General features: G+C 39.2%; 1 protein-coding gene and 2 long non-coding RNA genes across 7 annotated transcripts; 1 reads left to right on the forward strand and 2 right to left on the reverse strand.

The window, feature by feature from the left end:
* The first annotated feature begins 2008 nt into the window (after positions 1–2008).
* OPA1 (OPA1 mitochondrial dynamin like GTPase) lies at positions 2009–81839 on the forward strand. 5 transcript variants are annotated; one of them, XM_006200947.4, is made up of 31 exons: positions 2009–2211; positions 10508–10826; positions 11446–11542; positions 13257–13364; positions 13868–13921; positions 14603–14670; positions 22865–22975; positions 27715–27768; positions 30474–30578; positions 32208–32294; positions 32929–33042; positions 35444–35524; positions 35654–35728; positions 36053–36124; positions 36209–36308; positions 36650–36780; positions 39393–39465; positions 39558–39630; positions 40540–40655; positions 41519–41583; positions 42359–42435; positions 48232–48397; positions 50469–50621; positions 51970–52078; positions 52554–52633; positions 55667–55807; positions 57629–57745; positions 59288–59381; positions 59882–59992; positions 80156–80230; positions 81388–81839. In XM_006200947.4, exons 1-30 carry the CDS (start codon positions 2180–2182, stop codon positions 80218–80220), a joined length of 3048 nt encoding a protein of 1015 aa, XP_006201009.1. In that variant the 5' UTR covers positions 2009–2179; the 3' UTR covers positions 80221–80230; positions 81388–81839. The 5 variants fall into 5 exon arrangements, with proteins under 5 accessions (XP_006201009.1, XP_072818975.1, XP_015092072.1 ...); XM_072962874.1 differs by having other exon boundaries at positions 80156–80226; XM_015236586.3 differs by lacking the exon at positions 22865–22975.
* Positions 71307–73538, reverse strand: LOC140697581 (uncharacterized). Its single transcript, XR_012074752.1, has 3 exons — positions 73226–73538; positions 72902–73063; positions 71307–71758 (listed from the first exon to the last, which is right to left on the reverse strand). It is a non-coding gene; the product is annotated as an uncharacterized lncRNA (long non-coding RNA).
* A 52920-nt stretch (positions 81840–134759) lies between the features above and the next one.
* LOC140697605 (uncharacterized) lies at positions 134760–135615 on the reverse strand. The gene is made up of 2 exons (XR_012074771.1): positions 135524–135615; positions 134760–135313 (listed from the first exon to the last, which is right to left on the reverse strand). It is a non-coding gene; the product is annotated as an uncharacterized lncRNA (long non-coding RNA).
* Between the last annotated feature and the right edge of the window lie 8564 nt (positions 135616–144179).

Genomic DNA, 144179 nt, shown 5'->3' on the forward strand with positions numbered 1-144179 from the left:
GTAAAGCTTACAATACAGATTTGAGAGTTTTCTTTATAAAGGTGAAACTGTATCACATTAACCTTTGTGAAATTGTGCAAGAATTGAAATTGAAATCATTTGTAAATTATTAGATCCACATTATTTTATAATGTTTATATTTTAAGACTAAAAGTATAACCTGCAGTGTGATAATGCAGGAAAAAAATATAAGGTAGAACACTTTCAAATAACATGACTGTTTACATTGAAAACCTTAAGAAATCAATAAAAAAAATAAGCCACTGGACATAATGAGTTAAGAAGAATCTCAGAATACAAGGTCAATATAAAAAATGTATTTCTGTATACTATGAATTGCTCTTGAATTCTTTCCTATGTGAAGCCAGAGACACTCACTTAGCAGGGTATATCCCAGGGACTCACTGGAGACCTGGGACATGACCATCCTCTAGCACCCCATTCTCCTGCAACACCTCCAAGAGGCGAATCCAATTTTTCATGGAACAGATTCAGTAGGCTAAATTCTTAGAAGCAGAATTGCAAGACAAGGACTTTGTAAAATGTAAAGATAAGTCATATGAAAGGAGTTACCGTTATTAGGTTTCTCTTTTTTTCCCTAGAACAAGAGGGAATTAATAGTAACAAAGGAATTTTTGCGTAACTCAATAAACCTGGAAAGAGCTACAGTTTGTACAGATCAGTATAGCAAATTCCTATTTGTTCCTGTCATTAAAACAGTCACCGTGATAAATATAATAAAGAAAATTCCCAGAGTCCTTCATTTGGGAAGTTTACTACCAATAACTAGATCTAGACTTGGTGTTACTATGAATGGATGATACTGACTTATGATTCTGATGACTACAGGAAAAGAAATTTTCTTTGTGTGTAGCATGTGTAGGGATGGTGCCCTTAAAATGAAGGGAGCACAAGGCAAGTATAATTTTGGTCCTGGCTATGCCACTAATTGACTTCACTACCTTCCATAGGTTACGTTCCTTGTCTAGCGCCCCAGTTTCCACATAAAACATAAAATGTTAAGAGTTGGAAGGGGAAAAGGGTATTTAAAGTTATAGAACTGACTTTAGACTACTTAGGGAGATAATGAAGACAGAAGAGAAAGGGTCTAGGATCTCAAATCCGCCAACTGTTGAGAGGTTAGGCGGAGGAACCAACAAAGGAGACTGGGGGGTAACAGACTTGAAGAAAAAGGAGACTGCGATGTCCTGAAAGCCAGGAGAGGGAAGCCAATTAAGGAGAGTGCTGAACACCTAAAATTCTGAGCTGAATGCAGAGAAGTACAGTGATCACCGGCAATATGCAATTTTTGCAGAAGTTGACAGCAGCAATTTCAACAAATTAGTGAGAGTAAAAGCCAGAGGAGAGCCGGTTAAAGAGTGAATGAACGAAATCATTTCTGATGACTTTATAAATTCCACAAGCTTATTCCAAACCCTTAGCCCATCTAATTTATCTGAGCCCCACTCAGATCTAACCTTCAGAGATTCTAAAGCACTTAACCCGTCCCTGACTCCTCCCCCAACTTCCCGTTCTGAGGATAAGAAAGTGTTTTGTAAACAAAGACGCCGACAAAAGCGCTCAGGGGCGAAGGGGGGGGGGGGTCGTGGGTTTTCATTACTCTGTTCTACTACTCTATTCCTACACTGTACTCATTTTGTATTCCCTACGCTCCTCCATACTCTCTCAATATCAAATTTTCTTAAATTGTTAGCCACCTAGTGAGAATTTATCAATCCAGATTTCATGCCCTTCAACCCGCCAATCCCAGCCCAACATCTCGACCCGTCCCCTCTCCAAGCCTTTAGCCTGAGAGGCTCGAATTCACCTTTCCGACCCGGAAACAAAGAGGGCGAGGCAGGGCGAGGCCCGGTGAGGAAAGCGAAAATACATGGGTCCTTCCAGAGGCTTTGAGCGCATGCGCGAGTCCTCCCCGGCCTATTTGTGCTGCCCGCCTAGGAAGGGTGGAGGGGCTGGTTTTCCTGACGGACCGAGTACGGGTGCCGGGCAGGCTCTTGCGGAAGTCCATTCGCCATTGGGAGGGCCGCAGAGGCTGCTGTGTGCCCTTGTTCCTGAGGGCCTCTTCCTGGGTCATTCGTGGAGCAGGAGCCGGACTGGGGCTGACACCGGGGCTCCCGCGTGGCCGCCTCGGCGCCTGTGTCACCTCGTCGCCGGCGAGATGTGGCGGCTACGCCGGGCCGCTGTGGCCTGGTAAGTGCGGGCTCCGACCTGGCCCCGTTATCTCTGGGGACTGCAGAGAATGGGGTTGTTCCCTCACTATCTTCAGAATGTGTAGGTAACTCTCAGGCTTGGCAGGGGGCGGTTGGAGGATTCGGAAATATTTTTGAGGATCCAGAGTGATAGGAGGCCTGACTCGGCTTACCTGAGGTGCTGGCCCCAGTACTTACCCCTGTCCCTGTTTCTGTGCCACTGGAAGATTCTGGGCGCTTTTCAGTCTTGGCCTGTCTCTGTTGTCCTTTTGTGCCTGCCCCCTTTACCCTTCTGTCCTCGCTGTTATCTCTATCTCTGCTGGCTTCTTGTTTCTGACCCCTCCTTCCCCGGTCTCTGGCTCTATCCATGTGTCACCTTTTCCGCGTCTCTTAATTCTCACTGTCTTTTTCTTTTACCTACATGCCAGGTTTACATTGCTTTTGCAGGTACCCGAGTTCTTCTCTCGGGGTAAGTGGGATTCTGCTTCATTCCTTAGTCCGCTGAATGAACATGATTTGGAGTTTGATCTGGAGCAGTGACGCATACAGTGTCAGAGATAGTGATTAGAGATACCCTCTTAATAGCAGCTTTTTTCAGTGTTTAGGGAGGGAGACTTGATTTTTGGATGCGAGGTGGTGAATTTGGTACCACCTTTCTAATCACTGTGTTATTGTTGCCCAGGCCTGGCTTAATCCTAAACAGAAAAATCGTATAAGTATTTACATTTCTATGGATTACTGTGCGCATTTTAACGAGTTTAAATTTGACTTTAATTAGTACACGTGTTCTTGTATTCTTAGATATCTTCAGGTTAAACTCATTGTTGCAGGCGTTTGGTTAGAAGTAACATGCATCAAGCAAGGTTGGAAAAACTTGGTTTTCCTGAATGAACTCAATCTCAAAATACCTGTCTTGGTTTTTGTTTTTTTTTTCCAGAATGTTTTAAGTAGTGCAATAAATAGTGTTCATAAGCAAGGAATCCATTTGTTGTATGAGTCTAAATTTAGAACTAAATGGCATACAATAGTTATCCTTTTAGTCAATTAGAAAAATTGAGTAAGTTATTTCTAACCTCATGGAATTTTAGTTTCTGAGTAAATCCACAGCCCTCAGTACTGAAGTAAGTTATTTATAACATATTTCTAATCCTCAGTATTTACTGAAGAAATATATCTAAATGTCTTTAAATAAGAAAAGACTGCAGAAAATAGAGTACTTCGTTGGAGCAATTAAGATATGCAAGACAAACTTTAAAAATTGAGTTTAAAAAAAGGCTGCTCACTAACTGATAATTGTTTATTTAATTGGATGCTGTCAGCTAAATTGTTTCTAAAGGTACTTTCGACTCCATAGAGTCATGGCTTAAAATGTCTTATGTTGATATCACAGTTTAGCTACCTGCAAAGTAAAGATGTGGAAGGTCAGAAGCCCCAAGATCTGGAGTTTGTCTTTTGATGTAGTTCCTATGCATGTTATGAAGGAGTATATTTAAATTCCTATTCTTTAACAGATAAACATTTTTTGACATACATATCTAAATAGGTGCTCATAGATATGTAAGAAGACCGATGGCCACCATTTATTTAGGTGCAATAAATATTTTGTGTGAAATTGTTGAATGCTTAATTACATACTAAGAAATGGTATATAGGGTAAAAGAAGATGGTATATGGGTGAGAATAGATGCTTTCTGGGGTGGAGGTGGAGGAGCCTAATTTTCATCACATTTGATTTTTAGTTTGGTCTAATACAGAAGTGTATTTTCAAAACCGTTTTCCTTCAGAACTGTGATGATATTGCTATATATTTTTCTAGCATCCTTTGTTACTAATAAAAATTCTTGGGACAATTTCATGTGTGTGTGTGTGTCTGTGTGTGTGTGTGTGTGTGTGTGTGTGTGTGTGTGGGTATCCAGGTTTTCCCTTCATGGACGCTTTTAGGATCTTGGCCTTATCTTAAATTTCTCAAGGCTTTATCTTAAGGCTTTATCTTAAATTTCTCAAGGCTTCATCCGACTACCCCCAGCCTAGATCTGGCTTGGTACTCGGTGGGCCTTTCTGTTAAAAAGTCAATTCTGGAAAAATTTTTCTTACTTCTTTGTTTTCTCCCACTCGTTTTTTTTTCTGTTCTTTTTCTTTTCAAATGCATATTAGATGAATATTGGTCTTCTTAGATTGATCCTGTTACCCATGATTTCCAAAATATACATGCATATCATCTCTTTAAAAAAAAGAGTGCATGTTCCACAATGTGTTATGCATATTTATTTTTAAATTATGTACATGTACCTTTGTACTAATTAATTATTTACCTTATAAATCTACCCTGACATATTTTTGAAGGATGAGGTACAAGAAGTATTGTATTTAGAAGCTTTGGTACTTTCTTCCTTAATCCCAGTGGGTCATTTTGTGTAGCCCATGAAATGCATTTCACACACCGCCCCCACTTTGGATACCACTTCTCTGAGTCACTTAACTTCTCTTTCATGGTTTCCACCTTTTTTCTTTGTCTTCTAAGTTCTGGAGAATTTCCTTAGTTCGTTTTCTGGTATTGCTCTTTTTTTTTCCAAAACAGCTTTAATTTCAATGAATTCTTTTTTAATATTTATTAAACTCTAAAAGATATGTTTAATTGTGTAAACTTTGTATTGTTCTTTGATTGCTATTTTTAGTGACAACCTGCTTTTATTACATATCTGCTTTATCTTTTGGAAGCCTCCTGAGAATATTAATGAAAATTTTATATCTCTGCTTTTTTCAGGATTAATAGTATTGTTTATCTTCGACCTCATCTTAAGAGCTGCTAGTTTTCTGCAAGAGTCTGGTTATCTAATTATATTTAAACATGAAGGACTAGTGATTGACTTAGATGCCTTGTGTGGGTTACCCTAAATGAGAAGGCTGACATAGCAAACTGTGTTTTAGGTGTATGATGTACCATCTAGCAGGCTTCATTTTAGAACTTTTAAAGAGTAGGCAGGCGATCTGATTGTGTTACAAATGCCAGCATTATTGGGGCCCACTCTGGGAATCGCTCCCTGGCCCCCCTGCACACATACACACACACTCTGGAGCCTTAGCTCTTCCCTGCCAGGCTGCTCAGCCTGTGGGCAGGTGTTGCTGTTAGCACTCAGCTGCATTGCAGTGGGGTGGAGGGTGACCCAGACAGCCTTTCATTTGATGGTGCTTCAAGAAATCTCAATTTCTTCTCTTCACTCTCTTACCTGTATCTCAGGAGGATGCTGTTAGGAAAAATAGTCCCTCCAGAAGGAGCATTGATCTTTTAGAGCATCATCATGAATTGGAAGCTCTAGAAGTAATTCTTGATGATGCCTTTCCAAGCACTAGGATTTTGCTTTGAGTCAATTATCTCTTCCAGGGGACTAATGGAAGAGCATTTTTCATGTAGTTCCTGACTTGGGCTGCCATACACACCCCCGTCCCTGCTCCCAGCGACCGCTATTGCTGCCATTGTGGAAATAGGAATTTTAGGGGCTTTGAAGTAAAAGAGGGAGAAAATAATGAAAAGCCAAAACATCTTAGAGATATGACCACTGAGGCCTGGAGTTCATCTATTTGGATATTTATTTAGATTAACTCCTTTCTAAAATAAAAAAAATCATGTAACTTTTGATACTTAAAGGGCTACATTAGTGGAGGTTAGTGTGTTTATGTTGAAATGACATTTATTGAGCATTTACTCTATAGTCATTCCTAGGTTCTTTTTTCTTTCTTTCTTTCTTTTTTTTTTTTTTTTTTGGTTCTTCTCTCAATAACATGTTCATTCAGCAAATTTATTGAATGTCTGCTGTTTGTGAGGCACTGGGTTAGGCTTTAGAAATACGGTGGTAGGTAGAACAGACAGACAGGATCCTGGCCTTATGAAGATGGCAGCTTACTGGTAGAGACAAATTTTAATCCAATAATTATAACTAATACAAATTTTATAAGCACTGAAGGAAAAGTAAAGGGAGCAAAGAACTGTAGCAGGTGGACCTGAATTAGAATGAAAGTTGAGGAAGAGGAGGGAATGCATGAGGTGAAACTGATTGTGACAGGAGTTAACAGGGGTAGCAGGAATTAAGTAGGTAAAAGAGTTTATCCAAGTACGGTAGATATCAACGCCCTGAGGTGGGAAGGAATGTGGTATAGTTGAGGAACTAGATGACAGCTGGCCTGGAAGGAGCTTGGATGTGGTTTGGAGAGAGGCAGGGACCAGCTTTATAGACCAGGAGTTTGGATTTGATTCTAAATGCATGGGAGACAGTTCTGCAGGAGAGAGCCAGTGATGAGACTTTCATTTCAGAGGAATGCTCTGGTTGTGCTGTGGAGAACATATTGCTACAGACTGTTGTAGCAGCCCAGGTAAGGAATAGTGGTAGTGGAGATGGGAGACGTGGAAGATTTGAGATCTATAATGAAAGCAGAAATAACAGAACTTGACCATGAGGGAGTTATCAGGAATGATCCCTAACTTTGTGGCTTATGTAACTGGATGGATGTTCATGTCATTTCCTGAGCTAAGGAGTGCCAAGGGTCAGGGCTCCAGGGGGAAGGAGAAGGAGGGAGATTATGATTTTGGACATCTTGAACTTGAGGTACTCTTTTGGTATCTTAAGTGCTGATGTTGAATAAGCAATTGGACACATGAACCTGGAATGTAACTATTTGTATTAGACATAAATTTGAGAGACATGGGTATGTAGATGGTCAGTGAGGAAACAGGCGAGGGTAAGATTGCCTGGGAAGAGTGTGTGTGCAGTGAGACAAGAAGTGCGTTTAGATCTAAGCCAGTTGAACTCCCAACGTTTACAAGGTAGTTGGGGAGGCAGTGACTGAAAAGGAGTGGCCAGTGAAGTACAGTAAAACTAGAGTCTGCCAGAGAAGAGGGGAGTTCCAGCAGTGAGGAGCTGTCAGCATTGTCATATAGTGCTGTGGGAGAGAAAATGAAAATTGAAAAAACAAATTCCCAGTAGAAGGCTTCGGGGCACTCAGTAAGAGCTGTTTCACTGAAGTGAGACAAGTGGAAATCAGGTTGGTGTGACTTTGAATAGAGCAGAGAAGTGGACCTTTGTTTTTCTTTCTTTCTCTCTCCTTTAAGATGGCAAAGGCTTGATTGTGATCCCTGAGAAGGAAGGAGGAAAGAAAATTCTGAACAGAGTGATTTCCCCTTTAATGGGAGAAGGAGTAATTCCTGTAATCTAACAGGGATTGTGGGGCTAGTGGGGAGCTGGTAGAGGATGGATGTAGATGTGATCGGTGGACAGCATGTTTCCTTCTTCTGATGGCTTCCATTTTCTTTGTGAAGTAGGGGCAGGGTTGTCTCTTGAGAGCTGAAGGAAGTTTGGGGGGATGTGGGAGGTTAGACGAGAGTGGAGAACACCTGAAATAGTCCTAGAAGAGAGTGAAAGAATGAACTGATGAAAGATGAGAAGCAAGATTGTCAGGCTGTCTTGAGGGCCTAGGTGAGATGCCTGTTCAGTTGGGTGTGGTTTTCTTCAGTAGTACTTCATTCCCTTGGTACAGGCAGGGAGAAAAGCAATCAAATTCATTTAGGGTTTGTATTTTGACAAACAAGTGAAACAAGTCAGAGGGCAAAGGAGTCTAGAGTATTTGTAAAAGAGTTATTTCAGATGTGAACAGGGGAATTCTAAGGTGGGTAAGTGGGTAAATACCTAAGATGGACACTAACAGATAAGGAGAAGAGAGAAGTCTCTCAGTGACTTGGTTGTCCCTATAGGATCAAAGATGCTTATAGTGAAAGGAGATATGGTTTAAGAAAAGACACTTGAATTAGCAAGTATTGTCAATGACTCTCTGATATAGCCATTAGCCCATTTTAACATTCTGAGGTTTTGATGAGTTCATAATTTGCCCTTGATCACATAGCTAGTAAGCAGTGAAACTGTGACTGGAACCAAAGGTTATCTAACTCAAAAGACTAGGTGGGTATAGGGAAAGAATTAAAAGAAGTTTGAGCTAAATGTTACGGACCCATGAGCTATTCCCCCAGTTGGTTCAGCCCTTGAGTTTTTGTATCTGTAAGTGGTGATGTTCATCTTCCCTGGTAAAACCTCATGGCTACTACTGCTCTTTCTGTGCCTCTTGTATTTGCTCTGTCACTCTGGTATCCACCTTTCTCTTTCCTTGCTCCTTGCTGCCACCCCACTGTAGTCTCTTATATCTGGGCAGCTGAAATAAGGTCACTTTCTGTCTTCCTTTCTGATCTACTTTTACCTAACATTGTGTCTTTGTCATTTCGGGCTGCTATAACAAATCACCACGTACTGACTGGGTGGCTTAAACAACAAACATGTATTTCTCACAGTTTTGGAGGCTAAGAAGTTTAAGATGAGAGTGCTGGCAGATTTGGTGTCTGATGAGGACTCACCTTCTGGTTTGCAGATGGCCACCTTCTCTCTGTGTCCTCACGTGGCAGAGAGAGCGGGAGAGTTCTAAGCTCTTTATCTCCTTATAAGGGCACCAGTCCCATCATGGGGGCTCCACCCCATGACCACATGCAAACCACTAAATTACCTCTGGGTGGCCTCACCTCCAAATACTGTCATGTTGGGGAGTAGACTTCCACACATTAATTATTTGGGGGGAGTAGAGGGTCACAAGTATTCAGTCTATAGCACCTTGCCTTTAATATTTTCTTTCATTACTGTTTAATTAATTTTATTCTACTCAGAAACTCTCAGTGGCTCCCTGTTGCCTACAAAGTAAAGCTGAAGCTCAACCTGATGTTCCATGTCTCCATAGTGAGCTTTTAGACTCCTCTCCCATTTCCCCTCCCATAGCAAGCCTTCTCAGGCAGCTCACTGGGCCTCTTCCCATTTCATTGTTTCAGTTCCAAATCCCTCTCCCTATCTGAAATGCTTTTTCCTATTTTTGAGCCTTCAGTTCCCACCTAACTTAAGATTACTTTTTCTTGGAAATTTGCTCTGACTACCTCATCCCCAGGGATCACTTTTATTCCTGTAAATCCTTGTACCGTTTAACTGTCTCTACTGCTCCCTTGACATGGAGGCATTTGTTGTTTTACTAATTTTTATATGTGTATAGTTGCTGGGATGGAGCCCATTTAAAGCTAAAATGAGGACTTTTGCTCTTTATGTAGGCTGAGTTTGAGGCCATGAGAATTTAATTTCTTGATGAATAAAATTCTACTTATTTTTATAAGATGTGGGAAATTATGATTTATCTTGGAAGCAGAGCTTAAAAAAAAAAGTTTGGGATGTTTACCACCTTGTTAAAAGAAGATAAATGTGTTTGTGACCAGAAGTAACCTTTACCTGTAGAGTTACAAATCAGCTGTGTGCCTAAACTGGCAATGTGTATTTTCTCCTACAATTAAATCCTATTTCCCTCAGGTTTCCTGAGTTAGAAGGTTCCTACAGAGTCTTGAGTCAGAGCCAGGTCCAGTGTCATCCCCCAGGGTTCCAGAGGAGGTAGCAGGTGCTCACAGTGCCACCTCATCCTTTTACCTGGGGCCACACCTGGTTTTTGTGTCTACTACTTCCCAGATCTTATCCACTGGCATCTGTCATGGAAAGAATCTGGGCTCTCCTGTCAGACTAATGTGAGGTTCCATCCCTCTTTCACTGTTCACTTGTCATTTTGCCTTAGGCAAGACACAGTTTAGAAAGGCAAATTGGTAAAATAAGGATACTTATCTTACTGGGGCTTTTTGAGAGTTAACAGTAGCATTTGTGTAAACATCTAGCATATTGCCTGGCACTTAGATTCCCTCTCCCCTACTGTCTTTCTTTACAGCATTGTTTCTGGGTTCCTTGATTCCTTTTTCTGAAGATATTTCTATTCCCCTGTGAGAAGGAATTAATCGTTTAATTAATTAATTATTATTTAATTCCTTAATTAATAATTAAGGAACTAATAGTTTAAAACTCTTTAGAATGGGCCTGGCCCACAGTAAGCACTGTGACTGTGTGTTGAGTAAGATAATCAGGTTATGGTTGTTGGTACGAGGCTTTCATTCTCTGCCAGGAAGGACAAGAGGGAAGAGCTTAGACAGTAACGTGTATATTTAGATCTTTTCTCTTTGGAATGTTTTCTTTTTTCTTTTTCTGGGGAACCAGGTACCTGAGGTATCAGTGATTTTTCTGTAATTTCCATCCCTCGGCTGTCTCAGGATTGTGAGACTTAGATGAGAGGGCAAAGAATAGCTGTTCTAAGCTGTTGGAATTTTTGTACTTGAAAGCAAAAGTTTGCTTATTTCCTTTGAATTATTTCCCTGTCTGATCTTTCTTCCACACCCATTTTTCTTTCAGTGAGGTCTGCCAATCCTTAGTGAAACACAGCTCTGGAATACAAGGAAACTTACCACTACAAAAACTGCATCTGGTTTCACGAAGTATTTATCATTCGCATCATCCTACCTTAAAGCTTCAAAGACCCCAATTCAGGACATCATTTCAGCAGTTCTCCTCTCTAACTAACCTTACTTTACGTAAATTGAAACTTTCTCCAATTAAATATGGCTACCAGCCCCACAGGAATTTTTGGCCAGCGAGAGTAGCTGCAAGACTCTTAAAACTTCGATATCTCATACTAGGATCTGCCGTTGGGGGTGGTTATACGGCCAAAAAGGTGAGTTTAAGTTTCCTATTGCTTTTCCAATTATTCCAGCATGATTATTTTATAGTGCAGTAGAATACAATTAGATGTTTTCTGAGTGTCTATTGTGTGCTGAATTGTTTTACTGGTGCTAATAGGAAAATGCTCTCTGACTGTTACTTACTATAGGAGATGCAAATGGCCTAGCGGAAGGAGCTCTGAGCTGGGAGTAAGCACACCTAGGTTTGAGTTTCGGCTTTGCCATTTAGTAGCACAGGCAGGGAAGTAAGTGGCATGTTCATGCAACCACTTCTTGGCAGCTCTGAGACCAGAGGCAAGATGTCCTGACCCCTGGTTTGTCTTGCTTCTATTCCTCAGTGTTTAAAGCCAAATCATGAAACCTGTTTGAAACAGAAATATATTTTGAATTTTTACACTGTCTATATTTAGTAAAGCAACATTTACATGTTTTATGTGGTTGTCTGTTAATTTATTTTTAGAAGAGCTGAGGCCACTTTGTTCTAAAAATTTTGAACATAATACATCACTCTTAATAGATTAATGTGTTTTAACTAAATAAATTTAAGTACTTTTTCTTTGTATTTTATGTGGTATTCAGAGCATTTGATTAACATACTTTTTTATCTTTTAGACTTTTGATCAGTGGAAAGATATGTTACCTGACCTTAATGACTATAAATGGATCGTGCCTGACATTGTGTGGGAGATTGATGAATATATAGATTTAGGTTTGTATCAACATTAAAATACTTTTCTTCATCTTATCTTTAGAAAAGAGATAGTTTCTTAACTCATAAGTTCAAGGTGTAGCAGTTTTATTTTAATGGTAAAATTAATAGAGAAAAAATTGGTAAGAAAAAAATTATCCCTTAGTTCATCACTTTAACACAGCTGCCATTATCCTTAAGAAACAGTTTCTTTTCATTGTACCTATTTTGTGTATGTGGTTATTATTTTAGTTTCCTTTTTAAAAATTATATAGTCATAGTGAACACACACTTTGCTCTCTTTTCTTTTGCTACCTTCCACATTTGTCAGAGTTTTCATACTGCCAAGCCACCTTCTTGAACATCATTTTCAGTGTTGTATGTTACTCAGAACAGATGTACTGTGCCCTACCTAATTAACCCTCTTTGACTGGATATCTTAGTTATCTATACTTTTTGTAACCAGATTCCTTACAAGCCTGCTGGTGTCCAGAGTAACTTCTCCTGTTAGTCAGCCATTGTTCCCCTTTTCTAATAATAGAAGAGAAAAAAGTATATTTGATAGTTGTGATTGCCAGTAAGTCATGGTGATCTTTTAAAAAAAAATTTTTTTTTCCTGATGAAATGATTTTCGTCAAGTCTCTTATTTAGGCTTTGTGTTGACTTTTTTAGATTTTAGCTTAGGTGTATATGGGGGTGGATTTAATCTCAGCATGCACTATTCACAGCACTTTCTTAAAGATAAAACTGCTGCCTTGACAAAGATATTTGCAGGAAAAGCACTCTTTGAAATTATTTTTCTAACATTTATGAGGAGAGCTTTTTAACTTGATACATTCGCCAGTACCACAGAATAGTGGCTGAGAGCCTGGATTCTGAAGCTGGCCTGCCTAGGCTTAAACCTGACCCTGCACTTTGTTCTGTGCTCCGATCCTATTACTCACCCCCTGTGCCCCATTCCTCATCTGTTAAGTGGGCTCGATGATAACTGTTTTGTAGGATTGCCTTGAAGATTAAACAAGTTAATGCTTTTACAGCACTTAGAATAAAATCTGATACATATTCTTATTTTGAGAAACTTTGTGTGTTTTGTATTTTCCAGAGAAAATTAGAAAAGCCCTTCCTAGTTTAGAAGACACATAAAGTTGTACCAAACTTTGACAAAATTGTTGAGTATTTATAAATGAAAGTACTTAGTCACTTTATAGATAAAGCTAGCAAAAGTAAGGGCTTGTCTTGGGCTTGTAGACAGCTTTTTATTTTTTGAAATGGTAACAAGTGTGAATCTTCTTAGGGAATATGAAAGGAGAGAAGAAAGTAACGGAATTCTGTTCTTGGACTTGAACTGGGATTTTATCACTTTTTTTTTGTATTCAGGCAAGGTGCTACAAGTGATTTTTTTTTCTTTGCTTCTTTGCTATGACTTCCAAAAGGTACTTCTATACACCAATCCAGTGTTAACATTAATACAGTGCTTCTGTCCCAAGGCATTTAACTTATAAATCAAAGATACTCCTCTAAGCCATATGTTTGGTGAATATTTTTTAAAAATTTTCATGGCCTGCAGAATATCACTAGAATAACACATTGTTTCAGATATATGTAGCAGTTGTAATTGTAATGGAGAAAAATGGAAAAAATATTTTTATTTAAATTTATATGTGGTTATTTAAATTGTGTGTTTTAATAATCAAATTCTTAATTTTGAGAGTATGTATTTTTTTCTTTTCTCCAGAGAAGATTAGAAAAGCCCTTCCTAATTCAGAAGACCTTGCAAAATTGGCACCTGACTTTGACAAGATTGCAGAAAGCCTCAGCTTACTGAAGGACTTTTTCACCACAGGTAAGGAAGGACTTGTGTTTGATCTCGTTTAAAATGTCGGAAAACACAGAGGAAAAATACTTAAGATGTATTCATTTGTTTATTCCCATGTTTTAAATGAAAACATTTAGTACAAATAAAGACTAGGTTTTTGGAAAAAGAAGATACACACAAAATTTTGTTGCTCACTTATTTTAATTTTTGTTTGGCCCAACAAAATGAAAATTTGCAAGAACTTATACATGCTTGGCTTTAGTCAGTGAAAAAAAAATAGCATTTGTTCTTGACAAGTAGGTGAGACTTCCTGTGTGTTTACTTTTTCTAATTGGTCAGAGCCAATTTGGTGATTTTAAAACAAATTTAATTATAGTAGACCATAATGAGCAGAATTTACTAAGGTTAATCCTGGTGTATTTGCCCAATTCTGTCCTATCATGATATAAATCTGAGGTCTCAGACATCTTTGTTTGCTCATTCCTGTTAAATTTTACATTTCTATTTCCCCCTTTGCTGATTTTTCACAGGTCACAAATTGGTTAGTGAAGTCATAGAAGCTTCTGACCTACTTCTCTTGTTAGGTGTGTAAACAGATATTTTTGCTGACCTTAACATGCCTTTTAAATGCTTCTAATAAACTAGTTGCAAATAAAATTGCAGACCAGATTTATAATGCTGCTTATGCTGAATTTTAAAATGCCAGAATTATATTGGGCAAATTCATTATCCTTTAGGTGGAAATAATAAAGTAATTATTTTTTGGTAAAACTAAAATTCCTAGATATGTATCTATATTATAAGAGTAAAGCTATTACAAAGAAAGTTTGCTTAACCAAAATATTTTCTTGAAACTGATCTGATTGTTTCTGACAATTGAAACGAAAAGTCATTTTAGTTTGTCTCATCTGTCCTGTCACAGTTGACATTTTAAATTTAACTTTTTTACTGTATGTGGTCTGTAAATGGCAGTTGTGTATGGCCAAACTGTAAGTACTCTCATGTAAAATAATCCTTATCAAAGATTGTCTTATTTTTATTGTAATTTTCAGTGATATTTTAAACAATCAGTTAAACACATCCTATAATATTTTTGAACTTTTTTCCTTAGGTTTCCTTTATTCCTTAAAATAAGAATAGTTTCCCAAAAAGTGATGTTTCCTCTAGAAATACATTTACTTTTCAACTGACTAAACATAACTTGGAATTTAGTTTAGCCTATCAACATCACTGGAGAATTAAAGGATCGCATATTTATCTTTAAGGTTCACCTGGAGAAACGGCATTTAGAGCAACAGATCCTGGATCTGAAAGTGACAAGCGTTATAAAAAGGCAAGTGTAAGGGAGCATTCTTCACGTAGATAGTCTGGAAAGATTTTAAAAAGTTTTTACCTATCTGGAAGATTTGAAAATGGTAACATCTGAAGAACAAATATAAAAGCATCCTACAGAGGTATTGTTATTAATCTTGGTATAAAATGCAGGGTATTATGTAACAGTTCTGGAAATATAATGGGAGGAGCCCATTTCCCTCAAACGTGTCTGTGAAGCATTAGTTTCAGGGATTGTCCCCAACAAAGGGTTTTGTTGTTAAATATGTGTGGGGGAAAGCTGGTATAAATAAAACAAGTCAGGCTTCTTTTTTTTTCCCTGGAATTTCTCAGACCTTTATATACCCATGTGCATTGTGAATCTCTAAGAAGAGTCAGAGTATGCAGGGTTTTCCAGATTTATTTAACAACAGAACCCCTTTTCCGTGAGATATCATCTAGGAACTAATATTTCATGACATACATTCAGGGGAAATATTAAGGAAATAGCAAGTTCATTACAGTGATGGGGATAATAGTAAATAGATTTCTGTTACATTGATAGTCAGCAGAATTATGTATGGGGTTATTTAGGATATGTTAATTTCAATACATGTATTAAAATCCTTATGAAAGTTTTAGGAGAATTACTGACATTTTCTTTTGGTAAGATAACTGCTTCCTTGGAATTTTTTAAAAAAATTAATAGATAGATAGATATCTGGAAAAAATATTCTATGAACATTTTAAAATTAAATACTGAGAGTTGTTACGATTTTAATACATTGAAGTAAATAGTTTATTTGGGAAGCAGGAGGAAAATAATTCCTATGTGTAGGTTTCCATCTTATTTCCTGTCCTTCAACTTTGAACTTTTTACAAGATGTTCCAGGTTTGAATTATATTTTCAAAAGTTTTTTTTTTTTTGTCTTTTAACTTAATCTTTTGGAGAAAACATTTCAAGATGTGTGTATATGTGTGCATGTGTATTTTAACTTTTAATTTGATCATTTTTGATACCTTTTCCATTGGCATTATTTTAAGCAAGTGACACCCTTGACTATACCTGCTGGGGAGAAAAATTTGAATAGAAATTAACCTACAATGCACAGCTTATTCTGAGCCTACGCCTTGGCCCTTAATGCAGATAGAGTTATTGTGCAGAGGGGAGCTAATCTATCTGGGGTGAAGGAAGCTCTGTTAAGGAATGGTAGTGTGGTTTTCAAGTGACAAGATTTCTTGTTGCCTAGATCAGTTAGGGGAGGCCTGCATCTCTGTTCTTTTCTGTTATGGCCTAGGGTTGCTCTGGTAAAGGAGAAACCTGTTTAGGGCTGACTTGGATAATTCCCTTAAAATCCTGCCAGGGTGATAAATGAATAGTAATTGATAAATGATTAGGAGCTCTGCAATATAGAAGAAACGAGACTGGATCTCTGGGAATTTATATGGATTTCATTTTATGCAATAGGCTTCAAAGCAAATGTATTGCTTTATTTTATGATTTACTTTGCTTGAAGATAAATGCTCTTGTAGACTATTTATTTTTAACTTTTTCCATAACTTATGGTGGTTATCTTACCTGTTAAAAACTTACCAGTTATTTCCAACTATTTGTTCAAATGCTAAATCTAGAGTTCTAATTAAGCTGTTCTCGTTATAGGCGAAATCAAATAGTATTAAATGTTAGTATAAATATTTACTATACAGAAAAAGTATTTTCAGCCTCAACTAATGGTTTTGAATTCTGTTAATATGCAGCATTATGTTTTCAAAGCTTGACTATTACCTGTGATATTTGAAAATACTGAACTGCTCAGATAAGATGGAAATAAACTGATTTTAAGAGATTTGTTTATCAGTTGGTGGTTGAATGTAAGCATGGAAAGGGAGATCTTAGCAGAAGCCTTTTTCAAATTACTCTAAAACTCAATAGGCAATAATCAGAGGTGGTATGGTGTTCAGAGTTTGAAGCTGTCATGTCTTAGCTTAATGATGTTCTGGTTTGTACCAAAGTTTCTGGCTAGACTTCGGGTAGAAACGTAAAAGTAAATGTGAATCAGATTCTTTTTTAAAGTTGTAATAAATTAAACACTTTTTACAACTGGAACTAAAAAAAGATTTGTTCTTTCTAATAAGAGAACACATCTGGAGAAGTGTTAGTACGTCAAGGGATAGTTAGGAGCCTTTCAAAGTCAACTGAAGTGAAAGTGGCAGGAAACCGAGGGAACATAGATGTCAGATTGACCTGAGTCAGACAGAATGAACAGCATGATGGACAGATTACCTGTGGTCCCCAATCTGGGGTCACTAGACTTTGGGTCTTCTGGAACGTTGTAATTGAGGTCTTCAAAAAGTCAAAAAAGCATGTATTCCCACATAATGCTGCCCAGGCTAATGAAACATCCAGTTTCTTTGATTTTGCCTGTATTTATATTCATTCAGTTTGTGGACACTAGTTATGTTATGTTGATCAAAAGTTCTGATTTATATTTTTGAGAAATAAAGGAAAAATAAATAATGGAAAAATACTGAAACAATTTTTTAATAACTACTTTTAATCAAAAATTTGAAAACTTGTGTCCACTGTGGAAAAATATTAGAGCCCTTACTGTGAAATGAATAATGTTCTTGAGTCTTGATAATAATATTCAGGAGACCTTAAGAACTACCTGAAGATGAATTAGGAAATGGAGTGGTGAGCCTTTTTTAGTGAATTAATGGACTAATCTGGTTTGTAAATCAGCAAATTTCTGTATATTGGTCATAATACATGTAGATGACAGGGCCAGTTAGTGTATCTTCTCTTTTTAGATTTAGAAAGATTGTTGTGTTTTAGTGAAAATTAACTTGCTAAATGAGACATTTTATTATTTGTACTTTTGCTCTATGGTGTTTCTGATTGGTCGTAAACATATCATAGAAGTAAGGAATATTGTCTTTTGGAAGGTTACAAGCACATTTATAATTAATAGAAAATATTTGAAGGATCTTTTAAAAGTCCAGATCATAAAAATGGTATTACTGTTTTAAATATTATTAACAGCAATTCTCTTCCATTCTGTGTTTTACTCTAATTCTTATTTGTGTGGCTTTACTTATTTTGTACCTCCCAGCTGAAATAATCTCTTTTCCCTTCTCTTTGCCTAATTTTCACTCATCTTCAAAGCCCAGTTCATTTGTCACTTTCATGAAGCCTTCCATAACTATTTTAGTCTCACTAATTTTACTCTTAATGTTTAAAACATTTGACAGATGAAGCACTATTTACTTTGGCTTTCATTCTTAATATTTAATGGGCTGTTTCTGTCACAAAATTTCTGTACTCAGAGCACCTAGAATAATGCTGAATTCTTAACAAAATTCCTTGATTGATTTAACTCAGTAGAAGAGAGGCTAATTTAAAGTAAGTGAATTTGATTAATGCTAACAAGAATAGGCCTAAAGATTTTATATAATGTGGGTTTTTTTTTCTTTTTTCTTTTTCTTTTTTTTTTTTTTTTGCTCTCATTACCTGTGAATTTCTCTTGGCCTTCAACATTTGGCAACTATTCAGGAAAATAAGAAGATGAAGGTAGCACGTATACTTGGAATTCTGAATTGTGACAAAGCAGTGTCACTTAAGTAGGATTTACATTTCTGGGATTCCTCATGCAACAAATAATGTAAACTGGCAAAATGAAGTTTTCACAACCAGCACCATCAAGTAGCCACAGATTCAGGAATCTTAAGTTTCCTGAGCAGCTGGCAACTAGCAAGTATAGTTAGTTAGATACTTATTTTATTCCTTAATAATAAACATACTTCATTTTTATGTCGTTTAAAAAACATTGAACATATACCGTAAACGTAACACTGTTTTTAGGTAGTAATTTAGAGCAAAGGAGATTTGATAGAAATTGTAATATTGACAAAAACTATTGGTAATTAACCAATTTGTTCATCTCTTAAAACTATTATTTGTAGAAATTGTCCAAATAGTAAAATAGAATATGGTATTTCTGAATTGGAACAGGTTAAACAATTCAAGTGGAAAGACGTGTTTCCTGCTGATATCTAATAATAAACATATTTTAGTTGGCTATGCATATCTTGAGCAGGATTATATATTACTGGGGGGGAGAAAAATAGGAAAATAGTTCTTTTTAGCTAGTCAAATAACAGAATTATACACACTTTGAAAAGTAGATTAGTGCCTAGGAATATTTTTTACGTGGAAGGGGAAAGAAGTCTTCATTGTCAAACAGTTCTTTTCATGGCCCCACGTTACTTGTAAGACTGATAAAGCTGGGTTGACAAGCCTTCCCTCAGAGGCCCAGATAGTAACTGTTCTAGCTTGGCAGGCTGAGGGTCTCTGTGGACTGCTCCCCCAGCCCACTGTAGTTTGCCAACTCCTTCTCTAAAAAGTACGTTACATATGCCCTCCAAAGTTTTGTAATCTTCCCATTTTTCTCTTTTAAATATAGATTGACCCTGATGGGTCAAAGGCAGTTTGAAGGTAGTGAGACCACGGAGCTAACAGGATGGTATCAGGTGCAGACTTTGGAGTCACACTGCCTGTATTCAGATCCCGCCCTTCCTGCTTTCTGAGCTGCCCGACCTAGGATAAGTCCCAGCTTCTCTGAATTTCTGATTTCCTTTTCAGTAACAGAGGGAGCTCGACCTGATAGGGTTGCTGTGAGAATTACATAAAGCTCTTTAGCGCAAGACCTGGCACATAATAAAACTAAATATTAATAAATATGATGATGACAGTGATGATCGTTACTATCTTACACTTTGAATTATTCCTTGAGTTAACAGCATATTAACATTATTTGATTAATTTCCTCCCCTTTTCTTAATTTCTATGGGAGGCTGTCTGGGAATTGTGATGAGTGGGAAAACGGATTGTAGGGTTGATGTGTAGCTTATTTACAAAATAAGCATTTTTTTTAGGAAGCTCAATTTGGATTTTATGCCATAAACTTTGTATTATTAGGTAAAAGTAGGTTATCATTTAATTCATTCAATTCATTCAGGCAACAAATGTGTGTCAAGCCTTACTCTGGGTGCTGGCTGTAACACATGTTATGTGTCAGGCCTTATTCTACGTGTTAGGTATAAAAACAGACTATGGGCTCTGCTCTGCTATTAATTTTTAGAATGCTATTAACAATATAATATTTTAAATGGATTCACATATATATACGTAATTATATATGAATATAATTTAATTTTATAATTTACAATATAATGAGTCATAACTTTAAGATTTTAAAAAATCTTTTCTGTGAACCTCATTGACTTTTAGAGGTATTTGCAGCACTTTCAGTTGATACTTTGGTTTCTGGAGTAACCACTGATTTTCTGGTCTGACATTATACTTTTTTAAAAAACCGAGAACACTGTGCATGAAATACAGGACTATGAGAGCTACAGGGTCAAACTGACAGTGACCAGGAGATGTTTAGAGAGTATTTTATCTGTGGTTGTTTACAATAACTATTGTTATAGACAAGAATCATTACATTTTTAATGTAATACATGTCATTTTAAAAATTATGTGCTATTTCTTGAGAGGAAAACTTCTGTACTTGGGAAGATATTGAGTAAAAGTATTTTGTTCATTTAAGGAGTATGCCCTGCACTCTTAAGGCACACACAATTTCTCCCCTTCCTTGTTCCACATGAGTTAGCTTTAGAAACTAGCCCATCATTATTTAGAGTGAGAGTTGATGCCTAAAACTGGATAAAGGTAAACCTTTTTTAGTCATGTAGTAAAGTGTAAATAGCTTTTTCTGTGTCTAATTCTTGTTTTCTTCCTACTTTTTTCAGGAGGTAACAGTTAATTTCAACTATCTTCACATAACAATGCTTCAGTAACAGACTTGAAAGGAAAGTGAGGTGTCACTAGAAAGAGGGTGTTTTTCTTGTAATGGTGTAGATATTAGAGTATTTATCATATAGTTTGTATATAGAGATAAGCGATGGACTAGGGAGGGGTGGTTAAGCTGTAAGTAAAAAGAATCATGTGCCTGATAGACCAGCACAGTTAAGAAATGTGGAATATTTTCTCACTGCTTTGACATTTTATAAATTATAATACTGGTATTAAGTTAGTTTAAACACAGGCACACTAATGTAGAAGCCAACATGAGAAGCCTTCTTTAAAAAGGAGTCATTTTGAGAAATCTAAAGATTTAGATGATTAGGAGAGGTGTTTATGATAAATGACTAAATGAGTAAAAATAAGTTGGATTACTTTTCTTTCTGCTTGATGAAAGTCAGTAATATAAAAAATAAAAAAGGACATTAAAAATTATGGGAATGATGAGAGTAGTGAGTTGGCATTGCATTTCTTTGATAGAGTTATCAATGACCATAAAAGTATTTATTTAAAAGAGACATCTTAAAAGATAACTGCAGGTTTTTTATACATTTTGTACTATTGAATTTGGACACAGATGTTGAAATTTCAGTTATGTTACTTGCCACTTTGATGTCCTTGTACTTGTCATGCAGAAATAACAACTAGTTTCATCCTTTGATTTATAGTAAGTAAGTCAGTTTTATTATTGTTGGTATAGTTTAATGTAATAAAACTAAGGAGCAAACAAAATTAAAATCCTCCAAATTGTATACTAATATTTTCCCTTAGTTTAAAATGCTTTACTATATTAAAGCTTTTCTATTTGTATTTACTTCTTTTCTGGAAGACTTTGTTAAGTCTTTAGATTATATAAACTAGGTTATTAAGCCTTCAGATGAGTCTACTAGTTAAAATTTGGATGTAATGTTAACCAGTATTTCAGTTTAAGAAAATTTATAATTGTATTATGCAAAATAAAATATTTTTGGCAGTTATTTTATAAAGCTGTGAAGCTATTTGAAACTCCTGATTTAGACTATTTTGGTAACTGTTAGTTTTCCTTTTTTAATTTTTATAACTTGGTAAAAATTGAGCCTGTTCTCCCAGAAAATATTCTTGTGCAAATTAAAGAGTAACCTCATTCATTGGAACTTGACCTTTTTAAGGTTTCTAAGAAAAATTAGGCTCCCAACCTTGTCAATTCCTAGTTGTTTTTTCTTCTGTGTTTCTTAAGATCGATTGTCTGAAAGACCAGCATTTAAAAGCATTGTGTAGAAAATGACTTCTATTTTAGTTTCATGCCACATGTGAAAACATTGCACCAGATGAACATTTCATAATTATTAAATGGAATTAATTTTAAACATAGAAATGGTGATTATTTTGTGCATAGGTCCAAACTGGATTTTGTTTCATTTTTATTTTCATAATAACTTATATTATCTCCATATCTTAATTATGTTCTTTTATAGTACCTATGCTTTAGTTATTGATATCTCACTGGTTATAGTCTCATAGGCTATTTTTATTTAATGTCAGAATAGCTCACAAAATGAAAATTCATTGAAATCACTTATTTGATGATGTATAAAGTTAAAAGAGTATCCCAAACATTTTTTAAATTGCCAAAAAAATCCCTTAAAGTTTAGTCAAATAAGATAGTGTGCATAGCATGTAAAATATATGAATTAATGTAAAACCTTGATTAACTTGATGCTCAAAAACTTAGTTTTAAGGGGCTGTAATCTTTAATTAATTGAAGACATTAAATGTCAAGGAAAATATAATTAAGAATAAATAATGTAATAAGTAAATAAGCTATTATATGTTCTCCGTTTAGTCTTATGAAACTTACGGTTGAGAACTAAAAGATTCAGGCCTGTAAGATCAACACTGTTCAAAAAAGTTTTGGTTTTTCCCCATATGTGTCATCAGGAGTATACACTAGTTCATGTTGGCAATTCAAAAATAAAGGTTGAAATTTTTGTTTTCTTGATTTTCGTGTTCCTAGGAAATTTAGTGAACTACAGTGCCGCCTTCCTTGAGCATTCCAGTTAGTCTGGGTTTTACTGTATTTTGATATTATATATCTGGCTCATTTTATTAAGCAAACAGACGCTGCATTTTCCTTTTTACTTTTTAAACTATTCTGTTTATATTTCGAGACATAATTTTACTGAGGGAAAAATGGAAATGTGGTACAGAGCCCAGTTATATAGTGGCTCTAAAGGTATATAACTGAGTTTCCATTTTTGTTATAAGCTGTCCATTCCTTCCTAACTTACATCTGTACCTTTCTTGTGCCCTTTGGTTTAACATTGTTCTCCTCCCCAATTTTCCTCTTCTCCTCATTATAAACTCATGGCAGGGTCTGCTTGGTGAGCTCATTCTATTACAACAGCAAATTCAAGAGCATGAAGAGGAAGCGCGCAGAGCCGCTGGCCAATATAGCACGAGCTATGCCCAACCGAAGCGCAAGGTGATGGATGGTTTAAGGGGGCTACTGATGTGTTCTCACTAATCAGCCATTTCTACCAAGATCATGTCGCCTTAATCCATTCATGGACTCCAAATATGAGAAATGATCTTTGACAAAGTGAAAATATGAAAGATGCATAATACAGATATGCAACTTTCCTAGAATAGGTAAACAAACCCAAAATACCAAACACAGGAATTTATTTTCTGAAAATTAGATTATCTGTGAGGAATAGTGGATTTGTACTTAGAAAAGAATTATGAATTGTGGTTTATTTGGTCCAGTTATTAAGTCACCCTAAGTTTGTAGCCAACTTGCCTGTTTATTTGTTCTCCAAGTTTTCATTTCTAAAATGAAACAGATTACTGTCAGTGACCATGTTAAATTGTTTAAAGAACGAAATGTATTTGTTTTAGCTGAAATGAATCAACAGAGAACATTCTTATTTCTTACAGAAATTAACTTTTGAACAAAGTTATTCCTAGATACTTTAAACTTGTGGCATAAAGATTTTCCACATTTATTAATAGAGTAGGCAACCAATAAATGTTCGCATTGGACCACTGAAAGATTGAACATTGGAAATTTTATATAATTCTGGTCACTTAAAGAACAGGTTTTAATAAAAGTCAGCATAACTCTGTACAAATATTTGGTTATAGATGTAATTAAGAAGTCCTTAAAAATATGCTTTTGGCTGTTAGTTGATCCTGTAGCATAGATCCCAAGATTAATATTCTAAAGTGACTAGAGTCAAATGAAATGTATGTAACGATTTTAAAATTATACTCTAAGATCTTGAACTAGGCTAGGTGTATTACATATATTAGATCAGAAAAGTTTCAGAGTTAGGTACAAATCTTACTCAGGAAAGAAGATTGGTCATATAATTAGCTTCCTGTAGGTTCTGATATTGAAATCAATCAGTATGGTAGATAATCAGTGCAGTAATTCTGCTGGCTAACCCCATCACGTTTGGTGGTGGTTAACACCTGAGAGTACTCATCATAGTTTGATTTATTGTTCAGTGTCGCTTCCTGACTTTTCTCAGTTCCATGGCTGTGGAATCAACTCCTGTGTATTGTTTAGCTTTCAGTGAATGAATAACATAGGTATAAATAGAAAGCAAGTTATTTTTCTACTTGTGTTAAACCAAGGAAGTCCTTGTTTTAAGTGGTGCTTTAGCATTCTCTGTTCTGTGTGCTGTTGAGAACACCACCTAAACACTAACAAATTGGATGCTTAGGCGGAGCCATCCACTCCTTAGCTTTGTTACAGGAGGCAGGGGAAGGAACTACTATATTTTGGTCTGTTATAGTCCTGGTTACAAGTAGTTCTCGTCTTTTCATAATGGTGAAATATGAAAAATGAGCCCCGTAGATTCACTGTTGTAAGTTCTAAGATACGGTTTTAGATTATCGATAAACTATTGAATCTGATGATTTAAGTGGTATCAGTAGTGAATACTATTTATTTTTGACAGTGCCACTACATAGTGTTCATTTGGGGCCTACTTTACTAGCCTTTTTTCAGGCTTAGAGATATCCTTCCTATTTATAATATTTATCAAATTATCCATGTAACCCTTTTTACTGACAGGACTGTACCTCCATCTGTTTTCTTTATCAAAGTATACTTGGTAGAGCACCAAACAGAGCTTGTTCCTGCTCACTTAAGAGTTATCTTATGTGGAAGTCAGTGGTACTTTAGAAACAACTTATGCTGCTCTGTCATGACATCATTCCGTGTACTGTCCTTAAAGTAGTTTCCTTGCTCTGTCTTCCCCTCGGTTCCTCCTATGGTTAGTACTCGGATGACTTGTCAGCCCTTCATTGCCAGAATAATCAAAATCCTAATTTGATGAGATTTTTTTCATTCCAAGGATTTGCAGTTTACTTGAGGTCCAGAACCACAGCTACTTTTTGTTGCTTTTTAATCGTTTTTTTCCCTTTACTTGAAAATACAAACAGGCCTTCATTTTTTTATATCTTCTTAGTAGCAGCTAATAGATTTTCTCTGTATTATCTGAGCAGAGGAGCTCATGCAGAGACAGTAGATTAAAACCGCCATTGGTGGGTTGCCTCCTATGAATATGTGCACATACATAGAAATTTTTACGAATCTTATGCATTTCAGAATGGCCACAATGGCTTGGTAGGAAGAAATACTTAAATTTTTAAAACTAGGCTTGGTTTCGTGAGGAGCTAGTAAAGGTTTTTCTCTTTCAGCTTTAGCTTGTTTCTGTAGAGGGTTCTGCTCTTTCCCCATCAATTTTACAGCCCTGGAATTGTAGAAAAGCTCTGGTTTCAAGATTATTGATACCCATTTTTGTCAGGGTGAATTTTAAATTAATTTCATAATGAAAACTAAATATATTAAACAGCAGGACAAGAAGTTACTGTAAGTAGCTGAATTTTACCAGTAAAGTGCATCAAAATAAAATATACCCAGATTGCTGGTGAAGACCTTAAGTGACAATAGCATGTAATATTCTCTTAAGAAAACATGTAAAAGTATCATCTGATTAATATTTATCTTATAAACTTAGAAGTTTAAGTCTTTTATCCTAGAAAATATTAGGTCTAATTCTTGACTCCACCCCCACCTGTCTTTTAATATAGTAATCTTCTAATTTAACATTAATCTTTTAATTTAACGTTAAACTAAGCAGATAGGAAGTGTATTGGTAAAACTATGCATGAGTTATTCCTAACAATTGTGCCGGACGGGCACATGATAAATTTAAATACTCCTAAAAATCTGAATTTATAAAAATCTTAACAAACGTGATTACTAAATACTAATATCTGCATAAAGATTGTATTTGTAATGTTCTAGTAACTTTATATCATTTCAACTTTTTATTTATAATTTTAATTTTACTACATTACCAAGTTAACCTTTTATAGTCCTTGGCTTACAGTAAACATTGTAACTTTTTTGTAATTGTATTAGTTTTTTAATTATTGCCCCAGATGCAGAGTAATGTTGGATTTTCTCCAGTAATTTAGAGTATATTGCATGAAATCGTTAAATATTCATATCCAAAACTAAAACAGTTTATACTAATGTTGTTTATACAGTTCATACTAATTTAGCTGCAGTTGGATGAATATTTAATGGAACAGAGTAAATCAGGGTACCTTTTAAATTGAATTGGGAATATAATCTGCTTAACAGAAGTTTTATAACCACATTATTACAGTATGATGGCATGCCATATGATCAAAATATGGAATTATTTATTTCTTCATTGGGCTTCAAGATTTTGTTCTTTGGATTGTGGGCTCCTCCTCAACTTGCTTGTTTCCTTACATTTTAGGAGACTTAATAATTCTTGTCCATTTTACTCAAACCCATAGTCAGATGGAAAAAAGGCTTCTATCCACAAGTCTCTACTTGATACAAGAATGAGAAAACAATAATACAAAGTTTGTTTTGTATTATCTTTTCTATAATTACCAAACCAGATTTGGAATTTTTAGGCATAAGCTTTTAAGGAAAAATGATATGTACCTATCATTTCTGGCAAGCATTGTCATTTTTATTTGAAAGAAGTTTGGGGGAAATTTTGAGAAAGTGTTTGGAAATAGGACTTAAAATCTCAAAATAACTTTATGCATGGATAAGAATTATTAATGTCTACCTCAATAAGCAAATCATTTAAATTTTTTTCATATATATTTGCTACCATGATGTTTTGATTGCTTAAATAACCAATGAATGAAGATGAATAAAGATTTTATGAATTTTAAGTTAATTTTTGTCTCCTATGGAATAAAGACACATTTAAAAGTTTTGAGCATTAGAAATTAGATAATCATTTTGAAAGACTGAGGATGACAACTTCAGCATCTCACTAAGGAGTCAAAGCACAGTTACATGGATTTTATATAAATGACATCATTTTAATTATAATTGATTATTGTGTCTTATATTTAGAATTGTGACTACTTTAAAGCCTGCTAGACAATAAAGTTCTTTATTTTGAATATTTTATCTTAGAACTATTAGCATTAATAACAATTGGAAATAGTTTACACAATACCTGTGGATTTTATCCTACTTTTGTTTTATGTTCAAGTCAGTTTTAGTTGCTTTACTCAACTTCACTGCTACTGGATGCATTTGCTTTATTATGGCTAGCAGATCTTGCACTGGAACTGAATTTAAAAACAAGCATCTGGCTCCACTTAAAGCTCTGAAAATGCAAGTTGTTCTTTGCACTTATTAAATACTTCCCTATGTACAGAATAGGAATGGATAGTATTTGCTTAAAAGATACACTGTGACCAATGAACTTTTTCAGTAGTTGTAAATGGTAATGTGTCTGATTTCCCGAAACATTTCTGTAAGGGTATCAGTACCTTATTTCTGCAAGCATCCAAGTCCCTGTGCTTGAGTATAGAATTATCTGTCAAGAATATAGTAACCATATGTGTTGATCTCTTATTTTTCTAGCAAGCCAGTCATAAGAACTGACTAGAGTGACAACAAGAGGATGATTGCTTTTGTAGTTTTTCACTTAATATAAAATTTTGATGAGCTATTTTTATTGATGAATAAGATTTTTTTTACTTTCTTAAATAAGCATTTGATTTAAAATTCACTTTGATTAAATATCCATGTAAAGCCAGTAGTTTTCACTCTTAAAAATGCTTTTTAAAAAAACTAAACTTACTGTATATTCTATATAAACCTAATTCTACTGAATGAAATAATTTATTTTAAATATTTAGGTGTCAGACAAAGAGAAAATTGACCAACTTCAAGAAGAGCTTCTGCATACTCAGGTAATTCTGATGAGTAAAAAGAACCAGAGAGTTTTTCTTATACTCTAATGTAAATTTGGTTATGTAAAAATTTATTGTTTTTAACAAAGCAAAATGTGGAATGGTTTAATGATAGAACCTTATTATCAGTAGATGAAAAAAAATGCAAAAGCTAGTTGAGAAATAAGGAATAATGAAAGAACTTGATAAATTTAGTTAACTCATGTAAAAACCTATTTTTGAGTGAAACTTATGCTTCTAATTTTAAAGAAAAGCTATGGGAGGAAACAAAAACTGGGATAAGTGGCTTGTCTTTATATAAAACTATGCTTGCATTTTTACATTGTTAGGCTGATTAATTTAAGTAACAGTTAAAGACATTGGAGTTGAATCTGCCACAGTTCTCTGAAGCCCAAAGCTATTCAGATAATAACCTTTCCAAAGATATTTCTAGCGCTACTCTGAAGGCTGTTTTCTTATAGCTGATGATACAGTTATCATTATTTTAAAGACTTATTCTGTGCAATATAATGAATAGGTACCATTCTAGTGAAAAATTGCCCTATTACCCACTCTGTCTTTAGTTATCCTATGTAGATAAAATGATATGCAATAATTAAGAAGTTTTTTTTTTAATTAAAAAGATTTATCTTGGGTCTCTCTTTTTAGGGGCAAAAATACAACAAAGATAATCTAGGTGAAATTAAAAACCAGTACATTTTGAGTCTCAGGTTTACTTATTATCTATGCATTGATTCTTATACCTGACTATGTGTTAGAATCACTCTGGGCAGCACACTATGTACATATTTTAAGGCTTCTTGGCCAAGTGATTACAATCTGCAGCCAGAGATTAAGACTCATTATCCTCAGAGTATGGTCTCTGGAGTATTAACATCAGTAGTATCCTTTGGGAACTTGTTGGAAATGTAAATATTGGTCCCTTCCCAACACACTGAGTTGGAAACTGGGAGTAGAGCTGGGCAGTCTTTCTTCTTAAAAGCCCTCAAGTGATTCTGATGAATTCTTAAGTTTGAGAATCATTGGTGTAGAGACTTGCAGGACAGCCCAGTAGGACATCTCTGCAGGATGGCTGCATATTGGCACATATACCAAAGAATATTTCCATCTCCAGGAAATGCAGACCCATAATTGATTCCATATTTACTAAGAAGTGAGCCAGTGGAAATCCTACCATCCTTCAGTTGACGCAAACACTCTATGGAAAATTCATGTTGTAATAACGGTGTTACCTGTATCAGTAGTGCCTGGTAAAAATGTAATGCAAGCCATGTGTAATTTAAAATTTTTACATTTAAAAAAAGGTAAAAAGAAATAGAATTTTGATGTTAATATTTAACCCAGTAGATCTCAAATAATATAATTTAAACATTTAATTAGTAAAAATAGTAATGAGGTGTTTATGTATTTTTACTGAATTATAGATGTATATTTTCTTCTAAACACATCTCAATTCAGACTAGCCACATTTCAAGTGCTTAGTATCTACATGTGGCTAGATATGTGGGTACCATCCATATTAGACAGTGAAGACCTAATTCTTAGATAACTACCAGAATTTGTTGTATAGGCTATTACTACATGTAAATGAACAAGTTCTATAAAAATATATTTATAATAGAATCTAGCCTGTAGTTCTACCTGTCTCATACTATATAGTTCAATGCTAATACTGTTTTCTTTAGTTTGGCTTAAGTTGGACATTATCTGAGGATAAAGCCATGATCTCTTGTTATTTGCTTTGTTCTTGGAAGATTATAACAACCTAAAAGATTTTCTAAGAAATATTTTCCATTATAAAAGGGATATTATTGTAAGTTGGACATAAACATTCAGTTGATTATAGGAAAGAGTAATTCTTAATAGTTTTCTGAACATTGTTAATGTTTAGAGGAGAAATAATTTAAAAACAGAGAAGAACAATTAGAAAAGGATCACATGTATTTGAAAACAGTGTGTAGCCAATCATCTACTTTGACAAAAAAATCCTGTCTAAACATAAGCGTCTCCTTTAAATTGTTTTTAAATCAGTATTTTAAAAATTAGTATGTAATCTCTGGCCAAGAAACTTACTAAAACTTGGAAGAGTTTGAGCCCTCAACTCAGACCTGTATTCCAAGCTCTGTGTCCTTAGGTGAGTTAGCAAGCCTCCCTAACCTCAGATTCCTAACCTGTTAACCTTTGCCTCGCATGAAAGCCTACAGGAGTTAATGCAGGGGAAGCACTCAGTAAAGGGCCTGTCAATAATGCATGATCAGGTACTGTTAGCTGCTTGTATTTTATATCATTTTAATTAAAGCATAAAATAACATGGGGGATGGAGAGTATTTGAATTTTTGTCAGGTGTCCGTTTAATGAAGACTGAAAACTTTTGATGTAATAGAAAACACTGCTTCAGGAGTACACTTAGGAACTTGCTGCTTTAACTCCTTATGCTTTTAGTATTTTTAAGTAATTTCTTCAATATAAACAGCAAAGAATTTTCCAAATAAAATGCCAATTATAATAGAAAACTATAATGAAGATCATTATTTGAGATAATATGCGTAATTTATTCAGCATTTTTCATAGAAGCCTTTTAAATGATATAACTTAAGTAGTCAGGAGATAAAGCTTCAGGGTTTTAAAAGATTTTAATTTAGACTAAATTAATGTTTTTTTTTAACTAATCTTTTTCTTAAGTTACGTGTATTATTTTGTTGCAGTTAAAGTACCAGCGAATCTTGGAACGATTAGAAAAGGAGAATAAAGAATTGAGAAAATTAGTGTTGCAGAAAGATGACAAAGGCATCCATCATAGAAAGCTTAAGGTATTTCAAATTGGTCTTGATTTGTCAGTTCTCAGAACTTTGCCACTTCACATTGTGTGTTCATCAATACCGGTTTTTAAGGAATTGCAAAGTGTTCTATCATCCTTTTCTTTCTAATCTGGTATTTTTGGGGGCTAGAGAGTTCTCGTCTCATGATAAGACATTTCTCAAATTATAATCTCCAAACATTTATTTATATGATGCCCATAAATTCTTCATGCTTTTAAGAGTCTTATCTTGTGAATCAATTTATTTTTTCTTAAATACTCGGTTTATCTTTAGACTTACTTAACTTCTGTGGCTAAAAAGCCAGCATTGTGAGTTGGTAGACATTTATATATGACTTAATCTTCATTGCCTTACCTGTACTTCCACTGAATGAAGCAGTAACTTTCTTTAGTCTTAAAAGAGTTAACAGTTTCTTCTGGAAGTTTCCTTGGTCATTTTAAAGAATTTTTTGAAAAAATATGCTGGTATTGTTACCAGCACAGTGGTAATTACCATTATCAGTAAATTAAATCTTACTATTCCTCACTAAACCAACTTGTATGTGCTAAATTAAATTGAAGTAATTCTTTTAACTTAAATATCATATAAGTAAACAGAATTTGTGTGTAGCCAAATCATGGCACGTGCATTTCATAGCCAAGATTCTAAGATATGTAGTTCTAGTTTAACTAACATGTATTAGTAGTTTTGACTCTAAATTATGACTGCATAAAACAAACAAGTAGCATGGCTTTACTTACAAGTCAACACACAGCAGTTGAGAAAAGTCATATCCAAGTGTTAATGTATGTTGAGGATTTACCTGAGAAATTGTATTTTCTCTCATAAAATGAAGTGGTAATGAAAATTTGAAAAGCTTTTTGCTTATTTTTGATGGGGTGGAAGGATAACAGTTGCTTTCCTTTTAGTTATTTCTAGGTGTTTAGAAATGAAAGGAACTGTAGGCCTTCATTTTGTTCCTACCTCAGTATTAACACTTACCTTTAATTATTAAATGCTGTATAGTAGCCATTTTTCCAGTCTGTTTATATGTTCGTTCATTCCTCAAATCCTTGAAGCTTATTATTTTCCAGGCACCATGTTTGATACCAGTTTTACTGAGAGAACAGCACAGGAGGTCTGCCCCTGATGCTGTCACATTACCAGAGCACACTTAATCGTTCTTCCTGACTTAACAATAATCTTGGTATTCTTTCTCTGCTTTACCCTTTCTTCTGTCTCTCCCTCTCTGACGCATACACCAAACATTCCTTTCAGTTGGTCACTTGACCACTTTTGGGCCCTTTTTGGGATTAATGGTCTTCCTTTGTTGAGCAGTTAATATTAGCTCTTCAATATTAAACAATAATGTCCTCCTTTACCAATTAATTAGAAAGTTAGGAAAACCTGAATTAATATACTTTCAGTGTACCTTTAAATAAAATAAATCGGATAAGAAGATGTGGAATTTTATTCTGTACTGTTTTACATTTACTAGGATTATTTATTTGCATAACTAGAAAAAAAGCAATACAATGATTATGGAAAAACATTTTTAATTTATCAGCTTTTTCTCTTGATATCTGTAGTTTCTTAAAACTGTCTCACTGTTTTATCATATTAATTTTTTGAATTTTATAGAAATCTTTGATTGACATGTATTCTGAAGTTCTTGATGTTCTGTCTGATTATGATGCCAGTTATAATACACAAGATCATCTGCCAAGGGTAAGTGAAAAATGAGTATGCAGTAGACTTGCCCATTAGCAAAAAAAAACTTTAAAAAAAGTTATGTGTGTATATACACACACAGAGTACATACACATATATACACACATAGACAAAGACAAAAAATTTTCTTTACATAATATTATTCATGTGATGATGTCTTAAGCATTGAATGTTGTTTGACTATTTTGGACCATTGGTTTACTTATATTTATGCATAATGAAGGAAAACTATAAGATATTTGGCATTATGTATTCTTAATATCCATGATATTATTGAAATACTTGAATGGTGGATTAAATTAAGTAACCTCATAGAACTGAAAATATCATTGTAAAGAGTAAAGTAGCTATGGAAAAGATTTATGGAACATTAATGTTAGTCTGTTTTTAGAACTAGTGGTTTAAATTAGTATAAGTTTTTAATAAAAATTTGACTAATAGTGGATCCAATTATATTTTGCTGTTTATTTTTAATACATGTATCAACCATCATTCTTTTCATGGTTAATATTTTAAAATCATTTAACTGTGGATAATGTTTAAAGACTAAAAATTCTCAGCAGTGTTCCAAATCTATTTAAATTGAAGTTGGTGGAAAAATATGAATTTGTGGTATTTATTTTGTGGTAAGGTTGTCGTGGTTGGAGATCAGAGTGCTGGAAAAACTAGTGTATTGGAAATGATTGCTCAAGCACGAATATTCCCGCGAGGATCTGGGGAGATGATGACCCGTTCTCCTGTAAAGGTGAGAAGATAGGCCCTTCGGGTTAGTAGGCTTACCTTGACGATCATTTTGTAATGTGTTTACATGTCAAATCACTGTTCTTTACATCTGAAACTAACGTATTGTTTGTCAACATACTTCAACTAAAAAAAGAAAAGAATAGGCCAAATGAAGTTTCTCAGGAAAGTAATCACCTTCACAAAGTTTGTCTGCTGTGTTGCAATGAAGAATTTTGACAAAAGAAAGAGCTGATACATGGCATTTGGAATTATTCCTAGTACAGAAATCAGTAGGAGGCATCCCTCAGGCAAGAACAAAGATCGGGAGTTTTGGACTTGCCTAAGGAGTGTTAGCAAACAAAGGAGCAGTTGGGATATACAAGTTTGGAGAGAGATTTGGGCCAGAGATTGAAACTGAGAAGTCGTAATCATTGAATTTGCCAGTGGAGGCAAGTAGCTAGAATACTGAATGTTTTCTTCTGATTGCTTCCACTTCCTCAGTGAAATAGGAAACTAGATTTATTGGCTGTTAAGTAAAGAAGGGAGAAGGTATTGAAGGCTAAGGTAAGAAAGACATCTTTTAAAAAATAGATACACACACACACCCCATTAAGGTCTGTGGACATAAATCTAAGGGGGATCTGTGTGTGTGTGTTTGTGTGTGTTTTAGTTCAGCTGATGGGTGAGTGGTGTAGGAGTGCTTGGAGAATTGGAAGATTGAAATCACCAAGAATGAAGGCCAGAATAGTGGTAGAAAGTGAGACAATGAGGCTGATGCTAAAATCTTCCAGAAATGAAGTCTGTTTATAACTGCAATAGGCAGTCTAGTGTGATTCATAGAGTGCATTGTTTGGGGTCTGGCTGTGAATTGAACCATGTTGTGTAAAGCTAGTTTCTTTTTTCATCGCTTGGTGTTGTGTGAACATTAACATACTTTATAGATGCATTTTACTATTGATGGGCATTTGGAATTTTTCCATTTTGGGGGGAAAAAATGAACTGACTGTATCTTATATGATGCTCTGTAATCAACTGTAGAAATAGTGTAAACCTACCTTTTACATTGTTACCAGCATCCTATTGTAGTGGCTGTGGCTGATGGTATATTTTAGGAAGGAATCAACTTCGGCAGGCAGGAACTCATGGACAGAGTTCCTTGAAACAAGACAAGGGTGGTCTCTTTCCAGTTTGCCATTACTCGTCTAGTATTTACCAGGATTTCTTAAAGGACTCTAAACTCCAGATTTTCTAGACTCTCCTTGAAGAGTGAGATGCCAGAATCTTGACTTAGCATCTTAACCTCTTTAGCAGCTTCTTTCTGCTTTGTTCCTTAATGTGCAAATGCCTGAAAGGGAAATTGTGTGTAGAATGTAGGGCTCATTTTTTGGAAGTTCATTTTTGCTGTCCATTTTTCTCTGGGATCTTGGCACCTTAAATTGTGACTGCTTGATAATCCTGATACCTGCTTTTGTCCCTCAACCCAAAGAGACTGCTACAAATTTTGAGCTTCTCTCTCAGGCTGCCCTGTGCCACAAATCAGCAAATGCCCCGAGGGAAAATAGAAGAAAAAAAGAATATCCCCCTATGTCCTTTGGGATCTTGGACTCAGTCCAGGTTACCATGGTTGCTCCTCTAATGCCTTCAAACAGCTGGCTTTTGTTTGTTATCTTATGTATGCTTAGGTAATCTCAGTAGAAAGAAATGTATTTTCAAAGTGAATTTGAATCATTATAGAGAAGCTTGAAAAGTTAAGGAATGTGAAGTTTAGAAGTTCACATAAAACCACTGACCATGTAAGTTGTTAGAAAATTTCTTGCTCAAATATCCCTCCTTGGGTGAAGGCTGCCTTAGTTCCCCTCGGTACAGTGTCTTCTGTGGCACCCTATGTTTTGTTACTCTGATGTGTTATCTCTGTGTATATTTCTCCCAGCATATGGCGAGGGCTAAACCAGGAACAGTCAATTCTTCACGTTTCCCCTGCTATGTCTGCCACAGTTAGCCCTCAATAAATCAATGTTGGATAAGTGAATTGTCCTTTACCTACCTAAATTTACCTTTGAAGTGAAATGCGAGATTTTCTTTTAGTTTTTCAAGTTTGAGATTAATGGCTTTGTGCTTGATACTCTGTGTCACGTTGACTGGGAAATGAGAGAAGCAGCAGCGTTTTGGGTCATAAAAAATGTAAAGTAGCCAGCAGTCTTGTTGGGAGATTATAATGCATGTGACAGATGTTTGGACAGTGTGGATACAGAATTCTGTAGTCTCTGCATTGTCATGTTGACAGCCCCTGGAATGCTCCTGACATGTAATATAAAGGGACCTCTGGATTTGTGCGATGCAGTGGTCCAGTCTAGACGAAGTAAATGCAGTGGGAATTCATAGGAGTTGTAAATACAGTCTTCTCAATTTTCTGTTAATTTCAGGTGACTCTGAGTGAAGGCCCTCACCACGTGGCCTTGTTTAAAGATAGTTCTCGGGAGTTTGATCTTACCAAAGAGGAAGATGTAAGTAGAATTCATATGCGGCTTAATGTATGTGTAACTTTATAACCTATGTCAGCTCATAAAAGGCAACTAAATGGAGTATTTGCTAACTGAAGATTTTCTTAGGATTTTGTTGTTTTCCATTGATAGCTTGCAGCATTAAGACATGAAATTGAACTCCGAATGAGGAAAAATGTGAAAGAAGGCTGTACTGTTAGTTCTGAGGTAAGTGTTACTATTCATTTCAACAATGTTTTATGGAAAGCCAAGGTTTATCATTTGAAATCGTGACATTGCTATTGATGTTTAGACTGCAGCTATTCCAAGAAGCTACATTAGTTGTTCTTTTTTTATTCCAAGTAACGTATTTTGTGGGTAATTTTCTAGGATAATTACTCTTAAGATCAGAAATACTTTAACTTTTTTCTGAGTCACACATCTGAATGGATGAGGTATAGAAGTTTCAGAATTTGTGTCACCAAAAAATTCCTAACAAGCTTCCTCCCAAAATAGTTTTTGTTTTTTTGGTTTTTTTTCCCCTCTGAATAGACCATATCCTTAAATGTAAAAGGCCCTGGACTACAGAGAATGGTGCTTGTTGACTTACCAGGTGTGATTAATGTAAGTATATACACAACGTGTGTTTTATCTTATTCCTATTGTGGAAGACATTTATAATGACATTTAAAACCTTTTTTCTTCAAGACTGTGACATCAGGCATGGCTCCTGACACAAAGGAAACTATTTTCAGTATCAGCAAAGCTTATATGCAGAATCCTAATGCCATCATATTATGTATTCAAGGTAAATCTTATTGAAAGATTTTTAATATCACTCATGTTCTTCCTTATTTTGCAATCCAAGCTTTGCTTTAAATATGCATGTTACATAAACATAGAAAATAAATATGTTTTGTCCTGTCCTCTTACTTCTTCATTTTATTAGTGACTAGAATTAAAGTTGGTAATATAGCGATACATTTCATTGTGTAGGCATCATAGGAATTTTTATTGGCTAGAATTTCTTTTCATAACTAAAGTAAAATATTAAAAATTTTCTTACTATAACAAAGTTATAGCTTATTGACTTTTTAAAACCCATTTTGTAACTACTACAGTGTCCTTTTTCTTTTTTTTTTTGTTCAGATGGGTCTGTGGATGCTGAACGCAGCATTGTTACTGACTTGGTCAGTCAAATGGACCCTCATGGAAGAAGGACGATATTTGTTTTGACCAAAGTAGACCTGGCAGAGAAGAATGTGACTAGTCCAAGCAGGGTGAGAGCAAGTTCTTTATTGTGCAAAATGGATTCTTTGTACAAGCTCCAGCTATGACAGGGACTGGTTGGGTTTGTTTGTTTGTTTTTTAAAAAAAAACTTATGATATACAAATTGTATGGGATTTTTTTTTCTTGGTTCTCATTAAAAGCAAAGTATTGTAAAGTTATAGTAAATTACTTAAGTGCAATTTTGAAGTATAAATGAAATTCCATAATTATAATTAGTTTGCTTCAAATACTTAAAACTGCCAATGTTGCTTACTCTAATTTAAGTAATTTTATATGCTGAGTCATTAACCTCATTTGCAGTATTTTCTGTTTTAGTTTAAAAAGCTTAAGTTGATGTTTGTAAATTAGTATAAAACTAGTGACAGTTTAGATTCCTTTTGGATCTTATTTTATTCTTGAAATTTTTAAATTATTCATTGTTTTTTTAGAGAAACATTACCTTTCCTAACTGATGAAAGAGTGTGTAGCAGATTTTCATAATAGAGAGGCATTGGGGTGGGTATCAGGGCTCAGCATTCTTATCCATGCTCTACTAGCAACTGGCTACATGTCCTTGGGCAAATCGTGTTACTTTTCTGCATCCAGGTGATGCAGAACCCAACCTATTAGTCTAGTTGATCTCTAGGGTCATTTTCATTTGTGAGATTCTCTGACCTCTATACATGGTGTTCAGTGTCCTTTTCTCTCCTCTTCCCTTAACAAGGAAAGAATTCTATTTCAAGGTAACATTGTATTGTTAGTTTTATTAGAGTAAAAGTCTTGTCTTAGGGCATGCTCTCTACTTAATTGTAAAGGCATAGGGCAGTGGGCCAGAGTGTGCGGTCTGTAGCCAGATTGCTTGGCTTCCATTCTGCTCTACTCTTTGCTAGCTGTGTAACTTTGAGTAAGTTATTTAACTTTTTCAGTGCTTTAGGCTTCATCTGTTGGAAATGAAGATATGAATGGTAGTGCTTCATAGCTTATGGAGGTTTACTGAGTTAAATATTTGTTGTAAAGTGGTTGAATCAGTGCTTGGCACAACAGTGTTATGTAAATGTTGCTGTCATCTCTTGTTACTATGATATCTTTGTCCCCCATGGAATAACAACTTCAGATGTGTAAGTGCCCATCCCTTGTGCTACTGCTTAGAATTTCTCTTTTTCCCATCTGAGGCTTTGTGGGACTGTGCCTCTGTAGTAACTGGTTTCCAAGGCAGACTGCCCCTCGGTTTACTGATTCTCTCGAAGGACTCACAGGACTCAGCACATAGTTACACGTGCACCTAAGGTTTGATTACAATGATAGGATACAAAACAAAATCACAAAAGAAAAGGGCGCAAGAGATGATATCTGAAGGAAACCAGGCCCAAGTTTCCAAGAGTCCTTTCCCAGTAGAGCCACGCAGGAAATGTTTAATCCCTCCAGCAACAAGTTACCCGTTAGAGACTCGGCACCTAAGGTTTTCCCTGGGGGCTGGTCACGTGGGCACCCTCAAGTACCAAAATTCCAGACGCCCAGAGGAAAGCAGATGTTCAACATAAACCACACTTATTGCACAATGAGCCACTGTTATTTAGGGAAAGTTCTATATCAATGTAGGGAATTGTTTACCAGTTATGCTCCCAGTTGCCAGCCGAGGACAGGCAGGCCTTTCTGAGGACAGCAGTCTCAGGTCTGCTATGTCAGCTTTTTTCTGCGCAGCCTTGTGACCTTAGCTTTGCCTGATTTTTAAGGGTAAGACCTGCCGTTGCAGCGTTGGTCCTGATACAGAGAAGGGGAGAGGTGAGGGAGAAGCACGTTTCTGTGCCTCCTCATCTCTTCTCATTCCTTTCATTTTTTTTTCTCTCCTCTTCTCTGGGCTAGTAAGTTTGAATTTCATTTGAATACAGTTGAAGCTTGTATCAGTCTTTTTTATACCAAAGATTCAGCAGTAGCTTAGGCATGTATCTTACCTCAGAGGAGGGATTCTTACCTCAGTATTGATCTGAGTGGACTTTGGGGGGTAGGAACTCTTTTATATTGTGTGTAAATGATCTCTGTGCACATGGGCAATTTTATGGAGACAGAGTCTGCAGTTTAGACTGCAGTTAGAAAAGGATTTTTAACTCTAAAAGAGTTGAGAACCAATAGATCCTTTTTTTTTTTTAAGAGAGAGTTTAAAACATCCAACTTTGTTAGAATTTAGATATTTGGAGAAGAGTATGGGGAAAGAATAACAAGGACCATTTATTGAGTGCTTCTGGCACTATGTTAAGTCTCATCTTATCTTATCATCTTTTCAACTACCATTTTGAAAAAGTTAAGTAACTTACTTAAGGCCACATACCTAGTAAGTAGCAGAACAGAAGTTCAAACTAAGGCCTGACACTGTGTATCATTCCAAGTTCTAATTTTGGTACTTATGTTTTCATATGACATTTTTAATATAAGAAAACTAAATGTGTTTAATTCTTTCCTCAAATAGCAATTGAAATACATTTCAGTACTTTTGTACATCCTTATATCTTTAACTAAACATATACATGTTCAGCACCATTAAATTTGCTTTCTAAATAGTATATTATGCTTTAAAAATTATGTAAACCTACATCTCACATTTATTTTTCCCACTTTTAAAAATAGATTCAGCAGATAATTGAAGGAAAACTCTTCCCAATGAAAGCTCTAGGTTATTTTGCTGTTGTAACAGGAAAAGGTATGCAAAGATGGATTATTATAGTTTTTTGTTATTTTTAAATAGTAAAGATTAATTTTCTTAGTGAGAACTTTGCCGTCATCTGTCCCTAGGAAACAGCTCTGAAAGCATTGAAGCTATAAGAGACTATGAAGAAGAATTTTTTCAGAATTCAAAACTCCTAAAGTAGGTATTTTGTTTCGATATTTAAAGAATTTATGGTGAGGGAGTAGCTTAAACTGTTTTCATTTAAAAGTTTGTTTTATAGCTGTTAGCTTAACATGAATTTCCATAATTTCTCCCAAATAGTGATCTGTATCTAATAAGCAAGTCCTTAAGCTGCTGTGACAGAATTGGGAGCAGTTTGTCACAGTACAAAACGTGCTGACAGGATAGGCTGGCCCTTAGCATGTGGGCACTGAAAGACAGCACAGACCCCCCCAAGGTCACTATAAAGTGATTTTTTTAATCACTTATATTTTTAAATACACGTATATATTTCTTTTACAGTAATGGGGGAAGTTGGAGTTGGGGATGTCAAAGGGATGTTCTTAAACAGGTATTGACAGAAAATAACAGGAAATGAGATACTGACAGAAAAGCAAAAAGGAAAGGCTAAAGGGCAACTGAATTTTAAAACGTTATGACGTGTAGAGAGTCTTTTGAACTGGAAAAGTGTGTTTGCCTCTGTGTTAGTATAGTAAATCAGGGTAGTCCTCTTACACAGTCTTGAGTATTGTCTGTTGGGGTGGGAGCTGGCAAGTGTGCAGAACTGTGCTGTCCGATACAGTGGTCACTAGCCTTGTGTGCTTGTTTAACTTTAAATTAGTTAACATTAAATAAAATTAAAACCAGCTCCTCAGTTACACTAGCCACACATTTCAAGGGCTCAATATCCCTATGTGGCTAGTGGCTACCATATTGGACAGCACAGATACCGAGTACTTTCTTCACCACGGAAGGTTTATGGGCCAGACCTAGTATAGCGTGATTAAGTAGGGCTGTTCTCGTTATAACAAGCACATTCTCAAACCTGATGTTAGTATTGTGCTTTCTACCACTTCAATATACTCTTGCTCTGGTTATTTTTTATAGAACAAGCATGCTAAAGGCACACCAGGTGACTACAAGAAATCTAAGCCTTGCTGTGTCGGACTGCTTTTGGAAAATGGTACGAGAGTCAGTTGAACAACAGGCTGATAGTTTCAAGGGTAAGTTGGGTTTTAAAGTAAGCTGTCAAATTTAGATATTTTATTAGCTGATAATCTTAGGCATCCATCAGATTCTTTACTCTCTTTAACAGTTGCTTTTTAGTTTATTTACTATAAGACAGTATGTGGGAAATGGAAAAAATGATTTTCAGTTGTACAGGAGCAGGATTTTCCCTTCCAGAAGAGACATTGCTTGGAGCACATTACGAAGTTTGCAGTAGAGTTTGGGAGAAAGAGCCTAGTAAACTATGGAGAACTCAGGGTCCCCCTTTTGAGAGGGAAGAGAGGAAATGTGTTGAGAAGCAGAGCAGCTAATGTGCTTCAGCTCCATTGTACTAGTTCCTGAATCCCACACTTTCCTGTCCCAAGGCTTTGCTTGCTTCCATAGTTTCATTTGGTGAGAGTATACCTTCTTTCCCTTTTCTCATCAGGAAATTCTACCCTTTTATCCCATTGAGTCCCTCACCAACCTTGTAAATATAATTCCCATTTTACAGAAGAACAAACTGAGGCACAGAATAACTTACTTAAGTAACATACCCAGCATCAAACAGTAATAGATAATAGACCCAGGATTTGAATCTTGGTGACGTGACTTCAGAGTCCATGTTCTTAGCAACTGTCCTAATTGCTTCAGCTGTGTGCTTTGTGGCTTGAAAATGGAGAGACTAAAGTCAAGGAGATTAGTCTGGAAAACTGTTGCAGTAATGCAATTCAGATATTAAGAGCCCAGGGTACTCAGGAACTTACAGGGTCACACTCAGAAACTGAGTTAATACAGAAGATTTGTGAGGTAGTCTTTAACTACTGCATCTGGAATAGAAGAGAATCCCCAAACTTGAGCATCTTTCCTTCTTTCTCAGCAACACGTTTTAACCTTGAAACGGAGTGGAAGAATAACTATCCTCGCCTGCGGGAACTTGACCGGGTAATCTTTGTGTACCTCGTGTATTTTGTATATACCTAATTTAATATTGTGCTGTAACAAAATTTATGTAAAGCAAAATCTGGTAATCGAAATTGTTTTGGTTTTGACCATGATTACTGATTCAGGACAGCAAGGTTGCATTTCCAGGAGCAGTTGTCACTTCTACAATAATTTAAATTATTTGTTACATAATAATAAAATAATTAGGAATCATAGGCTATCAAAACAAGTGTTTAAAAATGTTCTCTGAGAAGGTGAAGAATATTCTCTAAGAGTTTTATCACATTAACATATTTAATGTAAACTTTTAAAAATTATGCATCATCTTTTTTACCTTCTCTCTGTTTCCTATGGAGAAATATACTCTGTTAGTGGGGCTTATGTATTGGTTTTCCTTGATCTTAAAATGCCATCAATTGTAAAACACAACATCAACTTACTATTACTAATACAGTAAATTGATATATATTGATAACTTTATCACATAACATTTGTTATGTGAAAAACTTAACTGAACAAATGTTATGTGAAAAACTGTATTCAGAATTAGCTGAATAAGATAGATGTTTGTGTCAGTTTCTTTGTCTTAACCTGAATATTGACATTCCTAAAAAAGAAACTGGAAGAGAGGAGCATTACTTGCTGGTCACACATGCTTCAAACCTAAGCCCAGCCAGAATTCTGTCAGAGGCCTTCCTTTTAGTTAATGTCTGAAAAACATGGCGGGGCAAATTGACTAACTTATGAGAATCTTACATGTATCTGTATTGCCTAGAATGAACTATTTGAAAAAGCTAAAAATGAAATCCTCGATGAAGTTATCAGTCTGAGCCAGGTTACACCAAAACATTGGTGAGTATTTGACCTTTTCTCAAAGACTTTACTATATAAATTATAATGGAATACTAAAATTTAGATCAATAAAGCAGTGATTTATTGTAGCCTTGACTTATCCCCCTAAACACTTAGTAAACAGGCAAGAGCAGAGAAGTATGTCTTCCTGTAAAATCTAGTCAGTAACCAATCAAATATTTTAACTGTAATAAATTTTGCACTTATTAAATATCTCTGAGAAGAGACATTCTGAAAGATAGCATTCTCCGTGCTCTTTTTAAGTCTTGATTTGTCTTAGGCTTTTCTTTACTTTATACTTAATAAATACATAATTTTTATTTCTGTAAAATCATTTAGGTAAAAGTTTTATCAAATTGTGATTTAGATAAATATCAGTCTGTCAAAAGTGGTTGCTCTAGTTGAATTACACATATAGAGAACAAGTCTACAGAGAAAATTGATTTGTTAAAGAGAAGACCATATTGTTTTCAAATTGTCATATCTGCATAAGAACACTGGTGCTTTTGGTAAGATCTGCCTGATATGTTTTGTACAGATTACATTTGAAATTGAATTCTATTTAAGATTTTTTTTAAATAGCAAGTAAATGCATCCTTTTGAAAAATACTCATGCAAAAATTGCTTTTAAGGCAAGCTGTCACCTTCCACCTGTTTTATGTAAATATTGGCATTCCTTAATTTGTTGGAATAGCACAGTAACCAAAAGGTTACTGTGGTTCCATGTACCTCAAGCATGCTATATATAAATAGCACTGAAAGTTTTATAATCATATTTTAATTATCAAATTCCTTGTACATAAAATGTCTAATGAAATCTGTAGTATTTTAAGAATTTATTTTTCTTAAAGCAGAACTGTCCTTATTACCATTCATTATAAATATTTTCTGTAACTCTTCTGTTTGCTCAGTTGAAGGTTATCAATATTGACTGGAGACAGTAGTGTCCAGTCCTTAGATTTCTGTTGAGTGTTACTAGTTTCCTTAACTTTTCCTCAGTGGTGAACCCTTTTCTCTCTTCAAGTGGTTTAAATTTTCCTGTTTTAATCTCTTCTCCTTATCCAAAAGGAATTCTGGTCTTACCTATATTTGTTGATTGACTAATCATATATACACATACACAAAGCAACTTGTTATCTTTGTTATTATTTGTATTTTAAGCTAGTTCTGTGGTTTTCTGAAAATCAACCAGCTTTTGAAGTCTACAAGAGATGTATATATATGTTGTGTGTGTGTGTGTACATACACACACACACACACACACACACACAGAATGAATGTAATACTACTTACTAGGTTGTATAAGGATAATGTACAGAAAAAGTGATTTGTAAACTGTAACAACTAATAATGCTCTTTATGGGAGAATTTGGCATTATCAGGTGGAAATGGTTAGTTTTCTTTGGACAGAGCAAGTCTGAAGTCAAAGTATGCATACACTTAAGTGAGCCTTAAAGATAAATTTAATTTACCTAACACATGGATGACTGAAGGGAACTGTGAGGGGCAAGAAACCTATGTTATCAGATTGGCTATTGAAAAGGCAAGGGAAGAGAACTAGGATGTCTGGCTGCCAGAGATTTATTCTTTAAGCTGCTGGATCTTTTCATCACTTTCCTACCCGCCCCCCAACCCCCTGCTTTTTTTTTTCCTCCCAGACTCTTATCACTTAACACATAGATCAAAATAGCAGGTACTAATTTTAGCTGTTTGAGCCACATTGATTTCAACTGCATTGTATCCAAAATGTTTTATTTTTATGACATAGTTGATGTCTTATGTAGTATCTTTTTGCTGCATAATGCCTTATGTGACATTTTAGGATGCATGCCTAAGATGTTTATAATTATTTAAGTGACAGGACTGTTTGATCTGTAGTTGGTGATATGAAAACAGTGTTACAGGCATCTTGTCATTCTACAATACTTCAGTTATATTTTTAGAAGGTTATTGGAGGTTTAGATTTGACATGTGCTTCATTATAGTGAGAAATAGGCTCAACATTTTCACACAATACACTTGCTCATTAGGAGTTGATTATGGACGCTAAGCAGGAGATAATGATACATCATTAACACTATGCGACCACCATTATAGTCAGATCTTTTTTTTCATGTCATTTAGAAGGATGGGTGGCTGGACTTGTAGAAATACACTTTAAAAAAATGATACTGTGGTATGCATACAATTTTTGATAAAGCATTAAGTTTATTTTGTTGAAGTTAGAAGAATGAAAGGAAAATGGAAATGCACAGTTAAGTGCCCTCAGATTTCTTATATCATAATCTGAGATTTAAAGAGTGAATAGGTGCTGGGTAAAAGGCAGTAACCAGAATATTGCAGATACCAAGAAAGGTGGCACAGGTAACTGAATAGTTACCTATGGCTTCAGCATAGAAGGAGGCAAGAGGAGGGGATGGAATAGTGGATATAAACCAGGAACAGATGATTAAGGGCTTTACAAGTCATGTTCAGAAGCTTGGGATTTATCCCATGAGCAGTAAGGGTCAATGAAGAGTTTTAAGTCACATTTGCATTTCAGAAGGATCTTTGTAGTAAGGAAAGTGGAATACAGGCGGGGAAAACTGAGCAAGGAGACAGCTGGCTGTTGAAATAATCAAGATGAGAAGCAATGGTGGTTTGAACTTCAACTGTGGTTGTGCAGATGGAGAAGGGGAGACAGTTTTGAGATATTTGAGAGGTTACCTAGAGGATAGAATTGACAGGATTTAGTGATTGGCAGGTAATGTAGAAGAGGAGTTAGTTAAGCACTGAGTACATCTGTATCCAGTAATTATGCTGCTAGAACTCTATGGGAATGAAGATATTTTTGACAAAGATGAACGCATAAGAATCTTCACCATGGTTTTGTTTATAAGTGTTAAAAAAATTGAACACTTGTGTTTCTATTTGGAATTATATAATAGTTGATTTATCCATGGAGTGTATTACTGCAGACCCATTGAAAAATAATAGGTTGTTGACATGGAAAACTATGAAAAATATACTTTTTTATTGTATTTATTTAACAGTTATGTGTAATTATCCACCTGTGTAAATACACACAAATAGTAATGTAGGCATTAACTTTTCTAATGATAAATTAAGCTGTGACTTGTGGTCATCTAGTGAAAGAGAAATTATGGAGGATTTTTTACTTTTTCTGTATTGGTTGAAATTGTTACATGGAGTAAGTTTTCCACTTTAAAAGAAAAAATTCCGTTTTGAAAAAATTTAATTAAAAAGGAGGTAGGTAAAGTTTGGGAGACAAAGAAGGTAATAAATAGAACTATAAGGGCAATTGTATTTTGTGTATTAGTGGAATTTATCCCTGGATGATGGCAAAACTTAGGTTAGGATAGGGAAGAAGTCCACAATCACGTAGAACACATACTGGGGAAATCGGCTGCTGTAAGTTGAGGACTAATGGTCTGGAAGAGAGAATGTCGGGTGAGGAGAACAGCTTCCGCTTCCTAACTCTGAAGCACGTTCAACTAATTCTTGCTTTCAGGCATCAGGATTCAAGGACAGTGACTGCCCGTAAGGGAGTCAGGAGAGGATTAAAGATGCAAGGAGCGGAGAAAGAGTGAGAGTGTAAAATGGTTGTTTGTTATGGAAACAGGGTTTCATAACATACTGAGGGCACAAGAAAAGTTATTGTGATGGAGGGAAGCAGGGGAGCCTGGACAGAGGACAGCAGCTTGGTGATGAAAGGGTGAGTGAGCCCGGGTAAGGATAGGTGACAGCAGCTGCCTGTGGTGGATTGGGAAGCTGCAGCCTCCTTTGAGAAAGTTGCTTAAGGCTTGTCAGGATTTGGTGGCCTGGGGTTTTGTTATGGTCTCCTTGAAGGGGAGTCTGGATTGTGGATTCCTGTCCCACGGACTCCTAGGAAGAGGTAACAGACCATGTGTGTTCTGAGGCAGGAGCAGCAAAAGGCCATAGTGGTCAGAGGCTGGATCCTGATCTTTTGTTCGTCTTTTTGAAAACTATCTGAATAGATGGCCCTGATAAGCTTTTTTCCTTCCATCTTGTTCTTAAAATTATCCCATTCTCTGTCATTAATACCACTGACTTGATCCTTCTTGTCCTCAGTGATGTATCCTATTCTCATACTCTTTCTTCCTTCCTTTCTTTCTTCTCTCCTTTCCTCCCTCCCTCCCTTCCTTCCTTCCTTTCTTCCTTCCATTTGTTCTTATTGAAACATAGTTGACATACAGTATTATGTTAGTTTCAGTATACTACATAGTGATTTGACATGTGCAGGTATTATGGAACAGTCATGGCAAGATGTCTAGATACCATCTGTCCTGATACAAAATTATTACAATATTATTGGCCATATTATTCATGTTGGTATTACATCACCATGACTTATTTTATAATTGGATGTTTATACCTCTGCATCTTCACCTGTTTTGTCCTCCCTCCCATACTCTTCCACTTCCTGGTTGTCAGGGAAAAAGACCCTGAAAATTAGCAAGGGAAAGCCAGCAGCTAAGCTCACTGACTCAGTAGACTTAATTTTACACAAAACGTTGAGTGAGTATGAGCAATCTTATATATGAGGGAATGTAGACTTCTCTCACCAAAGGAAAGTGCAGTTTGGCTTTTGGATAGAAGAGGTGTTTCTGCTACCCTGAGCTTTGTGGCTACATCCCAAAAGGTGGAGGTTACTCTTAAGACTAATCACTTGATAAACAGGGTGTTTTTGTATGTTGTAGTATTATATTGCAGTAGAGATTAGTTTGGGAGAAGCCAAATAAATATTTTCTTGAGATTTCTTTTTTTCTTGATTGAAATAGTTGTCTTTTTTCTATTTAGAGAACTGTATTCTTGTAAGATGTCCTCTAAGGTAGTGTTTTCAACTTGATTTTGCATCTTTTATATTATCATGCAGTGTTGCACAGTTTTACCTAGCAATATCCATTAGCATCTCTGTGCTTTGTGCTGTGGTCTGATAAATTATTAAAATCGTACCAAGAAGTTTACAGTCTTGGACTCCACTTCACAGTCAACATGTATAAAGTGTGTATTAATATTAGGTAAATAGCACACGAAAAGTTGCTTGGAATTATTAGTCATTAGGGAAATGCAAATTAAAACCATAACGAGATACCACTATAAACCTATTAGAATGATTGAAATGAACACAGCTAATCATACCAAATGTTGGCAAGATGTGGAGGATCTAGAACTCTCATACTCTGCTGGTAGGAGTTCAGCCAGTTTGGAAAACAGTTTGGGAGTATCTTAAAAAGTTAAATATATAATTACCATATGATCCAGCCATTCCACTCCTAGATATTTTCCTAAGAGAATTAAGAGCATATATCACACAAAGACCTGTACATGAATGCTCATAGCAGCTTTACTGATGATAGCCAACAACCGTAAGCAACCCAAATGTCCATCAGCAGGTGAATAAATAAACAGATTCATGCAATGGACTATTACTCACGAAACAAGAAGTGAAGTATTAATATACACAGTAGCATGGGTGAATCTCAAAATAATTATGTTGAGTGAAAGAAATCAGACGAAATAAGAGTACATGTCGTATGAATTCTAGAAAACGTTAGTTAATCTGTAGTGACAAAAAGCAGATCCAATGGCTACAACTTTTGAGGATGATGCATAAGTTCATTATCTTTATTGTGATGTACAGGTGTGTACTTTCGTCAAAATTTTAAATATGTGCAATTTATTGTGAGTTAATGATGCTTCAGTAAAGCTGTTTATAAAAACGATGTTATATTTGAATTTGGTGTTCTTGGAACTTTTCTTTTTTAATTTCAGGGAGGAAATCCTTCAGCAGTCTTTGTGGGAAAGAGTATCAACTCATGTGATTGAAAACATCTATCTTCCAGCTGCACAGACCATGAATTCAGGGACTTTTAATACTACAGTGGATATCAAACTTAAACAGTGGACCGATAAGCAGCTTCCTAATAAAGCAGTCGAGGTTAGGATATAATTTAATTAAATGGGTAAGAAGCATTATCTGAAGGGAGTAGGAGCTGTGAATTTTAGGTTTTATTCCCATCGCAGCCACTGTCTTTCTTTTTGGTCCTTATGCTCCTTTTATTCTTTTCCTAATATCTGTGCTGGGATTAACCATAATGCTGTTACCAGTTATGACTGGTTAAAAAACAAAATTTACTAATTGGTATGGTGTTGGTCTGAGGGTATTGGTTGTCCTTCCAGAGATAGCATTTAACAAAACCAGCAAAATTTGTTTGAACTTCCTCTGCAGATAGAGATTCCATAAGGAGAATGGCTAATGGATGAAACAATTCATTTGTTGGTTTTTCTGCAGGGCTCAATTTTACTTAAATAATTATTTTCTTAGTTAGGATCCTACCAGGTTAGACTAAGAATTATAAGAAAGTCCCTTAGAGAATGCATGTCTGTTGCCCGTGTATCTTGTTCATAAGTGTATGCTATCGTTGGGCTATTTGCTTAATATGCTTCTTGTTTCCTCATCTATAAAATAGGGACAAAATTGTTGCCTGTGGCACAGATTGTTACAAGGGGTTAACATACGTAAAATACTTTGACAGTACCTGGTCCATAGTAACCACTCAGTGAATGTCAGCTGCTGTTATGATGATGATCATCATCATCCAGGTTGATCTTGCCTCGCACATCACTCTGAAGACTGGTTGTTACAGATAAGAGTCAGTGTGTCCTGTACTTCTGTGTGAGGTTGCTCACAAAATTAGAATCCACGTTAAAAATAATTCTGTTGTTCATACCTACCTTAGAAACAAAATGTCAGTGTCTAATTATTCAGGTGTTTTTCACCCCTTTCCTGTTCTGCTCCCGTCCTTGCTTCTTCACCTCTGATCTCAATTCCCTCAAGCCTCTTTTTCTAAGAACTCTTAACAGCTGTTCTACCTAAGCTGCATGTTGCTGACCCCTGGTCAGTTCTTGACACATTTACCCCTGAAGTAATTAGAGAGCTGCCACCACCATGTCACCAGCACTCCTCACCACTGGCCCTGACATTTTTCTGGGCCCTGTCCCATGATAGCATCATATTTTCACATCCTAAGATTCGAGCAGTGGAAGTGATCGCAAAAATGGCAAGTGACTTTGTCTCCTGCTGCTTTCTCCCTCCCCTAGGTGTGGTAGAAAGACATGAACCTGCTGAGGGTCAGGAAACTAATTTTAATACCTCCCTGTGTTCTTGGACAGTCACCTTTCTTTATGCCATAATTTCTTAATGTTTAAAATGAGGAGGGGTAAATAAAAAACACAGCATTAACTAATCCACTTAATCCTAAGTAGGCTCAGTTCTTAATTGCTTTTGACACTATCAGATAGTTGGGAGTTAGCAGTAATGCAAGGCTGAGTAATACTCAACTATGTTTAAAAGTATTGACACATTACTTCATCTATTTGTATAAAGGCAGAGATGTGAGAGATTAAATCATTAAGAAATTTGCAACTTGTTACAGTGTGGAAGAAGCAGGCAAACTCAGATGTTTGGATGACCTGAGTCTGGCGGCCGCCATGGGCTACGGACCTTCTCGGGAGGGGCAGCTCCTGTTGGGCTCCAGTGGGTGGTGCTGTGCAGGAAAACATGGGCCCAGTGCTGCCAGATAGTTCGGAAACACAGATTTTATAAAAAGTCTCTCAGGTTTTAAATATTGGTTACTAATTTTTAAAAATTTAAGACACTGTGTATGTGTAGCAAAACATGTCAGGAGGCCAAATCTATCCTGCCAGCTACCAATATGAGCCCTTTAGGCCAGAGTTTATATTTGCTACTTTTTTTTTAAAAACATGATTTTATATGTGTTTTTTTTTAATTGAAGTATAGTCGGTTTCCAGTGTTGTGTTAATTTCTGGTGTACAGCATAGTGATTCAGTTATACATCACATGTGTTTTCTGATACATTGATTTATCACTTCTGATAAACTGATCTGTCACATCTGTTTGGCTTATATTCACATGCTTATTTTTCTTGTTACACATTAAATAAAAGTATGCAGTATAAATACAGTTTTTTTCTTTTTAATAATTCTAGGTTGCTTGGGAGACCCTACAAGAAGAGTTTTCCCGCTTCATGACAGAACCAAAAGGAAAAGAGCATGATGACATATTTGATAAACTTAAAGAGGCTGTTAAGGAAGAAAGTATTAAACGCCACAAGTGGAATGATTTTGCAGAGGACAGCTTGGTATGTCGTTTGTATATTAGGGTGTCAGCCTCATATTTTTATATAATTTCTCAAATTGATATTCCTTTATAGACTTTTTATATGGCTAAATTAGCTTCTGAATTGAAAATAATGAAGGAAAGAAATAGATTTATGAAATGTAATAGGCCCTTTGACATTTCTCTGCCCTTCTAAAATCATCCTCTGCTATTTCTTTCTTGGCTGTTATTTCAAAGAAAAAGTCAGACCTCAAAGTAAACAGTTTTCTATAAACTTCCACAAAATTTACATGGGGCCTAAACTATGGATAGCTGCTTCTCATTTTACCCTCAGTGGTAACAGCGGGAATTAGATGAATTGGTTTTCAGTGGAGTTGAGTCGTAAAATGTTAGAATTCTAAAATCGTAATGCTAACTACCATATGTTGAGTGCTTACGAGGTGCTAGAAACTCTGCTGTGTGTTTTGTAAGCATTATTTTATTTAGTTCTTAAGCAGTTCTGTTACTATTATTGTCAAAGCTGGGATATGAGCCCCACTCTAATTACAAAACCTGGCTCCTGACCTCTATTACCTGATAAATCTTTTGTTATGTAGAATGTTCTCATCACCATAATCAAACCTTATTAAGCACCTGCTCTGCGCAGTTATGAGAGAGCCTGTTGAAAGATAAGATTGAGTAGTTTTCTAGGAAAATGCATATCTCACTATAGGCTGATGGTAATTGTAATTTTTTTGAAGAAATGTTTGTCTTCATATTTGAAAACATTATTCATTCTTGTCAAATGCTTTAAGATTTCTGAGAGAATGGTGCCATTTTCATTCATTTGTTCGAAATTTATAACATTGGGAGACCAATTTTCTAATAATAAATAACTAACATTTACTTATGGTTGTCTAGACCTTTTAAGCTTCCTTCCATTACATTTTTCATTGCTGTTCACAGTCAGATAATGGTTATTGCTTTTTTTTTCCTGTTCTCTTTTTTTGAAAATGCTAACACAGGTCATAACAGCAGAAAGGAACAGTAGAGATGATCTGAATCCATAGCTCCTGAATATCAGGGTTCTAGGGTATAATTTTATGTAGTTAAATATGAAATTCTACAGACACACACACACGCCTGACTGTCTTATAGGTAGTGAATTCATTTAATTTGGGCTAGGAGAAAATCTCCGCTATTTATTTTTTAGACAAAAAGGTGATAAGCAGACAGATAATAAGACCTCCTACATTTGTGTGGGAGGGACATACTTTTATGTTGTTGTAGATACATCTGTTATTTTTGGATATTTGCTAAGCTATCAATTTGAATAAAAATTACTAAAATGATAAGTTAAAATAGAGGTTTTTCTTTCCTTGTTATTTCAGCGGGTTATTCAACACAATGCATTGGAAGACCGGTCCATATCTGATAAACAGCAGTGGGATGCAGCTATTTATTTTATGGAAGAGGCTCTTCAGGCTCGTCTCAAGGATAGTAAGTAGGGACATGGGTTATTGAGTTTTGAGTATTTGCAGTGGAGACAGAGTCATTAACCTTAGTGAACATTGGTTTAAAAAAAAATTACATTTCAGGGTCTTGGTCATAAATATTCTAGTTGAATACTATTTGTGGAATTTTTTAGTCAACTGCTTATAAACTACTCTTAAATATATTGAATTGGACACATGCTATATGTGCTCATATTCTAAAAGCTGTGATTCAGACTATTTTAGTGTTTGCTGCTGTACTTATGGGAACTTTGTAGGCAATTGTATTTTTCATAGATTCTAAACATACATGATTCTTATACATTTACATATCGATCATATAGTTTTTAAAAATTTCAGCTGACTTTGTATTGATACAGCATTTTGAAACAGTTACAAAAGCAAGACAGCATTAGTTATCATTTATGTACTTGGTAAGTGATAAAATTCATGATGAATTAACTTTTAAAAAATTTTTCTAGCTGAAAATGCAATTGAAAATATGGTGGGTCCAGATTGGAAAAAGAGGTGGTTGTACTGGAAGAATCGAACCCAAGAACAGGTAAAAGCAAACAAATTCTTATCATTTTAATTCAGGCATTAAGATACAGCCTTTGCATGCCTTAGACCAAACTTAATTATTTCAGATGCTTTATGTCAGCCTTTCTAAAATATAATAAATCTTTAGAATAAACAGTAAACCACAAAATAAAGTTTGAAACAAATGAGGTAGCTGTGTTATTAAAAGAAAAGGGAGATGAAATATGCCCCTTCGTGGTTGATTGCTTTGTTCATTTCATTGTCCTATTTGAGGTAAAATGAAGGTTAAGGTTTTGAACAAAAGCAAAAAATGACAAGGATTCCAGAAGATGTGGAAAGAATGTGATTAGAATAAAAGTACAATGACTTTTTTATCTTATTCTATTAATATTATCTCTGGATATTTCTGTAGTATATTCAGATTATTTTATTCTTTTGCATTTTTTGCTCCTATGTTCACAAAGTAAGTATAAAAATTCAGACAGAGGTAGAATTATAGAATTCATTCACTTATTTATTAATGTTTATTAACATTTAATGAGCACTTTATAAAAACAAAGTGGTAAAGGCAAGTATTAGTAACTTTACAAATGAGTAAATAGAAGGAAAATGTGTAATCATTAAAATTCCACCCCCTTTTTGTTCTTTCTTTATTGTTACGACTTCTTTTCCCATCTAGCATTGATTCTTACACCAGTAACTCTTTTTTACATTAATTCCTCAAATAGAATAGTGTAAAGAGAGTGTAGAATCAAAATCCCTAAATGAAGGAAGTAATTAAGAAGAGTTAGCATCCAATTCACTGTCCTTCCTTCCCTCCTTGAATCCATTAGAGAAAAGAGACCAAGATACGGAAATACTGAGAGAGAGCAGTTAAAGAGAATGAAAAATTACCAAATTACATATCATTCCTATTTTCTCTTTATTTCTTTTTGTTTTACTTTCATTTTAAATACAGAGTTAATTGTATAACCAACACCCTATTTTTTTTTCTAGTTTTATGTATTTCTTGTTTCATAAGCTTCTGTCAGATGTGAGTCCCAGTTTGTCTTAATTTGTGAGGGGACAGCCTTCCTCTTCTCTCTTTTTCTGATATGATTTTTGTGAAAAAATGAGTCATTAAGAGACTGAAGAGAAGCTAAAGAAGTGGGCAGAGGTAGTGGTTGGGTGCTGCCTGTGTGCAGAGTGCATCAGTTATCTCTGCCCTACACATGGGCTGCGAGGAGGCAGTCTTTCAGAAAAAAAATGTTGGAGATCCATCAGATGTTTGTGACTTTGAGACAAGAAGAGGCATTGATTAGAAGGAACTGGTATAGGACAGATAAACTCCCAAGAAAAATGGTGTCTGACTCTTAAGGCTTAGTGAAATTAGGCCTATTAGGTGTAGAACAATCAATGACGGCAGAACTTGCCTCCGCAACTAGTAGTAAATATGCTTAGGCCAGATGCTCTCAGAGAGAAATGATTCCTGGTTGTAAGTTACTTTTCTCAGGAGCTTGAACCCATAGGGGATCCCTTCAAGAGAAGCAGGGGAGTTTGTTTTAAGGTCAGTGCAACGATCTGTAGCCTAGACGAGGAACATGGAAGCCCTTCAGAGAAGAGCTGCTCCTCCCAGGGTTTCAGGGCAGCAGGCGTTAGAGCCAGGCTGACTAGAGCAGAGGCGGTGGTTTGGAGTGTGGAGGGAGGGGTTTGCATATGTTTGTTTTGTTTTCTCTTTCAAAACAGTCTCTTGTCAGACTCACTGAATCAAGTTCTCCTTCTCTAACTCTCTAACCCTCCTACTCCCAGTTGAAAACCACTGGTCGTATCTAGAGGATTCTCTGGGGGGCTGAGGCTATCCCTAGGTCTCACATTGCAGGTTTACATAGCTGGCAGTTCCTTTCCTTTTTGAGGTAGCGGGATTTAGCAGGAAAAGAAACTTAAGATTGTCCTGTGTTAAAGATGAGAAATCCATGTTCTGAAAACTGTTTTGTGCTTTTGTATGGTTACTTTTTCCTTTGTTTTCTAAGAAGAAAGTCCTTTCTTTGAACCCTTCTCACCTTGTCTGAGCTGCAGTAATGGACGTCTTGGTCAGGATAGATGGGAGAGTGTTGATCTCCTGAACACCGAGTGCGGTGGGACAGGTGGGAGTGAAACAGGACAGGAAGATTGGGAGACTGTCGCTTTAGAGATTTCCTTCCTCTGTCTGGCCAAATAGCAAATGTTTAAGGAACAGTGACATTTCTCTTCATTAAGTTTCTTATGTCATGTTTTCAGAGAATATTACTTAGTAGTTCTATTTATAAGCCATTTATTTGTGTTTTAAGGGTTTATATAAATACTCAGATTCCATAGCTTGGTAGAGTTTAGGGCGAAGTGCTGTGGTAGTATCTTAATCAGTCATTTCAAAGCTAGTTTCTTTACCATGCGATCTTGAAAGAAGGATGGAAAAATTAAAAGATAAACTTAATTTGACACCGTACAAGAATCTTGCTTTCAAACCTATCACTAATGTGTATATGTTTTCCTCATTTGGTGAAGATATTGTAAATAATCATAGAGACTGGAAGTGAATTAAGAATGATGGGCACCTCACAGAAGTAAAGAATAGTTTTTAATGAAAAAACTTTCTAAAAAAATCAAACTATGAATTTTATATTGAATATATCAAGAAAAGAACATGTCAACAAGTATAAGTTACTACAGTCATGGGTTCTTACATAAGAGGCATTTACAGAAAATACCCTCTTCCTGTGTGTGCAGGGTACTTTTTCTTAGATTGAAATCACACCCTAAGTTCAAGAAAGGAAGTGCGTAGTCAGGTGCCTGATGACTTCGACAGTGAAACATCTCAGCAAAAGTAAAATACAACAAAAGAGCTAATCCCCCTCCCCGCTTGGCCCCTCGTGTGTCCATGTTGTTCTGCATTCATCAGCCAGGGTACACTGATTGCTGTGATTGAGCTGTTGTCACCTGTTGTGAAAAAGCAATATATTTATTAAAAATTGAGACTGCTTTTGTAATTGTGCCAAATCGTGAACTATCTAAACACAGTCCTCTTTCAAACATTTTAAAGTGTGTTCACAATGAAACCAAGAATGAGTTGGAGAAGATGTTGAAATGTAATGAGGAGCACCCAGCTTACCTTGCCAGTGATGAGATAACTACAGTCCGGAAGAACCTCGAGTCCCGAGGAGTAGACGTAGATCCAAGCTTGGTAATAATCATTGCTGAGAAGCATGAACGTACTTCCTTCATCTTTGTTTCTTGTAGTAAAATGTCACTACTTCTCATATGTTCCTGAGATATTGAAGTGCTTAACTTGACTCTGGTCATGTGTACTTTTGCTAACAATACGAACTCTGTCATTTTGAGTGTGGAAAGAGTAGAAATTTTATTCTCAGTATTGCTTTTTTAACTGTAACGCTTTAATTTGTGAATGGGGAACTTGAGACGTAGAAAAGTGAAGCATCTGGGCAAATTCAGCAGTTACTTCTGGCCAGGGTGGGTGAGACCCAGATCTTTGCACCACGTTATGTTGTTTCAGATTACAAAATAAACATTGTGCATAAATTTGGCTCATTTATATGTTTTTTCAATCAGATATACCTTAGGTATGAGTAAGTTGGCTAATGCTTTGGGGCTCCATCTCATTTTCCATGTTTACAATAAACAGGATAAAAGTAATTATAGTTTAGACTGCCTTTTGCTTACTTTCATGATGCTTATTTGGAGAACATTTTAACCAAGCAGTTGTTTCTGAGCCTGTATTCCCTAGTTAGGGTATAAGGGATCAAAACTTCGTTTTGTTATTAGTGTAGTAAAGTTAGCTTATGTGAAACCCATTTAGAAGAGTAATTGTAGTGGGGAGAACAATTATATAAGAAATTTCAGAGCCATGCATAAATTCTTTTAAGAATTATTTACCATTTATATTTCGGTACTTGAGAAATGAGTATACTTACTTAAAATTCCACCAGAGGTCAGAACAAGGAAAGAAAATTGGTGAAAAGAAACAGTTAAAGCTGTTATACATCTCATTGTTTATGAATTGAAAATTAAATTAAAACTAATGATTAGATGCAGTTATTAGTTGAATATAGATTTAATTTATCCACATTGGTCCTAGCTCTCACTAACAGTAAGTTCGGCTGGATACTTTTAAACTTCATGAGTAAATACAATAGGAGGGAGTTTGCCCATATCTTAGGATGTGGATTGGCTGTATATCTCACTTTCTGTGAGCAGGAAGATACCAGGTTTCTTCCGAGAGAATCTATGCTCACCGCTTATGAAGCTATAAAATAGGTAGTGCAGTGCTGTGACAAGAATAGTGGATGGATCAGATGTCAGGAGGTGTCAGTGCTAGTGCAGTTCCATTCCATTAGCTAGTAATACTGCCTTTGGTAATTGGTATAATCTCTCTCAGCCCCCTTTTCTCATCTGTCAAGTGGTGTTGATGATACTTGTTCTACTTTCTTAACATTATTATTGTCATGATCAAAAAAGGACAACGGTGTGAAACACCTTTGAACACACTAACAGACTGTATAGTATTAAAGTGGTGGGGGTCGTACTGCTGTGGTAACAATGAGTTTTAATAATCAAAAAGGAACTGTTGTTGGGTTGATGGACATGGTCTGAGACCAGCTTTCTAGTCTAACTCTGACCTTAGATGAGTATTACAACCTCTTTTTACTTTGGGCACCTTACCTCTAACCAGGGGGAGAGAATTCCTGCCTTCTCAACTCTACAAGGTGATTAGTAATAACGCTCGTTAGAAACACTGCAAGTTTCAAAGTACATAAACTGGTAAGGAGTCATAGTAGTAGTAAATCTAATCTTTATCTTGAAAAAAAAAATTTTAATGGATAAAAAAGTTTGGCAGAATAACAACATTGCCATTGGTTTTAATTAACTCTTTTATAAATAAACTTTTTGTATGACTTTTCAGAATGTGTTTCATGAACCCAGAGATTGTACAGTAACTCTTTGGTCTTTCCTTTTTTCTTTTCTTTTTTTTTTTTTTCAATTTTAGATTAAGGATACTTGGCACCAAGTTTATAGAAGACATTTCTTAAAAACAGCCCTAAACCATTGTAACCTTTGTCGAAGAGGCTTTTATTACTACCAGAGGCATTTTGTAGATTCTGAGGTAAGGTTTCTGAAAACAGGAAATTTTTTTTTAATGATAGTTGTTTAATTGCTTAAAAGTAAGCTTGAGGTTTAGCATTAATTTTAAGTCTTTTGATATTCTAAAAAAAAAAGTATGTGTGATTTATAGAGTAATCTAACTCATTTTTTTCCAAAGATGTTTATCACTCTGGTAGTAACTGCATTTTACATGCAGATCATCACAGTACCTTTGAGACTGTGTGCTATTAATAGGCTCTAAACTACTTTTAAGATTTTTTTTAAATAATTTTTTATATTAGAAAATAATAAATTCCCATTGTGGAAAATAAGTGGAATAAATAAATGTTTAAAAAATGCAAAAAGAAAGAGTAACTTATAATCCCCTGACCTAGAAGTAATTTTAGTTGACATTTTTATATATATCTGTTTAACTCTACATAGCTGTGTGTATGTATATAAAATAACCATCTGTTTGCATAGTGGAAATCATAATGTAATACATTTTTATCATGCTCTTTTCCCATATTGTAATTCTTTCTTTATATCATGGGAATCTTACTTTAAATTCTTTAAAAGAAATGTATACAGTTCTTGGAATGGCTGATTGTACAAAGTTTAATGTCACATTTTGCAAAGTAACCCCTAGGTGGCGATAGACTAATGTATTTTGAGCATTTTCTTACAAGCAGAAATGCTTTTTAAAATATCCTTCTGAAAAAAGCCCTGTTAACTAATGATCTTGAGACTTTGGCAGCTTAAAAGAAATTTGTGTTTAAATTAAATTATACACATTTTTTGCATAATTTTAATTATGGAAAGACCTCTCTGTATAGAATAAGCTTGCTTTCTTTCAAAAAGGAACATGACAATTTTTTTTTTTAATTCAAGTATAGTTGGTTCACAATATCATATTAGTTTCAGGTATATAACATAGTGATTCAGTATTTTCATAGATTATACCCACTTATTATAAAATATTGGCTGTGTTTCCTGTGCTGTACAATACATCCTTCTAGCTTATCTATTTTACATAGTAGTTTGTACCTCTTAATCCTCTACCCCTATTTTACTCCTCACCCAGAGAAAAAGCATCTTTTTAAAAATTTTATTAATTTAATTTCATATGCTGCTGAATTTCAAAAATGGCTTGAGTGCACAAAGAAAAGAGGCTAACCTAAGGACAAATTTAAGATAACATGATTGTTAGTTGAAACTAAATAGAAATTAAGGGTATATTCTGTGAATGTAATGAATACATTACATTCATACAATGTAATGAAATTCTCTACCTCCAAAGTTTATTTGCTTTGCCATTGGAACGAAAACAGAGCTCTATAGCTGTGGGGAAGATAAAACTCAAATCAAGCAGAATTTCATAGATCCTGTGTAGAAAAAAATGGGTAGATTACGTCTAAGTAGGAATATTTGTATTAGGTAAATCTGATTTTTTTTTTAATTTAAGCTTAGGCTATAGTACTAACTGTAGTGGTTGTATGTGATTGTGATTGTGGTTGTCATTTTTAAATTTGCACCTGGTAATCTTATTTACCTAATATTTCAGTTGGAGTGCAATGATGTTGTCCTCTTTTGGCGAATACAGCGCATGCTTGCTATCACCGCAAACACTTTACGACAGCAACTTACAAACACTGAAGGTAAGCCACAGAGGGACCACTTTCTAATTTGTCATCAAAAATAATAGTATAACATTCCTTTTAAATAGAAGGATGCCAGAATACTTCCTGAAAAATAGATTTATGAGAAAAACCAAGAATTTTAATTTGCCCTTAAAATACAACTGAAAATAAATCATAATTGAAAAAGATGGGAGATAAAATGTACCAGGAGTCCTTCTTCATTACATGAAAACTCTGTTAGGAAAGGACACCTAAGCATCACTTAGGTTTTTTGGGAAATCTGTGCTTTCATTAAAGCGTTCCTTTAAGAATAGGACTTTCTCTGAGAATACATACTAGTGTCATGCTGATGAAAGTACTGCATAACAGGTAGGCTTCTCCCTGTGAGAAGTCTGAACTTAACAGCAGATTTAGTGTGATGAGAAAACAAAAACTTGCTCTCGATTATCATTAATTGTATCATTCTTGTGCATTCATAAACATGATGCTTCTCGTGTTTTTTTATCTGCTTTGAACAGTCAGGCGATTAGAGAAAAATGTTAAGGAAGTATTGGAAGATTTTGCTGAAGACAGTGAGAAGAAGGTTAAGCTGCTAACTGGTAAACGAGTTCAGCTCGCTGAAGACCTCAGTAAGTAGTTCTCCCTGCCTGCCACCTCACTGCCTTTTCACCTTCCCCATGTCCATTTATTTCTCCATTTCATATCAAGCTTATAGAAAAGTGTATACAAAGAACTTTTTCCTCTGAGCTGTTTGAAAGTTGCTGACTTGAAGCTCCATCAGTTTACAGTACGTTAATGCGTGTTTTTAAGAAACAAGGACTTTCTCCTAGCAACCATCAAAGTCAGGATGTTAACACTGATAAATTACTACATCTGATTTTCAGACTCCATCCTGGTTTCACCTGTTGTCCTAATATTGTCCTTCCATATGACAAGGTGTTTCATACACATCTCGTACTTTCCCTGACTGAGCTTTCCTTTTTTGAAGAATGATATTTAGAAATCAAGAGCTGGGAACTAGATAAGTTTAATGATGCTAGAGTGCCCCTGCTCAGTGGGGCTAGGGAACAGATACATTGTGTGCGTGTGTGCGCGTGCATGTGTGTGCATTTACACATATTTACACCTGTGTTTCTAATCATATGTATATATCTATATTGAAAACCATAAGTTGACACCAGTACTTTGCAGTTTAATCTAATAATACAGAGTTCATTCTGATTTTCCCTTTTCCATATTTGTAATTTCTTTTTCTGATGAGAAATCTGGCTCTAAGTATCCTTAATATATTGACTTATTTTGATCAATCCTCTTATGTGTAACCAAATTTGTCACTGTCCTCTTCATTGCATAAATATCCTTCTCACCCAGTGTTCTTATCACCCAACTCCAGGCCCCCACCACAGTGCCTGCCTCACCCTGTGTTGACACCCTTTCCACCTCAGCTAGGCTCTGACATACTGTGCCAGGTTGCCCTTCTTCACAGAATTCTTTTTACTGAGCTCGTGCTGTGACCACTGTGCCAGCCATCTCTCTCATCCTTCCTCACCCCACACAAGGGCTCTTCCTCACCCCAAGCCAGACCATGCTTTTATAGAGATACCATTTTCATCCTGCTTTGCTTCAACACCCTGCACGGACTGCCCTCCTACATGGATCCTCTCTTCACTACTGGGCAGGCCACCAGCACCCCCTGTGAGTGCCCTCTTACACCTATATCTGACTTTAACACCTATATCTGGTTGATATGGCTCCCCACTCTTGCCCCTCAACCTGTCTGGCCTTATTAGTCACTTTGTCACTGTGTCTTTTGCTTTTTCTTTTTTTTTGGTGGGGGGGAGTGGGTGGAGGAGACAGAAGAGCAATGTTTGGTTCTTTCTTGAATGCTGGTGAATTTTTAGCTTTAAGATGTTTGGGTTGCATACTAAAATTTACTAGATACTTTACCTTGTTAGAAATTTCCCTTATTTCAGCTTCATGAAACAGTAATTTTTTCCTTTCAATGTACGCTTAAATTTATTATCTGTGAGTTTTCAGATATCCAAAAAAGATAGTATGTGCTCAATAGAAAGCAGTTCTTCAAATCTGAAAACAGTTTGTAAGCTGAATACTTATCCCTGCAATACTGTCACTAGACGATCCAGGAGAGACCAGGCAGAGTTTCCCCATCTTCTCCCTGTGCCTAAGCCGCGTGTTCTCCCCCGCGGCTTGTCCCCTCCTTCTCTCCCCTCCTCCGTGCTTATCTCAGCTTCTTAGTTCTTTCTCTTTTCCTTTTTTTCTTTAACTTTTATTTCCATCTTCTCTTACTATCATTTTAGTTTTTTCATGCCACTTTGGAAGTATAAGACTCCTAAGAGGTCTGTGTTTAAATCTAGGCTTCCATGTACTAAGCAGGGTATCTCCCAAAGAAGCCTTAGCTGCTTTGTTTGTAAAAATGACTGCTATAATAGTTATTTCACAGGGTAATGAGGAGAATTGGTTCAAAAAGCCGTTTGGAAGTTCCTAGTTCATAATTTTATGCTAAATTAATACAGTTATAGGAAGAGATGTGTCAGTGTCACAATGCATGCAGATTATTTCTTTTGTATCCTTCATAGGATAGTTATTAGACAGTGAAATACTTCATGTGTTTTACCAGCATATACATTTTTAAGTGATTAAAGAATTGTATGTCTTTTCTCATGTTCTATAATAGAGCATTGTGTGACCTCATCACTTTCCACTCCCAATTTGATTATTTAAAGGAAGTGTACTGCTAACACAGATTTGTGCACTGCCAAGCCAAGTCTTATGTTCTCCTGTTGGTTTTCCTGAGAAAGTAATCATATGACTCCCTTGAAATGATTTACTACTGTGTGTGTGTGTGTGTGTGTGTGTGTGTGTGTGTGTGTGTGTGTGTGAAATTAGGGTCGTGTTAATGTTCCAAATAATGTCCTTGGAAGCAAGTGTTTGACCAGTGACTCAGTCACACTGAAGGAGATGAGCCATGACTTTGTCCACTAGTTGAAAAAGAATCTTGAGAGTACCTTTTCCTTACTGTTTATCTTCAGTCTAACACTTGGCAATATGGTCATGGACACTTTAAGCCAGAAAACTTTCAAAGTTAATAATAGCTACTACTGTATTACACAGATCAAAGTTCCTAGTATAGCATATTCAATTAGAATATGCTGTGTTGGTTAATGGAGTTTAGAGAAAGTGAGGCAGTCAGAGTTTTACTACAATTTCAAAACTAGTACAGGGTAGAGTATTGTAGAGATTGGTAGAAGTTTGATGCATCATACTTTTTGCCAGTCTTAAACTTGCCCAAGTTTAAATCATTTTACCACCTTACTTTGGAGATTCATCAATTGGTTGTCCTTTAAGATATGAAATAGTACAGTGTTCTCTCATATTCTGGAGAAGATACACCGTGTTCACTATTGAAATCAAGCCATGAAACTAGTTCCTGTCCTAGTAGACTCATGGGAGAGGAGTCACACAAGGAAGCAAGACTCTGGAGATGTGGTAGATTCCACAGGTAGAGCAGGAAAAGGTCAGGATGAACCTGAGACATCTTAGGATGTAGAAAGTAAGGAAGTAGTTGAAGGATGATGGAGACGTGTCAACCAAATACAGAAGCCAGTGTGCAGAGGCTCCTCCTAGCCAAAACTAGGACAATTTGGGCATCAAGATAAATAATGACAGTTATAAGTTATAGCCCACTGAATAAAACAAGGCTCTATTAACTGATAATTATATAAATAAATGAATAAAATCAGTGATGAGGAGTGGGATGTTTATATAATCACACAAAATATCTCCATAGAAAATAATTAAAAAGGAAAAAAGAATAGCTTTACAGTGGAGAAGCCTAGCACTAACCATCTTAATCAAGTGGTCAGTAATGGTCAAATCAGAGCTGTGTGCAGTGAGGACGCAGTGAGACGAACCCGGCATCACTTCTACCATTTAATTGTCAAAGATGTATAACTGAAATCTGATCATAGATGTATCAGAAAAGCCCCAATTAAAGCACACTCTACAAAATAATTGGCCTGTAAGCCTTAAGTGTATCAAGATTATGAGAGGCAGAGGAAGACTGAGGAACTGTTCCAGGCTGAGGGAGACTAAAGAACATGAAAACTAAATACAGCGTGTGGTCTTGAACTAGATCTTTTTGCTCTAAAGGGCATTAATGGGATGGCTGGTGAAACCTGAATGGGATCTGAGGGTTACATGGTATTTATTAATACTTCAATGTGAATATTTAAACTTTGTTAGATAGGGATTATTTAGGAAAATATCCTTATTTGTAGCTATTACACAGTAGGATATCTGGGCTTACAGGACATAATGACTATAAATGATTCATGAAAAAATATGTTCTTTGTAATATTCTTACAGCTGTCCCCTAAGTCTGAGAAAAGGGTAAAAAAGATTTAATTTTGTTTTTATAGCTGATAATGAATCACAGATCATGAGAAAATAATTTAGAGAAATTGAGGCTTTTGAAAACATGGTCTCTGAAGATGTTGAAAGACTGGTTTGCCTCCTGGACAGTTTAATGAGATACATAGCTAATCTCTCCACCTTAATTCCTTTTTTGCAGTGTCCAGTCATACTTAGAATTGTCCAGTGTTTACATTTGTTCACTCTAACCTTGATGAAATCTTTTGATTTTGTAGTGAATTTTATTTCAAAGGATTTTTATAGCTATTTAAATATAGTATTAATTTAGATAAAAATCTATTTGGATTCCCAGCATGATTTTTTAATAATGTGTCCAATCTATTTATTGAAACAGACTGCAATTTTAAAATGCTTTCTTTAGAGAGGGAAAAATTGGTACATTACAGCTCAGTTCAAAGTTTTTCTTTCAATTATGATCTATTTATGATTTATAAAATCTATTTTATGATTGTCATTATATAAAACAAGTAATAGTGCTTACATCTCACAGACTTTTTTTGGAATTTGTTCTTCATCCAGCCCAGAAACTGAGTATCTGGGCACTGGGAGCATTTGCTGGTAATGTTGCTAAACTGAGTTTCATCAGTACAGCATGAGATTCTTTTCTTGTTTGCTCTATAAATATTGTATCAACAGTTAACTAGGTTATTGTGAGTTTTTGGACCCTGATATCAGATGCATAGGATTTAGAGCTTAGGTTTCTTTTTTAACTCTTGTTCACTAAAGCCCAAGTTACACTTTTCATTCTCTTTGTACGTAATCAAGAGTCATTGATACCCAGGAATTAAAGGGATATTACCCATCATTTAGATTTTTCTCTCTTTATTTTGCAGTAAATTCCTTTTCATTTTTGTATCAGAACTTGAAACTATTTATGAATGTGAGTAATATTGAATACATTTCCTATGCCAGATAGTAGGCTCTGTTTTTAACGTGCCTTCTCATAGGGACATTTTCCTTATTTTATAGACAAAGAAAAGGGGGCCTAAGAAACACATACACAGTAAGTGGTAAAGCCAAGATTTGAGCCTGGGTCTTTTAACAACTAATTTGAGGAAAACCTCCAAGCCACTGGAAAATATAATTACATAAAATGGTCCTTTTTATTTGGAAGCTTCCGTAGTTAACAGTGTCCTTTCTGAGTGGGTCAGAAAGACATACATATTAGTGATGGTCATGATGATGGTTGTGATCATTACCATCCTGTGTACTTCCTACACGACAAAAAGTTTCGTGGCTTAAACTTTCAAACAATATGAAAACTTTGATAGAATTAGAACATCTGTGTAAGAGGACACTAAAGTGTAAACGACACTAAACAGATTGAAGGAAGTTAATTTTTTATACGTCTTGTAGCATGTCTCAAACTAAACTCAGCTGAATTCCACCGCAGATAAGTAGTATCTAAGATGCCCAAAATTCAGATACAGCTTTTCAGTGTGATGTGTTTGTGCTTAGAGACTTACAGTCCAGCTATCACAGATATAGAATCTTTAATTGAGCATAATGACTTATCCTAAGTTGAGGCTTTTTGTTGAGCTAGTCTGAGAGTGTTGAAATGTTTTATAATAAGCTTTAGTGTATTTCTTCATATTTCTTGTACTTTACATAAAGGGAAGACAAGCTTCAGTCAAAACTGAATGTTTCATCTTTATAGGTCATTTACTAATGGACTGTGAAAACAGTGGTAAACTCCTTTTCTTGGGCTACCACTGCACAGGCTTATTTTAACAATGTAGTTTGATGTCCTGAATGTTTTGAAAAAAACAATGTAGCTTAAAGAGGCTGGTAAATTAGAATTTTCCAATATCCGCAGCTTTTTGCTCCCATGATTAATTTGCTCTGCTGACTCCCTACGCGAGGTGGCAACAGCTGGCCCTTTTACTGGAGCTCCGGGGATTAGAGTAGGAGTCGCAGCAGCGTGCTCGGCCTCTTGCCTCTGTTGACTGTTCTTTATTGTTTGATGCCTGAGCATCTCCCAGACAGCAAGCAATTGTTTCTTGAAACGTAAAGTTTGTTTCTCTTGGGAGCACACACAATGCTGGTGGGGATCCTCTTTGTGTCTCCTCACTTTCCCAGTCTCCTCTTATCCTCCATCCTGTACTTTCTCTTGATAATTACGATGGAGTAAAAATACAAGCTTTGTATCTTAGTGTTCAGGAGATTCGGTTTTGATGCAAAAAACTTAAGAAATATAGACAACAGATAGAAATTTCTTTTTTCTCTGAGCTGCCAGATAGTAATAGAAATTCTTTTTATAATGAAAACTTTATTCTTCATAATTAATGTACCTAGTGCAATTTTGAAATTACAGTGACAAAGTGGGAGCAGCAGCAGAATGATCCAAAACTGCCACTTTAAACGCTGAGGTGGAAGAGAAATGCACCTTAGCTGTTTCACTCTCAGAAGAGGCTTTCATTAGCTCTAGAATATTATTCTAATAAAGATATTTAAGAAATGTCTTCATGCCACATTAAAATATGGATAAAAAGTAGTCAGAAAATATCTAGATGGAAACTTCAGCAAGAATTTTGTTCTTCATTTAGAAAAGAAAGATACCGAGATACTCTTGAATTTAATTTTCAGTGGTTACTCCATATTCCTAGCCTTCTGCCATACCTGCAGAATCCCTGAGGGCCTTATGGATGAAAATAGTGGCCATGAAGTAGTGCAAGACTGAAAATTATCCTAAAAAGATTATTATAGTCAGAATCTGGAACTTAAAATTATAGAAAAGGGAGAAAACTCTTTTTCCAGAGGTAGAGCTCGGGCATGCATATTTTGACCAACCTCCAAGCTGACACTTGCCATGCACCACTGCCCTGACCCTCCTGCCCCCGAACCAGTACTCTAGAGAGTTCTGCCTTGTTTACAGCGGTATAACCTGTCATTTTATCAATTGAGATAAAATTGACATGAATCTTCTTTTCGTAGTCTGATATCTAATGTGACTGTTGAAAATGTGTTTTTTAAGCTATATCTATAGTAGCATGTTCATTTTGTTTCTGTAGACATAAGCAAAGAAAATGAATTTTAAAGAGATTAAAAGGAGAAGAGGGGAGCAATGAGTTGTCGAATTCTAGGTACCTAGGCAACTGTGAAAACCGTAAGCCCTGTGGGATCTTTTATGGCGAAATACTGTTACTGTGTCTTTGACCAATAATTATAGAACCTCAGTACTGCATTCTCATCTCTCCCAGCCTCTAGCACATTTCTCAGCAGTCTTTTCCCTTTGTCTCTTTTTTTAATGTCTCTCACTGTGCTTCTTCTGCATCATTATCTCTTGGTCCTCAACTAGTGTTTTTCCTACTCCCTGCTTATTTACCTTCCTTCAGTGGTTAGAAATCTTGCTCAGGTACTGCCAGTGTTGTTTAATTGAGTAGAAGGCAGGCTTCCCACTATAGACAACTGCAGATCAACCAAAATAACCAATTGAGGAAAAAAAGTTTTTCGTGTCTATTGTGATTGATCTGTTCTGCCAGAGTGATTTGATTCTTTCATAAATTCACCACACTTCATGTGTCATGTATTATATGTGTTCACTGAATGTTTGATTATGACGTTTTAATACAGACTCTTCTTTAGCCCCCTTCTCATGACTTAAAAAAAAAGGGAGAAGGAAGCTTTCTCATCCTAAGGAATCTTTCTTCCGCTCTGTCATGCCAGGAAGCTCCCACCTCATTTCTCTTGCAGAGTAGTTTGCAATTGCTGCATTCTCCCCTTGTAGTCTAGCTTTCATCCCTAGCAGAACCACTTCTTTTTCGGTCACCAGTGGTGTCCTAACTGTTAATCCTAACTGCCACCCAATTCACCGAAACTCTTATTTTTTTTTTTTAATGTTTATAAGGTATTTTGAAGTTGACTGGAATATTTTTATTCTCTTTGACATTCATGTACCTTTTGGAATGGTTAGTAGAAATGAATATATTTGAAAAATGAAGATTAGAATGTTTCTCTCCTTCACTACAAAATAAATAACTTCTTCCTGTTTTATGTTGTCAGTGTTTGAGGTCTTTAAAAGCATCTCACAGTAAAAGTGATTGAATTTTTAAATTGTATTTTTATGAAATATTTTTCATAGCAAGGTGAAATTGATAAAGCAGCTAAGGAAGAGAGTGAAGGATTATTTTTACCTTGAGTCTACATAGATGAAGTAGACTCTGCCTTTGTGTTGTAGCCAAAAAAAAGGGAGAGAGAGAGAGAGTAGGGGTTGACACAAAGAATAAAGTAATCCTCAGGGAGAGTCCTCTGTTAGAGAAGCAGTCATTTACACGCAGAATTCCACATGATAAGTCTGAGTGCTGTGCTTTCTGGGTTATTGATGAGAAAATTCAGACTCAAAATGGGGCTTTTGGAATCCAGCACATTTTTCATGCCTTAAGACTGTTTTTTAAAGACAACATTGAAGGATATTGATAAATTGGAACAAGATTAAAAGGCTGTTTACTTCTCTGTGATCTTGCAGAGGCTACTGATACTCAGGGCTTTACTAGCAAGTATATTCTTTTTCCTTAAAATTCACATTTTAACTGATTAAAAGTAAGAATAAAGATAAGAAAGTGCTCTTCAATAATTTATGGATTGAATTTTTATCATTTTAAAGTAGGTTCTGTTTGTGTGTTATTTTGATGTATGTATTCTTATGTACAAAAAAGCTAATGCACATATTTAAAGCTAGAAATTAAGGGGTTTTTTTTCTTATTAATGCTAACCACTCCCTTACTGAGAGTTTAGAATGAAATAATATCTTGATGTTTGGGATTGAACTTTGTTTTGTTTTTTAATTATGTTTTAGCTATTCTCTCCATTCGAAGATGGAAAACATGGAATCTAGTCTTTGAAAATTAAATCTAATCACAGAACAAATCCATTTGCCTGTGAAACTATATTAAAAAATAAAATTAAGCAAGATATGAATAAAATTTTTTAAAAACAGAACTATCTTGAAGGACAAATTGATGCACATTGAACTGGTAACTTCTGTGAAGTAATATTCTCAGAATAGTTGGAGAGAAGGATTAATAAAGGCGAAAGGATTTATTTATTTATTTATTTACCATTTTATATATTTCTAAACTTTTCCCAAATGAGCAGAATCTATAATTACCTCGTAATTGACTGTACTTCAGTCAATAAATCAAGTAAGCAATAAATAAACCCTAAAAAAATTACCTTAAAAATTTCATATTCTTAATTACTGTGTTCATAGAAACAATAAAGCTAATTCCTGATATGACACTCTTAAAAGTGACTGAGTATTTTCCCAAATAACCTGTTGCTGATTGTGACACCAGGAGACATTTCATGGGGCCACATAGTGATTGCTCATCATTGCATCATCCTTCATGATTGGAATTCACTTTGAATTCTTCTCATTTCCAGTAACTGTCCTTCATGAATCTGTCATCTGTGGATGAACTGAAATCTTTCTTGAACTAGTGAAGTTTTTAAGCTTGTACAGCCCGTTTAAGATAATAGATTTTCTCTGCTTTATTGTTACCTACTGCGTATGGAAATAGTCCATTTTAATTTCTCTTAGAAGAGCTCTTCATCTGTTCCTTAGTTTTAGTATTTTGAGTTGTAGAATGAAGTTTGCTATTTATATATTCACTTCAGGTAGATCTTTTTTCTGGCCAAGGAGTTCAAGTCTTTTTTGGCCTCTCCTTTTATTGTCACTTTCATATTCTGAGTCATGTGTACCTGTCTCCACATCATTGCGCTACCAGAACTTCAGGTGTTTGTGTTTTAATCTTGTTTATCATGGAACTAGTCCATATGCATTGTGGAAATTTAGGAAATATAGGTGGCAAAATTTCTTAAACAGTTGCCACTGCCCAGAGATAACCAGTGTAACATTGTATTCTAACAAAAATTTTAATGTTATCTTAGGCACGTAATTTCTGTCACATTTCTGGGACATATTTTTTCATGAAGAGATCTTGGATTGGCTTCCTCCTCAATTTGTTGTCATTGCTGGTATTTCTGGTTTCTCATCTATCAGAGAAGGCTAAATTTCTCTTCCTTTTCTTCATACAAAGTTATTTCAAAAAGGTTCACTGAGATGAATAAGCAGCATTAGTAAAAATAAAACCTATGGTATCCATTACTTTAAATAGGTCAGGCTATATTGTAGCAAAACATATACTAAAAATCACTCTGCTTTTAAAGTTAATCCCCACCTCTGTTCAGGACCCTGGCACTTTTTGTGTGTGCCTGTGCCTTCATTTTGTCTCTCCTCTCTTCAGAAATGCTCAGGTCGCTCCTGTCTTAAACTATTGGATTGAGTCTTCCATGTACTCTAACTACTTTTGATCATGATTCTCTTTTACACAGGAAAACCTTTGAATGTTTGGCTGCTGCCTCTACTTTAAACCATCCACTGTCTTCTTAACTTTGTAATCTTTCATTCTCACTTCCCCTGAAATTTGTTTTGTTTTGTTTTGAGATTGCTGACAATCAATAAGGCAGTGAGTAAGCCAGGCGAGCATTCGGGAATAGAAAGTATTCTCATATAACTGCGTCATTTAGTGCTTTGGAATCCAAATCCTGCTTGGAACTCTGTATATGTGCCTTAAATTTGTATAGAGTTTTGCACTTTACAGAGTTTGTTATGTTTGCCTTGTAAAGGCTTATGAGGCTTGTAAGTTATTATCCCCATTGTTCAGATGGGGAAATTGATGTTCACTGAGGAGAATGATTTAGCCAGTTATATAAATATTTATGGCAAAGCTGAGGCTAAGAACTTGTGTTAGAGATAGTATCTTTTTAGATTTATGTGGGATTCTGTTCATCTTTAGTCTTTGAGTTTGTGCTTGTGGGCGGCCATAGATAACAAAATTCATATAATTTGGCTTTCTTTTTTACATTATTTCCAATCTGTTAGTTTTAGGGCCCACTCTCTTAGCTGAATTAATTAATTTAGAATCTGCATCAATAAATTTGTAATGTAATGGTTTCATTCTTCAAAAAAATAGACATGTAATGGTTTCATTCTTCAAAAAAAGATAACGTAGGCTTATAAATATATGCATTCTTATTGCTATTTCAATTTTATGATTATTCCTTTTCTATAAAAAAAGAAATTGTGACTTATAATTTAAAGGAGTTTTTCTAAATTAGTGAATACATGAAATTAATTCTGAAGTTATTTTATTTCTTTGAGCCTTATTCTAACTTATGGAACCAATATCAGTATTGATACCTCTTCATCACTATCAACAGGGTTGATACTGTGAGAAATTGTGGGTTGTTGTGAGAAATAACTGAAAATCTATGAAATCAGCTTTAACAAAACACAAATGTCTATTAGTTCTCTGGGTGATAAGTTTAATAATACTTTGTCCTAATGCATCATCTTATTTGAGCTGTAATTGTATTTCATTTTTGTTTTTCATCACACTTAATTCATAACTTTATTAAAGCCTGCAACTTTTAATTCCATAATTTTCCCATAAACTTTTAGTTTGTTCATAAATCAGAATTACATCCTCAGTTCTTGTAGTATTTTCTTTTACTTTTGAAATTACATTAATGAGCTGACTGTTTAAGAATCATTCTCATGATTCATTCGTCTGTTATGCCTCCTTTTGAGAGCTTCAGCACTGAAGGTCTTTTGACAAACCAATATTTATAACAGTTTGACAGCAGGATGAGGAACAGCGTTTGTCTTTGTAACAGCTTGAAGAAAGACCCTTTCCAGGACCCAGTCATGCAGTTACAATCTTGACCTCTTTCTTATGCTGGGAACATACATACAGCAGCACCTCCCATGTGTTTTCTTGTCCCATTGACTGTCCATTCTCTTCCCATCTGTTTTGCAGTCTTAAAGGAACAGAATGGGCCCTCTTCTTATAAATCTGTCTTTGCAGGTGATAAATGATGTCCTGTCTCTTTAAGAGCTGCTTGGGTGGTTTTCCTTTTCTTAAAATGTTTCAACTTCCCTCCTAACAAAATTCAGAATAAAATATGTTTTTAAGAATAAGAGGAAAATAGAAAAGAAAAAATGATGTGTTATTTTAAAACCTTCTCAGTTTGGGACTGAATATTTTACTGGTGATAAGGTTAATACTTTTTTAGCTTTCCCAACTAATTACCTATATCATAGCTTTTAAATTTTATTGATGTTTAGGTTTTTCTGTGGGGGAAAAATGTATTCATTTTGAAATTGTGTATTTTTTTTTTTAGAAAAATCAGCCTATCATTAATGAGTTAGCATGTAAAATAACTTCTAAGTAGTTTTTTCATTGTAATTTGAGTTGATAGATATAATGAATGTGGAACATTTTATGTACTGGATGTAGAATAAAATAATTCACAGGAGGTAATTATAATCTTACAGTGGAATCTAATTTTAAAGAAGATGATCATGTATTCCATAAAAATTATGATTTTTTCTATTGCTGAAAATAAAGAGTTTAAGTATAGATATTTATATCACTGAGTTTTCCAAGAATTGAGCCGAAATACAGATAATTTTTTCCCTCCCATGCAGAGATTATTCATAAAAGGTTAAATGTGATAAATGTTGTCTCCCCCAAAGTGTTCTTAAATTAATGATTTAAAAAACATTACCAGTGTAGAAAGACCATTTTAGAATATTATAGTATATTGTATTAATCAGCTACCTAGTGGTATATCTTCTACAAACTAGCTTGTTAGTTTATAAATTCCCTGCCTTATCACAAAAACAATTTGAGGCAGTTTACAAAGATCTACACTATTCAAAAGGTAAAATACTTAGGTGGAAAAGCTGGATGGAAGAGAAGAGAAAAAGTCCAGGCAAGTGAAATAGCATGAAACTTGGGATAAAATTGGTACTTAAGTGTTCCGTGTGCTTTGGTCTAAGTAAGCTGCAGGTTTAGCCCTGAACTTCCTAATAATGGTACCAAACCAAACTCTGGTCCATTTGCCCTATGTACAGCAAAGTCAATCAACTGGTAGAGGTTTGTGGTGAAGGAAAGTACAGCATTTATTGCAGGACCCCAAGCAAGGAGAACAGGTAGCTCATGCTCAAAAGACCTGAACTCCCGGATGACTTTCAGGGAAGGGTTTTTAAAGGCAGCCATTAGGGTTGAGGGTCAGGGTACCTGATCAGCTGGTGGACATTCTTCTGATTGGTTGGTGGTGAGGTAACAGGATAATGTTTCAGGAATCTCAGTCATCAGCCTTCTGGTTCCAGCCCTTCTGGGGTCTACGGGCTTGTGTTGAGTCAATGGTCACCATCCTCCACCAGGTGGGGGTCTTAATTTCTGCAGAACAACCCAGAGAAATGCATCAGATTGTTATCTGCCTCCCTTCAGGAGGAACTAGGAGTCATGTGACTCTGTTGTTCTAATCACTGACTCCTTGACGTTGCTCTTTGGGACTCAGGAAGGGTCAAACAAGAAGTGGGGAACACGAGGGCCTTGTACCTGGGAGGGCCCCACAAGGCCCTGCTCAGTTTCATTCCCCCCTTTTCTTTGATATTCCTCAATCCTGAGGGGAACAGGGACGGGTCAAGAAAGGGGATAAAGTTTTAGATAGAGGTTAATCATAAACTGCAGGGGAACTTGGTTTTAGGGGGACTCAGATTCACAGGGAGTTGGATTCAGCAGCTGATGCAAAATGGAAAACAAAGTTGATTGCATGATTATGGTGGCTACATGTTGTCAGACAACAGCACAGCAGTGGCTTAGTTGAAATATAGTTGTTCCCAGTACACCCACCTGAGAGAAATGTCATGAGTCCTCACAAACACTGAGTCTATGATGTAGTAAATCAGATGACTACACATAATCATAAAATTCATGGGGCTCTTACTGTGATGCTCCTCAGTGTAGGCCAATAACATAAGCAGTTCTGGCTAAGTCAAAATGATGCAGTCCAAATGCATGGCTGTTTGGTTTGGCTTATCTAAAGACAAATTATATGATATCTAAAGAAATAGATGAATCACATAGCCCCTATACCGTTGTCCATAAGTGTGATTTCTTCTTGCAGCTGAGTCTTTTAGAAGAAGTATCAGGCAGCAGAAAGTTCACAGTTTCACACTGATTAACATTGACAAGCACCTGGAATGGTGCTATTCTTTATTGACAAGTCCATAAAAATTAATAACTGAGCTGAAATGAGGGTTGCCATCCATTTATGAAAGTTTAAGGGCCTAACCAATATAAAGGCTTAAGTATTTGACTGCTACTCTGATCATCCACACTGAAGTCTTTTATTAGAGAATAGGCTTCAAAATACCAAGAAAGTATTTTTTTAAAGATGTTTTGACTGTATTAGCCAAAGGGAGCCCAATAGAAATGCTTACATTTAAAGGAGTTAAAAAAAAAAAAAAAAGCTAAATGTATCCACAAGTCACTTTGAGCTGTTTACACATTCAACAGATACAAATTATAACTTACTTCACAGACCCTCCTGTAGAAGCTTTCTTTCTGAATCACATTGTTTTAGGGTCTGAAATAGCAAATTTTTAAATGCTCATCTTGAATGTTTGGGTTGGGTATTGGTTAAGTTAGATCACTCAACGATAAATGAATGAACAAAGAATGAATATTCATGGACATCGATTATATAGCAAGTTCTGTGCTGGCCTGAGTGACTTTAAATGACAGACTTTTTGGTAAGTAGGTAATTCATACAAGCAGTCCCACATTGATTCCTGGAAGAAACATTGTAAAACTGATCTTTCTAAAATGAATTATGTAACCCTGTGGGAATAATATTATCATTTGTGGTTGCATTTTTAACTAGGAGCTTAACATCACATAAAAGGATACTAAGGAACAAGCAAAAGACCATTAACAAGTTTTTAAAGATGCAGTTAAAACATGATCAGTTAGAATAGAACATTTCAGTCCTAAGTTTTAAAGTAATATGGGCTTTGAATTTTGGGGAACAGATTTCCTCGTTTTATAAATAAACTAGGACTGTGACTTGTCTACAGTCATAAGGCAAAGCTGGGACTAGACACTTAGTTCTCCAGATCATGTTATCATATAGCTGTTAATATGTTCTCATCTTTATAAAAATCATACCCAATTGATTATTAGGGGCATTAGACCAGGGATTCCTAACAATTTTTTTCATCAAGCACTCCTTTAATATTGTATACTCCTGTGAAGCCCATGTTTTATAAGATCTGGCTACAATATACTTACATTTTTAATTTGAAACATGGAATTAAAATTATATCTTCTAATCAGCCTAAATAAACGTTAACAAGCATAGATATAATTCTAGCCCAAACGAAAAATTCCATTTGAAATTTTGAAACAATTGGAAATAACCAGAGAACTCTTATTACCACCTTTACACAGACCCATAGAAGTCTGGGACCCCACACAGCTTTGAAATTACTGTCTTAGTCTCAAACAGCTTTTCAGGACATAGGAGATGATGCCTCCTTCTTCTGTAACAAGCAGAAGTATACTGTTGGTCTTCATTAATAAGTCTGGTTAGAAGTAATCATACCTATTTGTAGGAAAAAAGCTACAGGACAAGGTTCAGAAGCTAAGTGTTAGATTTAGCTATGTATCTTTGACTCTAATCTCTTTGGTTCTTCCTTTCAACTGTAAAAGGTGTACATTTTTTCTTGTGCTCAATCTAAGATCTTGACTATAGTTTTGAGACTCTGAACCTAGTCTCTTCACCCTTTTTTGTTTGTTTTCTTCTTTTCCTAAGATGATTCTTTTAAATACTGAATTTCTGAAAGAGCAGAGTATAATTGGCTAAAGAAAAGCAGGCCTGTTAGAAACAACATGTATGATGTAAGAAGTGTTCCTTTAATGTTTAGTCCTTTAGTGAACAGCTTTGTGTAGCAAAATCTCACCTGCAAGGTGTCCTCAAGCTTGTATAAAATGTGTGCTCAGCATGTTATAAAACAGTTCTGTTGAGATGCATTTGGGTCTTTGGATTTGTGGTTTGTTTAAAGCACACTGCCATTAGCAAGTTTGCAGCTCGTTTTCTTTATGCTTTCTTGAAAAACATCAAAAGTTTTAAAAGGTTGATTTCAGTGCATGTGGTAGTGTTTTGTGTGTGATTCTTTATTCCTGTTCTAAACTGTTATTAACCACTGAAGTGAACCTTCTCCCGGCTTTGGCCTTTTGGTACTCACAGTGTATTCAGAACCTAATTACAGATTAGTCTATATTTGAGACTTTTAGAGCAAGTATCAGAAGACTCAAAAAGAAAATGAGAGTAGCAGTATCATTTCGTGTGGAGATAAAGAGACGCAGAACATGAATGGGTGTCAAGTCATCTGAAGAAAAGAAAAAAGAGAAGGAACTTCATTCAGACTGACGGTTTATGAGTCGGGGATTATGGGAATATTCATGACTCAATCAAGAAACACAATGAATTGATGTTTGAAATTGTTCATCTTTTAAGTAAACATTGGGTGAATGGAAAGTAGACTCAGTATTCACTACATGTAGAGCTGGCTATTTTGGTGTAACAGGAATAGCAGTTTGTTAATCCCTTCCTGAGCTGGTTTAGTTTATCAGGTAATTCACAAATTTATGAGAGTTCTCTAGCTATAAATATTTAATACAGAATTTTAATAGAAAAAAGAGTTTGCTTTATAATTAGCCATGCTAATCTGTACACATTCTGTGGGAAAGTAATTTCTAATGGTGAACAAATTAAATACAGTTAGATTTGAGGATTTGAAAACACTATAATACTGAGACATTAATTTGGAAGGATCAGAAAGTAGAAAGTTTTAGTTGCTAACATTCCAACTTGATTTTTATGCATAATTCAGTTTTATGTGCAGCCAAATGGCATAGTTAATACACAAGACAGTGCTGGAAACTTACATCAGAACTTAAAATGAGTGAAATCAAATATGGAAAATTATGCTGCTTAATATTTGTAATATAACTTCCTTGTAAAGCATGGAATCAGTTTACTCTCCAAAGCTGTGTGCTTGTGTAGTCAGCATCTTTTACCCTTCTTAAATAAGGTGCAAAAATTAAGTCGAAGTTGTTTCCCCTACCCTCACCCCCGCCCTCACCGCGTACTGTGTTGTGAGACCTGCGTATTCTCTGTCCCATGTTGCTTACGTGGTTCAGGTGACCCGCCGGCTTCCCTTAGTCTTTGTTGTCAGCGTGTACCCTGCCTCCTGTTCCCAGCCTGCCCTAGCTCTTGGGGTCCTGGAGTAACATCCAGAAAGCCTGTCACGTGTTTGTTTGTTTGTTTTCCTTCTTGATAACCTACAGCCCTTCTCGTCTGTGCCATGTTTTGGGGAACTTCATTTATCAGGTATTTATTGAACATGCATAGTGAGTCAGGTGTTGTAGACGCTGAAGACGCTGAGCCTTTTGGGTCCAGTTGCATGCTCTTACATGATTCTCTAAGATTTTCTCCAAATGTAGAGAGATCTGGTCTCCTCAAACAGTAATAATGTTCCTCTGAGTATGGTAGCATATTACACATTTTTTAGACATTCCTGGAAATGTAACTACTTAGGAGGTGTTCGATAACAATTTCATTCCCTAATTTTTATCAGAATGTCTTATTTCACATAAAAGGTGAAACATATAACAAGCACACTTGAAATAATAAACACTTTTTTGGCTACATGTAGAATCTGTACAGTAACAGGTCTAATATGTGTCTCTAAATTGGAGGAATGTGGACAAGGCTGACTCTCCAGGCTTAATGGCCTCGTCTTTGGCAGTGATACCTGCAGGGTTGTGTGAGAACCAAATAAAATGTGGGATCTGTAATCACCCAAAATGTAGTAGCCACTTACAGACTTACAATAAGTAGACAGTAAGCAAGGAATTATTCTCAAAGATGAGGTATCACGTGTGTCCCCATGTTACTCCATTAAGCCCATGGTGTAAGTGAGGGAACCAGCGAAGAAATTAGTTTTTAAATTTAGTGTTAAAAGGATACATTCATCACAATTACTCTGATCATAAAATACTGTGTAAAAACAGCTTTTTAAAGGGAAAGGCAGTTTTTTGTTTTTTATATTAAAATTCATTTTTTAAGCTTTCATCTATATGAAAACCATTGTTTGTCTCAAATTTTAGAAGAATTTGAATTTGATTCAGATTCAAACACCTGCATCAGAGTGGCCCTTGGTCTCTTTCAATACAAGTAGATCTTGCTCTGAACAGTCTGGTGTGAGTGACGCTACTGTCCCACCCACTCACAGACAGTCTGCCCAGCTGAGCATGGAGGTCACTGACAGGGCAAAAAGCTGGATAGAGCTGGTCCTGCCTGATTTTACTCAGATCGTGGAGCAGATAGAATGGAATTTCCTTTCTTCATACAGTACCGTTTTCCCAAGTAGAAATAGTTCCCAGTGTAAAGTTTAGAGAGCTGCTAAGGCTCTAAACACTTGTTTTTGATTTTCATGTCGTGTGTTGTTTAAGCTAGATGATTTTTTAAAAACCCCATTCATTTCTAAAATTCTATGAGAAACAATTATAAAAATTCTTTTTCTCTTAATCCTGCCCCCTTTAAAAATTCTTCAACTGATGAGCTATAATCTCTAGAACTCTCTAAATATTTAGTAAAAAAAATAAGTGAAGCTATTTCTAAGCAACTAGATGGATTAATTTTAAATATGAGAATGTGGCTTTCCTTTGAGAAAAGAAGTATGTTTACTGGTTTGACTGCTGGTAAAAAAAAAAAAAAAAAATACGGACTACCAAAAAGTGCAGACTGAATTTCCAAGACATAGATTGAAATTATTTTTTCTAGTTTCTCTAGCTTAAATTTTTATATAGAAGGAGTTAATGCTGTCTTTGTGATAACTGTTATCAGATTTTCTCAGTAAATAGTTTGATTAAAACAACAGGGGTCCCCTCCTCCCCCGCTTTTTTCGGTGTGTGTTAGTCTCAGACTAATACCAAGAATTAGAAGTGCTAAATTACTGGGAAAAGAAGATGATGCCATTATGGTCTTTATATGCAACCATCGTAGGCTTTGTTAAGTTCCTGCATGCTAATGAGAATTTATAAAAAGGACAGTTTCCCTTTTTATTGGCTACTTACCACAAATGCTGGCTCACTTGTAAAAAGGGATACTTATATCTTCAATTGAAGGTTATTTTTGACTGTAAAAGATATAAATGTTGAATATTAATGCATCTTATATGGTTTTTCTCTAGAGTGCTTTGCAGTTTTGCCTCTAGATCACCAGGTTTGAACGAGTCACTTCACTTTAATTGATAATTTTCACTAACATGTTAAATTATGTTAACAGGACAAAATATTAGTTACTGTGCTTAATATAACCTGTGTTTTAAAATGAGAGTTGCATGATTAAGTTAGCAATGAAGTAAATAAGTCGTGGCTTTTTCTGTTTTTAGCACTAGGAGATTGACAAGTCTTGTGACTAGTTTGCATTTTGAAGAAAATTTTTGTATTTCAGAGAGAAATTGAACATCTATAAATATGAAAACCCAAAATCAAATAAAATAATGTAAATTTGTCTTCATTGGCTCTGGTGTTTTTAAACTTTCCTTTCTTCATTCACAGCTAGAAAAGCACATTTTTATTTTTTAAAGTGTTTTTGCCCTTTTCATGGTTTATTTTTTCCATAGGTAACTTTTCTCATTACTTTATGCCTAGAAAGTCATTTCCCAATTGAAGACCAGTTATGTACTCACCTGTATTCTTTTTTTTTTTAATTGAAGTATAGTCAGTTTACAATCTTGTGTCAGTTTCTAGTGTACAGCGTAATATTTCAGTCTTACATATACTCTTTTTCATTATAAGTTACTACAAGATATTGAATATAGTTCCCTGTGCTGTACAGAAGAAACTTATTTATTTATTTTATATATTGTATTTAGTATCTGCAAATCTCGTGCTCCCAATTTATCCTTTTCCATACCCTCCCCCCCCCCGACCCAGTAACCATAAGTCTGTTTTCTATATCTTTTGGGGGTTTTTTAATTTTTAATTATTTTTATGTATTCTCTTCTAATTTTAAAAAGTGGTTTTATTATTTTATATTTTCCTCTGCTCCAGATATTGCTAACCATGAGTCCTTGGTTAGCTCGATAATCTGAGAACTCTTTAAAATTCTATACATAATTTTATATATATATCTCTCTACTTGATTTTTCTGTGTAAGGATCCATAACTTTTATTAGATTCTCAAGGGGATCTGTCACAAACCTCCATCCTCCTCCCCTTTCCAAAAAATTGTGAAGAGGTACTGCTACAATCCATTTGAACTTGATTTGGGTATAAGATGGTGTGTGGTGCTGAGGTAATTTCCCCCCTTTTCCAAAGTAAAGTATCCCAGACCCTTCATCTCCTGTGATTTGTGATGCCTTTGAAAAATAAATTAGTTTTTAACTAATTTATTACCTCTTTTTATCTCCACAGAGAAAGTTAGGGAAATTCAAGAAAAACTTGATGCTTTTATTGAAGCTCTTCATCAGGAGAAATAAATTGTAGTAAGTGAGTAAAAGTCCTATTACTACATTGGTACTGACCAAACACAAAATTTATATTTTACACTTACTTTAATAGTTTATCATCCTACTTAACCATATCCTACTTGCTCTTTAATAATAATTTTAATGTAAGTAAATAATTTAAAAAGAAGAAATCTCTGACACTAGATTCTAAGTTTCATATGTATACTGTCCCTTTGAATAACTTGATTGCCTTGTGGCTAAACTAAAAGTATCTTCTAGAACTCGTGTTGAACAGAACAAAGGTGAACAAAGCTAAGATATTTCATAATATGCAGGTGGCTCATAGATTTTCTGTGAGTGAAGAATTGAATTGTAGCTTTCATTATTTTAGTCCTCATGATTTGTATTCAGTGGATAATAATGTGTATGTTAACTTGCAAAGCTTTATATTTGGCTTGACTAAAATTTTTAATAATTGCTCTTAATCTTATTCTCTTATGTTTAAAAACATTCAAATAAACCATTTTTCTGTTTACCGTTGCTGCCAGGAACATACCTTTTCCTGCCAGAGTGTCTGTCCCAGCTGCAGGCGGGACAGTCCTCAGAGCCAGGTTGTGTATAGGAAGACAGTCCCCACTTCCTTGATTTCTTGTCTGTGTCTACTCTTCCCAGCCCTCGGGACTTACAGCTCTGTGAACTGCTACATGTGTCTATGAACTGGACAGATGATCTGTGCTGTACCTTTCAAATCCATTGAAAAGAATCATTCTGGCCAAATGGTCACCTTGCTTCCTTCTGACCACTTAAAAAAAGTTACCAAATATCTTTAAGGAATAGTTTCTTGATGACAGTTTTAAGATGCATGGGGTTCCTCAACCTGATAGTTTTGAGTAACTTCTGATACTTGCTGAAGATGTTTATACCCAACACAGCTATATGTAAAATCTTTCTACCAACCAATTTTAATGTTTTTAACTTTGTTTAAGAAATGAATTCTAGTATTTTTTGGTTCATACACGTTTGATAAAGTTATGTTATATTGTTATGGTGGCTATTTTGAATTTAATAAAGCTAGCAAACTTAGACAGTTAAGCTTCAATGTTTTTATGATCATGCAATAGTAACATTTACTTCGAAACTTTACATTTGTCTGCCCAGACCTAAATTTATCAATAAAAATTCTGTTTATTTTCACAGAATCCTACTCATAATCACCTCTGCATACATCTGAAGAAAGAAAACTCCAAAGTCTTTTGTCCTGCCTTTTTTTCATCTGCTCTTCCACCTTTCTAAACATAAAATAAAGTCATGGGAAAAAATAATTTATGTGTGTTAGAGGCACTTTAAACATCAGCTGCCTTCTGAATGGAAGAACAGTGGAAATGACATTAACATTCTGTTTTATTGTACCCAAGTGACAAATTGGGATAATTTAAGTGGTGTGGCCATTAGGCTCAGTCCTTGAAGATAAGAAACTTGCTCTCCTGCTTGTTGTCTCATTTGTGGTGACACTAGTTCAACTAACTCACTAGCTGATGTTACTTGATGTCACTTTCTTTTCCAGAAAAAGAATGCTAGATGTATTGAAATAAAACTTAACAGCAATTTTCTAAAGGCTATCAAAAATTGTATATAAGATAATGGTAACCCACTGAGTTGTTGTCTATAATGTTCTATGCCCAGAAACTATTTGACTGTGATAACTCAGTTTATTTATTTATCACGTGAAACAAAGCAAGTTAACAGAGAAACCCTCAAATAGGTCGATTTGGGCTACAGTAATTCCATGTATATTCAGCAAAAGAGATTTCAGTTCTTCATTGACAGCTTAGAAAGTTGCCTTCCCAGGCTAAGTCAGTAGCAGCTTACCTGTTTGATTCAGTTGGTGTTTTTGTTCTCTGTCCGTTTGAAATTCATTCATTTGGCTGTTGTATAATTGAGCTAGGCTTTCTGTTAACAGTGTTTTTTCACCTGTTGACAGAGTTATTGGATTGTGACTCGAGATAGGAAAGATTAAGAATAATCAATTGACTCATTTTGTTTAGACTGTTGTCGAACATTTCAACTAGCCCTCAGGAAAAAGCTTTCTTTCATAAGACTGGATTTTTAAATAGAAATTATTTCAGCAGTTAGAATAATGTTGACCATCCTCCTCTGTGCTGAACATTTAAAGGAAATACAAAGTTTAATTCATTGCAGTTCAATTACAATAATATCCTCACATCATTTTCATGTTTTTTACATAAATATTTTTTATTGGCTAAAGGACTTTAAAGCAAAGTCATTTTTGACTTTAAATATCATTTTCATTTAACTCTGCTCTTTGCTGCCATTTCATTACGCCTTTTTTATTCTAATAAAAATGCCCATTGTGTGACAGTTTTTATTTTCCAGTTTAATTTCAAGTTTTCTTCGAATTATGTTTTGGTAACAGTTCCCGTGCCACACCTTTTTTTTTTTTAATTTACCATCAATATATATTCTTTATTGTGATCTCTCTTAATATCTGACACTTAATATGCAAGTTATATCAGTCATATCATTGAAGGATATCACAAAATATTTCAGAAACTGAGAGTTCAGGACATACTTTTTTTGATCAGAAAAGTAGATCCACTTTTAAGCAGCTAGTAGCAATATACTTTGTTTGGTAGCTGAGTGGTCGAAAACATTTCCTGTGTCCTTTAGACCTGGGTGGGGGGGATAGGAAGGGGGTGGAGCGCCCCAGGATTGTGTACAAAGGTTAGGAGATGACGTCGCTGGTTAACTCCCTCTAACCAGTGCTGGCCAGTGGGCAAACACCCTCACTGAAGCCGACATCATGCATTATTAATTAATATTTTGCAGTTATGAGACACAACCACTTTACAACTACAGATCTATTTCTAAAGAAGAAGGAATAGGACTGTATTTCTTTCTGAGAGCTATGGACAGGGGCAAGTGCCCTCAGCTGTATTCCCCCCAGGCAAAGGCTGATGTTAAGTCAGTACTTATCACAACCCTTTGTATAAATTTAAGAAAGGGGTGGTCGGGTATCTCCATTCCTTTGAGATCAGTATTTGTAATTTAAATATATAAATAGATGATAAAAAATACTATTAGAAATCCCATATTAGAGTCCAGATATTCCCCATCCCCCTCAGTAATATGACTTCTTTCATAGATTAATATTTTTTTCCCTTTATGGCTGTCTCAGACTAAGCATGCCAAGCCTCTCCACCCCTGCCCCACTGAAAGTGAAGTATTTATTAAATGCAGATGTTATTAAAAGAAAATAAATTAAATTCAGATTCTCAACAGTAAACCCTGTGTTTTGTGTCTGTAGTTCAGAAATTACAGATGATTCCGTTGTAAACAAATCACTATACAGAAGTATGCAACTGTAACAAATGAAAACAAATTCAATATACAGAAGTTAAATTCTAACTAGACCAGGAATCATTTGTTTTTCATGTCAGAATCTGCAAAGAATAGAGTGAACAGAGCTCTGTATGGAAGACTGAGTAACTGTAAATAGATTATATCTAGAATTTACTGGGTCAGGGCATCAATTTTAAAAATCAGTTTATGAACGATAATGCATGGTAGGAAACAAGCAGTTCTTACAGCTTCACGGTTAAACTATAGTTCAGCTGAGCTATAGCTGTAAGTGGAGCAACCAGCCTTCCCAAGTGGCTTATTTATGTTCTCTTTTGTTTGTATTATCCCACCTTTCCAGGCTTGACAACAGCAGACTCCTTCCCACAAGTTGCCTCTGGATGGAAATGAATAGTGTAAAAATGAGTAGGGAATATTGCAGAAAGTGGTACTTCCTAATCGTATAATCTGAGAATTTTACATACGATGATAATATACAGAGTGTAGGTTTAAAAGTTAAATTCCTTAACTAGTCAATTTTATTGTTATTTATTTTAAATGTATTTATCTGCAAAAAGAAATGTGGTATTTTAGTTTTTGATAAAGGGGATCAGAGTAATTTTTTTTTAATTTCAGTTCTCTAAGCTGATATATGCTATAGTTTCAGGTACTTTAGCAGAATGGAAATGTGTTCGCAAATATGCTTACCTTTTGAATAATCATGGCTTTGTGTTTAAATATTTAAAACTTATTCTTGTTTTTACTTGTGCACTATGAATGAACTTTGTATTATTTTTAAAAACCTTCACACCTTGTAGATGTAACTGCAGTTTATATTTTGCCTGTGCTTGATCTAAGGTCATCTGTGTAGATGAGTAATTAAAGATACTTAAATCAGGTTATAATTCTGTGGTTGGAGAGCATCTTTCAAGTGGTCTCTGTTTTAATGAGGGAGAGAGAAAGAAACCTGTGCACCTAGGGTAATAGTTTGACCCCATGGTATAACCAAATCAGTGGTCTAACAAGCCTCTTAATGTGGCTCTTCTCTGAACGCTTGAATTTCACATGCCTCATGTTTCACAGTTGAAATTTATGGCCTAACAATGCTCTTTTCCATGTCTTGATACTCTTCGATACATTTTGCTATTTTCTTTGGTAGAATTTATTAAAAAAAAAAGTTTCTAATTGCATTTGCTGCCAGGACCATCGTTGTCATTAATGATGGTAACATGTTCAGTCATACATGAGGCTTACTAAAAAGTCATCATTAAGTCTTAGAACTGAAAGATCACTTAATTCCATCTCCCCCGTGATTATGAACTCCCATTCCTTATAATTCCTCCCAGAACTTTGTTCATAAATGATACGTAAAAGATTTGGTGATCATTAGATGTGTGAAATACGGCAGAGCATAAGAATGCCTTCTCCAGGATTCATGTGGTTGGCTAGAGTCAAAACTAGGAAAAGACTCAAAATCACGATTGCTTCCAGAAGGGGTACACAGGGTCTGGAGTGTGATTTATTTCTGGTGAATAAATGGCGAGGCAGTCTTTGAATTCCTTTGGAAGTTTTATAACAAAGAATATGTTTCAGTCATTGTAGCAGTTATTTCACTGTTATCAGCACTAAGAAACCAATCCTCATGTGGAGCCCCAAAAGTAGGTGCGTTTTAAATTGTTTTCATCCTTTGTGCAATTCAAGTTCAAAATATTCATGGAGCCAGAAAGTTTGAAGAGTTTACTTCCTGAAGATTTAATAGGGTAATTTATGTTTTCTTCTAATATTTTCAAATGATGAAGTAGTATGTTTGTCAAAGTGAAGTAGCTACCATATGCTTGTAAATAATCAGATGTATTATTTAATTATATTACAAAATGTGTTTTAAAATCATTATTGTTTAGACAAAATTTAAACAATAAAATACCCAATTTGTGATAACTAAGTCATAATTTCTGCACATCTCAGACTAAGTTGATAGATGTAGAAAAATTAAGACAGGTTCTACAAAAATTGTCAAAGATGAAAAAGCAGGATAGTGCCAGGAAAGTTTAAATGTGAGTGATCTTTAGCCCAAAGAAGAAAATTTTATAAAATAAGGGTAAGAAAAACGTGCATTATAAGGCATTGGATTAATGTGTATTTTGAAATGAGACTGTAAAATGAAAGAGTGTATATGATCACCCTCTGAAACTCTTGTGAGTTTTATTCACATTCTGTAAGAGCAGTGTTAAGGTTCATTTGGGATCAAGTCATTGACGAGGGGGTAACTACAGCTTTTAAATGTTCTTAAATCAGTTGTCCCTTCATTATTGGTTTTGTTTTGTCTTTAATTAAATAACCCAGGTGTAGGCTGGTCCCCATCCGAGTATTTGAGAGAATGCAAAAAGTCATTTAAAAAAAAACAAAAAAAGTAGGCCGGAGGCCCCCCTGAAGCCCACCCAGTCAACATGCGGTGACACTGCCAGCAGCCTCCAGAGAGGCATGTCGTACAGTTGTGTGAAGACGACTAGTGACACTGCTTAGAGTTCAAAGAAGAATTGTCCGTTCTGCTCCTCACTCTTGGAGAAACTAAATCGTAGCAACAACATGGGGTTTTAACTTAGAATTTTATCCACTTGTCAAATAATATGGTCATGATCTAACACTTGGCCAAAAGTTTGTGAGGCCTCTAACATCTGTAAGAAAGTATGTGGGGAATAAGTTAACTCCATCTTCTTAATATGCTAAAGTTTTTCTGAGAATTGGGCCAAATCATCAGAAAGCAGTACTGCTGGGACTACTTACTTTTATCCATTTCTTAATTTATCTAAAATGCCCTTGGCTTTCACAAACAAATACAATGTGATGCACCTATTTGAAGAAAATACACAGTATCTTTTTCACAAAGGTAAAATCTAATGACATATCTCTCTAGTCACTTGAGTTCATTAAAGTAAGGATTACTGGGTAATTCAGCGCCAGCAAAGTTTCCCGGTGCTTCCCTTCTGTCAGAGAGCTCAAGACGTCAATTGTTTGTTTGCTTCAGCTGCCAGGAAATGCTGAAATTAATTTATCCCTTAAGGAATGAGCCTGTTCATTTCTCTGCTCCCTTAGTTTGTGTTCTATTTTTGTTTTCAATCTTTTCCATCCATCTTAACACAGAAGTAGTCATGCATCATTAACAAAATGCAGTACTTACTATTTCTCTGTAAAGAAATGTGTTTGCTGGAGGGCTTAAATCAAAAGTTCTCATACTTGCAGTCAATGATGCTCCAAGTGGTACACAGCCAATCCCTTTGTATGCCAAATATATATATAATTTTTTTCTACACTCAATTTATAGGTAGTGAAACCAGAAGTCACCTTACCTATGCCTTAAGATCGCAGCACACACCTGCCTCCCCGCTGCCATGAGCGACACTAGCAGGAGGAGGAGATGCCCGATGTGTGTTGGGAGAGGAGGTGCGTAGACGCGCAGTCTGCGGCCCTTGCAGGGGTCGTACCACCCTAACTGAGGGCTTATATAAAGGTCTTAGCGGCACTGAGAACACAGCAAAGAAGTGCACTGTCAGTGGCCACGAGCCTTTGGAGAATCTATCTAGAAACCCCCCTGAAGCCTTTTTAATGGTCAGTATCCTATCTTGCCAAGGAGTGATCCTATGAAAACATTTTGACTTCCCTTTAAAATTTTGAAGAAAAGAACTGAAATCTAGAGCAAAGGAACCACTATGGCCTGTGTCATGCATTCATTATCACAGGCAGTAGCAGTTCCATTTTATAGATGAGGAAATAGGCTCAGAGAAGTTTGAAGTAACCAAGGTCATTGGCATGAACAGCAACGTCTAAATTTGAAAACAAATCTGGTTATAAACCTATGCACTTTCCAAAATACGCTCTCTCAAAAATACCTTGAAGAAAATGAGCCTATTTATAAGATTGAGTATATTAGGGCACTGATACACCTAGAAAGTGTACTTTGAGCTAGCTTTACGGAAATGGCCCAGGATGGTTTTCCCTCGCTATATATAAAGGCTGTTGTTGCATCACCAGGGTGGAAGAACCAGTAGAGGTGTGGTTCCCTACAGGGTCCTGTGGGGCAAGGCCATACGGAGACTGGGGGCTCTAATCTCATGTCTACCCGGGCCGTAAGTCTTAGGAGTAAAAATGAGTCCTCTGCAACTTTTCAGCATGTTAATCATGTTAATTTTCCCTTTTTACCTATTAAGTTTCTCTGACTCTTTCTGAGTTACCCCAACTGTTAAGATACATTATTATTTTTACCCTAGTTTTCAAAACCTTGACTGAATATTTAATTTTCCCAAATTTTGACTGCCTTTTTGTTTCTAATAAATGTAACACTTGAAAGGAAAGCTATTAGCAGAAGCCTTTATAATTTCGACTGAAGTTGAGTTTTTCAGGAAAATCATATTCTTTCATTTTCTTGCCCTGAGAGTTTCTCCTTTCCCAGGACCGTTTGAGTGGAAATAGACAGCTCTTCCCTGCCAACGTTCTCAGGAGTTTCTCTTTTCACGTGTCAGATCCCCCCAAGTATGAGCGCCTGGTTGAACATCCCTGCCCTATGCTGCGTCTGCTGTGTTGGAGGCTCTCAGTGGGAGCACTTAGCCACTCCCATTTTCATACATTCAGATTTCTCTGTCCAAATATCTGCAACATTTACATTCTTGCGAATTATACTAATTGCTCTGGTCATAGCTGAAACAGGATCGCGAGACCATGGGCCCATTCGTGTCAAAAGTACTGTTTTGTCACCGCAGCGGTGGATGAGGTACTGGGATCTGGTTCTCTGGGACGGGCGCCCCGTCGGTGCGGTTCGCCAGCTGTGTACCCTATGATTGGCTGGGCTTTTGATGTGCAGATACTACAAGTTGGTCACAAACTTGTGTACAATGGGCCTGTTCTGGTTCATGTGAAAATCAACATCCTTTTTTGTGTTCCCGGGTGACAGGATGCTACAATACTATTAGCATTTGCAAAGAGTGTGCTCTGTCCGAGGGTGTAACCACAGATCGTGTGCTGCTCAGTTTGTGTTTCTCTATTATGTGAGAGACACAAAGAAGCTGAAGGCTGGCAAAGGCCTGTCAGGTCTTGTAATGTGGCGCTCAACCCCCAAACTCCGCTTGGCCTCCGAGGGGCTCTTGTTCCCGGGCCCACCCCTCCCCCTGAATGGGCTCTGAGGTAGGTAAATGAATTCAGGGGCCCGGTAGGCGGGGGATTCCTTTCTGACCTCATTCCTGTACCATTTGTTTGCAGGCTTGTAGGGGGAGAGGAGGACATTTTGGAATCCTTTGTGTCAAATAATTTTCTTGCAGGTTGGGGAGTTAATGGTAACTTTGTCTGAAGCCACCCGAGCAGAAAGCCTCCACGGCTGAGGCGTGGCATGCTCAACCTCAAAACTACAAGATGAGAATGTGGAAATAGGGAAACTTCCAGAGCAGATGGATACGCGGCCTGTCTGCCTGTTGAGCATCTGGTCCTGGGCAGCGTCCATCTTCCCACACGGACGAGACGGGGCACTTCTTCCTTTAAAAAACAGCTTCCTCTTTCTGAGCTACCATGGCTTTTATACTGATGCCTCGAGTTTGGATAATCTTTCGTGTAACCAGTGATGTATATACATTCTGAAATGTTTTGAAAACCTTCTACCACCTGGCTAACTGCACAGAGTACAGCGTGGTTCCTGGAGGAGTTACATCATTTTTTTACCCTCGGACTTACTGTGTTTATCTGGAAAATGAATTACAGTTTTAGAACCACAAGAGCTCTTGTTTAGCAAAAAAAGAAAAAAAGAAAAGAAGCGAGGCCCAGAGAGAAGCAGCAATTTGCTCAGTTTGTTCAACGGAACTAGAGCCCTTGCCTCCTGACTCCTAGGCTGGTACTGTTTCTGTTCCATGAAGATTTAAATCAGGGGCCATAAACTGAAGGGCTCCGAAGCCAGGCATTTTTGTAAAAGAAGTTAGGGATCTGGAGAGTCACGTGAAACCTGCCTCGTTTTAAATGTCAGCAGCTAATGTTAAGAATCTTAGACTGTGTGAGTCAGACAGAAACATCTACAACGTGCTGCCCACCCAGGCCATTTGAAACCTCTGATTTAAACTGCAATTTTCTGTTCACTTCTGACCTCAGTGGATTTGAGTGACAATACTACTAGGTCTTGTGAAAATAATATGATTTCTGGTCATTCTTAGAGATGCATAGATTTTTAGCTTGGTTTAGATGCATAGACAGAGCGTCATTTATGATGAGGCTGGCCTGAAGGGAAGAGCTCATTTATTACATGCCAACTGTGTTGCAGGCACTTTCTGTTACCTTACTTATTCTTATAGCTTCCGAAGGCAGGCATCATCACTGTGCACCTGCAGGTCAACTCTGGCTCAGAGAGGCTGCCTGAAGGGCCGAGGCTGGCTCGTTGGCCAAGTCTTTCTAGGATCCCAGGTAGGTCTGAGTACAGAGCCTGGAAAAGGGGCAGGTATGAGATGGGCTGGCGGTGCACTCACAGCCCCTTCCCTCACCTCCTCAACTCTCCTGAGATGGTGGTTCCTGTTCATGCCGTGAACTGCTTCGCAAAACATGTATGTTCACAAAGGGAGAATCGGATGCACCACTTCCAGCACCATCGATGGGCAAGTCAGTGCTAAGGGAAAACCCTGATTGAATAAGATGCACATACTTATAAATAAAAGCCTTTTGTTCTAAACAGCCAACTTTTTCAAGTTCTGAAACTCACACTGGTGAACCTCAGGTGAGGAAAGTGATGCTTGGCATGCCAAGTTTTTCACAGTTTAAGTGAATTCAGAGTATTAAGACCACATTCATTTTTAAGGTTTACTGAGAAGGAGATAGCCCAGAGTTTCGGTAATTTATATTAGTTGCACAGCTGGAATAAAATCATCTCACTAAAGGGTGCTTTATCACAAGAGAGGGTCTGTTGACTACCACACTCAAGCGTGCTCATGTTTGTGCATGCGTGCATGCCTGTTTATCCTGGATTTGTAACCAAGAGTTCAGCTCTGGTTCCAGAAAAAGAATTCTACTTGGAGAAATTCTACCAGGAAGAAGGCCGCTGCTGAGAAGGGAAAGGTCGTGACAAACACACACGTTTAGGGTGTGAACCTGTGCATTTACTAAGCAGAACAGCAAAGGCAGAGCACAGGCTGTGAAGCCAAAGAAGCGTGCTTGTAGTCACACTCTGTGCCCACGTGGTAAGTGACCTTATTAGAGCCACTTCCTCCTCCAGGATGGTCCCAAAGGTCTCTGCCAGCCCAGATAGCCTAAAGCTTCTGTCACTGATTAAACTTGGCATCTAAAGATGTTCTCCTGAAACCAAGGGAAAATGCGTCCTGATTCAACTAAGTCAGGACATTTTCCACATTACATTCTCTTCTAAGTGAAAAGCATCCTATTTGCCTCCAATCTGGCTACAAAAGATGTTCCTCGCCTAAATCCTTCTAAATAATGATACTAACGTTTACTGAGCGCTTACTATGTCTCAGGCACTATTGTAAGTTTATGTAACCTGTATGAATTCTGCTGGTTTCCATAGTCCTGAGCGATAGCTGATGCTATTTTCCCCTTTTACAGATGAAAAAATGGAGCTTCTGAGTTGCTCTAGTTGTCAGAGTTTGCTTAGCTCATAAGTGGCCAAGTCGGGATTTCCACCCTGGCAAGCTGGCTCCTAGACTGTGCACTTAACCACCGTGCACTGTGCCGCAAACCTTCTCCACTAGAAACCGCCCGCATTGCTCAGTAGGAAGCCCGAGGAAGAAGCTGCTGTTGGCAAAGGATGTCGGAGAAGTCGGAGAGGCTGTGATCTCAGAAGGCAGGCATTTGGGAGCTGTAGATAAGAGTCCCTGCTTGGTGGGGAATGTTTGCAAATAGAACATTTTTCTATTTCTAGGGCTCATTGGAGCACCTCACCACACTCAAGTCCTTGGGAATCAGGCAGCCCCGTCTTGGGATGCCCCTGACTGCCAAGGAGACGGCTCATGAAGCCGTCCCTGCTGCCGGGGCGGGGAGCAGGAGGCTCAAGAGCTTAATATGCACTAGCAGAGGGGAGGGTCAAGACCTGAAACCAAGTCGGTTTTTGAAGAGATTATAGACTGCCTGCCTGAGAGGGCAGAGTACAATCATGTCCATGGCAGGCAGCAAAGGGGCTGGCTCCCTCTGTCCCACTAGCCCTGCTACCAGGCCATTCGATATGGTTGCTTGCATTAGCTATTTTTACAGTTTTCTAATTTAAATGGGTTTTCCTTTGTTCTCATTTTATACCATCAGTTTAACTTACTGTCTTCTGGATACTCTGGGTATAGTTATCTGGAAATAAGGCAAATTAACTTTTAAAATGCCCTTGAAACTCAGGATCTAAAAATAAATTGGTATCTTCGGTAAACTTTATGTATCTGTGAACTACACACCGCCTTTCCTTTATTCTCAGCCAAGCTCCTTGGAAGAGAGAGTGTCCCATTCTCCAGCTCACTCCAAGCCGGCACTTTCTTTATCAGCTGGGCCCCCGTCCTCCACATTGTCGCTGTCTCCACCACTGCCGCTCACTGAGGCCCCCGTGACCCCCAGGCCGCCAGTGGCCCCGAATGCTTCTATACTTAATTTGCTTGATCCATTAAGGCCATTTAATACTTTGTGACATTGCTTCTCTCTCTCTCTCTCTGTAAGCTCTTACTTCTTTGACTTTTGTACTTTCTCCTGGTTTTCCTTCTAATAACAAAGTGGCTGCTGATTTTCAGTACTATCTGCTGAACTTCCCGAGGGTGGGCCTTTCCTGGAAAAGTCACTTGGCATCACTTTTCTCAGTCTTACATTCCTCCTGGCTGGTCAACCTCCAGCCACATCTGCTTGTGACTCTCAACGCTCCAGCCCCATCCTGTTCCTCTCCCCATGCCCCCGACCCCAGCTCCAGCTGCCTACTTACATGACCCCCAGATGTCCAGTCATCTGACACTCAAACTGTCCAAAATGCAGCCCTTTCTCTATTAAACCATCCTGTCCCCAGATTTCACTATCTTGGTGGCAGGCACAGCAGCAGCTACACCGGACGAATGCCTGGGACTCTCCCAGTCCCGGACACCAGCAACAAACCAATCACCAATTTCTACAGTTCCTTTTTTAAGTTTCTTTTTGTTTTGTTTTGTTTTTTGTGGGAGGAGGTAATTGGGTTCATTTATTTATTTACTTTTTAATAGAGGTACTGGGGATTGAACCCAGGACCTCGTGCATGCTAAGCATGTGCTCTACTACTGAGCTACCTTCTTCCTGCCCCCACTTTCTACAGTTTTTATCTTTCTATCTCTTCCCCTCCTCCTGTCTCTGCACACCTCAGATGGTCACACAGCTCACCTCCGTTACCACCACATGCCTTCACTTTCAGTTCTCTCTTATGCATCCTCCATACTCTTGCCAGAAAGAGTGTGATCATTTGATTAAAACTATCTCCAGATAAGTTTCATGTAAAGTTCAGAACCTTTAGCCCATAGCCCCTCAGGGTACAGGGTCTGCCCAGTTCTCCAACAGCAACTCCCCCATCCCCCCATCCCACATCCTTATCTAGAGCCACAGACCTGCTCGGTCACTCCGCCTTCCCACACACACACCCTTCCATCTACAATGTCCTCCTTGTCCTGATAACCCTCATCCACCTGAGGGGACCCCGATCCTGGGAAACTTCCGGGACCCCTTCCATCCTTCCTCCCCCGACTCCCCCCCCCCGAGTTAGCTGTGTTTTCGTTAGTGCCCCACGCATATGCCTGTCCTGACACAGCATGGAGCCCAGGGACTGCTGACTTACTCACACGTGCCTTCACTAGACGGAGAGGTCTTTAGGGGCCAGGCACTAAGTGTTCTAGATCTTCTTATGCCCAGCACTTCACACAGCATCTGGCACATAACAAATATTGAAAAACTGTTTAAATGAGTGAGTTTTTCATGTCTATAAAACATAAAGTATATAGACACTGAGTTAAGTATTAATGTTTACTACTCTCTGTTTACTCATTTGTGCGTTCATGAGTATATGAGTGTGATCTCTTTTTTCATTTGCTATATAATATAAATACTTAACTTTTCACTCCAATTGGCAAAAAACTGGACCCATAACCAGAGTTTACTATAATTTGGAAAACCCATTGCGTCTTTGGTTTCCTCATTGATAAAATAAGAGGGTTTGATTGGATGTTCACTAGAGGTCCTTCTAACGCTGCCACTTGTAAAAGCTTTGGTTCCATTTTTACATAAAACTGCCTTGTCTAAATAACACTGCCCTAACTGGCATATTGCTTTCAGAGCTATCATCTCATTTAACCTTTAAAATAATCAGTATGGTAGATAAGATAGCCAATGTGATGAAATGAGTAGTATTGTTATTGGTTTGTTTTGTTTTGTTTTGGGGGGAAGGTAATTAGGTTTATTTATTTATTGGTTTAAATGGAGGTACTGAGGATTGACACCAGGGCCTCGTGCATGGTAAGTACACATTCTACCACTGAGCTATACCCTCCCCCCCAGTTACTGGTTCATCTTAAGCATTTAGCCATCCTTAATCGAATAATTTGATTCTAGCCCTAAATTTCTGAAACACTTATCTCTGCAGCACAGGATGCATTTCTAAGTCCTGTAGCTCTCAGAGCTGTACTCAGAATAGAAAACACTTTCAGAGGGAAATCCTCAGCTTTTCATTTTTGGACCCTGGAGGGTCCCGAGTAACTTCTGTCTTAGATGCCAAGTCTTCCTCACACCAGCAATTGATAAGGGTGGTCTGTGTACCCCAGACCCTTTCAGTGGTCACAGGGTGATCATAAAACACGATTTTATAATAGCACCAATATTTTATTTCCCCGTCTCACTATGTTGACATTCACCAGCTCTGCAAAGGCAGCAGTAGGTAACACCGCTGAGTGTGCATCCAGGCAGCGACAGCACCTGTCCTAATGGGCGCTGGGCCGTTTCCACCACCACGCACCACAGCTTCAAACAGACAAACAAACCACAAAGCTAGTTTTACTCAAAGAATGGCTGGATGAAACAATAAAAATGATTCACTTATTTTATTAATTTGTATTGCTGTATTATTAATGTAATTTACTGACTTTGAATTTTTATTAGGTCTCAACCCTTAAGTACATGTCTTTTAAATAGTCTGTGTGACAAATTAGGAGGATCACAGAAATTCCTTTATCACCCAAAATATGATGGTCACCTTAAGGGAAAGCACTTGTGCCATTATTTTATTTCTGTCCTAAACTCTCATTTTTTTTTCAAGGAACACCATTTTGCTTAACAGAATGACTAATAAACTACAGTCATTCAAACTGACTCACGAGGCAGACGTTTTCTGCAAAGTAGGAGTGACCCTGCCACTTCCAGGAAGACGCCTCTGTAGTGCTGGTTGCCCATGGTGAAACTTACACCTTTAAGCAAGAATGAGCATTTGGAAAAACGTAACGAGCTTGACAACATCTCCGTGTTTTTCTGATGAGATGGAGGATGGTACTTATGAATGAGATTTTTTGATATTGTAAAAAGATGTCAGTTGGAAGATCTGCATACCCAAGGAAACCAATATTTTCTGGATGGCTAAGTGCATGACGGGAGCAAATCAGGCCTGGGGAAAGGTCCTCTCTAAGCAGGAGGTAGATTGAGGAATTTCATGTCAGAGAGTATGTGCTCACTGGCACATCAGGCATTGGTTTAGTGTCAGAGGAGATACACTATTCCCTGGAAAGCCTCATCCTTTCTTCTTTTCTCATCCTATCACTGTATGAGGCCAGCTTGTCTTCATCTCCTTCAACCAAAACAACATATTGCAACAAATTGAATATAGAAAAAGGTATAAGAATCTGTTTATCTTCTGTCCAGCCAGACATTAAAGAGAGTTGCAAAAAAATTTTTTAAAAGCTACTTTTTAAAAAATGACATATAGTTAATCTACAATGTTGTGTTAGTTTCTGGTGTAAAGCATAGTGATTCAGTTATATATATATTATTTTTCATATTCTTTTTCATTATAGGTAATTATAAGATAGTGGATGTAACTCCTTATGCTATACAGTAGGATCTTATTTATCTATTTTATATATGGTAGCTTTTATCTATTAATCCCAAATTCCTAATTTATCCCTCCCCCTCTTTTCCTCTTTGGTAACCATAAGTTTGTTTTCTATATCTGAGTCTGTTTTGTAAATAAGTTCATTTGTATCATTTTTTAAGATTCCACAAATAAGTGATATCAGATGATATTTGTCTTTGTCTGACTTGCTTCACTTAGTATGATAATCTCTAGGTCCATCCATGTTGCTGCAAATGGCAATATTTCATTCTTTTTAATGGCTGAGTAGTATTCCATTGTGTGTGTATATATGTATTTACCACCTCTTTATCTGTTGCTGAGCACTTGGGTTGCTTCCACATCTTGGCTGTTGTAAATAGTGCTGCTATGAACACTGGGGTGCACACGTATCTTTTCAAATTAAGAGTTTTCTCCAGATAAATGCCCAAGAGTTGGATTGCTAGGTCATATCATAGTTCTATTTTCAGTTTTTTAAGGGATCACCATAGCGTCCTCCACAGTGGCTGCACCGAATTACATTCCCACCCACAGGGTAGGAGTGTTCCCTTTTATCCACACCCTCTCCAGCATTTATTGTTTGTGAATTTTTTAATGATGGTCATTCTAAAAAGTTACTCTTGTTGCTAGATTCTTTTGTTTTTCATTAGAGATGTAACTTATGTTAACATGAAACCATTTTATTTTAAAAAATTAATTGAGTAAATATTTTGAATATTTCTCAGTTTCAATTTCTAATTTATTAGAAATATCCATTTCTAATTTATCAATATTAAAATAATATCAAGTATTATATCAAACATTAAATATCAATAGGCATAAACCCATGTAAACAAAAACTTTGGGGTACACAGTAATTTCTAAGAGATTAAAGCTTTGCACAGGGAGACTTAGCTACAGGATCAGCGCCTTTGTTCAAAATATCTGAAGCAATGCAGTCCCCGTGAGAATTATTGCTTAGTTTCCTTGCTTGAATTCAGGGTATATTTTAAATACAATGGCAAGTGTTAGAAGAGGGTCTAGCGAATGTCAGTGATTGTTGGTGTGTGAGGTGCAAGTTAAGCCGTTTTAATACATGACTTAAGGAAACTGTAACATCAGGGATGACATTTTTAACGCAGTACACGGTGTTTTTGTTTATTGGAGGCTCAGCATTCATGAGGGGAGTCTCGGGTCTCCGTGTCAGGGAGAACGTGCTTCCCTGGAGCGCCTGGTATGCCCTGACCTTCTGGCAGCCACTTTTCTCCCTTTTCTTTGGCTGGAGGAAGCCCAAAGCTAAATTCTCGCAAATGGAAACGTACATGTCCGTGTTAGCCCACCATGGTTTCATTTTGCTATTCCCCTTCCCCCCAAAACTTGTCTTTGATTTCTTCATCTGAATTTTCAGGGTTTTCCCAAAAGCTACCTCCGATCCTTTCACCAGATGAAGTAACATGTAATCTTATGTAACTTGTATAACTTATGCAGCTGCCAGTGGCAGGAAGTTTGTTCTCCTCTGTGTACCAAGGACCAGGTTGCACGTCTGTTAACTTCTTTGTCGTTATCTCCTTTAATGCATGTGTAGAATTGGGATGTGGCTTGGAGAAGGAGAGCAGCAGAGCCATGCCTTGTGAACATCCGGAGAAGCCAGCCAGCACCCAGAGAGGAGGCGGGCCGGTGCATGGGAGCGGTGGCCAGCCCCCAGGTCGCCAGGAGGAATCTGCTTCTCTAATGAAAGGACCCTTCTTTCCAGGGGATTATAAGAATATTCATGACCCGTGAGATCAGCAGGTGAGGCCCAGCCCTCCCTACTCATCCTTTGGGCAAATAGTCCAGAAAGCCGAGGTTGCTGGGATAAGAAAGGAACAGTGGGAGTCGGGAGATTTCCGCGCTTCTTTTGGCCCCCGACCCCCAGTATCTTCAGGGGGGCCGGGAAGGGGGCACTTGTGTTGAGGTGGAGCACGGACTGTGCCTTTCATTTCTAAAGAGCAGGCAGCAAGGCCGAGGCAGAAGTCCCGTGACATGACTCGAGACACAAAATGGTATCTTAGCATCGAAGACCCCCTTTGACAGGAAGAAGAAAAGCCCTTTTCTTCCCAGCCCGGATTAGGCAAGGAGGGAATTCTCTGGAACATGTGTGCATTGTTTCGTGGAGGGCAGCCAGGCTGGCCTCCCGAAGTCCGCCCAAGGAAGCCTGTCCTCGTGTAATTAAAAGGGAAAGGAAACAGCAGGGGGCCTTGTTCCGCTGCTGCCCACCAAAGTGGGGCCCCCGGGGGGACAGTGGGGCCCCGGAAATTGGCTAAATTAATGGTTACTGGAGGCCTCATTGGATGTGTGGGCCCTGCAGGCAGAGAGAGGGCAGGGCATGGAGCCTCCTCAGAGCTCTTCTGACAAAATAGGGGGAAGAGAAACGCTCTCAGACAGCAGAGACGTCTGAGCTTCTTGCCAGCGGACCGGACAGCAGGCCGCCCTGGGGACCGGGCACCTGCAGGAAGGGGTCGGCCCCTCGTGGGGAGCGGAGCCCCCAGGGCAGTGTTTCCAGGCTCTCGTTTGTCCAGCTGACGCAGGCTGACAGCAAGGCCGGAGCCCCGAGGTCAGAGGGCACGGCCGGGCACTCAGGCCTGGGGGCCACAGAGGGGTGCGGGGGCTTCCCCTGGCAGCAGGAGTTTCTGGAAAGCCATCTCTCATATTTGTCAGTGGCCCAGCATCTCACTCAGAAATGAGTCGGAGCAGTAAAACCCTGAATTGGAGGCTGACACATTTGGCATTTATAGAGTTTAGCCCAGTTCAGGAGAAAAACAATTCCTTTCCCTATGAACAAAGAAAACGTCCTCATGAAAACTTTCCAATGTTTTCTGAAAACTTCGGTTCAGGATGTGGACTTCATGCTTCATTTTATCCAGGTACCTCTGCAAGTCTTGCCGGTTGGATTTAGAGGACTTCAGGCAACCTTGATCAGCAGTCTGGAAACTCGTGTCTCCTGAGTCCCAGGTCCACGGGGAAGAGAATAGTGAAAACCGCCACACAGAGGTGGTTTTCCAAGACCCGCACACATTCTGCCTAAGGCCACACACTTCCTAAAGGCCAGGGCCAAGAGCCGGCAGGCCTGGGCCCTCCGCTTTTTCTGGTGAGTGATGAATCTAAGTCAATATTGCAAAGGCGACCTGGCCCTTCCGGCTCCGCAAATATTGGAACAAAGACTTGAGCGCAGCGGCGCTGTTGACAGTTACGAGATGGTGGCATTGTTGTCTTTGTCACCATGAAGTGCGGCTCGGTGGAGCCCAGCCTAACACCCTGTGTACACAGAGGAGACAGTGTGCTCAGAGGCCCGGCTGTTTGCTCTGCCAACAGGCGCAGGCGACTGGCCCTCCAGCCCCCTTCCTGGGGCACAGCTGGGGGTGTGGGACACACCCACCCTCTCCCGCGTGCTGGGGCCCCACTGCCCAGCACAGCGTCCAGGGCACATGCCTCCTCTTCGCTCTCTTTTCAGTTCATTTGCTAAAAATACGTTTTTATTGAAGTGAAATGTACACATGTCATCTGTCCCGTTTGATGAAAACAACCACACCCTTGTGTCCAGCAGGTCAGGAACCAGAGCACTCCCGGCATTCCATGCCATCTGTGGCCCCTCCTGGGACCCCCTCCGGCAAGGGTGACCACTGTCCTCTCCGGACTTCTCACATAAAGTACTTTCACCTGTTTTAAGCCTCGTGCTTTTGAAACTTTCCCTTGGCAATTGAAGCCAAAGTACCGTGTGTTTGTCCAGCAGGGCATGGTTACAGTGCAGCCTGCAGAAGGATCTCAGCCCTGCCCAGTTTGGGCACGCCCCTCTCAGTGTGCTGGCATCAGGGCTGACGCCGTTAAAGGACCGAGTTGGTCTGAGTCTCTTGGGGCCCTTCCAGTGCCAACACATGACCCCCTGGCTCCACTAAGGGGGCAGATGGGCTGCCCACTGGAGGGCGGTCTATGACCCCTGTCCACCCCTGTCCACAGGCTCAGGGGTATGTTCTAAGAAGGAGAAGGCTGCATGCCCATGACGCCTCACTGTACCTTCTCCTTCAGTGCTGCCCTCCAGACACATCAGAAGACAGGTTAGTTCGGGGTTCTCTTCTCACCACCGGGATGTACCTGATTCGCTCCAGCCCTGAATCTGGTCCATTCTCCTATCTGATAACAGCCCAGGCACATGGAGAGAGGAAGGGTAAAAACTTCCCTCTAAATATGCTCTGCTGGGTGATAGATGTCCCATTCCTTTTTATATTCCTAAAGCCTCGTGTGTGTGTGTGTGTGTGTGTGTGTGTGTGTGTGTGTGTGTGTGTGTGTGGTGGGGGAGGTGGGGAGCGGGGAGTTGGGGAGAAGGGAGTGGGAAATGGCTTACAGAAAGTGTGCCGGAGCTGGGGGTTCAACTTCTTCACTCACAGAGGTGAAGAACCAACCATGGGTTTGCATCCTTGGGCAGCTCTGTGGGAGGAGCTGGCTCCAGTTGCAGGATTCTCTTCCATTCGGTTCTGACCCCTGGCCTGGCCCTGGGCCGGGCCCTGTGTGGGGAGACAGAGGTGAACAAGACGTGCGCCCTCAGCTCAAGAGGCTCACACAGTTTGTTAGGGACTGAACATGAGGAAGGGAGTGATAATCCCAGATCACAAGCAAGAAGTAACTTTAGAGAAACAGCACTCTGAACGGGGACATACAGTGCTGTGGGAAGACAGGCCAAAGATGGCCCGTCAACCTAGGTGGCCTTTGTGGAGGTGGTGGCATTTGAGCTGCATTGACGGACAGCCTTCAAAAAGTGAAATGCTGTATTTCACCTTCGGTGTGATAAGCCCTTAATTGTGATCCTGGTTAGAAAGTTTACAGTGGATTGCCATCTTACATTTTGCTTCAACCTATGTTATAAAGTCCCCAATACATTGTTATTATATTTGCTTTAAACAGGCAATTGTCCTTTTAAAAGTGATCTTTGAAAGGGCCTGGTAATAATGAGAAAGATCATACGCATGGACTCATGTTGTTACCACTTCCGGTGCTCTCCGTTCCTTTCCAGATCCCGATTTCCGCCTGGCGTCATTTTTAATGGATCTCCCTTAATATTTCTGATCGTGTAGGTCTGCTGCTGCTGAGCCCGTTCAGCTTTTATGTCTGAGGAAGTCTTTATCTCATTTCCATTTTTTCAAAGGTTTTTCGTTGGGTAATGAATTCCTAATTTGGTTTTCCGTTTCAGAACTTTAAAGATGTTGCTGCCCTGTCTTCTGAGTGGCGCTGTTTTCAGTGCAAAGTCTGTCACAATTCTACTGTTTGTTCCTTTATACATGCTGTGCCTTTTTCCTCTAATTACTTCTAAAATTTTCTTTTTACCACTGATTTTAAGCAATTAGATTAGGATACACATTGTACTTTCCTTCATGTTTCTTGTGCTGGGACGTTGTTGGTCTTCTTGGATCTGTGAATTGTTTGTTTTAATTACGTTTAGAAAAACTGCAGCCATTATTTATTCAGTATTTTGCTGGGCACCCCCTCCTTTTCTGTGATACCTGTTACATGTGTATTAGGTCACCTGGAGCTGTCCCACAGCTCACTGGTGATCTGTTCATTTTTTCCTCTTTTTTTCTTATCTCGTTGGATTTCACTTTCTGTTTTCTGTTGCTATGACATCAAATTTGCCAATCTTCTCTTCTTTTTTAAAACACATTTTAAAATTTTGTATTATTATTTTTAAAAATCTTCTCTTCTGTAGTCACCTACTTGCTGTTTATCCCATCCAGTGTATTTTTCATCTCAGACCCAGGGTGATGGGAATTTGGGGGTGTGGTAGAGAACTGGAGCATGCAGTTGGGGGAATCAGAGAAGGCTTCATGGAAGAGGTGACATTTGAGATCAGCCTCAGATGATGGGGAGTGAAGGTATATCAGGAAGAAATAGATGCAGATAGAAAAAAAAGAGTCCATCACTGGCAGAGGGCAGCAGAGCTCAGGAAGGGCCCAGCTGGTGTGGGCACAAGTTGCCTGGCATATGGTGACAGAGAGTGAGCTGGAATGCAGTGAGGAGAGCTCTGAATATCAGCGTGAGTCTTTTACATTTTTAGCAGCCAAAACATTAGACCAGATTGCAGTTGAAATCCTAACATAAAGCACAAAACCAAACAAAATCAAAGCCAGAAATCCTAACAGTGGTGGGGTTACAGAGTTCTTGCGTCACAAGGTCACTTCCTTTCCTTGATAATCGGCTCTCACATCTGAAACAACAGAGTTGAACATTGCTTCTCCACTGTTTGGTATACATGACCTCTAAGGTCTCTTTCTGCTCTAAACATCCATGCCTCCACGAGTCAACTTGATTTTAGTAACCATCGGGGAGTCATTGTTTTTGAACTGGAGAGTGACATGCTTTTTAAGGAGATTAATATTTGAACATTCATAAACCAATCTGGCAAGTTCTCATTATAATACTGACTAGGAAACTTAGAGGGGAGGTGTTATGCACATAGATGAGAGTGTGCATTTTTCTCATTCACAGAAGAAATGAGGATAAAGTGAGGGCCAAAGAGAACATGAAGAATATGTTTCTGAAGGTCTATTTTGCAATCAAATAAACATCAAATGATGGCTTAGGTATTAAATACAACCCAAAACTGTTCCAATGGCGAGTGCCTGCTGAAGGCTGGGACACCACATATGACCCAGCTAGCTCCTTCAAGCACAGTGGTATAGTGGTAGCAAGAATTATAGCAGGCTTGGGTTCAAATTTGTACTCTATCACTGAGGAGACTTTGTAACCAGAATGAATCTTGGTTTCTTCATCTACAAAGTAGTAAAAAATAATGCCACACTCAAAGACTTTTTGGTAAAATTTAAATATTATTAGCATGTAATTAAGGATATGCATTTCATCAATATCCCAGCAGATTTCTTAGTAGAAATTAACAGACTGATCCTAAAATTCATGTGACAGCGGTACAAAGGACCTAGAAAGCCAAAACAGCTTTGCAAAGAAAAATAATCCCAAACAAGATTAACAATACTTGACTTAAAAATTTATTGTAAAGTTGGAGCAATTAGGACAGTGTGATAGTGGCATAAAGACAGATAAATAGATTAATGGAACAGAATAGAAACTACAGAAATAAACTCATGAACATATGGACACCTGATTTTTGACAAAGTTTTCAATGTAATTCATAAAGATTTTTTTTCAATAAATGGTGCTAAAACAAGTGAAAGTGCAAAAAAAAAAACCTTTCAATTCACGATATGCATAAATTATCATGAAATGAATTATAGACCTAAGTGTAAAAACTGTAACTATAAAACTTCTAAAAGAAAACAAAGGAAAGAGACATTGCAACCCTGAGTTAGGCAAATACTTCTTAGATACCACAACTAAAGAACCATCCATAAAAGAAGTTGATCAATTATACATCATTAAAATTAAAAAGTTCAGCTCTTTAAAAGACACTGTTAAGAGAATGAAAAAAACAAGCCATAGACTAGGAGAAAATATTTGCAAATCATGTATCTGATAAAGGACTTGTATTCAGAATATATAAAGAACTCTGCAAACTCAATCATAAGAACTCAAATAGCCTGATTAAAAATATGGATGTCTATCCAAAAGAAATGAAAGCCTGTATCTATACAGAAATTTGTACATAGATGTTCCTAGCTATTTTATTTCCAACATCCAGAAACTGGATATCACCCAAATGTCCATTGACAGAGAAATAGACAAACACACTATGGTAGATCCACACAAATGAAATACTACTCTGCAGTGAAAAGGAATGGACATGAATCCTACATGGGTGACTCTCAAAATGATTATGCTATGTGGAAGAAGACAGATTTAAAAAAAAGAGGACACCCTCCTACACTGCTGGTGGGAATGCAGTTTGGTGCAGCCACTATGGAAAACAGTGTGGAGATTCCTCAAAAGACTAGGAATAGACTTACCATATGACCCAGGAATCACACTCCTGGGCTTGTATCCAGAAGGAAATCTACTTCAGGATGACACCTGCACTCCAATGTTCATAGCAGCACTATTTACAATAGCCAAAACATGGAAACAGCCTAAATGTCCATCAACAGGTGACTGGATAAAGAAGAGGTGGTATATTTATACAATGGAATACTACTCAGCCATAAAAACCGACAACATAATGCCATTTGCAGCAACATGGATACTCCTAGAGAATGTCATTCTAAGTGAAGTAAGCCAGAAAGAGAAAGAAAAATACCATATGAGATCGCTCATATGTGGAATCTAAAAAACAAAAACAAAAACAAACAAACAAACAAAAACAAAGCATAAATACAGGACAGAAATAGACTCATGGACAGAGAATACAGGGGGGTAGAGGGTGGGAAGGGATAGACTGGGATTTCAAAATTGTAGAATAGATAAACAAGATTACACTGTATAGCACAGGGAAATATACACAAAATGTTATGATAAATCACAGAGAAAAAAATGTGACAATGAGTGTGTATATGTCCATGAATGACTGAAAAATTGTGCTGAACACTGGAATTTGACACAACATTGTAAAATGATTATAAATCAATAAAAAATGTTAAAAAAAAAAAGAGGACATACTGTATGGTTCCTAGAACCATACATTCTAGAAATTGCCAACTACTATAAAGTGGTAGATCTGTGGTTGATTGGAGACAGGATGAAGGTACTATAAAGGGCATGAGGGAAATTTTAGGCTGATGAGTACGTTCACTATCTTGACTGTGGTGATGGTTTCCCATATGCTGAAACCTATCCCTTGGACACACTAAATATGTGCAGTATGTTGTACATTGGTTAAACCTCAGTAAAGAAACAAAGAATATAGGCTTCTCTGTTGCACAGACATGGATTCAAATCCCACACTTAAATCCTAGCTCAGCACTTACAAACTTCGGGAGCTTAAGCAAGCCCCTTAACATCTCTGAACCTCACATTCTCATCTATAAAGTGAGAATGATAATATTCCTACCTTCCTTATAAGATGATTATGAACATGGAATGAAATAATACAGATAAATTGCTTAGCAGAATGCCTGAGACATCGTAGGTGCTTAGTAAATATTAATTATTATTAAAGTGCTTCTTGCAGTGCCTGGTATTCGGTAAATGCTCAGGAAAGTTTCACCCTTTCTCCACCCTTACCTTCCCCCATTGAACTCTCTGTGTTTGGTCATGAACAGTCTTGGCACTCTGGATCAAGAGGGGTCACTAGCTGCACCTAGCAGGAAAAGCCAGCTTCCGGGTGAGACAGCTCAGCCAGGTCTAGGTCTCCCGACTTGTTCCCAAGAGGATGTGGCTGATGTGGGCCCCACCTGGCAGGGCTGGAGCCAGCCTTCCATCCAGGCTGTGACTTAGCCTGAAAGGAGCCTGGCAAAACGCAGTCCCAAGCCCTCCTTTTCTCCCAGGCCTCCTGGGACTTTCCACGTCCCCAGGTGCTTTGCCGCCACATGGTCTGTGAGCCTGGGCTCTCCCTGCGGGGTGGAGCGAGCTCTTGGGGGGAGGGTGGCCCTATTATCTGGAAGGATTTTTGGGCCACAAAGGCCCTGCTGAAGACTCCACAACCCTGGAACAAAACTGGGACTAGAACTTTCATGAAAGAACAAGGCTTGCTCTGTGTGGCCACAGCAGCTGAGACTTCAGCCAGGAAGGCTGAGCTGGCCGCCCCGCCACTAGCTTATTCTGGCAACAAAAACGTCCCCTTTCTGTTAACCTTTCCTTTCCTCTGAGTTCCCTGACAAAGGACAGCGGGGGAGGTGGGAGGTGTGGTCGGGTTGGGTGGTGGCCCGGAGAAGCCAGCAGGTTTCAGATGCAGTGGAAATAAAGGGGATTTGTTCTGCTTCTCCTGGAAGGTTTGCCCATTTGCCTGGTGGCAGGTGACGGTGCTAGCTTTAAGAATCAGATCGGACCCACAAATGCGCCCTCATGGGAAGTGAGCTGAGCTCTGAAGACCAGACCTCTACAAAAGGATAACTGAAGCACTGTCTGCAGTCCAGGATTTGGGGGCTTCTGAGAGGCAGCTGGCTTACGTACCCCTGCATTTACCAAATATTGCTGGGATCCATTTTAACCTCCCGCCAAACCCATCTGTTTCATGTTATTTCCAGACAAGGCAACAGAGGCTCAGGGTGCATTTAAGCTTGGGAGTTGGAAGAATCTTGTTTTAGTCATTCATTCAGCAAATACTCAAAACTGCACAGCGTGGGCAGGGCAGGGGGTGATGACAGTAAACACCACACAACCCACTCTGAAGGAGTCCACAGCATAGTAATTTGGGTCCATCGTGTCTCATTGTAGAACCTTGGGCAAGTTACTAAACTTTTTGAGTCCCAGTTCCCACCTTTAATAAATGGGATTGTAACCCTTTTAAAGGATTGCCGTAAAGATGAAGTGGCATTAAATGAGATGTACGTCGTACCCCCAGAGGGATTTTAAGGGTATCTGAGACCCCACCCCTGCCCTCAAGGAGCAAGCAGTCCTGGTACTTGGTGGGTAAGCCACATCGGCACCTCCACTTTGTTGGAAGAAAAGGGATTTAAACACGGCATTGGCTGTGGTGATGCAGAGGTGCCATCAGAGGGGCAGGGCCAGAACCCCAAAATGCTCTGTGAAGGCAGCGGGACTTGAGAGAGCTTGAGGGAGGGAATGACAGATTCAGAGAAGGGGGAGAAGTTGCAAAGGAAAGGACGGGGAGAGGATGGATGGAAGCAGAGGGGAGAAGTGGGGGAACCCGTTCCAGAGAAGCCCCTTGTTCTCCTCTTCATCCTGATTATCTTCATTCCTTCTTCTAATTGAATTCTCTTTCTTCCCAAACTAAGGCTAAGTAAGGCTTGTTGGATACCACAGCTTCAGATTCAAAATAGACACCTTGTATTGCATTCAACACCCTTAGTTTTATTATCTAGTACCTGGAAAGTGTAGGTTACTTTTTAAAAACAGAAAATACGAGGTGATTTTGAATGCACACAATTCCTGATGGAATCTTAATAGGAGAAACCCCCGAACAAACCATTTCCCTGCTCCTGCTGTAAACCAGCCTACACTCAGGATGAACTCTCTTTGCAGCCACATAAAAGGCCAGCGACGCCAGTGGCCAGCTTTTTGCACTCTCCAGGGACGGGAAGTTTTTCCCAGCTGGAGCCCAGGCTGCTTCGTGCCTGGAGTGGACACCCCTGTCACCAGGAACACCACCCACTCCTCCAGAGGAGCCGGTTGGGCTAGGTGCCATCGGAGGGAGCAGCTGGGGAGACACCTGCAGGCGGGCGGGTGGAGGGTGGGTGGAGACTCACTCCAAGTGCCAGTAGTCAGGGGCCCCACAAAGCCCTGGAAGGAGCTATTGAGATTTAATTGTGCAAACCCACGTGGCTGATGGGAAGGACCCAGAAGGGGCTCCCGGGGGCTTCTGTCTCCTCTCTTCCCTTTCTTTTCCCTTTCTCACTCTTTCCCCCTGACTGAGGGAATAAAAAGAAGCGATGTGTCTGTCTGCCGCGGCCTGGGGCATTCTTAGGGTTCTCTGTGTGGTGTTACTTGGAAAAAGACAAAACTCCCAGACAGAACACAGTTGTGTTAACACAAAAGTCCAACTCCACGGTTGAAGTGTCCCTTTCCATTCCCAGGGACGGGTTTTCCCAGTGAACCCTGGCTCATCTGTGCAAACAATGGGGTCCCCAGGGAGCTGCACGTGATCAGAGCGGTGAGTGAGGGGCCAGGCGGGTCAGTGGGAGGGGAGACTCTCCCGGCTGCCAGCGGGGTCTCTGTGACCTGCCCTGCAGCCCTGTGAACAGGGCACATGAGTTTTCCACTTTCAGCCTATGTCTCCCGTGTTCAAATGTGATTCCAAATGCCCAGAGGATCAAGGCTCGGAGCACATCCTGACGTCACTTTCTGCTGACCTGTCTCATCTGCGTACCCCAGGAGGGGACCTGGCCTCCAGCACTGGGCTTACGCCGAGGGCACCAGACACATTTTGCTGAGCAGATGCGTACGGATGTGTGTACACGCTTACATATGCATCTTCGCATGTATTTTTAAAAGCTTATGAAGATCCTTTAAAAAAAAAAAGTCATTTCTCAGCTGCTGGGATCTGGGAAACAGAAAGATATCTGGCCCTGAGACCGAAAATGGGCGCTTTCAGACCTAAAGGAATCTCTGGGGATCCTCCAGGCCACTCTTTGGCTGAATTACAGGCAGAAGTAGGAACTCTTACCTAACTTCTTATGTTAACCTGGTAACTGAGTGCAGCTGAACTTGGGGCCATAAAGATACACCCTAGGCTGTCACAGGAAAACAGAATATTTTCTTTATTTTTGATGTGGGGAGTCCTTGGTAAGCAGTGGCCTCTCTCTGGGATAAAATCTCATGTGGTTCCACCTGGAGCCACTGTGTCTGCAGACACAGGCTTTCAGAAGTCAAGGCATAGGGTTTACAGAGTCACAGGAGAGCAGAGCCAGAGAGACTGGAAAGTTCCTGCAGTCCCTTATTCTACAGATGTGGAAACGAAGGCCCTGAATGAAACCCTACTCAGAAGGAAGATGAATTGGAACCCCCTCCCCCTTCACCTCCTCCTTGCAGGAAGAGCTGACCTTGGAGAGGCTCCAGCGCCCGCTCCGACCCCCGGGTTGCCCGTGGTGCCGATACTGTAAGTTCGGAAGCTTAGCCTGAAGGGCAGGCACGTCCACGGTTCTCAGGTTGGCCCAGGGCGGCCGGCCGCTTGAGGAATGCCCCGTCCCCATCAGTCACAGCGTAAGATGGCGCCGTCCGGGCATCTCCCTGTCCAGGATCCCTTGGTGCTGGCGGAGGCCACATCCCCGCGTGGCTGCAGGTCCACCTTGGGCAGCAGGCCCCCTCCAGCGCAAGCCCAGGGTAGGGACTGCAGTACAGTCCCGACCGGCACAGAGTGGGTGCCCAGATCAGCCTTGCCTCACCTTCCTAGATGCTGAGGGCCCGGGCCAGGCCGGCCAGGTGTAGGCGGGGACCGTCTGGGGGTGACCCTCTCCCTCTCATTATAACTGATGCTGCTGAGTGAGGCAGCCACGATGGTGGTGATCCATGACTTTGCATCCTTGATCTGGCTGCTTCCCTGCCCGGCTTCAAAGTATGGCTCAAGGGCTCTAAAGCTCCCGTGTGGCTTCCGGGTGAGCACTTCAGGCCATAGCAAGCCTGACGGTCTCTATATCCTCCTCTTCAATCACATCCCCGAGCCTCATCAGCAGGTTTCTGTTAAGCCTGGAGCAGAGTGGCCAGTTCACAGCCAGCAGGAGGACCTTGGCTTTACTCTCGGGTTACACCCTCAGAAGCAGCCTGGATAATCTAGGGCTTTCACAGGATGAACAGGCTCATGTTTGTATTCGCTGCTGCTCCCTGGGCTTCCAGCAGTTTTCTGTTTGTTCACACTTTCCTTTTCTCTCCCTTCTCCTAAAAGAAGACTTCTCTTCCCCAAGGTAGCGAAGGATGGTAGACTGAAAAGGGCAGTGGAACTGGTTTAGGAACAAAGATAGGAGGAAAGGAGGAAGTTGCTAAGAGGCCAGTGGGACCAGAAAGAACACGCAGTGAGGAGCTGGGAGACTTGGGTGTAAACCCACCTCTGCACACAGGTGCATCTCCCCTGCCCTCACCTCAGTGTCCTCATCTGTAAAATGGGGATCAAATAGACCTCCCATGTGGGTTTATTGTAAGATGGAATGAAATAATGAATACAGTGAAGGTTTGCATAGTCATGTGGCCCAGGTCTGCAAACTTCCATTTACCCACAGAATCTTCTCTGGCAAAGTGATGATAGCAGACAAGGTGAGCTTTCTCTCTATGCTAATGAAGTGGTTACTTAATACTATTCCAAGCCTCTGGCAGGTTTAGTAGTTGCAGAGAGGAAATCTGACTCCCCCCATAGCTGGGCAGGGAACAGGCGCATTGGCTGGGTCTGGGTCATCATCTGAGGTGAACAGTGAGACCCTTGGAGGGCTCTGAAAGAGAAAATGCTTTGGGATTGTCCTGATGGACATGCATTATGTTTTGCATAAGAGATGTTTGGCCAACTCTTGGGAGTTTAAGAAATTTTTTAAATGACAGATCCAAGAATTCCCATTAATCCTGGATCTTGAGCTTCATTTAAAAATGACCTAAACCACCTGTGTGGCCAGTGAGTTTCCTTTTGTCAAGATCTGGGATGACTCTATCTGAGACTGGATTAGCAGGCGGCGAGGTGATTTAATCAGCAGAACCTTCCCCTCTAAACTCTCCTCTATTACCCACCAGCCTGCCCTGCTGCCTAAAACCATGGGAGGCTAATCACCCAGAGAGAGGGGCCAATATCAACCGTAAGTCACTGAGCTGTTTCAGGGCTAAGCAGGGCAAGTCCTATTTATACATGTATTACTCTGCAGCTTGATCTTTATCACTGAATATATCTTGGATATCTTTCATTCCAGTATCTATAGGCTTCCTATGTGCACTTTTTAATTGTCGCATAGAGGAGGAAGGACCACCCAGTACTCACAGTGGTCCGGCAACAATAGAAGAGCCTTGGAAAGTAATGAGCTTCCTGTCACTAGAAGTGATCAAATGGACACTAGCCTCACATTAGTCATAGTCAGGATTTCTGCCCTGGGAGCAGGAACAAGAACAATTGCTATACCCCAAGCACCATTCTAAATACAGATGACCCTTGAACAACCGTGGGTGTTAATCTGTATAATTTATTGTCTGCCCTCCACATATGCACTTCCTCTGCATCATCAACCAACCAGGGACTGTGTTGTACTGCAGTGTTGACTATTGAAAAATATCCACGTATAAGTGGACCCGTGCAGTTCAAACCTGCAGTTGTTCAAGGGTCAGCGGGACTCTACGTGGGTTCTCTCATGTAACATTCACAGAACTCTATGGAGTAGGTACCCATATTATTCCTATTAGTACAGCTGAGAAAATGAGGCACTGGGAAATTAAGAAATGATGCCCAAGGTCACAGAGCTGATATGTAGCAGAGCCGGGGCTCAAACCTCGATAGTGTGCCTCCAGAGCCCAGGGTCTCAGCCTTGATACCATAGCACCTGCCTTTATAGGACATCTCCAAGCAAGCACCCTTCCATCTCTGGGGTTCAGTAACTCCCCATCTTTCCAAGGAATGGCGCCCTTGGTGCTCCTGTGAAGTTGGACCTAACTGGCTGATACTCGCCCTTGCTCAGCCAGGCAGTCAGGCCAACAAAGATGCATGTCTTTGAGGGATGAGAGGCTTCCCCTGGAGGAAGGAGACAGCAGGAATGTCCCCTGTGTTGCACGGCTGGCCTAGGAGGGGCGGGGCCCATCAGGGTGCGTGTCTTTCAGCTGAAACCCAGGGCCCAGCCTTGGTGTAACAGAAGCCCCTGGGCTTTCACAGTCCTGTAGGGGCTAGATCAGCCGCCCCTGCGGCATTTTGGCCTGGTACTCCACCGGGTTTGTATGCACATGACTTAGCCTCAGGCCTGGAAGGAGATGAGCCTGCGGGCCTGGCACATCTTGCCTTGACAGCTAACGGACTGGAAACCAGCCAGGGCCACAGCTCTAATGGCCTGATCACCTTTCCACAGCTCTGTGAGGACCGATTCCTGCGGCTGGATTTCCTCCCAAGGGCTCCTCGACCCCTTTTAAAGAAAGGGTAGAAAAAATAGAAAACAGATTTCCGGGCACAGACTCTTCAGACTAACAGCTTTGGGGTGTCAACCGGAATGTCCTCTCTTCTAGGACAACTTGCCTGGCCCCTCAAGGCGGTCTCAGAGCCTTCCTGTGGGTGCCACAGCACTGGGCTCTGGGGGAACCAACCTCTCTGTGGTCAATTTATTGACCTACAAGCTACCATTTATTGAGCAGCAACTGTGAACCAAGCCCCGGACAAAATGCAATTTCAACGGTTGCTTCCGGTGCTGCCTCTACTCACACCAGGAGACGTAAGCGGAGCCGTGGGTCAGGCACTGGGCTGCACAGGAAACTGAGGGCAGTGGGTAAAAGTGAGCCCGTCCTGGCTTCTCCACTTACTGACTGTGTGACCTTGGGCTGTTTACTGAACCTCTCTATGTGGTGCTTTTTTCATCTATGGAATGGGGGTAATCATAGTATGTTGTTCAAGGTGGATACTGAGATATGATGTAAGGTAAGATATATAAGATACAGATGCACTAGAGATTGCAATAAGACATACTAAGCACTTAGCATAGTATCTGGCCCTTAATAAACATCATCTTCCGTTATTAGCTCCTCACTTGTTATTAGCAATAATTGATTAGGTCAGTGTTATTATTATCCTCGTTAAAAAATAGGGCACAGAGAGGTCCAGTAAATTGCCCTAAATTACATAGCTAATGAATGGCAGAACCAGAATTTAAACCCAGGTGTAAAATTTCTGGCTCCAAAACACTCTCTCTTACTTGTCAACAGACCTGCGCCTAGAGAATCCTAGAAGGTTATCATAGACTTTCAAGAATCCTCCTTGGATTTTTCTTAGTCGTCAATGTAATGTGGCTATGTTAGCTATCCCCACTTACAGGCTGCTCATCTGGAGAAATTGCTTAAATTTATCAAAAGGTCAAGGGCCTTCCACAAGGAATTTAAATAGTAAATCTTTCAAAGAGAAAGCAGTGGCAGATGTGAACTGAAAGGTGGTGGCGTTTGCTGGAGAGCCCCCTGGGCTGGGCCAGGACACCCACGATCCCTTTTTGATCTGCCATGAGTTTGCCACATGACTCAGTACATTATTGGCCTTCTCCGGGGTCAGTTTCCTTATTTGTACAGTGAGGGCTGTATCTCAATGTCCTTCAAAAGGCCTTATGATTCAAAGAATGTTTTTAACCATTCACGCAACAAATTTTATTGAGTGCCTACTATGTCAGGAACCATTTTAGAAGCTGGAAGTGCAACAGAAAAAACAGCACTATGGTTGTGTCCTTGCTTTCCCAGGGCCTGGAGGGACAGAGAGAAGCAGACATTGACCATGAAGTGGTGGGTGCCCTGAAAGCCCCAGAGCATGGCACCCACAAGTCTCCAAATCCAGCTTGAGGGGCCAGGCGAGTTATCCTAGAAGACGGGATGTTCCAGTTGATACCCAGAGGTTGAGTAGGAGCTAAGGTGGAGGTGGGTGGGGAAAAGGTTTCTGAGAGGAGGACACAGATTTGCAGATTTGTGCGCCTGGCACATCTGAAGAAGTGTGTGCAGGGTGGTTGGGTCACAGAGGGTGAAGGGAGGGGAAGTGGCTGGAGACGGGGCTGGACAGGCAACAGTACCACAGTACTGTGATACTGGAACCCTGATATCACGCCAGACCTTGGCCACCAGGTAAAGGATTTGATTTGATCTTGAAATGACGCGAGCATCTCAAAGGTTTTAGGCCAACTTGCAGTTTAGAAAGGTCACCCTGGCTCCACAGGGAGACTCAGTCAGAGGAGGTAAGAACAGAAGTGGGCAGACCTGAAAGCAGCTACGGCTTCAGATTCTGCAACATAGACGCCAGGATGCCACGGAGGCAGGCCATGGGGAAGGAGAACAGACTGGAGGGCAACTGAGCGGGTGAAATAGGCAGGACTTGGCCTCTGGTGACTCGATGAGCAGCAGGAGTAGAGGAGGGAATTAAGTACGAAGAGCAGCAGCAGAATCAAGCAAGGGGGACTGGGCTGTAGGTGGGCACTGACTTCCCGCTGGACCATGCCCGGGGCCCTGGGCCTTCTGCTCTTTGATCCTGATACACCCTCTCCTGGATGACCGCGCTCCTCTAGGCTCACAGCTCCAGCCCAGACCTCTAGCACAGGTCCTGAGCTCCAGATCCATCCATCCAGTTGCCAAGTGGTCATTCTTTCTTGGCCTTCTCGGAGCACCAGATGCCAAGGTGTCAAGCCAGAACCATTCACTTCTCCCACCCTCACCTTCCTCCTCTTCCTTTTAGGACCCGCATTTCTACAAAGGGCGCCACCCTCCATCCTGCCCCCTTTGGAACACAGGCTGTCCACAGCCGCAGGGAGCGGTGTGTGCCTGCAGCATCACTGGGCATCTCTGAAACCTTGGGGCTGGTTTAGTCAGCAGCAGGTAGGGGCAGTGGGGAGAGAGCAATTATCGGCCTTCAAGACTCCGCCTGCACTGTTGGCAGGAATGTTTCTTTCCTGGGTGTCAATATGAACCCAGGGTCATTTTTCAGCATTTGCCAATGGCTGTAATTGCATAAGGCTGAGTGGCTCTCCAGAGAATCCCCATGGTCCTCCATTCTCTCCACGCGGGCAGCGCTCTATAGACACACCCCAGGCCATGGATCATGTTTTTCACATAACCCGTTAATTACTAAATAAAACAACCCAGCTTTCAACCTGATTAGCCCAGATTAATGGCCAGCAGCGGGTTTCACGCGCCTGCACAATTTATCACTGAAAAGAACTGTGTCTTTAATGATTTAGCTACCTGGCCTAGCAGGGCCAGCTCGGGGCTGCCGGCCTCTGAGAGAAGTTAATTGCTGTTCTTCGTTTCTGACCTGGAAAGGCCCAGGTGACAGTTCCCATTAGCCAGGCTTGGCCTGCTTGATGACAAAGGATGGCAGGAAGCCCTTCCCTCCCGCTTTGTGCAGAAGATAAATCGAGGTCAAGTGTCCCCAGCCCCACCACGCCAGCTGCCAGCTGGAACAGGTTGAGTCAACCTGTAAATTTATATGCTTTCTCCACCCCTCCAACCCCACCTCCTGCCCTTTCTTCCTTCCTTCCTCAATGTATCGAAAAAGTGAATCATTTTTAATTGTTAAATTTTGCCAAGAATTCTAGGACCTTTTGTAAAAATGAGAAAAAAAATTTCCCCCGGTTCCTTTTCTCTACATTTTACATGATTTGTGAAGGAGATAGAGTGAAAACATTTTTTAATCACTTATTGAAAGATTCTTTGATTAATAGGCTCTTTGAATGTCAGAATTGATTACAGCATCTGGTCCAACTCTTGTGTTTTTCAGACAAGGGCACTGAGTCAAAAGGAGGTGGAATGATCTGTCCAAGGTAACAGTTAGTGGTAACGCTGAGCATCACCAGGGCTTTCAAACAACCAACACGGCTGATCTCCTGTTTATTAATCACAATGAGACCACCACTTCTCAAACACTTACTCTGTTTCAAACACCATTTTATTTAATAGTCACAGCAACCTGTGAGATGGAAACTATCCCCATTTTTGAGGTGAGGAGACAGAGCCCTTGTTTTGTGCTAGGGCGGTGCTCTCCAGTAGAATTTTCTACAATGATGGCAAAGTTCTATGCTGTGCTGGCCCACAGAATGGCTGCTAGTCGCGTGTGACTCTTGAGGGATTGAATTACGGCTATAGTGACGAATTTTCAGATTGTTCATTGCTGCTAAAGAAATACTTTGTATGTTGAGACACTGTATGTTGATTTTTATATGTAGATCCTGTATCCTGGAATCTTGCTGAACTCGTTAGTTCTAATAGTTATTTGAATTAATAGAGGGTTTTTAAAGAGCAATTTTAAGTTTACAGAAAAATCAGGCAGGAAGCACAGAGCGTTCCCATTCACCCCCTGGTGAACCCCTCCCACCTTGCACAGTCTCCCCTATTGACCTCTAACATTAGATGAACGTCTAACATGAGATGGGGTCTGTTTGTTACAATTAATGAACCAATATTGATATACTATTAGCCAATATCCTTAGTTTAGGGTTCACTCTTTGTGTTCTCAGTGCTATAGGTTTTGAAAAGTGCATGACGTCACATATCCATCATTATAGTATCATACAGAACAGTTTCACTGCCCTAAAAATTCCCTGTACTCCATTTATTCATACCTTCCTGCCTCCTCCAAACCCCTGGAAACCACTTTTTTTTCACACTGTCTTCAAAGTTTTGCTTTCCAGAGTGTCAGATAATTAGAATCACACAATATACAGCATTTTCAGACTGGTTTTTTTTCACTTAGCAATACCCACTCAAGGTTCCATCATGTCTTTTCACAGCTTGCTAGCTCACTTCTTTTGATCACTGAATAACATTCCATTGTATACAACAGCTTGGGTGTACGACAGTTTGTCCATTCACCTATTGAAGGACACCTTGGTTGCTTCCAAGTTCTGGCAATTATAAATAAGGCTGCTGTAAACATTAGTGTGCAGGTTTCTGTGTGAACATAAATTTTTACCTTACTGTTCACTGCTGGTGTATAGGAAAGCTATTGCCTTTTGAGTATTGTATCTGTTAATCTTGCTGTTATTGCTAATCAGTCGTTTTTGCTTTGAGGTTTTGCTTTGTTTTGTTTTCCTGGTCTATTCTTTTGGATTTTCTACACAGACAATTACGCTATCTGTGAACAAAGACAATTTTATTTCTTCCTTCCCAATGTTTGTATTTCCAAATAAACATTTTCTTCTAAATGGTATTTGCTTGCTTTTTTTTTTTGGCCTTTTTTCTTTCTTTTCCTTCTTTTTTTAAAAGGTCTAAAATTTTACTATGAATAAGTGGCAAAAAAGGCTTTAACATGTAACAGTTATCTTCAAATTCTTGCACTGCAGTTAAATGGTCAAAGTAACACAAATTTGTATATAAACATTTAATAATTAGGAACTAATAGTAGTCACTAGCAACCAACTAGTAATAAGGAAATCCTTGTTCTAAATGGAAAATCATTCCTTCTTGAAGCTCAGAGATTCCCGGCGGGATCGTCTTCGTCCTCTGAAGCATTTCTTTTTTAGAAGTCCCATTAGTAACTGTTCTGTTTATAACAAAATTTCTCAGTTTTTATTTGAAAATGTTTTTCGTTCTTTTTGTTGAATAATATTTTAGTTAGGTTTACAATTCTTGGTTGACAATTATTTTCTTTTAGCACTTTGTTTTTCGGTTGACTCCAAAAAAATACGTATTCTGCATATTCCTTTTGATCTAGCTTCCAGCTCACTGATTATTTCTGCAGTGTGCCTCATTTCATGTTTAATGTCCACCTAGTTTTTTTTCTTATCCATTTAGTTTTTAATTACAATAATTGTGTTTCCTCGTATTTAGAATTCTATTTGGTCTTTTTCCACAAATGCCTGGGCCTTTTTGACGGTACAGTCATCCCTCAGTATTTGCAGGAGTATTTGGTTCCAGCACTGACCACAGATCCCCAGATCCACAGACACTTAAGTCCCCTGGCCCACCCTCAGTATGTTTAGGCTCTGCATCCCACTGTGAAAATCTGGTGGTTTTCCTAACTTCCAGCTCAGTCAGTCCTGAATCTAAAAGTGTGCCTGTTTGTACTTTATACAGAATATGTTCTGTTTCTGGAGGGATTTTCAAATTCTCTAGCTCTTTGCCACAAGTGCCTTAGCACAAATTTCTTTCTAAAAGTAGTTACATTTCCATTCATTGTAAAATATCACCTTTTCTTTGAAAGGATGGATTATGCATGTATGGAAAATATCTACTACCCGCATACCACCTATCCCAGGGAAGGGCAGCAAATTTGGAATAATTTCTCTTTTTGAAGAGAAAAATTGTGCCTCAATTTTAAGTGCCTTGCCATGGGATATCCTGTTTGGCCTTCATTGTTACCATCTGCCATTTAAAATAATTACTAGATTCACCTATTTGTACACATATGAACTGGAACACTTTGTAATAAGCCCAGAGGGACAGAACAAATGAGGAGGTTCCTGTCTACCTGTCCAAGTTATGCGCATCTCACTGACATATCTTGGATGAAGACATCATTAATGTTAATAAAAGTTAAATATTTTATATTTCTATTTTTTATAATTAAATTTTTATAATATTTTGATTTTTTATAATCAACTAAAAATATATAGAAGTTCTAATATTTTATTTCCCTCATCCCAGTGGCTAATCTTATCTTTCTTGTGGGGTATAAGTACCAGTTTCCACACTGAAAATTTTTTTGTCACACCTGGGGAAGATATTTCCAGCATCCAGTGGGTACAGACCAGGAATTCTGCTAAGTATCCTACAAGGCACAGTATAGCCCCCTAAAACAAAGAATGATTTTTCAAAAATGCAAAAAATGCTCAGGTAGAGAAACACTGAATTAAAGACAAATTCCTCAGAATAGCAGTTCCAGTGTTTTAATTTAATTCTGTACCGCTACCCTTCACAGTCCTCTGATTCCCATACGCTGGGTGCTTCTCTCAACCAGATAATCCATGTGCTGTTCATTTCCCCCCATCCCATTTTTAGCACCGTGCATGGGTTTGGTGTGTGAACTCTTTTCCAGCTGCAGTATTTCTGATTTCATCTCCGCCTCAGAACTAGATGGTTCACCAGGTTAAGAGAAAGATGCTTTTCCTAATGCTCTGCTTCAGGCAAATATTCAGGTTAACGCTATTATTCTAAACCATGGAGACTTGTGGGCACTTTTTCTGTGAAAGTAAACTCAGGGTGACTATGATGCAATATCTTGTGTAGTCGCCGGGTTCTAAGAGTTCTAAGAGTAAACACAGAGGTGGGATGGAGTGAGATGGGGTGAGGGGTATAAGAATGGAATAAACACAGACACGGCGGGACCTGTGTGTTGGGGCAGATTTTTAAAGTCCCATATTTGGACTGGAGGGCATGTGAGGTTCAGGTGGCATATGTGAACCTCATTTAGCTTGGATGAGCTGATAAGCAGGGTCTGGAGCAGACAGACAAGACAGGAGGCCAAGGACGTGGAACAGCGGGACACAGGCTCCGAAACACTGATTCAAGAAGGCTCGGGGAAACGTGTGCTAGACATTAGAGGGGTCTTTTCACCTGTTTCTCTTCCCTGACGACACAAACCCAGCGCAATCAGAGTGAGAGGTCCATGGATGGAGTAAAATAAACCTGGTGAGGCGTGCCCAGGGCTCCACTGGCCCCGGGGCCCAGGCAGCATGTTCCTGCCTGTTCCTCCCCTCGTGACCTCACCCAGCCCACCCCACCTCCAGGTGCTGCCTGGCCTCTCAGCGGCCTTCCATTTCACAGAACGTCCAGATTTTTTTTAATTAATTAATTAATTTAAAAATTTTAAATTATTTTTTTAATTTAACACGGCGGCCTCCACGGACTTCTTATAATTTTTAAAAATTAAAAAAACATTTTTTAAAATTTGCATCAGGCTTTTATTTTTGAGGGGAGCTTCCCGTAGTTGGAAAGGCCTGAGAGCAGGCCCTAGACTTGATCTCAAGGCACAAAAAGGGAAGTGAGGTGGGTCGGAAGCGCCCCAGGGCAAGGGGAGCAATCCAGCTTGTGCCTGGAGGAACTCGATGCTCAGCCTCAGGGAACAGATGCGGAGAGGCTCCTTAAGCCGGGAGCAATGCCTTTTCCCACAAGGAGTGAGAAAATTAAATCTATGTTGAACCCCCACTAAGGAAAAGGAGCCAGGACTGCTGGGGTGGGGGCGGCCAGGGAGTGTGGGAGGAGGTCTCCATCCATTGGACTTTATCTGCTTATGCAATAGATCTTCATTATCTACGCTGTCCTGTGGTTCCCCAGGTCCCCAGGGAGATGCTTAATGACATAAACTGCCTAATAAGCAGTGACTGGTGCCCCCAAGGAGCTGATGGAGGGGGAAGGCTGTGCTTTCAGTGTTTCCTTTCTCCCAGCTTATCTTTGCGAGCGGGCCAGAGTCAGAGAGAAAAGGCATCTGGCTCCCCACGGGCCTCGGCATTTGCTCTGTTGGGAGTCGACTCCAGGGCAAGGTTGCCAGTCACAAGGCATGAGGGACGCATGGCTTTTGTTTTGTGTGCTCTTCAGTGCAGATTTCCTGCCTGGGCACTGTCTTAGGCTCCCCGCAGAAGTCACACTTACTTCTATTTTATTTACCAAACATGTATATAGCACTCAGAGTGTGCCAGACCACGTTCTAGGCGCTTTATAAGCATTAACCAATTTAAGCTACGGAAGAGTGTTACAGAGTTAGGTACTATTTCTAAGTTCTTTTTAAAGATGAAGAAACTGAGACACCAGGTAAAGTCTGCCAGCCACAAGGAGCATGGCGGCCTCCAGAGACGTCTCATCTCTGCTCCGGGTGCAGGCGTGGCCTCCTTCTCCCTCTGCCTGCCATTTAGTCTCCTGCTTGTGTTCCTCTTCCTCCAGGCATCCTCCCGGGTTGCTCCCCTCTTGCTGTCCTGCCGTCTTTGCCTCTCTCAGCCCTGGAGGGGGCATCCGCCTGGTCCTTGCACATACACTCCCATTTCTACATTTCCAGCTAATTAATTCACTGTCCAAGAATTTCATACACATCAAACATCAAGAAAAGATGCTTCTCTCCTAAGGAAATAACTTGAAAAAATGTCAAAGATTTATGCCTAGAGATAGTATCTCAACGTCATTTGTACGACTGAAAAATTGGGAACGCTTTCAGTGTTCAATAAGAGGGGATTGGTTAACAAACTATAAAGGAGTATCACGCAACCATTTAAAATTCCTACTTCAGGGAGCTTCTATTTTTATTTATTTATTTACTTAATGGAGGGACCGGGGAATGAATGCTGGACCTCATGCATATGAAGAACACACTCTACCACTGAGCTATGCCCCCAGGAAGCTTTTATTTTTTATTTATTTACTTTTTATCAAAGTATAGTTAATTTACAACATTGTGTTAGTTTCCGGTGTACAGCAAAGTGACTTAGTTATACATATATATTCTTTTTCATATGCGTTTCCATTATAGTTTATTACAAGACATTGAATATAGTTCCCTGTGCTATACAGTAGGACCCTATTGTTTATTCAGGAAGCATTTAGGAGGAAATATGTCAAGATTAATGTTCAGGGGGACATGGGATCTAAATTATATACCTAACAACGGCTTAAGTACCCTCAGTGGTAAGTGGGTGGGGTAAGAATATTTTTGCACTGATAATTGTCTAGAATTGCTGTCACATAATGAAAGTCAGGCAACTTTTAGTAGATTTTATTATTGTTTTAAAGTTTTACAGACAGCCCACCTCTTTATGGTACTCTCTGCATTGACTGTCCTCACCGCAACTACCCCCTTGGTATGCCATTGCTGTTTTGGTATGTCGTTTTGATATGTCATTTTGTCCATCAAATGTCACTTAATTGCTTGTTCAGTGCCTATCTCCCTTGTAGGACCTCAAGCACTATGAGGGCACCTCTCTGATGACTAAAGATGTTGAGCCTCCTTTCATGTGCTTGTTGGCCATTGATGTCTTCTTTTGTGAAACGTCTATTCAAGTCTTTTGCCCATCTTAAAAAACAATTGGACTGTTCGGGGTTTTTAAAATACTGACTTGTAGACGTTCTTTATGTGTTCTGGATACAAGTTCTTAGTGGGACTTTATTTTTAATTGAGATACAATTGACATAAATCATTATGTTTCAGGTGTGCAACATAATGATTTGGTATATATGTATATTGTGAAATAATCACCACAATAAGTCTGGGTAGCATCCATCACCACACATAGTTATAATTTTTTCCTTGTGATAAGGACGTTTAAGATTTACTCTTTCAGCAATTTTGAAATATGTATTATTATTAACTATCATCACTATGCTGTGTATTACAACCCCAGGACTTACTTATTTTATAAAAAATTTTGTAAAATTTGTATCTTCTGATCCCCTTCACCAACTGCAACCACCAATCAGTTCTCTGCCTACATGAGTTTGTTTTTATTGTTTGTTTATTTTTTAGATTCCACACAGAAGTAAGATTACATGTTATTTGTCTTTCTCTTCCTGACTTATTTCACTTACTATGATGCTCTCGGGGTCCGTGCATATTGTCACAAATGGCAGGATTTCCTTCTTTTTTATGATTGAACAACATTCCATTTTACATCTTCATATATATGTGTGCATTTTTTCTTTATCTATTCATCTATCAATAGACACTTAGGTTTTTTTCCGTATCTTGGCTATTGTAAATAATGCTGCAATAAACATAGGAGTGCACATTTTGAGTTAGTGTTTATGTTTCCTTTGGATTAACACATAGAAGTGGGATTGCTGGATCATATGCTAGTTCTATTTTTAATCTTGGGAGGAGCCTCCATACTGTTTTCCATAGAGGCTGCACCAATTTACATTCTCACCAACAGTGCGCAGGGTTCCCTATTCTCCCCTGGTGGGGCATTTTATTATACATATTTTGTCTCAGATTATGGCTTGCTTTTCTTTTTCCTTTTTTAATTCTTTTAATGAGTAGAAATATTTAATTTTGATGAAGTCCAGTTTATTGATTTTTAAATCTCATGGCTTTAATGTCATCTTAAAGCAATCTTTGCATACCCCAAACCTCAAAAATATTCCCCCACTTTAGTTCCTAGAAGTTTTATAGTTTTAGCTTTTAGACTTAGAACTAGGATCCATCTTGAATTACATTCAGCTCTCCGTATCTGCAGGTTCCAAATCCATGGATTCAGTCAACCAGGATCAAAAATATTAGAAAAGAAAATGTTACAGAAAATTCCAAAGAGCAAAACTCAAATTTGCCATGTGCTGGCAACTATTTATGTATCATTTACATTGTATTAGGTATTATAAGTAATCTAGAGATGACAAAGTATATGGGAGGAAGTGTGTAGGTTATATGCGAACACTGCATCATTTTATATAAGGTACTCAGATTTCAGTGTCCGTGGGGGTGTGGGTGGGGGTCCTGGAACCAATCCCCTGCAGACACTGAGGGACAACTGTAATTTTTATGAATTGTGTGAGATAGGGATCAGGGTTCATTTTTTCCATAAAGATGTCCAGTTATTCCAGCATTATTTGTTAAAAAGACTTCCTTTTCACCATTGGTTTGCCTTGATGCCTTTGTCAGACATCAACTAATTATATATGTGAGATGTTTCTGTTTACTAATACTCTGTCATTTCTCGGCCAGTTTTGATTCATGGATTTTTTGCTCATCATGGCTTGTACTTTCCTGCATCTCTGCAGGAAATTCACAATGTTAGACCTTGTGAATTTTATCTTGTTGGGTATTGGGCATTTTTGTATCTGTAGTCTTTCATTTCTGGTCAGGATGAGTTACAGATTTACACTTACCACAGACTTCTCTTTGTATTCTAATTGGTAAGCTCACAGTTGTGAGGTTTTCCATTCTAGCTTTTGGGAACACACACGGTCCAACCTTGTGTGTGCTCTGGGTTCTGTTCCCCCTCATTATTCTGGGAGATTCTTCCCCCTTAGGTAGTTTTTCCACACATTAACTGACCAGTACTCAGTTAAAGATTCACGGGGACCTTCTGAGAATCTCTAGAGCTCTCCTTTTGTGTAACTCTTACTTCTCTGGTATTCTGTCTCTTGATCTCTAGCTGCATTGGATGCCCACCTCCATCTCCTCAACTCAGGGAGACCGCTGGGCTCTACCTGGGTTCTCTTTCCTTGTGTCTTGGCTTGGAAACTTTCTCCAGGCAGTAAGCTGTGGCCATTGCAGGGCCACCTCATTTGTTTCCTGTCTCTCAGGGATCCCCATTCTTCACCTCATGCGCATTGTCTTGAGTGCTGTTGTTTCATATATATTGTCTGTTTTTTTAGTTGTTTTATCTATAAGAGTAATTCTTGCTCTTGTTAATCATCTTGACCAGAAGTGAGAGTTCTGACTGGAATCAGAAGCCTCACATATTTTGACGTGTGTTTTTAATTATCATTTAGATCAAAATATTTTTTCGTTTCTCCTTTGGTTTCTTCTGTGATTCCTGTCTTGTTTAGAATTGTGTTGCTTAATTCTCAAACATTTGGGAAATTTTCAGGTATATTTTTGTTATTGATTTCTAGCTTATTTCCACTGTGGTCAGATAATGTATCCTGTATGATTTTACACCTTTTAAATTTAGTGAAACATGTTTTATGGCCAAGAATATGATGTATCATATGAACGTGAAAACAATGTGTTTTCTGTTTTGGGGTATGGTGTTCTATAAACAGCAGTTAGGTCAGTTTGGTGAAATGTCATTCACATTTTCTTACGTCCTATCTAGTTTTTTGTCTACTTGTTCTTCTAATTACTGAGAGAGTGGTGTTGAGTTTGTCTATTTCTTTTTTCAATTCTGTCAGTTTTTGCTTCATGTATTTTGAAGCTTTGTGGGGTTTTTTTGTTTTGTTTTCTTTTTTCTTCTTTGTTTGTTTTGTTTTTGTTTTTGTTAGTGGAAGTACTGGAGATTGAATCCAGGACCTCATGCATGCTAAGCATGTGCTCTACCATTGAGCTCTACCCTACACCCACCCCAAGCTTTGTTTTTATGTGCATATACATTTAGGATTGTTAGACCTTCTTGATAAATTGACTCTTTTCTCATTATAAAACATCCATCATTTTCCTAGTCTTAATGTCTACATTTTCTGATATTAAAATAGCCACTTCAGCTTTCTTATACTTGGTGTTTTTCATAGTATATCTTTACTTTATATTGAAAGTGAACATCTTGTAGACAGTAGGTAGATGGATGTTGCCTTTTAAAAAAAAAAACTCTATTCCAACAAACTTTGACTCTGAAGTGGTGTATTTAGACCATTTATATTTAATATAATTATTGAGTTGGTTGGATTTAAGTCTACCACCTTGCTATTTATTTTCTATTGTCCCCGTTTTTCTTTACTCCTTTTTTCCCTTTTCTTATATTCTTTTGAATCAAATTTATTAAATTTTGTATTACACTTTATATTCACTATTGTCTATACCTACTTATTCTATTTTTAGCAATTTTTCTAAATTATACAGTACATATGTTTCATTTATCACAGTCTACTTTCAGTTTATATAATGCCAGAATTTTACATCAATATACCTCAGTTTTTCCCTTCCCATTCTTTGTGCTAAAGCTGATATACATTTTACTTTACTATATATGATAACCACCATATTTTTGTTTAAATAGTCCATAATCTTTTAGATAATTAAACAAAACAAGAAAAATAGTCTTTCATATTTACCCACACATTGATTATGTATGATACTTTTCATTTCTTTGTTTAGACCTGAGTTTCTATCTGTTATCTTTATTCTCCTGCAGGAAGTACTTTAATATTTTTTGCAGCCTAGTTCTGCTGATGGCAAATTCACCCATCTTTGTTTGGTGAAAATGTCTTTACTTTGTCTCTAATGTTGATATTTTTGCCAGCTATAGACTTCAGGGATAATTGGATTTATCTCATCTTTTCCCTTCTGTACTTTAAACATCTCTTTCATTGTCTTTGGCTTTCATGGTTTCTGAAGAATTCAACTGTCACTCATCTAACCATTTCCCTTGTATATGTGTCCCTATGTTCTTTAGCTACTTTTAAGATTTCTCCTCTGTATTATTTATTTTCAGCATTTTGATCATGGTGTGCCTAAATATGATTCTACATATATTTAACAAACATTTTTACAGAATATTTTGTATCTGTATTTTAATTTTTTTTTTTGTATTTTAATGTTTTTCACTAACGTTAGGGAATGATCCAGCTATTTTTTCTTCAATGTATTTTTTCAGCTTCATGTCTTTATTCTACCCTCCAGGACTCTAATTATGTATATGTTAACTGCCTGGTATTTTCCCACAGGTCACAGAGGCTTTTTCTGTTTCTTTTAACCTCTTTTATCTGTTTCAAATTGGGTAATTTCTACTGATGTATCTTCAGTTTTATTAGCTCTTCCTCATGTAGCTTCCAATCTACTGTTAAGCCCATCCAGTAAAATTTTTTATCCTACACGTTAGACTTTTCATTTTCAGAATTTCCATTTGATTCTTTTTTTAATGATTTCCATTTCTCTGCTGAGATTTCCTATATTTTTCTTTAAATCATCAAATACATTAATAATAGCTGCTTTCAATGTAAAGTCTTGTCTGTTAATCCTAACATCTCTATGACCTCAGGGTCCATTGCTATCCATTCAGTTTTTTTTTTTTTCTCCTCTTGATTGTGGCTGGGTTGCTTTTTCCTACTTCTTCCCTTGTCTGGTAATTTTTGATTCTATGATGCTCAATATGGATAATAGAATGCAGGGAATCCAGGTTATGGCATCTTCCTTTGAAGGGCATTGGATTTTGTTTTGGAAGGCAGTTAAATAATTAGAAGATCTTTTTGGTCCTGTCAGGCCCGTTTCTTTTCTTTGTTGAGAGAGGAGAGTCTGTTTTGGCTTTGAGCCTCATTTTCGCATTGGCCCTAATTCTGGGTCATGGTTTTTACTATGAAGGCATAGACATTGAGGGCTCCACTGAATCCTCAAGGTAATTTAGACAGTGTCTCCACTCCTCTCGGGCCAGAAGTCCAATGTCTGTCACTGCTGCAGGACCACTGGTGTCTCTGGGTTCTTAGCTGTGTATATCCCGCTCAGTTCTCAGCCACAGACCCACAGTCAGTCCCCATGCAGACTTCAAGGGCTTGTGTTTTTGTGAAGCTTTTTCTTCTCTGATATCCTGCCCCATAAATTCCAGCCTTTTCTGTAGCCTGGAGCTCTGAGCTCTGCCACCTCTGCTGTGAGAGAGCACTACTCAGCGTGGGCTCTGTCTCCGCTGTCACAGGGAAGTCCCCTGGGCAGAAAGCTGGGGTGACCACAAGACCCTCCTCCCCCAAAATCACAGTGTCCAACTGCCTGTTGTTCAGTGTCTGAAAACATCTGCCTCATATGTTTTGTCCCTGTTTGTAGTTGTTTAAAGCAGGGAGACAAGTTGTGTGCCAGTTTCTCTGTTGTGGCCAGAAACAGAAATCCCCATGTGGTTTTAATCTTTGCAACATTAGCCCTCCACATGTTGCAGAGTGAAAGGGTCCAATTTCTCTTAAACTATCACATATTCTTCAACAAGTCCCCTCAGCTCAGGGCAAGAAGTCATGTGGCACTCAGCCTTGGCTGACTAAGTGATTTAACTGAGAAGGTTTATGAGGATTAACTAGAAACTGGCCAAAATGTACAATAAAGAGATAACTAGCTGCTTTATTGCATATGTATATTATTTTTTTCCTGGCCACAGAGTCCCAAATGGAAGCAATTCCACATTGGACAGACTTAGTCTTCTAATTTTCTCTCCTCCATCTAGGAAGTAAAAGTGGTGTCAGAGCACATGAAACCATTGCTCTGTTACACTCATCACCCTCTGCCAGGATCCCTCTTTCCAGGTTAACAGAAAAATGAGATCTGTCTGAAACCAATGGGCACCGTATATCCTTGTGAAGACCTATTTCAGCGTAAGATGTCACTTCCTTGTTGTCTCGTCATTAGCCACACCTATTATGTTTGCCTTGCTCTTTTTTACTTCAGAGTACTTTAAACAGTTTGTAGTCACACATATATCTGTGTTGCTTCTTTGTAGTCTCCCCCAGTTTTTCATTTTCCATGGGGCCAAAAGCCTTGTCGGCAGCCCTGGTGTCTAGCAGAGTGATTGGTATGTACAGGATCTAAGAATTGTTTGTTGAATGAATAAATAGAGGACTGAATCTACAAATGAACAGAACTCTTTGGAATTAGACCAAAAAGGATACAAGTGGAAGGGCCTTATGGATTAAGAGAAAGGACTAGTCCCTAAATACCTACGGTTTTTAACCTTCAAGACACACAGACCTCTTAGCCAGAGATGACTGTGAGGAGCTACTGTTTCACTCAAAACAGAAATTGTTGGTGGAGGGTCCATCCAAAGATGCTGCTACTGAGAGCTGAGCATGAGGGTGCCTGCCCTTTCCATAAGGGCTTTTGTGACACATAGGATTTTGCCTCCAGACTGTACAACCATAAAAGCCCTCCCTCCCTGACAGTTGCGTGTATCAGGGAAAGACTTCTTGTTCTCTCTGGGAGGGCTCAGCATGTGTGGATTTTAATAACTCCCAGGGCACTGAAGTTTCCACATGTGGCCCAGAGAATATCTTGTCTTCTCTTGGTTACGGTGGAAGAAGAAACCAAGAACAAAGGCAGAACATTCTTTGACTGAAGGAGCCCTGGACACAGAGCACTAAGGACTATTTGTCAAAAGGTCTCATCTTGTGGGCAGTGAAGCTTGACCTAGGGACCAGTGGGACTGGTCAAGGTCACCCAGTGAGTAAAGAGCATCACAAGGACTAGTTTCCTCTAGAGGACATCGATCGCTAGTTCAGGTGGTTATTGTTTATCTGTTCCCCCCTCCACCCCTCTCCCCACCCACCGCTGCCAATATACAAGGCTGCGTTTCAGCTTGAGTGGTTTACACTCCCAAGTAAGAGCACGGTATTTTCTGATCTGGTGTGACTGGGGAGAGCCAGAAGAGAAGCCTTTTTTTTTTTTTTTTTTTTTTTAATTTGGCAGCACAGTCCCAGGGCCATGAGGCCTTGGTCAAAAGTTCAATGACTGTTTACAATCAGGAAAGGCTGCAGTGAGGGTCAGGGGAGGGTGGAGACAGAAGCAGCCCAGGGGTTTAAAGGTCCGAACACCTGCTGTGTCAGACTTGTTGCATGAGCTACGGGTAGTCCTCCCCTTCTCTGCCTCTTGGTTCCAGCATGTATGAAATAAGGGAGCTGAAAAGAGATCACCTCTACCATTCCATCTCAACTTACTCTAAGCAGTAGCACCCTTGAAAGAAACGCATACTGCCACTGTGTAGATTTACAGGGTCCGGACTTCTCTATATGTGCTCAAAAGCAGAAAAGATTCCTAGTTTTTGTGGAAATATATGCATACCAAAGCCTAAACCTGCAGCCCCGAGAAGTCAAGTGATGTTGAACATCCCAGCTAAACCTGCAAAGGCTGGTGCAGTCACAAAAGCCACCGCCCCCGCGCCCCACTCCCCACTCCAAAGTGGGTAAAAGTACATTTTTGCACAGCGCTTCCACTGAGGGTGAGGACATCAGGGTTCTACTTCTTCTTTTTCTTTCTTTTTAAAAAGTGAATTATACCTGTGTTGAGGTTTACTTTCTTTTTTTATTTTTATTTTTCTAATAGAGGCACTGGAGATGGAACCTGGGACCTTGTGCGTGCTAAGCATGCATGCACTCTACCACTGACCTGCACCCTCCCCTCAGGGTTCTCCTTCCAGTTTCCCCTCTGACCTGCTGGAAAGTCTAGCCAGCTCCCTTTCATGATAGGGCATCATCTACAAATTCAATAAAGATAGAAACAAACTATTCACGACTATTATTTGTATCCTAGGATGAGAGTTGTGTTTGATGAGGTTAAAAACCCAAAAAGTTCTTTAAAATGTTTAGAGAACATAACATCACCAGCTTAAAGTTTCTTTCAAAGATAGTCTTCTATAAAGTCCATTTAAATGTGCACAAATCTTTCCTAGAACCGTTCTCACCACATCTCCCACATAAGGAGAAACAGCAATAGCAAATAGAACCACGATGAAACTGATAGTAACTGTGCACATCGCAAATTGTCATCATACTGTCCTAATACATCTTACATTTGTTATATAACAAGACCCGACACAGAGGTATTGACTGTGCATATACAGTGCATACGATTATGAAAACATAAGAACATGTGTGTGTTCACTGACAGGCTGTTCTTACAGGGGAACCCAGCAGCTGTCAAACCCCTACATGAGACGTCACCTAATATGGGGTGAGAGGCAGTGGAGAATGCTGGATCTCACTGATAGGAAGGAATTTATAAAATGCAGGGGAAACATTCTGGGTGTAATTAAGGAAACTGGAAACTAACAACCTGATGTCATTAAAAGTAGGGGAAAAATGGAAGAAGACAGCCTGTTTGTCATGGTGGACCATAAAAGACATGTTGAAGTGTCTTTCTTAGGTGGCTGGGCTTTTCAGAATGTACCAACTCTCAGAACGTGTCAAAGGGGGGAGTTGTTCCAGAACATTCTCAGGCTCTTCTCTAGCAGGGGATTCTCAGAGGTGGGTAGAGGTAAGGCAGGGCCTTGATTGCCAAGTGGCCTTTCTCCTAACAACTCTGCCGCCTCCCAGGTGGACCACCACTGGCCTGCAAGCTCACTGGGCTAGAGACAAGCAGCTGGAGAATCATAGAAGTGGGTGATCCCTGGTGGGGTCAGGGCAGGGAGGTGCTTCAAGGACCTACGGATGTGGGTGGAGTTGGGTTGATCACAAATGCAGAGAGAGGAGAGGCCCTCCAAATCTAGGCAGTCTGAGCTGGAACAACTGGATCCCACCTGTCTCATCTACCCGAGGACATTACTCCAGGCATTTTCCTCTCCTGCATCCTCAACTTTCCCTTTCCTTTTAGATCATTGTCAATAGCCTAAACAGATATCATAAATAGGATCTCAAATGCCCCTTGGACTATCACCCTATTTCTCTCCTTCCTCGACCTGCTAGATAGCATGAAAAATTTGCTTGCCCACCCCATCATCAAATTTGATTCCTCAAAGTAAAAAAAAAATTGACTGAAATATAGTTGCTTTACAATGTTATGTTAGTTTCAGGTGTACAGCAAAGTGGTTCAGATGCTCCAGGTCTCCATGTTTGGATCTCTGTTCTCTCTCTATAATTGTCCCCTTGGGTATCTCATTGTTCCTATAGCTTTAAACGATATGCTTTCGATTTTATATGTCCAACTACATTCGTTTCCCTTTGCTGCTCTAATGAATTACTATAAATGTCATGACTTACAAACACAAATCTAGTCTCTTGTACCTCTGGAGGTCAGAAGTCTGAAATGAGTCTTATGGTGCTAAAACCAAAGTGTCAGCTGAGCTGGTTCCTTCTGGAGGCTCCTGGGAGAATCTGCTCCTTGTTTATTCCCACTTCCAGATGCTGTCGGCATCCCTTGTCTTGTGGACACATCACTTTCATCTCCACTTTCATAAACACATCACCTTCTCCCCTGACTCTGTGTTCCTCTTGTAAGAACCACTGAGATCACACCTAGCTCATTCAGGATAATCTTCCCTACTCAAGATCATTAATCACATGTGCAAAGTCCCTTTTCTTGTATAAAGTAAGATTCACGGGTTCTGGAGGTTAAGATGTGACCATCTCTCAACTCACCGTTAATGTTCACCCAGATTATTGCAACACCTTCCTAACTAGCCTCCTAGCTTTCTGCACTGCCCCACCTACTGCAGTCAACTCTCTACACAGAAGCCTGAGTAATCCTGTTAAAACTGAAATTGGATCACACTGTTCTTAAAACTCTTCTTCAATGGCTTTCTATTCTACTAATGATGCCCACCGGGACCTACGTGATCTGTGTCCTCATTATCTCTCTATCTCATCACCCACTGCTGTCTCTTTCACCTACTCTGCCCCAGCTACACAGAACTCCTGGATGTTCCTTGAAAATGCCAGGCACATTCCTACCTCCAGGCCTTTGCACATCCTCTTCCCTCTGTCTCAGAGGCTCTTCTCACCAATGTCCATGTGGCTCACTCTCTCATGTCTTTCAGGTATTTTCTCAATGCTACTTTCTTAGTATTGACATCCCTGGCCTCCACAGAGAAAAGTCTGGCCCATGCCCTGCCCCCACCCCAGCTTTCTCTCTCTTTCCTGATTTATTTTTCTCCATCGCTTGTTTCTCCTCCAGTTGTTGCCATCTCTCAGTCTATCTATTTTACACACTTGTTTTGCTTGGTGTTTTCCTCCCCCAGATTGTTTGTTCTTCTTTTCTAAACTATAAATTCCAGGAGAATATGCATTTTAGTTTGCTTTTTTTCCTTCTATAACCGAGAATGATGCTTGACATATTGTAGGACTCAATACAAATTTGTTGAATAAAGAAAAGGAGGTTTTCCCCATGTAAGTGTCCAGAAGATCAGTGAAATGTGGCATTTACAGCACTGGTTCTTTTACTAATCTAATCATTTAATATTTACTCAGGGTCTACTCTGAGCTTAGACCTCAAGGAGCTCACAATCTTTGGGGGAGGCATATATGCTGTGATGTTGTGATTTATAATAAATATAGATTTGGTCTTCATCCCAGTTCCTGGAATGGAGCTCCTAAGCCCCTTGGAATTTCCTGTGACAGGAGTGATAAAAGTGACCTTTGTTATGTTACGATCAGTTGGTCAGAAGCATATGTAACAACGTGGACTTGAGATTGGCATCTGAAGTGGGGACATTCTCGTGGGGTTGAGCCCTGAACCCGTGGGATCTGATGCTATCTCTGAGACGACAGCATGAGACTTGAGTTGAATTGTAGGACATCCAGCTGGTGTCTGAGACTTGCTCGATGGTGTCGGGGGAAAAGCCCACACGTTAGAATTGGTGTCAGAATTGGACAAGCAAACACCTAACTTTAATACAAAGCAGACTTAGAAGGGCCGCTAGAGTTCAAAGGGCACAGGGGAAAGAGAGACATTTGACCCTGCTGGTGGTTTGTGTGACTGGAAGTGGGTTCACGGAGGTGGTGATATCAGAGCTGTGTCTTGTTGGGTTTCTAGTTGTTCTGTAAGTATCAAGATCCATGGCTCAAGACAGCATCAGTGCTCCTTCAAAGCCCAGCATGGGACCTGGTTCCACGACTGTGATCCTGACACCCAGCAGCCTGATGGCGTAAAGGCTAATCTCTTCCTCAGCCTGGCCCACCTCTGAGGCCTCTGCGGAGAGGACTGAAAAGCTCACAGCTGCCAAGCAGAAGGCAATGCCTCCAGCAAGGTCAAAGTAGAAGTAGTGTCTTCATGATGTTAGCCCTGGAGTCTGGACAGAGAACGCTGGCAGGAGATCAGAGCCTTGCCGAGGGCAGGGATGCCGGAAGGTCAGGAGCCAGGCCCCTGGGGCCCATGGGCCTGTGGTGAGGGCTGAAGGGAGCGTCATTCAAGAGCCAGGATGGAGATGCAGCCCTGAATGGCTCCCCTATCTCTGTCTTCCGGGGGCCTTGAAGTCCTGTTTGTCCACAAGAGGACCGAAGATTTCTGAAGGAACAATGTCGGGTTGCCCTGGCTTTTTCAAATCTGACCTTCTGGTCCCGTTTCCAACGTGAGAGTGGAGTCTTCTCATCTTCTCCTTATTCTCTCCGATGTCTTCAGAGGCAAAGGTAGAACAAGTAAAGTGGAGACTCGGTTCCGTAAGTGCTGTGGCTGGTCAGCGCCCCTCCCGCTCCTGCTGATTTCTCGGGGCGGCTGGCTTTCTCCTGCGTTTGAGTGTGTTATGGAACTAGTCCATGACGGGCGAGAGGCTCCACGCAGATGGAGCTCCGTGCCCTAAGTGTCTGGCCCGGCTCTGGATCCCATGGGGCTGCAAAAGAAGAAAAACTGGTGGCAATCCAGGCCAAAGACGGTGGTAGCCTGTGGCTGGGTCTCAGCTTTCTGGGCTGCTGGCCAGGTCCTGGCCACAGCTGGGGGCTGGGTGGTACCAGTGTCAGGTGGTGCCCACGGCAGAGCTGGGCACCCTGACCTGCTTCATGGCACTCCCTATGGTGAGAGTGAGCATGCTGAATGCCTTCCAGAAGTCACTCCACGAAGCACACCAGACACCCATGTTCATGGCCTAGTCCATCTCTGCACTGGGGCCAGCCTTTCCCCTAGGGAGAGGGTAATGGTGCTCTGTTCTACAGACCCTGGGTGAGTCTGCTTTCGACCCGCCAGGAAGATGAACAAAGGGCCCCCGGGCCACCCTCCAGGCAATGGGGCCGCTGCACTGGCTGGGACCATTCCTCTGCTACATACTCTGTCCTGGGCCTTCAGCTCACCTTCTTCACGTGCACAGGTGATGACCAGGACTCTGATCTTCCCTGCCTTTGCTTTTGGCAGGAGATGCTGAAAAAATAACCTTCCTTGGGAGAACCAAGGTTAAAACCCAGGCCTCTGCCTCGAAGAGCATCCCTCTGTAAGTTAATGCCTAGACCCAGATGCTTTGGACTGAGGCGGAATTCGGTGTTTGAAGAGATGATGAGACCAAGAAGGGCGAGACTTAGGGAAAGGAGATCACAGAGCTGGGCTGAGGAAGAAGGGCGGAAAACTAAGAGGCCAGGAGGACCTCAGCAAGCCACTGTCTGCACCTTGGCCCTGACCAAGCCACCACGACAGACCCAGGGACATAATCGCAGCTTTCAGGCTGAATACAAGCTTGTCCACACCCTCAGTGTTGGTAACTTATTTTTAAACTATTTATCTGATTTTTTTTTTTTAAGGAAAACTAGAACAACAGAATGAAACTAGCAAGATCTCTTTTCCTTCTGTGAGACTGTCTCCAGCCTGCTGTGATTTTTCTGACAATACACACAGGCATTTATACAGAGCTCATTTGGAGCCAGACAGCCTGGGGAGGAATCCCTTCTCTGCCCCTTTCTAGCTCACAGTGTGATGGGCAAGAATTTTAACTTCTGTGTGCCTTCGTCTCCTCATCCGCGGGATGGAGTAACAATGGGACCTATTTTTCAAGGATCAAATGAGTGAAATTCTCAGAATGATCCTTTATATGGATGTGAAATAAAATCACTACAACAGGTGGACGAGCCAGCCTGCCATCCCTCACCCCCGGGCCTCCCCGACTCCTCCAGTCCCGCTGAGCTGCCCTCCCTCTCCCTGGAAGCACCCCATCTGCAGGTTTGGAGAAATAAAGCCCGTACCTCTGCCCCAGAGGGCTTCCCCTCTGTTTGGCAAACTGCAGCCCCCACATAGGTGCTGGCCTCTGTTCATGTCTCAGGCTTAAAGCTCTTCCAGCGCAGGGACCGTCCTATTTGTCTCTGTATCCCCTGTGCCCTCACGGTATATGGCACACAGAAAGAACTCAGTTGATACTTGTTGGAGATCAGTAAAAATATCCTCCCTTCTAATGACTCCTGGTACTGCCTTTCCCAGTGACCCCCCAGCAGCTGCGGGAATGAGGCAGGACAGGCATTGTCTCTACGTTCAGAGGCCCCGAGGGGGGATGCCAGAGTCCAGGCTTCCCCGAGCGGCAGGCCGGTTACGGATGCAGGTCTCCACCCAGGGTGCTTCCTGCTGGGCTGGCCTGGCCTCTAAGACTCTAAGCCATTTCTGTTCCAGTGGCTGCGTTTGTCTCCTGATTTGTTCTGGTCATCCCAGCAAGCGCTCCTTATTAAAACACAGAAGAGATGGTAGCTCAGGATCTGGGAGCTCACGGGGCAGGGGCGTAGAGAGCTGAGCTGGCTTGTCCACTGGGCCGCAGGCCGTAGCCTGCTCTCAGAACAAAGGCATGGCGGTGGTGAGGCCATCAGGGTCCAGCTGCTCCCATGTCGCTGTACCAAAACATCCTCCTGCACCTGGCAGTCTGTGCAAGAGGCATCCTGGCCCTTACTCATTCCTGAGCCCACCCCACCCCGTTCCTGGGCCCCTGGGGTGTGGGGGAGGGGATGACTGTGGTAGATATTATTTAGCAATTAGGAAGAGAACAAACAGAAAGCCGTGTTTTGTTTTATTTTGTTTTTTTCCCTTTCTGGCTTCATCAGAATGTTTCTGGTTCCCAAATGGCCATGCAGCCTCGCCCCATCCGCCATCTCACGCAGCCTGCCCCTGCTTCTGGCTCTCGGGCTGCAGAGCTGAGTCAGCAGCATTAGCTGCACGGGGAGAAGCTGCCAGGAACCTTGTGAGGGGGCCTAGGAAGCGCGGGGAAAACCGTGCTTCTTAATTGCACATCACCTATCACTTTGCAAGTCACTTCCTCATCCATTATTCATATGACCCTCACAGCTCTCTGCCTCGGTCGGCAGGATATTACCAGGGGCAAAAATGGATTTTGTAAATCTCAGTAAGCTTAGATTGGCCATGACCCTTCTCACAATCCCTTGGTGTGAAAACGGCAGTATAGGAATCTAATACAGCCTGGGACAGAGGTGATGGAGTCAATCCAAACGCAGAATGTAGCCTGGTGCAGAGCCAGCACACCTGGCTTCTGGGCTGACTTGCCAGATGACCTTGGGCGAGAAGCAAGCCCCTCTGGGCCTCAGTCTTCCTACCTGCAAAATGAGATTTACGATCAGCAGAATCTCCCCCAGTTATCTGGATGAGGCTGTACTAAGAGATAACATGATAGGGCTATTATACACCTACTGTTGAATTCCCCCCACCCCCACCCCCACCCCGCGCCACACACACACCCCTACACACTCTGAAGCAGGGTCAATATTGAAATCAACAAATTCACGAAACTTCTCTCCAGTTGTTACCTAATCAGTAGGCAGTGCCTTTCTGAAGCATTCGATGCTAACTTCATTGTGTGATTTTCTTTGTAAATTGATGGCTCCTGGGCTCATGGGGGTCTCCTGGAATTTCAAAAGGGCTATAAGAAGATGAAGTGGTGCCCAGAGACCCAGTGGGGCCTGTACATTGTGACATCTCTGATGTGACCTCAGAAACTGATGGTCCCTCTGTTTCCTTCTCGGCAGCAGAAGGAGCGGGGAGCAGGACCCAGAATCCTCCTCTTCACTCACAGGCCCAAGGAACAAGAGATGGCTGCTTCTTTCTGGGTCCTCTGCTTCTTAGGAGGGTAGCAGGTCCAAGGCTGTCCTGCCTATTTGCAAGTTCAAACCCTACTCAGGGCAGCAAATGTGGCAGAGCATGGTGAGTACACAGCAACTGCTCCTTGTGCTGTGAACTGCCTCTTAATCCACAAATACCCTCAGAAGCAAAATAAATAAATAAATAAATAAATAAATAAATAAATAAATAAACAGAATCTCAATCAATCATTTTGCCAAGCCCAGTCCTGTACCGCTGATGTGGTGAAGTGTTAAACCCGGTGGAAACAACAATTGTCATCAGTTCAATGAATGAAACACAAGTTGAAAAACAGGACTTTCAGCACGTGTTTATCCTCAACGGACAAGAGCCACACAGTTACATATCCCTTTCTGCTGGGCTGACATTGATTGCCGACTGAGTAAAAATGAAGAAAAGTTTGATTTAGTTTTTAAAAGTAATATTATAAGAGCAAAAAGTTATGATGGTTTTATAAAATGTAGTGTAAGCCATTTAAAACAAATACAGTTTATTAAAGCATTTATTGTAAAAATGCTGGAGAGGGAATGAAAGTAAGATGAAAATTCATGTAGAAAGCAAAATTGTATTAATCGCTTTTTAACTTAATAGTGTCGTTCTTTTACATTTAATTAAATGTTGTAAGTCTTTATTCAGGCTCTTTTTGTAGCCCTTGCAGAAATTCTAACTAATATATATTGGTTATATATTAATGAGATAAACAGAAAAATCAATGTAAGTTACTGACATTAATATTTGTTATATCTCAGATGTAAAATATGTATTTTAACTCTGTTAGAAGAATTTTAAAATTCTATAAGAGATATTTGAAGTATAGGTCCTAGAAAAAGGAATGATTTTAATGATCTACTTTGTGTGTGTTAACTTCAAGAGTGTCTCACTTAATAAAAGAAAAAAGAAAGAGAGGTTTTTATCGTGGTTCCTGAAAATTAGAACAAGCATTATGGTACAAAATCTTGCAACAGCCTAGAAGGAGTGTGCATTCAGAAAGAATGAACAGAAGGGGAAGAAAAAGAAAAAAGAGTCCGCCGCAGTTCATTTTCCACTGACAAGGTTTCTTAACACAAGGCTGTTCAAAGCTCCGAAATCCAAACACTGGGGTCACGCTGAGCGGCGGCTCACACATCCTCCACCTGACGCCCCGCCCGCAGCAGCTAATTTCTTTCACGTGTTGGGCAGAAAGGGCGCTGTACATAAACTCTGCACGCGCAGCGGAATCTTTCATCTCACAACCCGCAAGTACTTCTCGTTTTATGGAAGGAGCTGGAGAGGCAAGCCAGGTTAATGACTCGCCTAAGGTCACGGGGAAAGTAAGTGGGGAAAATGGAAACAGAGACCGTTCGCCCCGACAAGCCTCCCGACCTCAGTCTTTGCTCCTCTCCTCCGTTCTTTTCTGTGACACAAAGCAACTGCTCAGGAAGCAAGATAAAATGGTATTTTTCCTTTGCTTTCGTTTCCCGACAGTTGGAAAAATTGCTTTGCTGAGACGGTGCCCAATTTCCTTCTAACGCGTTCACTGTGTAAGACCTCCCGAAAGTACCTGTAAGTGAGCTCCGTGCCCCTCCGTCATGTCATCAGTGCTACTGCTGCTATCACTATTGTGGTGATGGCAGTGGGTGCTCTCTGTAGTAGCGTTTTAGGCTCTCCACCCTCACAGGCCTTTGGAACCACAAAGCCCTTCACGGCTTCCCATTCTGAGGTCCTGAAGGCACTCCTTTCTCGAATCCTGGTTTGCAGAGGCTCAGAGGAGGGTCACCGCGTGGCCCAGTTAGAGGGAGCCAGCCTTCTGCGAGGTTTAGTGGCCTGTTAAGCACCTCATGGTGGCTACTATTTATTTTGACCATCTCTTACTCCCTGTCCCACATTGGACCTTTAAAACAAGGTCCTTGTACAGTCCTTCAGATTGAGAGTTTCCAGGAAAGAGAATGTTAATTTTGTTGACAAATTCCAGTGTCCTGAAGCCCCAGGTCTTAATTCCTTATACAAACTCTCCTTCCTGAGTTTGCATGCCCCCCGTGTGCCCCTAATTAGTCTTGTCATAGGTCCTACGCTGTTGTTTTAAACACAACCCTTGTCCCGGGAGCCAGGGGGTCCTTCGGGGTGAGTAGTGTTGTATTTGTGTATATTTTTAAAAAATGGTCATCGCTCATCTCCCTGTGGCCGCCATCAGTCTTCAGTGGAGGTGTTGCCATAGAGATGTTGCCTGATCCATCTCTATTGATATCGCCCTTTAAAGGGGGCCGTGAATAGGCACTGAGGTAGGTAAATGTATGCAGTGACATTGAGCGGATGATTCTATTCTGAAAAATTCCTGCACCGTTTGTTTCTGTGCTTGTCTGAGGGCTGGGACACGGTGTTGGGTTTTGTTGCACGTGCTCTCCTCACAGGCCCGGAGTTAATGCAAGCCTTGTTTGGAACCACTGAAGCAGAAATTTCTCTGCTGCCAAGGACAAAAGCTTCACAGGCCACCTCGGAGGCTGCTTTGGGAAGGCCGTGTCTCCTGGGCTCCCAAAGGAAATGAGAGATAACGTGGACCATGGAGGAGCACCCTCAGAATTCTCCCAGCCCTGCTGGCCCCGCCGGACACATCTGGCCCTGTCGAACACATCTGGCCCCGTAGACACTCCTCTGGCCAAGTGCGGGCTTCTCCAATCAAGGGTTTAATTTGATTTGCCTTTTTCCAGGCTGTCGAGAGAAATCATCTTGAAGACGTGTGTGCTTTTCTGTCTGTGGTGAGAAGTGTTGTTTGCACAGCTCTCTGCTCTGTCTTCCCTCTCGGGTGCGGGGGTGAGAAGCTCTCTCAGGGAAAACAATGATCGTTTCATTGATTCATGCCTTTATGTTTAAACCAAATAACACCCAAGTCTTCTCCCGCCTCATAGAAAAAGAAAGGGAGGAAGGATTTATGGAGTGCCGTGTGTCCTCGAACAGTGTCTGGGACTTGGAAAGTTGCCATAAATAAATTTTGTTGAAGAATGAATGAAGGAATGATTAAAGCTAGCTTGATGCAGGCTAGGAGTTTCCAGAAATAATTTTATAATTTACTCTTCATGATCCTGTGACACAGGAGTGATTAGCCCCTTTAGACAAAAGGGTTAGGTGACTTGCCCAAGGCCACATGGCAGATGAGTGGTGGCCCCCAGACTTGAATCTGGGTCTTTTGGTCCCAAGTCCAAGTGTTCTTTTTCTGGGACCCCTGCAGCCCTGCCCCCTTGCCTCTGTGTTTGGTGGCCTTGCTGCGGGCCAGATCTGTGGGTGAGGTCAGCGTCCTCACATCAGACTCACGCAGCCTGGGTGAGGCCACCCATTCCCTCATGCTCCTGGCCCTGACCCCTGTCCTTAGCCATTTGGCCATGGCCAGCCCCTGCCTGATGTTAGCAGCATCGTGGGAGGGAAAAGCATGAGACACAGTGGAAACTGGAAGGCTGCATACATTTCCCGAGCTTTGGGATTTGGTCCAGGGAGGTTTGTGTGCTGGTGGTTCTGGCCCCCAGATGTCTGCCTGTCTGTTGAGTTGCTCCACGTGTGAGTCATGTCGGCTGAAGGCTGGGAGGCAGGGGAGGGACTAGTTTGGTCGCAGCCTTGCTGAACTTTGGTGTATGGATCTGGGGATATAAGAACCCCAGTGTTCATTTGTTCATGCCCTCACTCATTTTCTCAGTCAGTCTTAACCTCACTCATTCATTCACATACTCAGTACACACTCAGGGTAGACGTGAACCAGGCACAGGAGTCTGGTGTGAAGGGTGTAGAAATGAACAAGACATATGCCCTGTTTCCCATAAACTCAGAAATGTATAATTATAGCACCCAAATAACTAGTAACACCCGCCCTTTATGGTTTACAGAATGCTTTCACATCTCGGCTCCAACCTTCACAAGATCTGATGTGGCAGGAATTATTGCTAAATCCATTTTGCAGATGAGGAAAGCAACACATAGAAAAGCTATCTGAAATCCTTGGAGCACAAGTCCTGTGTGGTTTGGAATTGTTCCAGTCTGGAGGAGCTTTTCTTAATCCCTTTGCCTGCCTTTTTATGACTAAGGAGTCAGCTGGTTTGGGATCATGAGAAGCCACTCGTACCAGCTCTGTTTAACTTCTTCCAGCAGGGAGGTAGCGATGTTTTACAGAACTCTCCAAGAAAGACTGCTTTGGGTAGGTTCACGAGATCCCACAAGTGGATCACAAGGTTTCTACTATTTTGAACTAAAGAGATGATTTTTAATTTTGACTGCACCTTGGGAGCTTAGAAACACTCAGGCCTGCACCCCACCCCAGAGACTGTAATCCATTGGTCTGAGCTGGGGTCCAGGCTTTGTGTTTTTATCCACATCCATCCTAAGCCTGGGTGTTCCCTGACCCTCCCCAGCGTGGGCCTGCCCTGCAGGTGTCCCCTGCCAAGGTGTGTCAGGAGAGGGGTTGTTAGCTCTAGTGGTGCCCTGGGCTTGAGGAGTCTCACGCCTTGCTGGGCTCCATGCTGCAGTGCCGGGATCCTCATGGACAGCTGTGTGGACGCTAGACATTAACATCTAACTAGCAGTGATTTGCAAAGTAGGACTAGTGACCAAGGATTACCCTCAGTGACCCAGAAAATTCCTATGAAATAGTCTAAAATGATTTCTGTGCTTTCATGTACCACACTTAGAGAGGGAATGCAAGTATTCTGCATGAAGTGTGACCAGGAGGGGGGGCACAAGGATGGATTAGACATAACCCTCCTTTCATGGAGTTTACGGTCTGGGAAGGAAATACACACAGAGATCTTTTCAGCAGAGTGGAACACAGAGAATGGGTGACAGATGACCCTGCCTGCTGAGCCTCAGGGGGGCTGCACCAGGAAGAGGACACTTGATTTGGTTTTGAAGGGTGAGCTAGATTTCTTCAGGCCCGGCTGTGAGAAGAGCTTTGCGAGTAGAAGGCAAAGGCAGGTGATGCACAGGGAGTGAAAAACCAAGGAGGACATTTGGAGGGGTAACTGGGGAAAGATGAGGCTCGGGCCAGGAGATCACAGCTTTGCATTTTATTCTGGAAGCAACGGAGAACCAAGAATGGACTGCAAGCCTGGGAGGGACATGGTCTGAGTCTTGGGAAGACCTCTTGCACAGTGGCGTGGGGCTGGGTGCGCTAGGCTGGCAGAGGCCCCAGCCAGCAGCAGAGCTGGAGGACAGACCCATTAGCGCTCTCTCAGGGCGGTGGCTGGAGGCTGGAGAGAAGGGGCCAGAGACGGGTGCTCTAGCCAAGGCCCCGGGGAGGAAGGAAGGATCCTTCCCAATAAGTGAAGGGCCAGCAGCAGCTCCTGCTTTTAGAAAACAGACCGTGCTGGGTGGGCTCCATTCTCCAACTCCCGCTCACCGTCCTGCTCCAGAGTCATCTCAGGAGATGCTCCCCAGAAACCTGGTCCTGCTGCATCTTCCCCTCTAGCCCCTCAATTCCCTATGGGGGGCTGAGCTGCGTTTGAATGTCTGGTGCAGACGTGCCCACGTGTGAGGCCTTAAACATGAAGGTCTCTCTTGTTGCCCAAATGCTCTGGGCTCCCCAGGGCTGAGAGCTATTAGGGAAACAAAAGAGAACCCTTTTAATTAGACTCTCTCTGTGTCCCTGCAGGGCGGAGAGAGAGGAGCGGAGCCCCAATTGTTCTGGTGATTAGATGCAACAGGGGAAAAGTTGAAAACATCTGGGTGTATTTATACCCCCAAAAGCCATGACCGAAGCACACAAAACGCACGAGGATTTAAATGAGCTGAACCTTCCTTTTGGCTTTTGTTTAAACTTACTTGCAGCCACCTGGGAGGATCTACTGATGACTGGGAGCCTCAGGGTCAGCCCCCCCTGGCTCTCTGGGGACACTCACCTGCCCTCCAGCAAAGCCAAAGCCGGGAGAGGAGAGGAGGGGGAACTGTTACCTTTATACTGTTTCTCAGGACACCTTCTGTTTCATAACCAAGATCCTTAGACCCAGCGGACACACGAGGGCACTGAAGCTGGGGTAGCAGTAATGGGCAGAGAGAACTCCGGAAGGTTTAAGACTTTCAGTTGAGAACTGTATAAAGACCCACACCCTTCTTTCTCCTTTTTCAATTGAATTATAGTTGATTTACAATGTTGAGTTAGTTTCTGGTGTACAGCATAGTGATTCAGTTATACATATATATAATATATATTCTTTTTCACTATAGGTTATTACATGGTATTGAATATAGTTCCCTGTGCTATACAGCGGGACTTTGTTGTTTATCTGTTTTAAATGTAGTGGTGTGTATCTGCTAATCCCAAACGCCTAATTTAGCCCTCCCCACTGCCTTTTCTCCTTTGGTAACCATACCTACTTTCTGTAATACATAAATACATATCCTAAAAGAGGAATGGACAAAAAAGGAGGGATGGGTTGTTAAGAGCTTTGGGAGTCACTGGCAAACTCAAAAGACTCACCTCCCTTCATCCCAGAAGGCTCTGTTTGGCAGTGTCTGGCAAAACTCATCGAGCGCCTTCAGAGTGGTTGACTTTTGAGTGCAAATAACAAGAAGAATGCATTTTTCTAAAATGTGCCCCCAGTATAAGACAGAGATCTCATACTACAGCTAACGGGAGAAACAGGTAAGGGAAGAAGGCCAGCTCCTTCTCTCTTGACAAAATACCCAGGACTCATTTCTAGAATAGTCAGCTCTGTGCAAGTCCTGTCACCCTGAGAGTCACAGAGGATGGGAAGCCACTCTCCTGGCTGATGCAGCTTTTTTTTTCTTCTTGTCTGAAAAAGACCACTTTGCAAAAGCGTTTTGAACAAATTGTGCCATTTGAAAGAAGGCAGGGATAAAACAGAAGCCGTCAAGCTTCAATTTCTTTGCTAATTAATGGTCGATCATCTATCCTTTTATGATTCTTGACCCCAGAGGGAAAATTTATTAGTACTTTTAGATTTTGCACAGTCGTGCTAAATGAGGCGTGTAATGCACTAATTTAGTGCCTCGTTAGCATAAGCGCGGTCTCCCCGGCCCCTCCGCTCCCCTGCCCACGGAAGGCTTTCTCCGGAGCCGTGGGCGACTTTCCTGGGGCAGCCACGGCTCCTCCGGGCTCAGGTGCCTGAGAGCCCATAGCCGAGACGGGGGCTCACCCCACCCACCCTGGGACTGCAAACATAGGCTTTGCCCTTCATCTTAATGGAAATATTTAAACCCTCAAGTCTTCAAGCCTTTGCATGACAGTGTCTCCCCCAAACCCGATTTTACGGGAGGCTCAGCCTGTGCAGCTGTCTCTCAGCCTCTCTGCCCCGCCCCTCGAACGAAAAACCAAATCTTAGCCCTTGGAGAAGATTTCTGTTTGTGGAGATTGTGGGCAGTTGGTGACGTTTATATTTGATAGGCATAGAGCCTAGATGTGTCTCTGGTGTTAATGCCAGGTCAGTAAATGTCCAGGTTTGCTGCATATACATTTGAACCCCTGAGAAGCCTGCACCAAGCTGATGTCCTTCAGAGTCTGGGTTCTAAGTAGAGATGCTCGCTGGCAGGGAGCCGGGACTCTGCTTGACTCTGCCGCCAGCGTCCTTTGGGAACTACAGAAAGGCACTTGCCCTTTGTGGACCTCGGCTTTCCCATCTGTTCAATGATGTGTAAATCTTCCTGCCTAAGGTCCCTTCCGGTTTTGACATCCCATCATTCAGCAAGCTGGGAATGCCAGAGGCAGGCTGCGTGCCTCAGCCACAGCAAGGGGCTCGATTCAGAAGAGCTTTGAAATAGTGGAAATCTTCCAGAAGTCCATTTCCTTTGGCCCAGCAATTCTATTTTAAGGACCATAACCCAAGAAAATAATTAGACAAATGCATGCAAATAAAGGTATTTATGAGGCCATCTGGGACTGGTTAAATAAAATATAATATTATTATATTATATTACATATCATATCATTATATTATATGTTATATATATATATATATATTCATAATGGGATACTATGAAACCAGGAAAAAAATAACACCACAGAATATTGTAAGCATGGGGAAATGCTCATAATATTTTGCTACGCAAAAATCCAGGGTTTCTAAACAAGACTTCTCACATGATCCTAGTTTTGCAAAAATATGTCCATAAATGTGTCTAGACAAAGGTTTGGAAGGATATACACCAATACGTTCACAGAGATCCTTGGTGGGTAGGATTTTAGGGGGGCTGTTTCTTCTTTATACTTTCCTGTATTTCCAATATTTACTCACAATGATTGTGTATCACTCCTAGAATAAAAAAAAATTACACTTATTTAAGGAAAATAAAATCTTGGCTCGGAATATATGTACTCTTTTCCCACCTCAGTTTCCACACGTATACAATGGCAAC

The sequence above is a fragment of the Vicugna pacos genome, chromosome 1 (assembly GCF_048564905.1).
Source record: "Vicugna pacos chromosome 1, VicPac4, whole genome shotgun sequence".
Lineage (NCBI taxonomy): Eukaryota > Metazoa > Chordata > Mammalia > Artiodactyla > Camelidae > Vicugna > Vicugna pacos.

Bases quoted from the DNA above. Each gene is read 5' to 3' on its own strand.
- OPA1 (XM_006200947.4), top strand. From the start codon at position 2,180: ATGTGGCGGCTACGCCGGGCCGCTGTGGCCTG. The intron at 36,781-39,392 runs GTGAGAGCAAGT...TTTTAAAAATAG, and splicing joins ATGTGACTAGTCCAAGCAGG to ATTCAGCAGATAATTGAAGG. The intron at 52,079-52,553 runs GTAAGTAGGGAC...AAATTTTTCTAG, and splicing joins TCAGGCTCGTCTCAAGGATA to CTGAAAATGCAATTGAAAAT.